The sequence below is a fragment of the Aplidium turbinatum genome, chromosome 3, assembly GCF_918807975.1.
Source record: "Aplidium turbinatum chromosome 3, kaAplTurb1.1, whole genome shotgun sequence".
Lineage (NCBI taxonomy): Eukaryota > Metazoa > Chordata > Ascidiacea > Aplousobranchia > Polyclinidae > Aplidium > Aplidium turbinatum.
Genome location: NC_137474.1, coordinates 4,377,911 through 4,522,089, shown reverse-complemented (window position 1 = coordinate 4,522,089; position 144,179 = coordinate 4,377,911). Strand labels below are relative to the sequence as shown.

Below are 144,179 nucleotides of genomic sequence, written 5' to 3'. Positions count from 1 at the left end.
CGCCTTATAGTCCGGTGCGCCTTATGGTCCGTAAAATACGGTAAATTAAAAATGTCTTTTAATTGACTACAAGCCTTCCTGTTGGGAATCCTGTCTTCTTCAGTTACTTTTCTGTTCGTCTCAGTTGCATTAGAGAAATTGTTGCTGTTAGAAGCTACATTAGCAACATGGAGATAGGTTTTCATAAATTTACAAAAATTTGATTTCTATCTGTCAGATAAGAACTGCACTCTGAATGTACAGCGCTGCCATGAAGTTTGCATGGTATGTGTAATTGTGTCATTACTCTGGTAGGGAATAGACGAGTTATTTTTCCTTGACCGAGAATGAACTTTATTGTAAAAACATCTTTACCCTTTCTGAGAATCCACCAATAGGTCATGAATTCTCTAGCTTTGTTGACGTTTTACATAAGCTAATGTCTCTGTGATTGTAATGTTATGTTGTAGCACTTGGTAACTTGATCCTTCTAAACCAGTGGTTCTTAACCTATGGGTAATTACCCACATGTGGGTAATTTCAGGATAGCAGGTGGGTAATCAGCTGAACCAGAATATTTAGAATTATAGATGTAACAAACAATGCCACAGCTGTAAGTGGTAAAGTTGCTTTATTACTTATACTTTTTTTTGATGTTTTGAGTCCGTTCAAAACAACCAAACAAGCACAGTGATATTTTATCATTTTCAGAATTGTTTCGTCATAGTGATTTATTTTTCGCATTATTTTTGTTGCCGGTTTTATGTATTTCATATTTGTGACATAATAAGTAAGATTTTTCTTGTATAGCCTAATCAGTTCAGTTACAGTTGTTTTATGAGCAAGCTTGATGGCTGCGTTGCTGTTTGAAGTAGTATAGCTAAGTGTACATTTAGAGTTAGTGTTGAGACGAGCGAGCTATAGGCTATACTTTTGAAGATGAAAGCTTGGGAAAATTCTGGGGAATGATGGGGAAAGCATATCCAAAAGTTGTGCAAAACCATTAACATTGTTGACTATGTTCCTTTCTACTTATCTCTGTGAATCAGCATTTTCAAGTGATGTTGCTTTGAAGTCAAAATTACGAAACAAGCTGTTAGATCTGAAGTCAGACTTGCTTTGTGCAGTATCCAAAATCGCACCCAATATTGCATCGATTGTACACAAAAAAAGCGCAAATGTCTCACTGAAACTATTGATGCCGTTCTTTACGTTATATAAATGTTGTTTTTGTTGAATAACGCTGTTTTATATTTTTAATATGGTAAACTAGTTAAAATTAGATTTTGGGTAATGGGACTTTGATCTGGACAGAAATGGGTAATAAGGGAAAAAAGGTTAAGAACCCCTGTTCTAAACACAATGGCCAGTCACGTTTTGATGTATTGTTTTTGCTTCATGGCCAGTTAGTAGCCAGACCAGAAGCTGCGTTACACAAAAAAGAGTTTCAACACTAAATTTAGCATCATTAACTGTACTTTCAGTTGTGGTAAATGACTGAGTATTTTCGAATTTGTATAGTTAGACGTTTCATAGACATTCGTGTGAACTAGAAGCAGGTAACTATAATCTCATTAAAAGGACTTCAATTAATAGAACGAGTCGTATCAGTACAAGCCAAAGAGGCGGATTGTTTTGTAAAAACTCATCTAAATTTAACTGAACTGTTTCCGTCTGTAGAAGACTAGGCCTGTGACATTATGCGAATTTTTGATTGCAGGCTACTGAATGTTTGCAGACTTTATTGTTTAATTGCTAAGATAGTTTTAAAAGAAACGGTTTAGAACAGTGGTACCCAAAGTAGAGGCCGCGTGCTGCCCCCAAGAGCGCTATATGCGGCTCCGTCTGGACTCTAGAATGAAAAAAGAAAACTTAGGCAGAATTTCCAAGAAAAAATGAGTAGAAATTTTAAGCCGCAGCCAAGACTCGCGAAAAGCGAAATGTGGCTTTAAAAAAAACTTTGGGCACCCCTGGTGTAGAGTTGGACTGCGAGAATCTCAGCACTACGGTTTCGACTAGTTGTGAAGTACAACGTGCGTGCATGTCAGTGTGTTAGAAAACACATTAATGTAATTGTGGTTTCTTTGTTACTTGTGCAATTGATTCTGTTAGAATTGTAATTGCAACATTGAAGGAGGTAGCTAGTTTTACAACGTATTGAGTTTCATGTTTATAAAAGTATTAAACTTGTCAAAAAATTCATATTTAGTTTTATCAAAGAACCTGAATCTATTTCAGAAAGCTAGACAAGGTTAATTGCTAGCATTTTATCTGCTAGCATGATTTGCTGGGAAAACGATTTGACAGTTTTGGGTTACTGCGTACCATCCACCACACAAAGCAAACTGAAGAATGGCAGAAGGAAAGAAGTGTTGCGTCTACTTGCCCAATGAAAGGAAACTCGAACTTGTCATTCAGGTGTGGTTGTCTTGGTTTGTTTCTGATTAAAACGTCACTGCATCACAGAAAATTTGCTTGATTTTTACGTGTATGTACGTTGCTTTGATGTAACAGTGCGCTGTTGTTTGTGAAATCGAGGTTTGGACTGCAAAGCAATTTCTTTACCCTGTTTCACCGTTTCAATGACCTTGAATTAGGAGACTGTTTATTATTGAGTCATTGTCTCGCTAAGAACGAAGAAATTGCCGTTTCTTGAAAACGTTCCCTTTGCTCACGCAGCTGATGGACCAAATCAGTGCCCAGACAGAAAAATCCGTAATTTTTACATTCAGACGTTGAATCAATGTAAAAATGAAAGATTTTGCCGTCTGGAAAGTCAGTGCTTTGAATAATCAAAATGTTTGAACGTATTTAATGCAATTGGTTGTTCCGTCACACAGGATTTGATTCATATATTTCCTACACACAATTGCTACACAATGTCAATGGTCAGTGCATCACAAAGTACTTTGATGCCAATGCAAGAATTCATCAATAGCTTACAAACTTACAATTTTTCAAAACTCCTCCTTTAATATCTATTAAATATGCATGGGCTGGGTATTTGTGCCATAATCTGCATTCTAGCAACATTTCGAGATTTTCTTCTGACATATTCTCTGCGTATATAATGCCAGCTACCTACTTTACAAGGAGTATGCGTGTCATATGAGACATGCTATGGCTTATAAGCTACGCACAATACATGCAACGAGATTTCATGTCTTTGAAGTGAAGTAAAGATGGCTTACCCTAAACGGACTTAATGATTTATAAAGTTGTGGTTAAGATGAAGAGGTAATCAAGGCGATCACAGAACGAATTTCTCAACGTTGCCCCTGGCGATAAGCTACACGTTTTCTAATGATTGGTTTCACTCACGTAAATTTTGAAAATTTATATGCCGTCTGAGGAAGGGGTATGCGTTTTGATTTCCAAATTAAAAACTTTAAGGCCTAATACGTTTATATGATACTAAGGCCTACATTTTTCATGATCAAGTGTGAGAGTAGGTCAGATTGCTGAGGTGCTTAAATTGATTTTTCCCCGATTAAGTCTTTTCTGTCGAACCCTCTCCCATTCAATTACAAATATTTAACAATGTTGGGGATTTTTTTTTATTTGTATACGTTTATTCATTCAACCATGACCGTGTGACCTTGAGCTCAATGATTTTCCATGTTTGCGTTCACTGAAGCAGAACCTAAGGGAGGTAATCTGTTGCAACATTTAAAAACATCTCCTCAAAGTGATTAAATGTCCTATCAAGCATGGAACTTCTGTGAAATTTGACATTAAAGCTCTTTTATTTCTCTAGCCTTGATCTTCATGTGTAGTTTACAAATATATCATATTCAAATTCACGTTACAGGGGTGGTCTTTTCTTGTGTCTTGCCGTTATTTGTGATAATAACCGTTCTTTAAGATAGCCTGAACTAATCAGCTTTTTATTCTTTTTAGCCCAAGCTACTGGGAAGGGATTTGTTGGATATTGTTGCCGCCCATTTCAAGCTGAAAGAAAAAGACTATTTCGGAATCTCTTACAAAAGCGACGGGCGAGTGTTCACGTTGTTTGCTAAACAAGTCGACCGTGTATTTTGGTCTTCCCACTTGAATCTTAAGTGCCAGTCTGGTGTTTTCTGCCTGAACCTTTTGTTTGGAAATGTTGTTCGGTTTTTGTTAGAAGTATGGAACCGTTGTTATTGAACTTATGCCTATTGGAAAATTGCTCTATTCTACATTGATTCAACGTCTGCAGACGTTGAATCAATGTAGAAAGGAGCAATTTTGTCAGCTGAAATCACGCAAATGTTTATTTTTCCCTATTAAAGTGGACCATTTCTGGTTTTTGCTAGACAAGATTTTTTTAGGATAATCAACGAAGTCTTTGTCTTGATGCACAGTCTGAACGAGTTGATACACTTTGCTTTGCAGAGGGCATCATCTGTGGCTTCAAGATGACAAACGAATTCTGGAACATGACGTCATCAAGAAGTCAAATTACAAACTTGAATTTCAATTTTCAGTCAAGTAAAACACTCTAATCTTTTTTACTTTTTTGTAGTTTCATTTAAATGCTTATCCAGATACAGACAACAAGCCTTGATGTGGATGCATGTGTTATATAAATAAAAGAACAAAATAGAAGCTGTTGGTCAGCTTATTTTTGTATAAGCTGTATTATTTTTTGTAATGGTACATTTTTTTAAACATTCTATTTCGGAATTATTTTTTGGATGATTGCAACGCCCGCTGCATCGAAATGTGGCTGCAGATCAATAGTACGCGTGATTCAATTGATTTTCATGTGATGCAGGTCATTTATTTAGCACTATGACAGCTGGGAAAAGCCCTGACTTAATCAATTTTATGGTTTAACGGCCGCTGTTACGTATCGGGAACGCTCCCGGCAATTTTAGTCACTGCTTTCTTCGCTCACAGAACATAATTTTGCCACAACATACCTGATAGACATTTTTCAATATAAAGGTTGTGTAATTAATGCTTTGACACATATCAATGCGGTAAAGGTATTTGAAACAATTTGATTTGATACAAGTACAAACTAAAATATAATTTCTGTTTTTTTCCAGGTTTTATGTGGAGAGTGTTGCACAATTGAAACAGAGTTTGACAATTGAGTTGTTTTTTCTTCAAGTAAAATCTCTCATATACAAAGTAAGTGAGAGTAGGAATACTACTAGAATTTCGTTTTCAAAATAATGAATACATATTGCTTGTGATCTAAATATCTACAAATCTATATTAAATGAAAACTATTAATACTACAAAAAGTGCTTAATGCCAAGCAGAAAGCAAAGCAAAGCGAATTAAATCAAATATAGTAACTACTATCTAAACCCTTGACAGCCTGTTTCACCTAAATGAGGATCATCAGAAGGTCCTTATTCTAGTAGAATCTATATTAAATATATTAAACTAATATTATAATCTATGTATATTAAACTTTTGATTTTCTTTAATCAATTTAATCGCGTTTACCTTTTTTTTGAAAATTTAATTTGAAAGTGACATATACTTTTTATTACCAAGACGTTGAATCATTTTTGGACCATGTTTACTTTCTTCACAACACAATACATTCTAACTGCCTTGCACGCTGTTAATTACATCACATATCGTTAAAAATGTTATGTGATTCAGAAGAAACATGAAAATGTTGTGGTCTGATGTGAATTAATTCGCCAATGCCATTACCCAACGAAATCTCCCCCAGACAACAAAATCCGTCATTTATACATTGATTCAACGGCTGCAGACGTTGAATCAATGTAAAAATGACGGATTTTGCTGTCTGGTTAACACATGTTATCTTCGTGCTTAGAGGTTAAACGGAAAGGTCGCCACTTTCGCCACAATGGGCAGGCGTGTATTTTGACGAGATTTGCATTCATTTAACTTTTCGGAACGTTATTTCAACGAAAACAAAGCGTTTTTTTCAACCCCTTGACTTTGCACTGAAGATTAAGGGATAAAAGAAACTGGTAGTGCGTGGAAGAACATTAGTCAAATCAGTCACCTTGCATAGCGATAATGCAGCTTATGGGTTGCATAAACTTGGTACAATTTTGCTTCACAACTCACGTTGTCCACCAGGAAGCTCCCATTGTCTTGAAGTTTGTTTGGTCCAAGAGCGTAAGGTCATTTTGTTCAGTGGTTATTGAAAAAAAACGCAACAAATGAACGCTTCCTTTTTCTAAATATTAGCTTGGACGCGATTCCTCATCAAGAAAAATTACATTTTGATTTTCATGCATGATTACGCTACAATTGATTGCATACAATGAAACACCGGAAGTTAAACTTGTAATTTCCAACACTTCACAAGTTTCTTGTGTCAAATTTTTTATGATATTTACTTCGTTGCCGCATCGCTCTTGTGGTGTCAGGTTGTGGCACATTACCTTCGCAGCTATGGAAAGGTTTGCAACTTTCTTTCTGAAACGACATGACATGTTCGGCTTCTGTCCGGAATCTTTTTGATTAAAGTACCAATTAAAAAGGGCCTAAATAAATCTGATCAGTCGGCAAGCTGGTCGTGGAGTTGTAACTTTGCTTAATCAATTCAAGCGATCCCTAACTAATTTACAGCTAGGGGTGTTCAATTTCGATTATTTGAATATTCGAAATTCGAAATTCAATTTATTTTCGAATTTCGATTTCGAATATCACAACTATTCACCAAATTGCAAAATGTGATTTTATTGAAAGAAACGACATGAAAATTCGCTAGAAAACGCGAAAAAAAGACATGAAAATTTGCGAAAAAAGAACACAAAATAACGTCTACAGCTCCAGGCCCATGTTGGTGTTTATGAACACAAGCTGATCGACATGGTCACCCGTCAGTCGGATCTCAGTTTCGTGACGGTCAGGCCAGCTTTTGAAAACGATCGCTCCGCTGGAGCCGAGGTCGCTGGGATCCCAAACACTTCAAGTTCATTTTCACAGCGAGCGATTCACTGCCGCGACATTTCACTGCAGAGTGCAGAGGTTTCGACCCGAAAGCGACATCGAGTATGTTTGCAAGCGCATTAAGCTAAACGCACGCTCCGTCTACGTAGCAAATTATGTTGTTTTTGGGTGCATTCAACATCTGATGACATTGAATCGACAAAAAATGGTAGATTTTTGCTATGTCCCAGGCAGCAAATCAGTCATTTTTAGATTGCTTCAAAGTCTGCAGATATTAAATCAATGTAAAAATGACAGATTTTGTTGTCTGGTGTTGGATTGTAGCATCGCAACTCGTTCTAGAGATTATTTATCGCGAAGCTGTTGCGGTTTGCATTCAAAAAGTGTTTTCCTGCTGCCGATCGCTAGTTCATCTATTGTTTTATGTATCAATACAGCATAAAAAGTTGCCCCCACGCAGGCCCGCAGCCAAGGGGGCCTCTCACCCCTTGAAAAAAATGTCGCCCCCCCTTGGCAAAGTCTCAACATTCTCGAGCAACAGCTGCAATTATAATGATTTTGCCCCTTTAAATTTTTTCGGGCCCCCCTAAAAAAAAGTTGCCCCCCCTTGCTCTGCGGTCTGGCTACGGCCCTGCCCCCACGGCTTAGGCGCCTATGGATTCGGTAAAAAATGGATAAAACTGCGACAAAGCTCACCCTACACTTTCTGCTATTGCACAACCTAGCTATCTTCATTCTTGAGAAATTTGTGAAATTTGGCATTAAAAATGCCAACCTGGCATCCCTGGTGCACGACTGGCCGTTGGACCAGCGAGAGCGTGTGATAGTCACGTGATCGACGATGCGCATGCGTCGAAGTCTTTTTCGTTTGCAAAATGCGACAAGACAGATTTCGCGCCACTCGCGTTACTTTCAACCGCGTTCAGCCAAAAGGGCGGCTATAATTTCGAATATGTCCGATACGAAAAACGAATTTCGAATATCACCTTAATCGAAATCGAATCGAAAATCGAAATTGAACACCCCTATTTACAGCACGTTCAAACTATACTGATATGTGTTGAAAACGTCCACCTTCCTTCTTGCATGACTTGCAAATGGAGACCTGAGGCTCATTTCATGTCACTTCCATGTTCAGCTGTATTGAGAATGTTGATGTTTTCAGGGACAATTCGAAGTTGAAAGCAACATTGTCTTCAAACTAGCAGCTTATGTGATGCAGGTAATCAATTTTTTAAAGATTTTTAGTTTATTGAAGCGTGGACGTCGCTGTAATAGTGTAATAGCACGTCCACGGTTGAAGAATCGTATTTCAAGTTTAGACGAATTTGAAGCCTCGCAGGTTGTCTTCAAACGCCTTTGCTCCGGGGATGTTGCATGGATACATCTTAGGCTTCAGAGTTCAGCAGTTGATGCTCAAACAAAGAAAAGTGACTAAAACGAAATGAGATCCAGTGATGATCCAACCAATACTCATAGATATTGCATTCCGGCTTGTTCTTTAGTTCGGTTCATCTGATTTAAAGTCCAATAGTTTTTTTTGTTGGCTCTTGCTCATGAGATAGGTTTGTGTTGAACCGATATGTGTGGTTGTCCGCTGTATGAAAATTATGTAATTCCTTGTTGTTCTGCATCAGTTACTGCTCCTTTGCAGGTACGGAAGACCAAGCTTATATAGCTGCACTTTAGCATTGTGGCTGCTTCTCGCGTTATTGAAACAATGTAAAACGAGCATCTGTTAAACTAAAGCGAAGTTATGTTTTTCCGTACACCCCTCTGTGTATCTCCAGACCACTAGGAGGCTCTCTATAGCTATGTTTGACATTGATGTGCATCAGCCACTGGGTGGCCTAATGCACATCAACTTGTCCTAATGGCCTCTTCCTCCTCCTCTGACCACATCATCAATGACTGTACATTGTACAACGTACATCATCAATATTATAAGCTGTGTGGAAAAAAAGTGTGTTTTTTCTTGCTGCTTATTGTTAGACACGCGTGGGTGCGCCTCAGCCATCTACGTATGGGCATAGGGTTTTTCCGCTCAACCATGCACCAATGGGAAATGGCCTCTTCCAGTGAATGTGGTGCCGAGGAACAGACGGCAGACCACATCATCAACGATTGTATCATCTTCAAGCCACCTAATGGAGTGGAAGGTCTGCGTGTCTTGGATAATAAAACCAGACTGGCTGCTCTCTAGTTGCCTTCCAGTGTAGTCCGGAAACATTGTGATCCGGGGTGGTGAAAGGATTGATCCTCGGCCCCAGAGGCTCACACGACGACGAGACACAGGTTGGCCACAGCCAAACTTCACGTGCCAATAGAGCAGACACGGCCTCACTAGCATTTGCGTCAATATTGCATCTATTTACGTTAATACAACGCTTCATAAAACGTGCATTCTAAGGCAATATAAATCGTTACAAATTAAACGTTTGCTGAATGTTCCATGTAAGTTTCACCCTTGCTATCATAACCAAGTAAACCTATAAGAAAGTTTTACGGCTATTGCCTTTTATTAGAACTCTCCGTTTGCTGTGGCTCGCTTCCACATGGGATTGTCGTTAGATCTACACCAGCTCTTGCAAAAAGTTTCATTTGATGTTTTTTTTTCAGATTACCTACGGCGATTACACAGAGTGAGTCATTATTGTGCGGATCAAATGTTCTTAGATCTCAACCTTCTAAATCTTGTTTACTCCTTACCTACTTTTTAAATATAATAACTTTACCCCACACCAGTTATTTTAGCTAAAATTGGGTTAATCACGTATTCTATGTATTCTGTCATTTTTGCTCGATCTATTTACCCCCTTTTAGGTGAATGACACCCGGTTGCGAACTCGTGGTTTGCGTTTACAAGTTTTGCCAAATTTTAAGTTGACGGTTGCCGCTGTTGTCACGGACTAACTTGCAGTTTTTTCATGAAGTTTCACCGGGGTGGCAAACTTCGCACTGGCTTCCTATGTTTGTTTTATTGAATGATATATTTATACCAGTAAAATTTAATTCCATATGAAATTATAGATCTTTTTACCATTTTTTTCCCTTTGATTGATTGACATTTATTTTGTTGCGAGTATACACATATTCAGCAGAGTCAGATAAAACAAACGATAACGTAGTATGTATGGATACTGTAACGGGTGGCTGCGAAGTGACCTGGAAGGTCTTCTAGTCGAGCAGCCACCAAAGTTTGCTTTTTGCGAAATTTGTGTTCAAGTATTTCAACCGTTCATCTTAAAATCAATATGCTTATCACGATTGGCGGCCTGGTATTGATTGCTCGCTAATCTGCTTTGCACTTCCTGGGGATTTATGCCAGCAGCAGAGTAACCACTGTTAGCTGTTTGTCGATCCCAGCTTTAACGTTGTTTAGATGTTAGGGTTATGGACAGCGGTAGTTAACTGAATTTCTATTGAGTCCGTCATCTCGGATGCTAAGTGTGTAGATTAATTGCAAAAACTTTAATATAATTTGTCCATTGACCAAACTTTATAATTTCTTGTTTACTCAACTTTTGTGAAAACGTTCCCAAGTGAGGGCTGAACGTAGTTAAACTGTTTACAAACACATTTACTGTGTGTGTACTGTGTTGCCCAGACGACGTTACTTAATTATTGTCAATATTCTCTACTTTCATATATTTGAGTTTGAACCATAGTTGAACATTAGCATAATTTTGTACAATTAAAATCCTTATTGGATTGTTTTTGTTTTCGATTAATCAGTTCATTCTCCAGATTCGATTCTTGTTATAAACATTTTTGCCCTTCCAGTGACGATACAGCTGCGCAGCATCTTCGAAAGTTACCAGTTCTACCAAACAAAGTTTTACAGGAACACTCCTCCAAGAACTGGTTAGTCCATTTTTTTTATTTCTAGTAGCTCATGACAAGTTTAAGTACTTGAAGGCTGGTCATGAAATGGACCATTCAGTTTGGTACAATGGGTATTTTCAGTAATGGTTGGATTTCAAAAGATTCGATGGAAGTTGTTATACGACCTTAAGCGGTGAGAGCATCGACAAAGCGCCCGGAAGGGCGCCGGTTCGACGCTTACCGAAACCTAGCACGCGACCTTGTCTGTGGGTGGACGCTAAGTGACATGGGTTAGATTGACTTCTTCGCCTTTCTGTCTATGTTGTAAATATGGAAAAAAATCTTTTCATGTTTTTATGATTCAATGACGTTTCATGGTTTGCACGTTGGAAGGTTAAAGTTTATATTGTTAGGGTTTATGGACAAAAATCTTAAACCCAATTAAACAAAGCATGTAAGATCAAATAAGACCTCATATCATCGTAGTAGGGCTGTTTATACAGTCGTCAAGAACTTTTTCGCAATGAAATTACTTAGAACTAAGTCGAAATGTTTTGGAATACCAAAATATTTTTAATTTGAACAGCCATACATAGCAACTCCATGTCACCGAGGTTAGATATCAAATCAGAATAAATTGCTGTCAATCTTGCACTCAGTTTTCATTGGTTGCCCAAGTCAATCATAAACCTGTCTTCATTTCGTTGCAGCGAAACCAGTGTGATGGCGCTGTACAAAGAGTTGAAAGGAAAGAGCAAAGGAAAGTGCATTTTAAAGTAAGTGCTTATGATGAAATGTGACAGTTGGTCAGAAAACACCGTTAATGCTACCAGACAGCAGACTTTATCATTTTATCGATCCAACGTCTGCAGACTTAAAAATGACGGATTGTGTCGTCTGGGATATTGCTGATCTTCCTACCAAGCATTGTGACTCAAGGCAGCAAAAGTCATCTATTTCATATGGTTTCAACGTCGTCTAATTTATTCTCGTCATGATGAAGATGCATGCTCGAAATAGATGACAACGTTTCCATTACGTACTTTGGGTCGTTCCTGGTTGGTCGATTCTACTCAGATCGGAAAAAAAAATGTTTTATGCTTTGCTAGCATCTGAATCTTGGCAATGATGTATTGATGTATTACCAATTAAGATGGCAACTTATATTTCAAAATTTGTTTTTTTATATATCAATCAAAGTTATTTAGCAAATTGTTTGTCAGTTGCGGTGAACGGCCATGAGCAAAACACTGCAAATGCAAACACCGCATCGAAATCACTCATGCTTGCAAATCCTATTAGCGCCGCAAGCCGGCTATGCAAATTCAACCACTGTCTTATGAGGACTTGTAAAAGCTAAGATGTTCGGTTTAGTTTGATTGATTGAATTTTAATATACTCGGACTGGGAAACCGTCTTGCAGAGCTTAATCCTGGCAGTTTCGCATACTTGTAGAGACTTTGAATCACTGACGCAGGCTCGGTTACCGAGATTGACAGCGTGAACCCTGGAAGTATTGGCGATGCCTCAACCGCTTAAGAACTGGTATTGGAAGGTGTAAGACGTTGATGCGACACTGGGGATATTCTTTGGGAAGCACAAGTTGTAAATGTGGACAGGAGCAAACGGTGCAACATCTCCTCGATTGCCCTGTTCTAAAAGTAAGGTGCTCTGCACAGGGTTTGGCCGAGTTCAACGATAGAGCAGTAGGTTGCGTGATGCTCTGGGCTACAGCCATGTGACACACGATGAAGAAGATGGAGATTGACAGAGTGACATTTCCGATTGTTGAAGTGTTGTTGCCGGGGAACTATTCCATCCATTAGATGCCGCTGAATGGAGAGCAGTCCTTACAGGGTTAACAGAAAATCCTTGGACTTGGTTCATTTTATAATTAAACGTATTGAATGTCATGCCTTTTAGTATGCTAAACATCTTGCTAAGCTCTCTAAAATTTAGGTCTAACTGTAAGCATTATTATTGTAAGGTCTAAAATGGGCTAAAGAGAAGCCACCATTAGCTCCATCGTGCTGACTGATGGCGCGTAGAAAACCAACTCTGAGATCATTAAGCTCTTAAAAGTTGCCAAATCCACCGATTACCATGTTGTGAATAGATTTAAGGAACTTGGTGCATCTGAAGATCGTCGTAGGAGTGGAAGACCTCACACTGCTCAAACAAAGAACGTGGTTAAGGTTGTCCATAAAAGGGTGTACCAAACAGATTCATCTGTTAAATGGCCAAAGACATGAATGTGAGCAACACTTCAATGAGAACTATTGTGGATAAGGATCTTCAGTTGTCTCCTTACAAGATAAGAAAACGGCAGTTCCTTACACCTCTCCAAAAGCAAAAGAGACTTGAAAGAGCACACATTCTTCTCAGAGAACTAAAGGCAGGCATCGCAGAGCAAGAGATCATTTTTTCAGACGAAAAACTCTATGCAAAGTCTTCACTTCAGCAGATATTGAGGATTTTGTGAGAACAGTTTACCGCCGTCAAAAACCGTCTTCTGTCATGGTGTGAACCGCCATCTCCAAAACTTGGAAGTTTCTTCTGATTATCGTGAAACAAGGGGTTAAAATCAATTCAGATCGCTACGTCAACGATGTTTTAGTTCCAGCGCTTGAAGAGATGAAGAAACACTACGAAGATCAGCTCTTCACATTCCAACAAGATGGTGCACCATTCCACACCTCAAGAAAGACTCCGGACTGGTGCTCACGCCAAATTCCATGATTCTGGAGCAAGGAAATGTGGCCTCCCTCATCGCATGATTTGAATCTCATGGACTTTTGTGTGTGGTCGTTATTGGAGGCAAAGGCCTGTTTCGTTGCTCAGCCAAGTGTTGATGCTCTGAAGCAATCACTCCTGCGGAATGGCCCAAAATACCCAGGAAGAGCTACGTGCTTCGGACGAAAACTTCCAACAAAGAATTGAGAGAATTATCTAAGTGAAGGGCGGTCACATTGAAAATAAAGAAATTTATTTTTAGTACATATTGTAAGCTCTCTTTGGGATATTTTTTTGATGAAATTTTATTTATTTTCTAATAATAAGTTGTTTATAAGTTGATCCAAGGACATTCTGTTCACCCTGTAAAATGCGTTGCTCAAGCGCACACCCCAAGAGTCGAACTAGCGCCGCTTGATCTTGAAACTTCTTCATTCACGAAGTCACCCGCTAACCAACTGAGCTATTGGGGCGTGTGTTTTAATGTGCCTTAAAAAACCAACAAACAAGTGTCGTTGCTAATCACGTAACAAATCGGCCAACAAATATAGACGTTGAATCAATGTAACATGACTGATTTGTTGTCTGGGAATGTTGGATCGCTGTGAATCCTTCTTATAAGTGCATGAATGTTGCCTGTAATATGCTCTCTATTTTGTATGTTAAACGTCTTCCTGTTTAAACATCCTTTATACCGGTGCTTTTCTTTCAGTTACATGATCTGTGCCGAGTCATTACCTACCTATGGAATACACTACTACAAAGTTAAGGTTAGTTGGAGGGCTTCTACTTGCTGTCGGTACTTTTGGTGTGTTTGTGTCACTAGTACGAATTCCATTACAGTAGAATTCGCCTAATTCGTCACCATTAGGGGACTAAAAAAGGTGACGAATTAGGCGAGCTGACGAATTGTGCAAACAGATCAAAACTATAACGACTTCTGCAGAGACCGAGAAAAATGTGACGAACAAGGCGAACTGACGAATTAAATGATAACAAATTAGAAGGAATTCTACTGAGTTTGTTTTGGGGTTTTTTACGTTTTTAATAATAATAGTATATTATCATGATGTTTGTTTTTATATAGGGTTGTATCCATCACATGCGTTGCTCTCATCGCTTTGCAAAGCAGAATTGTGCTAGTATACAATATGATACGATGAGATGTCTAACCAGTGTCAAATCTGCTTAGGTGCGATACTCTGGCAAAGATAGGCAGTCCGATAAATTTAATGTTATGAAATTTGTAATTTTTATGAAGTATACGCTTGTCTATCAACTTGTCTTTCTGCATAAAATCCAAGTCACGTAATAATCCAGACTGATTTGCAGTCTGAGAGGTTGCCTCCAGGGGTGAGTTTATTTGTCCACACTTTGACGCATATTGCTGCTTTGGTTGGTTTTAGTATTCCCAGGTAGCAAAATCCGTTCTTTTCACGTCAAAAGACGTCAAATTAAAATCCGTTCTTTTCACGTCAAAAGACGTCAAATTAAAATCCGTACTTTTTTGCCCGACCTCAGCAAAAAGTCCTAAGTAAATCCCTTCTTAGCAAAATCCGTCCTTTTACATTTACTTAACGTCTTCAGACATTGCATCAATGTAAAACGGACAGGTTTTGTTAGCTGGGTTGACATCTGAATTAAATGTAGTTCTAACTGACATTAGTGATTTCCATGTATCGAATGCTTGCATTTGTACAATGTAATCGCTTATTATAATAAAGAACTGAATTTTCTACAATACTAGCGTCTTCAGCGTATTCAAATAGAATCTAATGAAGTAAGAAAATGTGCTTTACTTGACCTGATGCTGCGATTGATTGTTGACACTTTCTGTTACTCGATCAACACTTTGTCTCATGTTACAAATGTAGCGCGCTGATTGAAGCCAGCCATTTCAGTTTTGAACAACTTTGTAATAGTATATTGCTTAACCAAGGCCGGTCGTTCTTTTTTCATTGTTTGTTTCAAGGAAATATTTCGACAAACATGGTGTCACATTACACCCCTTGCCTTTCCAGTGAAACGTTAACTTACACTACGAGCCCAGGTTAAACAACGTGTGTGTAGGTTGCTGAGTGTTTCGCTGGCGTTAAGCTGCTTTTTCACATGTGTTTAGTGGCTTCAATTGATGAACAAAAAAAGTAATAACTGTTGCAATGTTGCTGCAGAAAGAGTGTAAAGTGTGTTTTGTAACTGCAAAATGAAGGTCAAATGATTTTCTATTTGTTCTTTATGAAATTCAAGCATTGGTCGTAGGTTCCAAGCGAAGATTTTTCAGTCAGACAGTGATAGAAAATGATCTGTTTTTAACTTTTCTACCACAATAACGTTCTTGCTTTAACGATACTGTTTGTTTGTCATGCGTTAATTTACTAGATAGCGACAATTACAAGGACAACGATGAATAGCTGAACAACTTTAGTGATGTCAAATAAGGAACTCACCCGTTGTAGCAGTGACATGTCCAGGAGGTAGGACGGTTGGCCCTCCCCCTAAGACAGCGTTTCTTAACCGGGGGTGCTAGCACCCCTTGGGGGTGCTGGAATAGTCTGTAGGGGGTGCTAACTGCATGCAGTATAATATCAAAAATGCCATTTTACTTTTCTGCATTTTTTTGTCTTTCTGCCAGTATCAGCAGTTGTCATATCAATGGTTGCTGTTTCGAAGTAGCCTACATGATTTGCTGTTATTGTAGTCACTAGTCATCTCCCAGTCAAGTACGCAAATTGATCGTGACTAGTTTGTGCGACTGGTGGGTGCTTTGTTGTAATATTGTTGCTCACCTCTCGCTTCTAGAAACCACCATGGCAAAATACGTTCCCACAAATCACTCATATCCACTATTCAGAGTGGATACAGCAGCCCTTCTTGGCAGACATGAGTGATCTTCTTCGTCGTATGAGCTTTCTTCCGGACTATATGTTTGGGCATGAGGTCATCAGCCACTCGACAGTCTCATCATCCAGGGCCTTCAGTCCAACCGTTCCATGTGGTGGTTGATGGATTGAGAAGTCATGGACGACATGGTCTACTGTCTGGTCTGTGACACCACACCCGCATCCCGGTGAGGGAGCCAGGCCCCATCTGCACATGTCTGAACGAAAGCGACGACGCCGGTTCGTAGGCGGTTAAGTCGGACCCACGAAAGTCTTGCGAGGGTCATTCCATGCGAGTGATGATAATATATTAAAGGAGGAGCTGATTGACATCCAGGTGAATCAGAGTTGTCGGACAAAATTTCGTCCTTCCGCTTGCTGATTTCTGGTGTAATCAGTTGACAGCATATCCTGCATTGGCACGGGCAGCATTGGAATTGATCGTTCCATTTCCGACTACCTGCCTGTGTGAAAAGGCGTTCTCCACCATGCACCAAATCAAAACAATTGGCCGGAACCGCCTTCAACATGGGTTGCTCCACGATATGAGAGTGGCTTTGACCAACACGAAGCCTCGAATAGAGACATTGGTCACATATAAGCAACAACAGAAATCACATTGATTCATGTGTAACTAGTTACCCAGCTGAGTAACTTAAGTATGCTTAAGTTTTTCCATGTTATTTCACTATTCTCTGGTTTTCCTACTTCTTTTATCACCAATGACAACAGTAGTTTTGAAGAATAAACAAAATGGTCAATTTGTACATCGCTTTCCTTTCAATAGTGCAGGCCAAAGTTTAATGGCGGCGCTGAAATTTTGACATGCTTTTTATCACTGGCGGTATATTTTGTATTTTTTTGTCGCCTAACAAACTGTGCTGTTGTTTTAAGAGAGTTGATTTGCTTGCATATGGTTATAATTGAATTTCTGTTGGTGAATGAAAGTAAAATACCAAATCTTGAATCAAATTCGTTAAAACAACTGCACAGTTTGTTAAACAACAAGAGACTTCAATTCACTTCATTACAAAATATATTGCCAGCTATCTGAAGGCATGTCAAAATTTCGGCCTCTAGTAAACTTTTTGTCGGTACTATAGTAGTCGTATGTCAACGATAGTTAGGGGGTGCTAGACTGTTCACGCCTGTTTACAGGGGTGCTAGAGTCAGAAAAGGTTAAGAAACGCTGCCCTAAGAGGAAAAGGAACTTTATTCACGGTGTATTTGTATTCGACCTACACATCATTGTCTTTTGTTGAAGTCACCCCCATAACCCCCATCCCCCCTAAAGCTACTTGCTAGATCTGCTCCTGTGTTGAAAGGTTTCTAGCTTTGCGTTTTATGTTCCATTTTTGCATCTGTTGCGCAGGTGATTACGAAATGAAAATTCATCATTTCATAAAGTTCAAGAGTTTTTGCGACATGTAGTCGTGAGTTCGATTCCTGCCCTGTGCCTACATTGTTTTAATTTTTTATATACAACCTTTATCATCACGACTCACGATTATATCATAGTCGGCTTCGTAGGCTAATTTTTAAGTAAATGATTAAATGACGTTAGAAATACGTTTGTTTTCCAAAAATGAACATCAAGGTAAGCCAAGGCGAGAAGCATTATGTGAATATTTGACACAAAATACTTATTCCATGTTAAGCAATAAATATTATTAATACTACAAAAAGTGCTCAATACCAAGCAAAAAGCCAAGCAGAGCAAAATACATTACTCTCTAAACCCTTGACAGCCTGTTTCACCCTAAAAGGAGGATCATCAGAAGGACCTTATTCAAATAGAATTAAATTTGAATAAGGTCCTTCTGATGATCTCCCTTTTACTTAGGGTGAAACAGGCTGTAGAGGTTTTAGAAAGTAATAACTATATTTGATGTATTTCATGTTAAAATGCCCGCCATATGATATGTCTTATGAATGGATGATTAAACTTCATCACAAGAAATTACATGTTGTTATCTCATTGTGGAGTGATATTCAAATGTTGGTCATTTCTCGACTGACTGCCCGTTCTTAAATGGTTTGTTTGCGAAATTGAACGTTTTTCCAACGTTTTATAATCCTTACGAAATCTTCATTTGTAACATTCCATAAAAGAAAATACAAAGTTGTTACGCGCACGCACAGTGATTTTGAGATTCTAATTTATTTTGATCAGTTGAGTACAATAGAGTCTGTAGACTGACCAGAACTATATAATTTATTTCGAACAAGGATAGCGGGCGTGGGCGTTTCAACGGCGCACTGATCCATCTATTACGTCATTGATATTCGACGTAATGAATCAGTGAAAGCACTGACTCAGTTTTGAAAAGATTTTTTTTTACTGAACTAACTTACTTTGCTCTGTGATTGGAGGTTTGGTGGATGCATTATGGAAGAGGTTGTCATACCTCATGCTACAGGTTATTATGAAGAGAAAATGTGAGAGAATGTTGTAGTAACGAAATGGGTTCTTCCTGCGACGAATTGTGTACTTATCAGTTACCAGTATGACTTGAACTCATGTTTGTGAGAGGATTAAACCTAATACCCGACAACTCGTCCAGCAAAAGTTTATTTTTTACATGGTAACGACGTTGATATGATGCAAAAATATCAACCATGAATTGCTGGGGACGGCGCTCTTCTATCTGACGAAATTATGTTTGCAGACGTTGCGTCAACGTAAAAAGAACTGATTTTGCGAGCCATGATCAATGTTTGAGCAATTTTATTTAATTTTTATCCACAGACGTTGTTTATGCTTGGACAGTCGAGGATTTCTCGGTAAAATCGGTTAGGCTATGTTAAAAACTTTTCATTGCGTCACTGAGTTGGTATGTGGCTAGAAAGAGATTTTAAGTTGGTCTATCTCGGAGCTGTCTGTGTTATCTAAAACTTTTAACTATTTCCAACGCTCAACGAATTTTTTTTTATTTTTTTGAACATTTTTATATCAGTGCTCACCGGCTGATGTCAATTTTCCGTTGGCCATTGTCATATGGTTGCAGATATACCACATCACTTTAAGCGAGATGAATTTTATTGAAATTTGATAGAAGTTATTGGTTGTCATTTCATCACTTTCCAGACAGAAAATCGGTTTGCAGACGTTAAATCAATGTAAAAAACGACTGATTGCTGTCTGGGTTGACACCCACACCAACAGAATTTTTATTGAGGAATTCGCGATGTATATTCCTAGGTATGACAATTATGCAGAGGCGTTTACTCACTGCAATATTCTGAACTCAAGCGTATGGACTTTCTGAACTACGTTGACTTAAAGGCTGCCTACCCATAAAAATTGCCATTGTAACGTCTATACGCTGTAAAAAGGCAACTTTTGCTTGTTGATCTCTCAAGCTTTCAACCTTCAAACCGTTGGAATGTGCTATATATTATTATTGACAGTAAATTGATCTTCAATTTTTTTCCTTTTTCATTCTCTGAACTCTGAGTGCATTACCAAACAGAACGGCATTGTTGTGCGTTTGAAAGAAGGCAGTGAAGTTGGTGTAGCCGACAAAATTGTTCTGGTTTATTGCGTTAAATCGAGATATATGAAGGCCAACGTGTGTTAGGTGTGAACAAATGAAATCCTTCAGATTAGTAACTTATATAATTAGTCGATTGTAAATTGGAAAGATAGAATTTGCTTCTCCAGTATCTGAGAAAGAAATTAACCGCCAAAATCAACTTAGAATAGTGGTTTTGTTGGTGGATTGGGTCACCTAGTCAGCAAATCAGTGTTTTTGGTGCAATGCCGACGTTAAATCAATGTAAAAAATTAATTGACGGCTTGATGGCCATTTGAAATGTTCCCTTACGTTGATCAAACGGGTTGCAATGACCAGATGTTCACGGAGTTATCAGGCAATACGATGGTATGCAGCAACGAGAGATCGAAACTTACCCATCAGAACAAAAACTTCAATGTCCAAACGTGACTGAATCAGTGAATATGGGTTTCGGAATTTTTCGTCATAATTCAGTACTGCAAGTGTTTACAAAGTAAAATTTATTTTATGTCAGTAAATCTGTGAGTCTATTCTTAGCGGGCTCATTGGGAAGTCAAATGAATCATTCTTTTTTGCATTTACTATACAGTGGACCTGGAGACTTATGTTGTTTGATGAGTTGGCACATGTAGCTTTGCACCAAGAGCAGACCGTGATTTTTTATTCTATTATTGTTTGGGTTTTGCAAGCCGCAGGACAAAAAACTGAAAGGTCTTTTGTAGAATCACCTATGTTGACCATGGTAGCCTTCAATACAGGCATTGCACAAAGATATACAGAACGTAGGCTCACTCCATTGCTCAGCTTTGGAAAGGCACAGCAGGTCAGGAGCTTAAATTCCAATTATGAGGTTAAGCTTACTAAACGTGAATACTGATACCGGTACTTGCTAATATTGCACCAAAAGTACTTTTGCAATGCGTTGAGCAGTGGATTCTTCTAGCTAAGTTGCCCTTGGCCTTCGAAGTTCGACTGCTACTTCTGAATTACAGAAACTGCGCTTACTTATATTCATAATCCAGACATCAAAAGTTGTTAGCCTATCTTTGTTTGACTTTTTCTTTCGTATGAGACAGAATTGTTCTGATTTCAGGGCAGGTGATGGTGATGGAAAGTCAGGTGAGCGTCGCTTCGTCCATTTTTGCTATGTCATTCGTTCCATTTGGCGCCTTGTAAATAGGACGTTCAAGAACATGGTTTGACTTTAGTGGGGTTAATAAATTGGGTAAGCATTAGTTAGTCGAAAGCAGACCGTTAAGGGAGAGAAGCTAGCGATGAAACTTATCTTGCTTCAAATGGTAATATGAACAAAACCATATTGGATTTACCAACGAAGCAGCTTAATGTCTTCACTATCCACCAAATTAACCTCTGCATCATTGAGCTTGGAAAGCGAAAAATAACTCAGTCCCAGTGCAAATATTGTTATAGCAGCATTGTCGCGTATTTTGGAAATGAAGATAGCCGATCGAGAGTCTTTGTCCTTCACAGCTAGTGGGGCTGCCCAGTCACGCGTGACACAACCACAGCACTCGCTCCGCTTGATTGACTTTCAACACTATATTTTGTGAAGAAGTACGAACCTATCAAAGCCGCTAGTTCGCTCTGGGGCATATGAACTGAAATATAGCCGATTTTCTCTTGTCATACTCAAAGAAACGGTTTAACTTGTCGTTTTGTTGAGATTTTACTTTCTCGTGAAGTTAATTGTTTATGCAATGTCTTGCAATGTTAAATTAACGAGAGTTTCAACTCAGTTCCAGTCACAAAAGTTATAACGAGCCAGTGTAGTTAAAACGAAGCAGGGCAACAGAGAAGTTGTTGTGATGTCAGGTCTATATCAACCGTCAACTTGAAATGCGAGTTAGAATAAACAAGCAGTTGGAACAAAATGTGTTCTTTTAAAGCTTGCTTAAAATCGAGCAGTATGCTCATGAAATAAAACTTTATGAATTGTTTTGTTGAGCCAAAGGGAGGTTTTTCCACAGTTGGCTGGTAAATACGTGTCTGATGAGAGCAGCGGTGCACTTGCAATGAATAACGATTTGTTTTGGTTTTACCAACATACAATACTTTGAACTATGAAGAAGTTATTGCACAAAAGCTGGCTGCAGTTGGGACAAGATCTTCATGCTGTGCTGAAGTATTTTTGGCATTTTAACGAATTATATTCTTGCTGTGATACATTATTGTGCCTGTAACCTACCACAATTGCATGGAAGTCAAGCTGTAGCCTTTAGAAAACTGCTATTTTGCTTTCCACAGAAGGTATTTTTGCACTTCTTGAACGTCATTAGACCTGTATTGCAACGTTTAGTAAATGATTGTTTGATAAGCAGAGGTTATGTACATTAGGTACGCTGCAGCAGCTGTGTGCGGTTACTTTGCTCCTCTCATCGGTTCCTTGTTTCGTTTTTAAACTCTGGATTTTGTTGTGTCAGTCAATATACAGAAAGTTGTGAACACACATTTGGTCACATGCCCAGAAAAACATGGACTTTATCGCAGTTAGTTTCGGATTGGAGTTTTGTCAATCTTTATGATGGCGTATTTGTTAATAAAGTTAATAACCCTTTGGTGGTCTTTTGTGGATTGATTTTCATTGTGTCTTTTTTGTTCCTATGTGCGTATAAAAGCGATCCGCTGCTAGTCAATTGACTTATTGCGATTTCTGTAAAATTCAATGAAACTGCTTTTCTGGTGCTCATGCTGTGGTGTTGTCTCTTGTCTTGGCCCACAGCGTTCATATCCAGCACGGTTAAACCACATTCACAAAGTTTTATCAATTTCTCTAGTCGCTTTCAGTCGACACAACGTCAAAGTCTTGTCGAACTGCGTACTATGTCTTCTGCTGTTGCCCCGCAACGTATTTTTTGTACAAAAGTTCAATATTTTCTTTTTGTAAGAAAACAACTGAACCCATGTTTTCTTGCCTGTCCTGAGTCATTGTAATGGCATTTTGAGTATGATTACCAGTTTTATCCTGTTGTGACATTCAGATTTAATGAGGCGTGTTTGATTCAAACTCTTCTTCAAGAGGCAATTTTGAAAAATTGAGGTGTCACCAAAGAGCATCCAACTCCAAGGAAAGCGAATCGCACATTAACAAAGCCATACAGGAAGCCGATTTCTCTCTCGATTATTTCCGTTATAGGGCCGATTAATAGTCTGTGGTAAGTTAAATGCGGCAACAGCACAATTGCGCCCCGCCTGGTTGTGATGTCGTTTTCACACTATTTTGTCACAATTACACTTCTAAATGTTTGTCTTGAGGTTAAAATCGGCTTTTAAAATAAAAAAAAATTGGTGCACCCATGGCCACCTGGAGATGGCCATGGTGCACCCCAACAAAGCGTTGATTGGTATCAACAAGCAAAATATTCTACTATATATTTCCTTTTGCGATTGCTTTCTCTTGCTGATGATTGTGTTTGAGGTCTGCCGTCATGTTGTTCAGCTATATGCGGTTGAGGTGGTGTTTTTCTAAATTTTATACATTAATTTCTACTCTCACACAAATGGATGTGCAGGTTTCCTGCTTGCCGTGGTGGAACTGTTCAGCCAGCAGGTCTGTCCTTATTTACGTTGAATCAACATTTGAAAACATTTCTTCAATGAGAAAAGAACTGGTTTGGTGACTGGGTATTCAAAATTTTATCATTGTTGTGGTATGCGTACATATGTGGCAACTATGCATATAAAGCAACCCTGGAGTGGCTGTTTTTGTGTATTTTGCTTTCGTTGTTTTGTGCGGGGCGCATTGGAATTTGTTTTGAAGCAAACTTGCTCTCTCGTGTTTACTCCAGCATATTGCTGAATTTTCTTTGTAACACGAAAAAGCATCTGGCTTTTTGTTTGTGTTGCATTAAGAGCATTTGACGATGTAGGTTATTTGTATTGTTTTTTATTTTTTATTTAATCTTTACTAAACATCTTTAAGTTAAACGTGTATTGCCGATGCTTGACATTTGTCACATTAAGAAGGGGGAAGCAGCTGACTCAATGCCTGTTATAGTCTTTCCCTGCTTCCTGTCTGTTGAATGTGGAATCTAGATTGCTATGGTGCTATTTTATTCGTATTGTGTATAATTGTACCGCACTATTCTCGAAACACACAAAATAAAAGTTTTCTCTCCCTCTCAACTCCACAGCTTTTAGAGTTGGTCTTCATACAGACGTTAGTGCGTTGTTGTTTGTGTGTGGTATCCAGGCTTACACCTGGTAGTTGAAGATTTATATTAAGTGGACGGGAGGCAAGGAAGCCAATCTTCATGTCCACCTTCAGGCATTGATATATCATCAAAGCTTTACTAGCTACTTTTGAAATACCTTCGCCCATTAAATGTACCAAGCAGCTCAGTTGTTCAACTTATGTTTGTTTTGCACGTTTTGGTCTGTTGGAGTGTGGTTTTTTACGCAGCTCTACAGAGTTTAGTTTTGTAATAAGCTTATAGGAAAGACTACTTCGTAAGGTCGTGGTTGTGCTATGTTATGCATGTGTAGCAATTTAGAAATTCACTTTTACGGTTCTGAAGTCTAGAAATGCGAGCGACATTAAATTGTTTCGTACTCTGTGACGTATGGTTTGACATGTTTGTCGTAAATCCGATACCCAACGTCTTGAGCTTTCATGTGAATTCGTATGAATGTGAAGTGTGCTTGTGTCAACCAGGGCTAACACAGGCAATGTCTCGGTAGAATATTGTTAGCTGCAGGTAGGCTTAATATGTGACATGATGACAAGGTGTTATTCATTTCACTTACAGAAGATGAAATCTACGTCTTCTAGATGGACTAAGTGTGTTTTCATAATTAACATTCATTTGTTGCTCAATGGAGAAACAAACTAGTTAGAAAATGTAGTCCATCAATATGTTGACCTGACATAAGCTGGTTAAACTTTAACTAGCCCAAGTAAACACTGAAAAACCGTCTTAAGTTTCCATCGTTCAGTTTGCTTAGACTAGAGGCAAAGGAACTACTGTTGCACTTTTTGTCTGTGTCCTGTTACACTTAATCTGTTTCGTGTTTAGTCGTTTAGTTTATCAGATTAATACCTTACATGAAAAAGAAATCATTAATTTTGATCAGCTATAGTTTTAAAGAAAATTCAAATACTGTAGATGTGAGACATTTTTTCTTAATGTAAAATGATGAGTAAATTAGTACAGCTCTAGCTTGCAGTTGTCAGCCATGTTGCCAGTTGCTTTCTTTTACTTTATTTATAAGAGCTTTATTAAAAAAATTATTGCTTACAATTATCACCACAGATCGGCCAATGCTCAGCCTTTTGCTTTCTAGTTTGTTTAGATATGTAGACCAGTGGTGTAAACATGTTTATTGTCACTGCCGTTCATTCATAGATATTATACAAACAGGTTGTAAAGATTTGTAATATTGTTAACCCCTCTTAATTTCTATTTTTTAAGTTTGTTTCTTGATCGAAAAAGTCTAAACTGATGAATAACTAGATTCATTTGTTTAGGATAAAAGTGGAATTCCCTGGTGGCTTGGCTTAAATTTTAAGGGAATATTTCAATTTGACTTTCACGACCGACGCAACCCAGCCAAGGTAAGTTTGCTTTGTGTGTTTCAGGCAATGTATGGCGGCGGCGGCAGATTATACTTTACTTTGTACAATCGGGTTGAATTAAATTAGGTTATAATTGGTTATTTGGTTGAATCAATTAGTTAAAATGTTTTCAGTATATCTCTGTCGAATAAACCTATCGCAGCTTAGCGATGTCTGACAATCTTTTTCGAACTGCTTTACCCAGCTAGCAAAACTTTCTATTAATCTAACTCTAATGTGCAACATTTGTGAGCTGGCACTTTGAAACTTTTGCCTTGATTCAGTCTTTCAGTAACTTATTTTATTGCAATATTCTAAACCTTCAGAGATCGGTTAAACATTATTCGTTTAATGAGTTCATGGGTTTAATTTCAATTGCAACATTTTTAGTAGCAATACCTGTTGTGCGGCTGCAGTGTTACACTTCTACTGTGTATCCCAGACAGCAAATAAACCGTTTTTTACATTGATTCAACGTCTGCGGTCTTTGTTGCGGAGTTGTTGGGTCGACCTGTACGTGTGCAATGATGCATGACTGCTATGGAGTCTTTGGTTTATTGTCTCTATCCATAGACAAACCCACAAACCATAAAGTGGTGATGGTGGGTATGTGTTATTTGGTTGGCAGTTGACCGCAATGTTATATTGATGACAAATCAAATGATTGACATGAGGAGTCCGCAAACTGCCCAGACAGCAAAATACGTCGTTTTACATTGATTTAACATACTGCAGACGTGGAATCGATGTAGAAATGACGGTTTTTTTTTGTCCGGATGGCTATCAACATTGTTCGGATTTTGCTATTTCAGTAGTTGTCTCAGTCCTGTTATCTTCTTCTATTGTACTTTTCTTCCTGGAAGTGACAAGTTTTTAGATTGTTTTTTGACATCTAAACAACACAAACGTGCAATGTGGCTTCTGGCTCAGAAGCTACCCGTTGTGCGGCTCTATCTTTTTATGATCTTTTCCTTCAAAGTTTGGAATGTCCGAAGTAATGGAATGCTCTTGCTGCGACTTTGTTGGCTATTACAAATCTTGCTTTTGCATTATGATCTCGCAAACGTAAATCAGATGTTATTTACAGAATGTAAGCATTGAGTTTGTAGGGAATGAGTTCGTCGTTGCCATGTGCTGGCATCCTGTCTGGCCCTGTGCTAGACATTTGGATGTTTCTGCGGTGTTAGCTATTCTATGTTTGTTGAATGCTTTTACTTGACTGTCATGGTTGTTCGCCCTTCTACGTTTTAATGCAATCTATCTGACTTGATCAACTTGACTTGATCTGACTTGATCAACTTGAATCACATTTGATCAACTTGCAACTACGTTATCTCCATCTTTTGTACTGACGCTACTTGTCACAGCAGTGACGCAATGCCACCCCATTTGTACATGAATCATCATCATCTCACATGGATATGAAATACAGTAGTCCTTCTTCTTCTTCCTGTTTTACGTCTCATTTCTAGAATCAAGGTAGGACGGGGTCTGGCAACTGGCAAGGCACATCCTCAGTCAAAATGGTGAACAATCCAACGCTTGGCGAATCATTAAGCCCACCTTGGGACCGGGTAACTTTTGGGCTTATTAAGCGGGTGGGCCTATCAAGTGGAGGACGATTCTTTGTGCCACTCCTAAACATTCAGTAATTCCGGACCAGACCAAATTGGGCATAATAAGCGGCGAGGCCTGTTAATCGTGGGCTTAATAAGCGGGGACTACTGTACTAAACAATAGCCAATAAAAAACACTTGAATAGTCATAAACTTAATGTGTCTTGACATTCACTTCAAGATTCGTTTGCTGTAAATTGCTCATTGTTTCTCTAATTTTAAATCTTATTGATGAACTGCGCCTGATGTACATTTTCTGAATTTGCTATCGAGGCGTAGTTGTGGTTGTGAACTACAATATCAGATGCAATTAAACTGCTAAGATGGTAGAGGTATTTCTATTTGAGTACTGATAATAGTCCATCATCATCCGTTCAGTCGTTTACGACTCTCGGTCACTCTATAGTCTATACGTCATCTTTCTCCACATCTCTCGATCCCACGCAGCCTCCTTCAATTCATGCACTCCCATGCCACTGTCATTTACAATCGTGTCAAGCCATCTTGTTTTCGGGCGCCCCCTTCCTCTTCCTCCGCTCACCAAACCAAGCATGATGTCTTTTTCCATTGATTTGCTTCTCATTATGTGGCCAAAATATGAAAGTTTCTGCCTGACGATTCTAGCTTCTAGGGATATGTCCGGTTTAATTTGTTCAAGAATTTTCTCGTTTGTTATTTTGGCTGTCCAAGGAACACGCAGTAACCTTCCCCAATACCACAATTCAAATGCGTCAATCTTTCTTCTGTCTGTTTTGTTCATTGTCCATGTTTCGCATCCGTAAGTTAATATAGTCTAGTTATATAGTTAATATAGTAATAGATAATAGTCCAGAATAGTGTTATTTTGCAGTATTAGAATGCTTTGTGAAGTCGAACAATGGGTGAGAAAAGCATTCATTCTCAAAGCGTTTCATTCGCGTTGGATTTCCGATTCACAAAAGCGATCAGAGTGTTTTTCTTTTGTTATTCTGACTTCAAAACGACTGAGATCATAGCAATCGTTTCCTTGTTCAATTGTTTGCCTTATGATGATTATTGCATTGGCAAAAGCAATTAATGTAGTATTTAGTTGAAGGGGTCTGCTACTATTCGGTGAGTCCGATTCGGTGAGTCCGATTCGGTGAGTCTGATTCGGTGAGTTCCTAACTTCTAACCTCTAACCTTAACCCCTAACCCTAAAACGGCAATGATAATTAGGCTACGGTACCCAATAATTTAAAAAAAAATTAAAAAATCCCCCGTTAAGGGATCTGACTCACCGAATCGGACTCACCGAAACGGGCCATTCCGAGTTGAAGGGCCCCATACAGCAAATCAGTCGTTTTTTACATTGTTTCAACTTTCAACGTCTGCAGACATTGAAACAATGTAAAAAGCGACTGACTTGCTGTCTGAGGGAGGGGTTATTGGTTATCCAATGAGGCATAATTTTCCTGGTACGTGGGTTATGTAGGACTTGGTTAGTGAGTCCTGAACAGTCATACCAACCCTTCTATATGTTCTTGTCTTCCTACTTGCGTCGTTATTCATTTTTATTAAATGGTGGAGTAGCTTTGGCACTTTGATCTTTCGAAGTTTTTAAAGAACTTTTATGACCTTGTCTTAGGGTTGATTAAATTGATATAATAATATAAATAATTGAATATTCATTTATGTGAGAAGGTTATTGTATTATTAGCAGTGTCTCTGTTAAGAGTAGCTTATATCGCATGATTTTAAGGTCTATTTTCAAATTTTTAGACTTACCACTGGCGTCAGCTTGAAAACTTGTACTTCCGGGAGAAGAAATTCTCAATAGAAGTTTGCGAAAGAATTCAGCGACGGTCAAGCGCTGGCTCCAAAGCTACATTGTCTGTAGAGCCACGCAAGAAACCAGCGGAAGAAGTAAAAGTATACGCGTGGTATGGCAGCCCTGGCCTCATCAAGTCCATCTGGATAATGTCCATTGCCCAGCATCACTACTACTTAGACAGGAAGCAAAGCAAGGTAATTGCAATGTTGTTCTAAGCCTCTGGTTGTGTATTTTGTTCACAGTACAGTAAAATGCTTTTTCGAAAAACGTCTTCCCACCGAGCAAAATTTGCAATTTTCGCATCCTAAAAACGTTGTTACAACATCTACCAACGTTGAAACTATGTAAAACGAACTTTTGCTGGCTATGTGGCACAACTACTGCCCAGCCAGCAAGTCAGTTTTTTTATTGGTTCAACATCTGTTGAATTCGTAAAAGAAAAAACGACCCCAATTTTACGGCTACCGCTCATAACCAAATTTCTTCCGACATCAATATCATAATTTTACACAATGCTACGATCTTATATTTCCTTAACATACTCCGTTCTGCTTCACCGCTTGGACAAGTGTGGTGATATTTAAGTGAAGGTTTGGGCAGTTTTTTATAACCGTTTTCTGCAAGGTATTTGTGTTTTATAGTCAAAATTGAAAGGCGTCGGCAGTTTATCCAGTTTAAGCAACGACCTGACCAGTAACAATCACTCTCTGATCACCACAAAAAAGGATACACCTGTGATGACACAAAAGCAAATCAAAGATGTCGATGTAACTGTTAAAAAAGGTGATAATTTGAAGTAATTAGTTCATGTTTGTTGTTGTTTTTATCGTTTATTTCTTTGTCATATCGCTTTTAGTTTTGAAACCGTTTCGATTGCTTTACAATTTCCCCTAGAATATTTTAAATGAAAGGTTTGACTAGCGCCCATCAACTTGTAGTGCCTTTTTGGTGAAGTTATGATATTTTCAAGCATTTTGTGTCAAATCTTTGAAGAGAACTGATGTAAGTTTTCTTGTGTTGTTCACCCACCCACTGGATTCCATCTATTGCTGTCACGGTTCAGAGTGGTGAGAACCCTGGAACGGCAATCGAAAGTGCGCCGGTTCGACACCTCTCAAGAGCATGCGGCTGTGTCTCTGGCAGGACACTTAAAGGCATGCCTGAAGGTGGACATGAAGATTGGCTTCCTTTCCGTCCACTTAATCTAAATCTTCAATCACCAGGAGTAAGCCTGGATACGACAAACAAACAAACGGTTCAGACGCTGGTTGAAAGCACTTGTCATCTTTTCATGAATTAGGTGTTAGCTGTGAAGAAGGTGGTGCATTGATCGAAGTACGTTTTGTCTGACTCTTGTCAGGAGCTTGTCGTCAGATAATGAACCACCTTCTCGATCATCTTCAAATTCTGCACCACCAACCAATTCTTGGAATCAATTGCTCACTGAAATATTGCTTTTGGTTTATTCTTGTGGATAAGTGTGACGTGAGATTTCATGTGACGTGAGATTTCATGTGACGTGAGATTTCATGTGACGTGAGATTTCATGTGATGTGAGATATCATGTGACGTGAGATATCATGTGATGTGAGATTTCATGTGACGTAGGATTTCATGTGATGTGATATTTCATGTGACGTAGGAAGCAAAGATGAAACCCCGGAGGTGAGAGCAGCGAAGCGTGAAATGACGGAAGCTCTCAGAGTCCGACGGACTGAATTGGAAGATAGACTTTACGACAAAGTCCAGGAACTGAAAAAGTTATGTCTTGAAGAATCGGTGAGAAAGTTATGAAAAGAAAATGGCTTCACTACTACTTGTCATTAAGTTCAATTCCTCCAGTAGTCTTTATGGTACTGTTGGCGACCGTGATTGCTTCAATCGTAATCACCTTTTTGGTTGTTTGTTTATTTAAGTTATGTAGCGTCATAGCACACAGTGCGCATCTGGCTTGTAACTTCTGTATCAAAACATTCAAAGGTTTTTCTTTAGGAAATCATTGGAAAACTTCCACCGGAGTATGTCCGATACATGGATTTAAACGAGAAACCGCCCAAGATCAAGAAGAGAGTCGGAGCTGAGTTTAAAGTCAAGCTTCGTAATAAGCCTGCCAATGTACGTGTTGTGAATTGTAGTATTTCTTGTTTTTAAAAGCTTAGATATTTTGTATTTTAAATTCGCTTTTCATTTGTCGGTTTTTTATTTTCCAAGTTGTAGTTTTCAACTCTTGCTTCTCAAAAATAGGTTTATTTGGATAAGTGTTTGATTTTTTGGCATCTTGTAATCTACTTTAGTTTGAAGTTTGTACCTCATACTCATAATAGTAACATTATTATCCATGTAGCAAATCCGTCTTTTCCACGGTCTGCAGACTTTGAATCAATGTAAAAGCAAGGATCTTGCTAGCTAGGTTACGATATTCCAACTAGTCTTGTAATTATTGCAACTATTTCCTAATGTCGATTTTTAAACATTTTCTTAAACTTGCAAGAAGTGGCGAGAGGATGGCGCAATGAGTAAGGCGATGACTTTCCAATAATGCAAACCGGGTTCGACACCCGGCATAAGCTGGTTGTTTGCAATAAACTGGGTAGGCGTAGTTGTTGAAGGAATGGCGGCCGAGAGAAAGCTGGCCACCCTACTCTTATTGGTGCCGAAGGCTTAGTTTATTAGTATAGTGAGGACATTATCTTCTCATTCCTCCAAAGCTCAGTAACTAAATATGGGACAACCTTCACCTGAACCTGTAGCACGAACAGATAAACAGTAAACACCATTTTCATTTCTCTCTCCAGGACCGGGATTATCCGACTTCCGTAACCGCTGCTTCTTCTTCATCTTCCGGTTTCTGCTCTGAAGCAACCGATTTCTCGGATGAGCTGTCCCATCTGGAGCAAGAGTTTGAAATTTTAACGCAAATAGCAAACGCGGCCAAGAAACTAGCGTCTGACTCCCACGCCAAAGGCAGAACGCGATCCAGGCGCGTTAATTCTTACAAGAAGGCTGTCGACAAATTGCAGGTACGAACGTTTTGCTCGTTTCACAGCTTTTTGATTTAAGTCAGTTTCTCTGTTGGTCACTCCGCTGTGTGTTTATTAGTCACTTATCAGGACTCATAACATGATTGCCACCTCCGCAAACGTCATTGTGAGCGTCATGTTCATGCATCAGGACTGGGTGTTCTACCTTTGTTCGGCTTGACCTTCAAGTTCAAAAAATACGTTTCATCAAAGGAACAAAACTTCGTAATGTCATTGAATTGTTGTCGATTATGTTGAAGCCTTTCCGACCTGCTGCTTTTCCAATGTTGGCATGATTTGTGTCTGGAAACTCCATTAGAAATCCAGACAGCTAATCAAACGTCTGCAGACGTTGAATCAATGTAAAAAACGGTTGATTTGCTGTCTGGGAAAGTTACAACTTTTGTTCTGTTTTCTTATCGTTTACCTTATTTAAACAATTGTTCGTGGAATCAAAAATTGTTGAATTTGCGTTCGTTGGAAAGTTTCGTTATTTAAATGCGGTGGATGGTTTCTGACCTGCATCGTTTCATTGTCGTCAGATGTTGTTGATAAGATATAACAATGGCAACTTATCTTCGCTAACAGTCAACTTCTTGTTGCATTACGTCGTGAAACTGTTGTGCGCAAGATTGCATTGTGGCTATCGTTTCGTTGCTAGTTGACGACTTATTTACCACAAAGTTTGACCGTTCGATCAATTTGAGTCAGGCGGCATTCAAGAAGTTGTGGACGCAATTAACTAATGTAGTGGCCTCCAGGCTTTCTGCGTCGCATTCAATTGTGGATAGCAATTAGACTCCGTCTGCTTAGTTTGATATCATGCGCGATTGTGTGTTTGTGGTTGGATTAGCTGTTTGCATCAGTGCAACTAATGTGTTTATTTCACTCAAAAAAATTTATGATATCAACGTCGGCAGACGTTAAATCAGTGTAGAAATGTTTGAATTTGATGGGATCATGACTATGGTAGTGTGTTTTGATCACAGTCACAACAGAATGAGAAGCTGTTTGAAAATCTTCAATTGCATCTTCTTGTTAATGAAAGTTTTCGTTTGCGTCGATTGTGTTTTTTACTGCGGCAACATACAAACATTCACATCCCATAGCTGATTATAATAACTGGTAATAACATAACCCCAGAAGTTTTTTGTTTGTGACAGAGATTTTTGATAACGGCTCACAGTGCTGCGCCAAAAACGTTTGAATAATGGTGTTCCGATGCAAGGATTATTTGAATTGATTATGACTAGGCAGACTAGTTAGTGATTACTTCGTTATTAATAGAATATTTTATGCAACAGCAAAATTGTTTCTCATCTTGCGTTTATTAATTGAAAAGTGTCAAAGAAAGATAATTATCCCATAAATAAAGCGCTAGTATTGTAGTAGGCTTGATTTACTTTGTTATAGGGACGCTACAATCTCTACTTGTCCCAGCTGTTACTCTTCTGGTTTTCACCTTCCTGCAGTATTTATGTTTTTTCCTCCCAACATGGTCGCCCTAGCTTCACGTATCTCCACTTTTTCAGGTCGTTGAGGAAAAAATCAACGTTCTTCGAAAAAAAAGTGGACAGAGACCTACCGTGAGAGTGTCCATGCTCATAACTGAAGATGATCTCATGTTTGAAGATGGAGCTACAAGTCTTGGTGGAGGAACTGAGTCAGAAAGAAGTTCAGTCTCCGATGGTGAACAGTCCTTTTGCTTTTCAATATTTGAAGCTTATTTTCCATGCATTGGCTTGAGACTTTTAAGTGATCAACTACGTAATGGCTCAATCTCGCAAAGTTTTCTTGCATTTTAATCTTGTGTGAAGTGAGGCTGAAAGAGATGCGGTAGAAGCCCTGAGCTACAAAACTTTGAGTTTGAAGATTTCTGCAAAGTACAATACTTGCTGCTCTTTTCCTTGAAGCGGGTGTTGGAGTACAATTTGAAACGTGGTCTTCGATTTATCATTCCTCATCTTTCGTACTATTGGAAACCGACCCAGACAGCAAAATCCGTCATTTTTACATTGATTCAACGTCTGCAAACGTTCAACCGTGTGCTGACGTTCAACCGTCTGCAGACGTTGAATCAATGTAAAAATGACGGATTAATTGTCTGGAGAATTATGTTTTGTCATTTCTTTATTGCGTTACTTTTTCAACGGAAGAGCATTGATGTTTTCAGGGATGTTGCTGGACGATGACACATCTTTGAGTAGCGGAGGAGACGTCCTTTCCACTCATAGTACTCCTGCAGTCCTCAGCCAAGCACACTCCCATGTGGGATCAGCTGTGATGAGCAGGAAGAATATAGCTCCTTGTGATGTTGATATCTCTGATCTCCACAAAAGGTGAGTGAAACTTTTCCATTCAATAAAGATTTTGTTCAGTTTAGAGCCTGTTTGTCACGATTTAAGAATAGATTTACAATTGTGGATGAACTCTTTCATTTGAATATAAGCATTTTCTGTCTTCGTCTGGATACAGTTTAGAGGTATTTGTGACATCGCTTTTTTGAACTGCTCCAGTGCTCCTATTTCACCCGCCAAAAAATAGAGCGTAAAAAGCGTTTTAGTTCAAATGTTTGACCTGTTTCTTTTAATAAAATGGAAGAAATCCGCATTTTGTGGGATTGTGTCTGGTGGTAGTGGTTGTCCTTCGTAGGGAGGTAAATTGCTCCACATTACTCCCATCGTAGAAGAGTTGAGCGTTGATAAATAGTATTGTTCTTTTTTGTATGAACCTTTATCTTCTTCCCCACTCCAAGGGCCGAGGGACTCTGCCTTATATCACCCTTGAGCAGTGGCGGCGACTCGGGCTGCCTATTTGGGCAGGTGTCGATCAGCTACTGAATTGAATCCAGTTCGCGCAGGCCACGGTGCATGATAGATGGCATAGTTGCAGATGGTGTGATCTGCGGTTTTTATCCTCTTCGCCACTCTCACAGGTCGCGGGTGGAGCCATTTCCCATGTGTGCATGTTGAATAATAATTAATGTTGTTGATAAATGAATATTATATTGACCACAGCCTTCAAGTGGGTGTCTTGCATGAAACGTGCCTCTTGGATATCAACAGATCTTAAAATCTGAAATCTTTTCCTCCTCCAGGTCACTTACTCCTCCTCCATCGTTTGAACGTCCTAGGATTAACTCTTCCACGGAAGTACTGAAGAGTAATGGAGGTCAGTACCCCCTCATTCCCTCCCCTCGCTCTTCATCGGGGGTTTTCTCCATGGATTCGAATAAATCCGATTCTTCTAACCACGTCACCAGGAATTGGATCTCACAAAAGTGGGAAGTGCCAAGGTTTGAGTCTAATCCGAGTTCATACCCAGACAGCAAACTCCGTCGTTTTTACGTTTTTTTTTGTTTTTTTTTCAATGTTGATTCAACGGAATCAACATAAAAAAAGAATTTTACTGTCTGGGTAGCAATTCCTAAGATTTTTCTCTATAACTTTTTGATGCGGTATTTTATTTGTAAAATATGTGAACGACGTGACACATCTCTGAGTAGCGGAGGGGACGTGTTTTCCACTCATAGTATTCCTACAGTAAAAGAAGAAAACGATCATTGTAGAATTCCCAGACAGCAAATCAGCCGTTGTTTACATTTACATAGAATTTCGTTCGTCATAGCACATGACTGGGGAACTGTGTTCCGAAAGCTATTACCACAGCGAACTCGCAGCATCAGGCTTAAACAGGTTGTTAATATCTACACTGTGAAGTATTTACGTAGAAGAAGAACGTTTTCATACGTTGAGTAACTGTAAAGAACGACTGATTTTCTGTCTTGGTTGTTTTACTGGATTGTTGCATGATTTTTCAACCAATCCACCACAGGGTTCTGATTTGCAGTGAACTTCATCAATTGATTTATTTTTCAATACTTAACATCACTTTGTGTTTAAAACAAATAATTTCAATATTCACTCCTAAGAAATTTGGACTAAGAAATTGGCTTTGTTTTTGAAGTTATCATTTTTCGTTGTTGTACCGCGCAGGCTTACTGTGAACATTTTTCATTTCGAACACAGCGTGTCTGCTTTGTGGTGTGCGCTGAAGTCAAAAGTTGGATCTTAATCTTCAGTTGTTCATCTTCAGTTGTTCATCTTCAGTTGTTCATCTTCAGTTGTTCATCTTCAGTTGTTCATCTTTAGTTGTTATTCTTCAGTTGTTAATCTTCAGTTGTTAATCTTCAGTTGTTAATCTTCAGTTGTTAATCTTCAGTTGTTAATGTTCAGTTGTTCATCTTCAGGTCGAAGCCGACTCGCGGTTGGCACGAGTCATCGTTGGACAGCCTCGATACCATGTCGTCTGCTAGCCGGCAGAGCGAAGACGCTCGATCCGCAGAGCAGCATGACCTGGAGTATTCGAACAGGAATGCAAACGTGCGTGAATGACATTGGTTCTTTTCTTATGTCAATGACTGAAGACCAGTTTCGTCAAGATTAATCCGGTTAATCGCAAACTGGAAAGAACTTTGACATTAAAAAGATTGATTATCTCGCGAAGACTTCTACATTAAGTTTTGACCAAAAGGCTTGTTGGAGGCATACTTAACTGTTTAGCGCTCATTTACTGAGCAATGATGACTGTTTTATTGTGAGCGTCATTTTGAAGCGTTTTACATTGTGTAGTGAACTTCTCTGGTACAAATATGTGCAATTGTGTTCCTGCGTTATCTTTGATCTTTACGGACTTTCTTTTTGTCATTTCTAGAACATCCATGCGGAAAATATCCGACCATTAGAGGGACACGTTTCCGAGCCGCGGCTGCAAAAGCGGAAAACCTCCGGCAGTCAACAACTGGACCGTCCACCAAGCGCCAACAGCAATCAGAACAATCACAACGAAATTGTTGCAGCTTCCAAGAACAGCAGGGATGTCTACAACATGTCCAAGCTCAAACGAGATGTGAGTGCACTTGATGGTCGAACCACCACAATTTGCCATTTTTACATAGTTTCAACGTCTAGTAACGTTGGAACGATATAAAAGCTATAACGTTTGGCTGAGATACTTTATTTTCGTTTTTTTTTTCTTTAGCTCGGGATCGTTCATACTTTTATAACTCAACAGCTTTCCTTTTTTACATTGTTTTAATGTCACCAGAAGTTGAAACGATGTAAAAAGGTAATTTTTGGTAGCTGGATTTGCGGTTTCAAAACTATTCTGTCAATTTAATTCATACGTTGTTCCGAAAGGTTTAATGCTGCGACAAATTACCTCCTAAACAGCACGTGAAAAAATTGACAAAAAATAATAAGTATCTCATTATGTCACAAATTAAATCGGCTTTTAAACAAAATTACCATATTATCGTTTATTACAGGTAAGTGATAGTGCTCTGTCAGAGTTGTCTGTCAAAAGCAATCCAATTGTCCTACCTGGCGCACCACATGTCGTCGAAAAAGATGGCGCTCCTTCAGAAAACCTGCCTAAAATATTAGAAAATCCTCCGAAGGACAGCTTGAGAAAGCGCAGTTCAAGTTTCACGGAAACTCCAAGTCGACATATGCCACCTCCGCCCCACAGAAGCGCTTATAAGAGCAAAACCGGTACTTTAAAATCGAGCTACCAGCCACAATACATTCCTTCGCCGCAACTGGACACTTACAATGTCCAGCAAGCGTTTGCAACGAGGGCGCAGCAAGAGAACGAGGCTTCTGGTGGAATTACGAAAAGCAGAAGTTCAAACGAACTCAAGCCGCCAATATTTGACACAAATGTCAACATCAGAATGCAGTATTTGAACAGAAGTAACGGCCATCTGTCTTACGCCGCGCCTATTACTGGCGCGTCGTGGAGTCAAAATGTACCCGGCACCAGGTACTCACAGCCAGGCGTGTTAGAACACGAGATGAAATCGGAGCCAACTTCCGCTCGTGCCGCTTACACCGCATCGAACTCCGGCCAATCGTTGCAATATTTCCCGGGCTCTGTTGCAGGAAGCGGATACTACAGCACGGCTGTACCCCCTCAGGCTTACGGTGACCCGTACGCCAATCAAGCCTACCACCCGCATTATTATCCCCAACATCAAATGTACACTCAGGGATACCAAGATCCATTCGCTCCAGGCCCAATGACCTTAGCACAAAGGGACATGTTGAACAACGAAGTGTACCAGGACATTGGCATGGGATGGGTGCCTTCTATACACGAGTACAGCAGCAGAGCAAGTGTCTGCGAAAGCGCAAGTGCCCAGTCGAAAAAAGAGGTAAGATCAACTTGTGGTGAGATGTAATTGTTAAAAAGAACTGTAACCCTTTCACTCGTATTTTGCTGTTCTCTTTCGCCATAAAGAAGCTGGCCGTAAGTGGTCGAAAGATTTAAGAAAGTATCGTTTTGTGTCTGATTTCTAACCAACATGGTCGCATTGCAGTCAAAATTAATATCTCCATCTTCCAAACGCCTTGAAATCTTGTTTAAAAGCGATCGCTTTGCATGTACATAGGTTATATTTGTAAACTACAACCATCTTGTTGCAGGATATACTACGAGTTCTTGTTGACCATATCGCTGAGAAGAGGACTCCGTCGGTGTCCAGCTCACAGATGAGTGACAAGAACCACTACGCGAAACAGCGGCGCATGCGGGAACAATACCTCGCCTTCCAGCGACTGTATTCCCATCCAAACCAGCCGGTTCGTTGCTGCCCAATACGGATTGAAGTTTTGCTTTGATGTAGAGTTGATTTTTTTGGTTTCGATTTCAAATTCAAGTGATTTCATTTCATCGTTTATTCAATTAATGAAAACGCACTAGAATCTTGAAACACAAATATTTCCGTAACATTGAACGTGTGGATACTTTGTCAGTCGAAATCTTACTGGTTATTTGTTAGGTGTTCGAAACTGTTTTTTTTTTTTCGCTGAGACTTTTCGGTCATTTGTCCGAAATGACTTAAAAAAATTCGGTCATTTTTTATTTATTTCGGTCATTTTTTTTTTCTGAGGAAAATATTTCCTTTCAAGTAGCTGATACAAACCAAAATTTGCAATTCCTGACTAGCTACAACATTAAGTTTCGCTGAGAAACATTGTTTTTTTCGGACATTTTGACCGAATTGACTATATATTTTTCGGACATTTTGCTAAAAAATCAGTCAATGACCGATAAATGACCGAAAAATAACCCAGGACTTCGAAACGCTTTTCGAAACGAGACTCTTGTAGACGTAGAATTTTTAGTTTGAGTTTCGTTTCGAAATAGGTTTCTCAATGATGTTATTGGTTTTACGCAATGAATTGACCTGTGATGGATACGGCGCTATATGAGGACACACATTATTATCAATGAAAGTGGTTTTCTTCAAACACTTCTAGGTTATCCTTGCATTAGCAATTAGCATGCTTTGGCTACATAGTAGTACGTAGCTCGTCAATTAGCAAGATGGTTCTAATTCTGTGACGTGCTTAAACCCATTTGTTTGTTGACAGAACCAGTCACGTGACAAAACATGGGCCGATTACCAGAAGCAACCTGCTTACGCCGTCGGTGACGCGCAAGGTCGCAGCATGTGAGTTTGTTTGGCTGCGACATAATAATAAAGATTGTTGCCGACACAACTGTCTTTGTGAACAGATGACAATAGCTTTTTCATGACGAACTAATGATGCTTTATGGTTTCTTTGTAATTTCTATCAACCATTTGACTGACAGAACCAGAGAAAACGTTTTAGTTCTGGTATCAGTTTTACTTTTTTTATAAGTATCATTAGTTTTGACTTTTGAATGTTTGGTTAAGTGTAACTACGCAGGTGTAACTACGCAGGTGTAACTATTCAACAATTTCGCTCTGAAATTGGTTGGGCTGACCGAAATGTTTTTATAAACTTTTTTTTATTATCTATTGTAAAACTCGTGCGAATCTTCTCCTTTCCAATTTTTACGTAATTTTATCAGATCAATCTTTGAACATGGTCAAGGTGAAATAGATTCTTGATGTTATATTGCCACTGTCACATCCGATTGGTGTTATGCATACCGGTATCAAGACCATCAGTGTATTAATTTGAAGAAAAGCGATCTTGAACTAAACCTCAATCTTGAATGCCACAGCCTTTTGTTTGCTCTTTGAAGAGACTGCTGCATTGGTGCCGCAAGCAACTGAGCAACCAGAATACAAATATTTGTTAATCGATAGTTGTTTCAATGAGCAGAGCATCGATTGCAAACCCTAGAAGTAGTTACGATTTTACTGCAAACAGATCTTCCTCCCAAAACCGATCTAGTTCTGTTCCGAATGAGAACAATCCACCGTCTCGTACCAACCTCTTCCACCATAAACCACCTCCTTCTCCAAAAGAGCCGCCACTTCTGTATAAGACGCAAAGACAACCCAGAGTCCCCCAGCACAAGTCAAGTACGATTTTAAATTTATGTAGTTTGACGTTAAAAAGATGTAAAACATGCAAACGTAGCCCATTGTTTTCAACATAAAGTTTCGTTTGTTTATTTTGCTACGAACCATTTGGCAGAAAGTATCCTGTTTTACATTAATGCAACGTATAACAGATGTTAAATTATTATAACTTTGCTCGCTGAGCAGTTTACCTGCACCGAGTAAATTCGGTCAACATGAGGCTTGCCACATCGCATACGAAATGCGCTGTTCTGCGTTGTTGTAAGCCATGTTTGAACTTCTGCTTGGTGCAACTAACATTGGCAGTGGTAAGATTCACTTCACACGTGGAGCGTTTACTTGTGCAACTTGTTCGGACAACCGTTGTGAAAATAACGTAAAATTGTAGAAAGTAGCACCAACTGAAAGCTTATAAAGAGCGTTTTAGCTTGTTTGCACTTTTTAGATTTTTTAAAATTCTAAAATTTTCTTAAAGAAATGAAGTTCCCTCATTTGAGCAATGCTGCAATGATCAAGCGTCCCTGAATTTTGGATTTTTATAGAACATTTTTTGAATATCATGCAAATTGGTTTTCCTTTGCTTAAACATAAAGTTACATTTTCTTTTGGTTGTATTCAACGTTTGCAGACGTTGAATCAATGTAAAAAACGACTGACTCGCTGTCTGGGATGTTTGCATGTTCTCGACAGGCAACTGCATGTCGTAGAAGTTACAACTGTTCTATGTTTTATTGCGTCAAAGCGACGTCAAACCTTCAAACACCTGGAGCTACTAACGAATCCTTTGAGCTTGATCATTTTTTATTAACATTCTGTTCAACAAAAGAGAATTTTAACTGGAACTCACTATTGAACTGACTTAACCGAGAGCTTACTTAATGCTAGAACATTGGTTCACAACCTGCGATTCATGGACCCCTTACGAATCCGTGAAGAATTTTAAGGGAGTCTGTGAATGCATTGATTTTAAGAAAATTCACTACGATTCATGAGCAGTGTTGCAAAATGTATACTTATCTTCGCTTCAGAAGTTTTCGGGTCCGCAAACTTATAATTTTAGAAGAGGTCTGCATCTTTGCAAGGCTGGGGACCACAGTACCGAAAAGAATGAAGTTAAATGGTTGATCTTTTCAACCAAAGAATAACTCCTTAACGTATTCTAATGTTGTTTGCTGCTTATGGTGAAACCACTAACAGAGTATGGCGTTGTCGCACCTGGTTGAACACGCACTTGTCTTCTTCGTGTTTTTCTTGTGCCAATTATCGAGACAGCAAAGCAGTCCGTTTTTGCATTGATTTAACTTCTGCAGACGGGTTGCTCATTTAACGTTTGCAGACGTTGAATCAATGTAAAAACGGATTGATTGGCTGTCTGGGGAAGGTAACATAACTTCAAGGAACCTTCTTGCTTGTCAACTAACCACTAGTATCCTTTAATCGTTCAGCTGTCTCTTCGTCGACGCAACAACAGCAGCAGCAGCAACATATTTATAACACTGTTCATCACTCTGGAACAACTAACCCGACTAACCAGATGCACGGTTGGCATGGCAACCATGAACTGAAACAGCGCCTCTTGCTGGAACACTACCGGCATCACGATCATATGAGCGATCCGCTTGATCACGTGCATGCCGTGAAAAGCCGTCACGAGCAGAAACAGCATCCCGAGCTCCAGCGGCAAGATCATGTTGATCACGGACTTCAGAATGATCAACGGTTTTATCCTGTCTCAATAGCGCCATCAGACGGACAACAGTATCGCCAAACGTCGCCGCACTGGGTGTCGCAATCGAGCGGATCAAAGCAAGATGAACGATATTTAACGAACCCGACCGCCCACAGTCCAAAGCACGGGTGAGTCTACTGTACTTTGTGTACAACCATGATTGACTAAGCTCAGTGGCTCTCAACTGTCATAGAATCGTATTTTATGACCCATGCGACCGTCATGGTTAAAAAACCGAAACCGCAGACTGCATTGAAACCGAAACTGCATTTCTGCAACATCTGCTTAGCTAATTAGGCCACCTTCTTGGTAAATTAACGAGTCTTCTGTTCAAGTGTGATGAACATATCATCTACGTATTTCTTTTTACCCTGATATAATAAAGCATCAGAGAAGAAAACTGACCTTTCGAGAAAAACGACACACCCCACATATGAAATGGCCGTTAGGCTACATAGTGACTAGGCTGTTTGCCGCCTTAATAATAAGGAAACACGGACACTTGTTTTATTTCTTATTCTTACTCAAAATTTATTTTCATTTCTCCCCGCCCCCACATGCATTCCACACAGGTTGAGAGCCACTAGTGTTCCTTGTGCCTAGCCTATGAGTTTTATTGTTGCAAGGCATAACTTATGGAATTAACACAATATTTGGTCGTAGCTACTTTCTCAGCTTCTATGGCAACGCTAAACCGTCCCATACGTTGAACAAACGTCGCGAGAAAACTATCCAGCCAACAGATCATGCCTTTTTCTCATTGATTCAACGTCTACAGACGTTAACTCAGTGTTAAAAGGTGCTGATTTGTTGTCGGGTTATCTTGGCAAACTTTTCTGTTTTCCAAACTAATTTTCTCAGCCGCTGGTACTTGTCCTGTGCAAGCCAGTTTAACCCGTTTTTACCTAACAGCATTCGGACCTCACAATTAACACAAGGGGTTATGAAGCTTAGCCCAGACAACAAATCAACCGTTTTTTACATTGATTTAACGTTAAATCAATGTAAAAAGCTGTTGATTTGCTGTCTGGGAGCTCGCATATTTAGTGGCAAAATTAATAAGCGGTGGCATCGGCCACCCCCACTAGTGGGGAACAAACCGACAATGGATTATGATGATGATGGCATTACCTTCTATTTCTGAACTTCATATGCATGCTAATGGTAATTTAAACACCTCCAGTATTCAAATATTACTAAATCCCAACGGTTCAAACTGCTTGTGTAAATACTATCTCTTCTGCTTGAAATGTGTGGTTAGTGTATTGTCGTATGGCAAATTAGCTCGCAGAATGTATGACGTTGTTTTGCAAATTGTTTCTTGCTACATAAATGGAAGCTATATGCATGGTAATGCCAAGTTGATCAATCCCTCATTCTAAAGGCCTACGAACGATTACTTTCGGTCTCTTCCCAACCAGCTGGAGTTGCTTATCCCAACCAGCTGGAGTCGTTTGTGAAAAGACAACTTATTGGCTAGGACTAGACACACAAGGTCGCACAGTTAACATCAGTAAGGAGACCATCATCCTCAAATACGAAGAATAGCCATGTTGAATGAGTTGGGCTTGCTTTTGGTTGATGTTGGAGTTTGTGCTGTCATTTTAATCCATTGACGGTGTGGTTTGAATCGATGTGAAAAAACACAACTTCTGCTGGCTAGGTTCTTCGTAGCATGAGTGGTGGCGTTAGTTGATCTATTTTCATTGTGTTATAAGTTATATTCTATTGACGTCAAAGTACGTTAAATTGATAGAATTGGTGATAACTTGACCGACCGGTCTTTTTTGCGAGCTTTCTACCAGCTTGCTTTGTGCAAATGACAGGGCTGTATCTGAAGTAAGAAGCATACAGGATAGGGGTAGAGCTGATGGGCCCCCATAACCCCGGTTAACCAAGTTTACAAACCTGCACTTCCTATTCTTTGTTTTTTCAAAACTGCAGCATTTGTGTCAGAATATGACCAGCGCGTTTCTTATGGCTGGCAAAAACTTAAGCGACGCTAGGGCTACGTGTGCCGATATTGGCTAACTTCAGTACTTGGCCTGTTTTTCTTGCATCTGTATTCTATCAGTAATGTATACTTACTATTATTGTAACGTCTAACGACGATAGAATAATGTTGGTATCCGGCATGAAATTCTTACGTTTTTGCATTTGCTGTCTTCGATTTCTTCATGCTCGATGTTTTCCATGCAGTTTGGTCTTGTCAGGCAAGCTGCAGTTGAACTTTAATTATTGTCGTTTACTTTCTCGTAAAGCTATTCGGTGACCCTGCTTACCTTCTGCTATACTAATAACTGGTGACTTCCTTATTTGCACGTTCTGCATGGTCTTTGAATGCGAGCATGGATTAAAAGAATATCGGATGGGTATTTGCCACTGAAGCCACCACCTTTTCTTTAGTTCTGGAGCTCACCAAAATCCACAACCGGCACAAAGTGAGAAGAAGAACAGGATGAAGGATCCTCCTGGTCCTGTAGTAATCCAGGCTCTCACCAAGAGTCCGGAAGGTCATGACGTCAGTATGTTCACCGTGACGAAAAGTGCCCCAAACACTCCCTTACCCAAACGAGGTTGTGGCCCATCGTTCTTTCCTCTTTCGTCGTCGTCTTCTGATGATGAGGATTACTACGAAGATGCATCCAAAGGAACCATTAAAAGGCAACCAGAAATCGGATACAGACGACCAAGCGCAGATGATTTGCTCCATTCTCCTCGGGAGGATCAGGAGAAGATTCAATCTCCTCACAAACCACCTGGCATCATTGTTCACACACCAAGTTTTAAAACAAGATTCCAACCAGTGGAAAAACCTGGAAACAGTGATTTCAACCAGGAGAGGAGAAACCAGAATATGACACATCGACAGTTTTCCGACCCCCCTCTACCACGTAACTTCCAACCCCCCGCCTCTTCAGTTAAGCATCAAAGTGAAGGCTTGAAGACAAACATGACCGCACTTGATCATCTACCACCACCACCTCCTCCAAGAACAAAACAAACTCCGATCCGATCCAAGTCGAATGACGCTGAAATAAAAAATCGCTCCAACCCAGGACTATCTGTAAGAGCAGCCAAGGCCATGTTCGAACAGGGCAGTAGTAAGGGGACGCCAGCCCCCAACGAGGGCGATAAATTGAAGCCACCACCCCCTGCGTACTCCCCCAATCGTTCCACCCCAATTCCTTCCCGCAAAACGTTCGATCTTGAATCCAAGCTCCGCAAGTCCACCAGCTCGCCAACAGTGTCCCAGATGCATTCTGGGACTTTGCCGAGGGTCTCCAAGTCTCGGCGCAGGCTCGACCGAGTCGACAACTCCCCTCCCCCTCTACCTGCCACACCACCGAGCGCTCACCCCGAAGGACAGAAACGCGATCGTGACTACAGAAGGTAGGTTTGTAGAGGAAAATTTACAGTTTATGTACTCATGATTTCTGACGTCATAAAGTCAGTTGATAAAAAGTGAGAAGATTTTTGTTGCAAGACAATAGTGATTCTTCAAGATCGTCTTCGCTATTTCAACGTGCGAGCAGCGTTTTTCTTGGTGAAATTTGGTGCCAAGAGTTGGTGTCATACCTAGTGAGGTTATTACGTTTGTCCGCTTAAATATTTGTTGGTTGTGGAGGTTTGTTATTTATACAACAATTTTGTTTCTTTTGACAATCATGAAATTTGTTTGTTTTTTTTCGATTGTGAATAGGAATTCCGTTGTCGGGTATCAGGCCCATAGTAACTCAACTGTGGGCTTTCCTGCCCCAAAAATGGCCCCTAGAAACCTGCCTCCAACGTATAATAGTGGAACTCCTGTCCTAAGGTCCCAAGCTCAACTCAGGTATTAGTAACATCGCTTGGTGGCGCTTTTGACCTTCCAGCCGCTGATTTTATGATGTAGCTTCGGCTTGTACATTTAGCTCCGTTGCATGTGTTCAGAGTTTTTCTTGAAATTTGAACTACAGAGAGAAATGCAGTTTAGTGGTTTTTGTGACGTTAACGTTAATTTTTTTACTTGCATATAATCACTGCCCTCACAAGATGCTTTGGCTGTTCAATTTGCATTGGCAAACAATCGAATATTGGCAGGAAAGTCTATAGAATGATCGCTCATAATTTGATTAAACTAACAACTTTTCTTTAATTTTACATGAATTCTCCCACTGTTTTCAGCTATCCTGTTGTCCACTGCACTGTATTCAGTATATAATTCAAAGATAGATACTAGCCATCTAACATATGAACTGAAATTTCTTTGAAAACAATCTCCGCATTTGAGGATTCTCACGTTTACGACCCTTGAGGAAACGTACACGTCTCTACGTCCCAGACTGATTTGCTGTCGGGCGTTTGCTTCAGATTAGGAGCGCCAGGGCAAATCAGTCCTGTTTCAACACCTGTCGATGTTAAATCAATGCAACAAGGACTGACTTGGTTGCTGGGCGAGCTACAGTTTTAAAAGCACTTTTTGTTGCTAATCGCTTTCTTAGATCTTTTGTTTTTGTGTTGCATCTACGTAATTTAACTGTCGCCTTCCTTTCACATAATTTCGCTAAAGACCGGACGTGTTCTACGTAGTAGCAGACCTGGTGATGTCACAGTCACGCTTTCCCATAAACAATAAACACAGTTGTCATTTCTACACGTCAGTGCACGTCATCATAAGCACAGTCACTGTTATCGCTTAATAACAGATGTGCAAAATTGTTGGCTGGCTTAGTATAAGCTGCACATTTACTTGTATGTTCTATGTTGGAACAAAACGAATTAATGAAGACACTGCACACAAGAAGTATATTTTGCATGTTGTGTGCGTAATTTACATCCGGTAACGTTCAATAGATGCAAAGGAAGCAACTTTTGTGATCAGGTTTGACATTGTCAGCAAGCAGTTTAGAAGTCTTCCTCTCACGATACTTTCTATGAGAACTTATTAAAAACCACACCCCCTTACTGCTAAATTAGAACATTCTGACTTGTAGCTATTGTGATGTTTGGAAACGTATATACTTGTATAGGCCAAGTTCAAATATATTTAGCATTTTACGCTTTGTCATATCAAAGCATATACCAGACAGCAAAATCCGTCATTTTTACATCGATTCAACGTCTGTTGCATACGTTGAAACAATGTGAAAATGACGGATTTTGCTGTCTAAGATACGTCAAGTTGAATCAAGTGGATTGGAAGGCAAAAAAGCCAATCCTTGTCCACCTTCAGGCAGATCTTTAGGTGTCCTGTCACAGGCAGCCGAGTGCTCTCGGTGGGCGTCGAACCGACCACCCTTAGAGTATCATGCAGGAGTTCTCTTTATTTGGCCACTCAGTCGACGTGCACATTGATCAAGAAGTATTGTTAGTTACCGCATATCAGTAGGTGATGTCCCTTAGGCGGATGTCGCCCTTCACCCTTTTGTCTGCCGGAGAGGTCGATGTGTAGTCTTCACTGATTAGTCTCTTGGTGCTGTTTTCCTTAAAATAAAATTCTGCCTTTGTTTATTTCCCAGCTACTAACAGCTTTTTCAATTATCTTCATATTCCTCAATCATTGCTTGTTTTGAACTTTAACAACATTTGTCATTCATTAAACTTATACTTTAAATGGTTAGTGCATTTTATGATCAGTTATGGCAGTTGCTTCCGTCTGGACTTATCTAACACCTTGGGCAATTACTTGAGTCACGCTTGATGCCAAGACGCTTAGGCCGAAGAAAAAAATGTTCCACCTCGGCTGAAATTTCACTCATTTTTTGTTGTTTCTGTTAGGTCAAAATCTGAAGCCTGGAAAGGGCAGGAAATTCAATCATCACGTGCCACTCCTCAACCAATCAGCTTCGACGGTTCAGGGAGGTTTCAAGCTATTTCCGACCGAGAGTCCAATCCTCATCCCTCGCGGTACAGCAGCGAACAAAAGAGAACTTATTACAACCGAACTCCGACGGTGGGCCGTGAAAAGTTATCCGCGTCGGCGGAAGATCTTTTGTGGACGGAAAATAGCGACAATCAAGCGGGAACGCTTGTATGAAAGTCGTCTTTTTAATTAATTAACCGCTTTAAATGTGTTATGCCAACGACAGGCCTAAAAGTAGGCAAATAGAGCGACTGTATCTCGTTCTTCATAACGCACAATGCAATGCTAGATCAATTAGAGAAAGAAAATAGAATCATTTACTTAAGATATCAAATTTTTTTCTCCGCACATATCTTATTCCCTAAATCAAGTATTGTATTTACTCTGCTTTTCAATGTCTTCTGGTATCCAAACTGTGGAGTTGGTTGACTTGTGACCACGATCATGGAAATAGTCAAGTTTTGTGAAATCCTAAAAGCGATCGAGAATGAACGCCGCATCAGATTTAGCAAATTATAATTTTTTATTAAAAAGAATCGTGAATTTTTGATTTTGTTTCCGTCATGGACAAGTTGATTGTGTGTTATGATGCACTTTAGTAATATTTTCATTAATTTTTATTTTCTTTGTTGTTTTGATGATTTCTCGTTGCGGATCGATTACTTCTCACTTTTTATTGATTCAACGTTGCATGGCATAGAACTTGTGTCAAATATCGGAAATTCTACACTGACTGCCATAAATATTTGCTGAAATCAATAAGTGCTTGCTCATCAGTCAAAAGTTGCCCTCTTCAAAATAAGGCAATTTTTGTCATTCTGGGAAGCTGTGCAATAAAGTCCACCTCTTTCAGTTCTGGAGGAGCTTTTTGCCTCTCCTTCTATCTCGGACTGTGGAGAAGCTCCCATTGTGCCTCCAAGAAGTGCTATCGGGTTAAGTTTTTTAACAGCACGAAAGTTAAAATAGTACAAATTCTTAAAGTTTCTTACAATTTTGGATTAATTAAAGACCTTTGACCATTGATTTGTGCTTTTTGGACCACCGTTTTCCGGAAACAGGTTGTTTAGCAATGAACGCGACTCGGAAAGACAAATCTCATTTTTTCATTGACTTATACACTCAAACGGTATAAAAATCCCCTAATTCATGGCTTTGAAAGCACCACGCTGTTACCAGGGAATGCTGGCTAATCCGCTTAGTTTTGTTCTACTACGAATCAACTTTGCTGCGGATTACCATTCATCCAAGCTAGCAAACCATTTTTTTGCATTGATTTAACGTTTTGAGACGTTGACTCAATGCAAAAAAGAATAGTTGAGATAGTGATTGTTTCTTGGCCGGCCAATAAATTAATTCAAAATATTAGCTTATGATTCAAACTTCCACTGTAGACCACAAATCTAGTGAAATTAGTTTTTGTATCAAATCGTTGAATCGTTTTGTTATTTCATTAAACTTCTCTATTTTTTAATTAAACTGCTTCGAAAGTGTTTGTTCAGTTCAAACCTCATTACAAGGCCAGCGTGGTAAAAACTTGAAACGTCCTTTTACCTCCTTTAAACTAAATTTATTGACAGAATAAATTCATCAAAACGACCCAAAGTTTGTTCAATTGGTGCTTAAATTGCGCACACATGTTATTTCCTCACCATCTTTTGCAGGAAATCGTAGTTTTTACACAGCTTTGAAACTCCATTCTCTACCGAAGCTGCTGTTAGTTGGCAATGTGGAAGCCTGTCATGCAACAAGATCAGTATTTGATAAAGTCAAAAGAAATGCCGCAAATAGGAAACTACACTTACTGACATGCAGAAATATATGTTTTAACAAATACAAGTTAATCGTTAAGCACAAGAGGTTGCCTTGTAACTTCGTTAGTATTAGTCGCAGTGTCACAGCATTTGTTTTGATTTGCTACAACAACAAAAAGTAAATTTATTGACCTTAAAGCGCTCAACTCGTAACTTCAACAACCGATATTTCTATCATGGATGAATTGTCTTTGTGTGTCACCTTTGGAACCTTTACAAGCGTAAGAACAGGATACGACTAAGCCTGTGGTAACTTGGAACTTTGCCGAGTGCAGTTTTCTCTGCTATACTTTGTTGGTTTGTTAGGTTCTCGACTGTCTTTTACTGATTCTTTTGCTGATTAAACGCAAAAAAAAACTTAGCAAGTAAGTTATGGCTACCGTACGTTTAGCCCCAAAGCGTCAGCTATTTTCCTGCATAAGTGTTTCAGTCTATTGGAGAAGGATTCCACATTTAATGATATTTTTTCGACGTTAATTCACCACGATTTAACATTTTCTATATGACCTGTTTGTGTTATCGAAGGACGTGGGTCGTTTATCATATCGTTAAACTTTTTTCTTTTTTTACATTAAATTTTTTAATCAAGCATTGTGATTTTTGTGTCACTGAAAAACATCTCGTCATGAAGACATTGATCTTAGGTTTCTATCCTGCAAATGTTATTTTTTTTAATTAATGTGTCGTGTCTTCTGGTTGGGCTATTATCTTCCACTGTTTGCAAGAAACTTTGGAAACCTAGCACTCAACCAGTGGCAACCTAGTACTCAGGAGAAGCGATTACCCCCCTCCTCCCAACAACACTGAAAACTAACTGTGTTTTTGCAATGTCGGATTAATGTAGACCTTTACATTATTGTGTTTGTTGAACCCTCCTCCACAGCTTGTCGCTGGGCCTATCCATACGCTTAACGGACCTAAGTCCACTTACAATATTTGACCAAATACAAAGTTAAACGGCGGCTGCGATTTGACCATTAGGCTACATAGAGCAGATAGGAATCTTCGGTGTGGTATGACATTGTCGTCGTTTATATTCCTATCACATTACTTCAACTGAAACAAAGCTTAAGAAAGACTCAAATATTTTTGTTGAGGTTTCTTGCCACATAAGGTCGATCATCTTCTCCAATTTCTTCCTGCATTTGCCTTGGGGGTAAGTTTGTGACGCTATTTGTAACGTTAATCTTTTGAAATCGCTTCTTCCACGATGAGCATGAAGAACAATTGCATCCCAGCAAGCATATTATACATCGCTTTTTACATCGTTCGTTATAAAATGGAAAACCTCTGTTGGTTCGGTTTTGACCTTGAGTTCGTCTGTGCTTGAGTTTCGTCAGGAATATTTATTTGCGTGGTTACCAATAATTAGCTTAGTCGATAACCTTCCCACTTGCGAACAATGAAACGAAAAGATAAAGTACCGTACCGTAGGCTAACGCTGGTTCGAATGTAGTTATCTATTTAGCAGAACCGAGTGGATGGATTAATTTACACCCATCAGCAAGCGTAAACTACACCTTTTCAATTTCGATGACTGGACCAGTCCGCTTGCATAATCGAGTGAAGAACTTTGAAGCGACATTCGAAAGGGCGCCGGTTCGACACCGTTCAAGGCCTTGTGGCTGCGTCTTTAACAAGAAGGTGGACACGACAATTGGCTTTCCCATCGAGTATCTAAATCTTCAAAACAGCAGGTGTCTGCCTGGATGCAAAAACGAGTCTGCGGCAGCCATTTAAACACTCTTCAACTTTGTGAAGCTAACGTAATTAAGCTTTAAAAGAAGCCATTTGGCCCTTGATTGAAGTTACCACATTGATACTTCGTAAAGTGGTAGATTTCGATGGCGCTTCGTTTGCATAAAGAGTCAAACATGCACCACAGGAATTAGCGAGCGACATTTCTCTGTTGAATGAGACCGATGTACATTTTATCCGTGTAGTTTGCGTGGCAATGCGTCCCTGCTACATTCGACACTGTAGGTATGCTTATAACATTAGGCTATAAACGATTATATGTCACTTCGATGCCTACTTCATTATGTGGTTATTGCTTTCTCTTACTGCAGTTATAAGTAGTAAATAAAACCGTCTTGAAAAATTCCTCACCCAAAAACCAGTGGAACAAGTTGTTACAACATTCTGAATTTGAAAATCTCTGCTAAGAATGTTAGCTTGTGTTCAAAACGCGGTGACAAATCTTTGTCGATCCTAATCAGTGCAACTTGATCCAACGCCAAAGGTTATTTGAAAATTTTGAAGCATTGATGAAGATGATACCGAAGTGAAAACAAAACTTCAGTTTGTGAATCTCGAAGCAAAATTCATGTAAACTACTGTTGTAAAAGGGTTGTTTCTAATTTACATGAGTTAATTTCTTACAATTTTAACTTTGTTAAAAAAACGCAATTTGTTGTTCGCACTGTAGATGCAGTTAGGAAGGAGCAGCAAGTTTTTTGCCTTTGAAAGCGTGAGGAAATTGTCAAGCAAGTTTGTAGCATTTTTAACCGACTAACATCACAATGTGTATTGACAGCATAGGGAACGTTCAAATATTACGTAACGCCTTCGAGGGGGAGGGGGGGGTTTATGCAAAGCGTTACGTTAGCGTCACATCGGGGGGGAGGGGGTTCAAGCAAAACGTTACGTAACGCTTTCGAGTACGGAATGGTAGTTTTTTGTGCTGAATTTGTAGTGAAAAAGCGTTACATGGGGGAGGGGGGGATTGAAAAAAGCGTTACGTTGGCGTTACATGGGGGAGGGGGGGGGTCAAAAATTCGGAAAAAAAGCGTTACGTAATATTTGAACGTTCCCATACAGGAACAGATTTTGAGTTCATGTTTAGCCAGGCAACATTTTTTGGACTGACTTGTGGAGAAAAGTCTAAGAAGGATAGCAGATTTTGCACAGACTATGCACTAAAATCTACTCGCGATATTACAAAATAGTATAAATTTATATCTAGTTTGTATTTGTCACAAAAATTAACCTTTAAACTGTACAGTAAACTAATTTTGATGCAAATCAATGAAGTGTAAATTAAAAACCATAGGGTCAGGGTAATCTTACACGAAATTGCTTAAAAAGCGACAGAGGTTATTTCAAGGCTACGAGATGCTGTTGGCATATTATTGTGTTGCAATCCTTGGAATGGCCGCTGCTTCGAGTAAGTCCATTAAATTCAACAGTAGCCTACGTTTCAATTTATTTATTTTTTCTGCTGCTGAATAAACAAAAATATACACAGCACAATAAACAAAAATAATTTGCACAGCAAGGAAGGCAGCGAAAGACAAAAGGTCACCAAACTCCGCTGCCACCTGAACATATAAGCAAAATACAAAAATTAAGGAACAAAATACCGGTATTTAAACGGCCTATAACACAGTGAAATAACAAAGCAACATAAAGACTAGATTAGCCTATGTGCAAGGACATAAGCAAATGTAGCAGCCTACTCCTATTTATCCCCAGCGTTATGAATAGTTAAATCTTTAATTTGGAAGATTAAGTGTATTTTGTAAACGTTTCTTTAATAGAAATGACATTTCAGCCTGCGAAACAAGATTTTTTTTTAATTTTTTCACTACCGGTATGGAATTGTTTCTTTCGTCAAAATTCACTGCCCTCTTGATGCTGTCATCAGGAGCGGGTTGTAAATCTTTGATCACATTGACAAGAGCGCACTTTCATTTCTGGCTATAAAAGCAAAAATAATTGCAGTTGATATTACATGGTCCGCTCCGTTAGCTCAGTGGTTACGCGTCCGGCTCAAGATCCCACGGCGTTGGTTAGACTCTCGAGGTGTGCGCTTGAGCAACGCATTTCAGAACTGCTTTCCATTCATCGGCACCGAGTGAATGGAATAATTTTCAGGCAACAACACTTCAACAATCGGAAAACTTTAATCTGCCAATCTGGGTAACCAGCCCTGTGCCAAAAGCCTCTAGTCTACAAGTAGCCTATGCGAAACTACCAGGAATAACCAATCAAGGCTTTGTCAGTCCGAGGATAAATATTCAAAAACCAACCAACCATAGCAGAGGTCTAAAATAAGACAAAAGGGACAAAACAGAAGCATGCTTAGTGTATTGCAAATTGTAGCTGGTAGCTTCATGCGTGGACGTCGCTACAATGGCATCTAGACTGGAAATCAAATGCTGCCGCCCAAGATGATGCACAGGATTGCCATTCTTGCAATTTTAACACTATAGCGACGTCGGCAACCTCGTGTCTTTCATTTCGGACATGTGAGAAAAAAACATGATTTGATTGACAGCTATTGCAACAGCATTTAAACCTCGTTTCAGATGATTGTGAATACAAGGAATTTCACAATGCTGTGCTGAGAACATCGCCTAATTCATTGCTTCACAAGACGAGAATTCACAACTCTTCAGTGGCCTGCAAGCAATGCGACATGAGCGCTTTGTGCAAAGTACGGTTTCCTATCTACTGTACAGCCAGAGATGGGCGTGATCTTGATTTTGAAGATCACAAGTGATCTTGATCTTCAAGATCACTTTTTTTTGGTGATCTTGATCTTGATCTAAGATCACTTTTTTTTTGAGTGATCTTGATCTTGAAGAACAATAAGATCAAGATCACTTTAAAATTGAAGTTTACTTACTAGATAGAGTCATTTTTTTAGAACTCGTACTGTACAAAGTAGTTAGTGACTGTAGCGCACCCAGCATGGGGCTAAGGGGGCTCAAGCCCCCCCCAAACCCGCCACTAAACAAAGAAGTTTTTGTATTATCCTTATTTATACATTTTGCTTACAGGTTAGGTATGAATAAGACACAACAATACAACAGGGCTGAGCATTATAACAATATACTTTACATATTTACAAATAGTTTTAACGGTCGAATGTTTTCGATTTAACTTAAGCCCTCATCAGGAATCTGAAAATATTTCTAAAAATGCAATGAACTTCAACTTCTTGAAGGTAAAATTACATTAGGAAAAGACAACTACATAAATAGCTTCGAAACAATTTGCACCACAGAGAACGTGATACATCAAGTAGCCTAAATGTTCAGGAGAATGGACGCACCTCCAGCAAATAATTGTTTGTTTAAATTTGAGTTATAGCATTTGCTCCTCGTGCCCCATCCTGTGAGTAGCCTACCATCTGTACCCAAGCAGATGCCAAACGAAACTTGTCAACCAAGAGCCTCCACCCGGAGGGCACAGCTGCAAAGGGCAATGGACAAGTTCAGACGCCCCACCATTCTGCAGCTCAACATGGAAGGCTACACAACAAGCAAGATCAAAGTTATGGAGCAGCTTGCCCAATGCCCATACCAACTAGGCACTCGTCATCCTCCTCCAAGAGATCTACTGCACCTCTGCAGATAGGCTAGCTATTTCCAACTACACATGTTTGTGCATGAGAGCCTGAAGTTGACCTTTGTCGACTAATTTCCAACTGATGCCGAGATTGAGTGGGTGTGCATTTGTATCTCAGACTACAACATCGTCAACATCTACAAGCCCCCACCCTCGCAAATGTTGCCACCATCCCTTCCAACGTTCCCCTTCCCCAGTCGTTACGCTGGCGATTTCAACTGCCAGCACATCGACTGGGGCTACAGCAACACAAGCAGCGACGGAGAATTGCTGGCTGACTGGGCCTCTACAAACCATCTTGCCCTCCTATTCAATCCAAAGGAACCAGCCAGCTTCCTCTCCGGCCGCTTGGGAACAGGGACAAACCCTGACTTGGCCTTCGCGAGTGTCGACAGCTCTCTTCCAGACAGACGTGTGCTTGAGAAGTTTCCGCGGTCCCAACACCGGCCGTACCTCATCATCGCCACAAAACTTGTGGCTCCTGTCCCGATGGAACTTCAAAAAAGCCGATTGGAATCAATACAGCCTCCTGACCAATGAGTCTGCTGCAAAGTTACCATCGACTGAAACATGCAACGCAGACGAGGCATACTAGGACTTCTGCAATGCCATAATAACTGCGGCAAAGGACACAATACCACGTGGCCATCGAACCAGTTATACACCATGCTGGGACTCTGAGTGTGAAGCTCTCTATCGCTCCTTCATTGACAGTGCTTCCTAAATTTTGGTGTCAAATTGAGTTTTGCCTTTGCGTAAAATTTTAAATGAGTCGGCAAAGAATTTTCGATCAGAGCAAAAAGAACACTTTATGATGTGGTCTTTGATGGCACTTTTCTTTAACTCTCTAAAGTTCAGATGCTCCAGATCTCTCGTGGTCAAATGTCTGTTGGACATACCGATGTAGGCTACCGTACGTCAATGCCGAATCACATGGACATGTAAAACTGTATACGATATTTGAGCAGAGAGACGAAGGCGTCTGGGACTTTAGTTGAAAAAACGAACTAAATTTGAATGTTTTGTAAGTAGGAAAAACGTCCACATCAAATCCATTGTTTACAAAATTAGTGTTTTGTTTCAAACTGTTTGTTTTCGCACTTATTTGTGTTGGCAAACGGAAAGTTAATTCTATTTTGTCATAGGCTAGCCTACATGACGAAAAAGTCGAAATCTATAGAAGATTGCAAGAGTGGACGTAGGGATGAGGATGCTAATGATGCTAGTAGCATGGGTTCACTAGGCCAACTTCTAATCTGATTGAGAAAACGAATCTTGATGTATCGGCAACCGGTGGGTTGTGGGCTATGAGTGCCTTTAAATATTAATCAAAGGAATGGGCATTGGTCTATTGTCACAAATCACTCGGCCGACATTTCTGAATTAGCCCCCCCCTAACTTTTTTTCTGGGTGCGCTACTGGTTAGTGACAACTACGAACATTAAGTCACTGTTAATATGATATGTGTCCAACAAAAAACGATTTAAAGTCTCCATCTAATCTGGTCAGTGTTGCCATTTCAAAATTGAAAAAGTTTTCTGTGTTGGTCATAATAAAGAAGTCAACTTCCGTGTACTCAGAGATGGGCGTGATCTTGATCTTGAAGATCACTTTTTTTTGGTGATCTTGATCTTGATCTAAGATCACTTTTTTTGTGTGATCTTGATCTTGAAGAACAATAAGATCAAGATCACTTTAAAATTGAATTTTACTTCCTAAATAAAGGCATTTTTTTAGAACTCGTACTGTACAAAGCAGTTAGTGGCAACTACTAACATTAAGCCACTGTTAATATAATATGTGTCCAACAAAAGACGATAGTCTCCGTCTAATCTGGTCAGTGTTGCCATTTCAAAATTGAAAAAGTTTTCTGTGTTGATCGTAATAAAGAAGTCAACTACCGTGTACTTTATGTTTACGTATAATAAAAAATTATTTAACTTTGTTCACAATTTCCATGTGTGAATTTAAAAAAAATGTTTTCTTTCTTTGACCCAATTTTAGATGTTTCAAAACTCTAGAATGGCGGCGTTAAAAAATCTGGACTCTAGCCGACTTTGGTCACGTAAAGTGGTTTATTGCAGCAAATCAACCAGACCAAGACTTGTTTAGCCAGTTTAGGGTCTGAGTATGGAGCGGTTTGTCTGACCGCAGGCCTCTGAACTTTTTTGATAGCAGACAACAGCATCAAGGTTGCCAGATAGGTAAATGGTGCAATAAACATTGACATAATACAGTGAAAGTTAAAACTGCATAGTAACACGAATAAAAACTCCCACATGAACGAGACAAAAATTTGGTAAAAAATGGTGCAGTTCAAAGTTTATTTTTATTTATTTATTATAAATAAAAAGTATAAAACTAATTGCAAGTTTTGCGACTTTTTCAGAACTACTGTAATTAACCTCGGCCTTGGGTGTGACGTTGCGATTCTACGCAAACTACATCAACAATTGATAGGCCTAATAGCAACAGTCACTAACTTATCACAATTCTTAGGCCAGCGATCGAGTAGTTAAAAGTAAAAGTTAGCAATACCAACTATATATCTTTACCCAGCTTGCTTATAGTAATTATTTTTTGCAACATCACTGATTAAAAACTTCATTTTTTTTTCAAGTACACAAAAAGTGATCTTGAAAGTGATCTTGATCTTCAAGATCACGATCTTGATCTTGATCTTCAAGATCACATAGTTTGGTGATCTTGATCTTGATCTTCAAGATCACCTATTCTTGGTGATCTTGATCTTGATCTTTAAGATCACCAATACTGGAGATCTTGCCCATCTCTGCGTGTACTTTATGTTGACGTATAATAAAAAATGATTTAATTTTGTTCACAATTTTCATGTGTGAATTTTAAAGAAATGTTTTCTTTCTTTGACCCAATTTTAGATGTTTCAAAAGTCTAGAATGTCGGTGTTAAAAAATCTGGACTCTAGCCGACTTTGGTCATGTAAAGTGGTTTATTGCACCAAATCAACCAGACCAAGACTTGTTTACGGTCTGAGTATGGAGCGGTTTGTCTGACCGCAAACCTCTGAACTTTTTGATAGCAGACAACAGTATCAAGGTTGCCAGATGGGTAAATGGTGCATTAAACATTGACATAATACAGTGAAAGTTGAAACTGCTTAGTAACACGAATAAAAACTCCCACATGAACCAAACTAAAATTTGGTAAAAAATGGTGCAGTTCAAAGTTTATTTTTATTTATTTATTATAAATAAAAAGTATAAAACTAATTGCAAATTTTGCGACTTTTTCAAAACCACTGTAATTAACCTCGGCCTTGGGTGTGACGTTGCGATTCTAGGCAAACTACGTCAACAATTGATAGGCCTAATAGCAACAGTCACTAACTTATTACAATTCTTAGGCCAGCGATCGAGTAGTTAAAAGTAAAAGTTAGCAATACCAACTATATACCTTTACCCAGGTTGCTTATAGTAATTATTTTTTGCAACATCATTGATCAAAAACTTCATTATTTTTCAAGTACACAAAATGTGATCTTGAAAGTGATCTTGATCTTCAAGATCACGATCTTAATCTTGATCTTCAAGATCACATAGTTTGGTGATCTTGATCTTGATCTTCAAGATCACCTATTTTTGGTGATCTTGATCTTGATCTTCAAGATCACCAATACTGGTGATCTTGCCCATCTCTGTGTACAGCTGTACTTCAATGATACAGATCAAATAATATTTGTTGATGTTTGTTTGAGCACAGTAGACTAAGAATTTAACAATTAATTTTAAAAGTCAAATAGTGTCGTAAATTTACTTTCGACAACGTTGGGCTTGCTTGTGTTAATAGTCTATCTGTCATTTTGGTGCATCCCAGCCAAAAATCCTTTTTTTTATTGGTTCAACAACTGTGGACGTTGAATCAGTGTGAAAAAGGAATGATCGCTGACTAATGAGAGTGTGAATGTCGGGAAGGTTTTCGGACCAACTTTACATGAGAACGCTAATCTTTGTCTTGATAACAATTGAAAGCAGGTGTCAATGTTGACTTGTTTCAACACCCAATTCTGCCTGAAATACCTCAAGATTTTTTTTTATGAATTTAGGTTGTGTCGGATCTCCGCATTTTGTATTTATCTTTTTTTTGACTGGTTTTATGTCAAATTTTTTTTAGGCGATTTCTCAAATTGGACATCAAGGAATTAAATTTTACTACAGTCGAAACTATGACCATTCCTTGGGCTACGATGCAAATGCAACTTGCAAAGTTTGGATGAAGATGTGTGGACAAACCCAAAACTTTAAACTCATCGACATTCCCAATGGCGAGGGGTATTTTGAGCCTATAGAACAAGGTGGAGTTATGGGATTCTAAGATAAATATTAGCTTGTCCTGCACTGTATGTTTAACTTATAAGTAGGGCAAGTTTTTATTGACCTAAAAATTAAAAAAATTGAATTTATTGATTTAACAAAAATTAACTGAATGAACCATTGTTTCTTGTATTTTATATTTAAAATAAGGCTGCAGCAACAACAACAAAAATAAATCAACAACAAAAATATTGACATCTTTAACATAATATATTAGGGTCATTTCTCCCAAGAGCAGGTTATACTGTTCATAATCAAGAACGAAATCAAGAACTATTGTCGAAGGAGCGCCACTGCGCAATCCATGGCACGCTTTTCAGTATCTTGCCAAAGACATGCTCTTGAGCGGTGTCGAACCGGCGCTTCATTAACTTTCTGATCATTCAATCTTCATCGTTCTAGAAATGTCGTCATTGTTTTGCAGTGTTTTTAATGTTAAGAAGCTGAATGAAGCACAACATGAACAAAAATTTGTTAAAGTATCGTGTTTTTTTCTCAAGCATTTGGACTGGACGTGTCAATAAATAACATTGACTTTATTGACCTGAAACGAAAATTTGATCAAAGAATAAAAAATTGACTTTTTAATGACCTATTAAATTAAGATGTTGAAATCTACTCCTTGTATCCAGAACTCTTACTTACAACCACACCGCAATAACTTACAAGAAAAAAACTTTGCTTAATTGACTTTGCTTGCCCTACTGGTAAGGTATTAGAAAGCGGATGTCTCTGAAAAAGTAGAAGCTATTATTATTAACTTATTAGTTTATATTGAACACGTTAATTTGTTTTTGAGCTTTGCTGGCCATAATTGTTCTGTAAAAAGATGGTGTTACGATTTCTTTCTATCTCTTACCAGGAAAAAGACTTGGAAAGGTTCAATGACGTAGTTTAATGGGTTAAACCGAAAAGCAGTTAATTAAATGTCGAATAGTTCTACTAGTGAAATGATATATATGAAAACGCTTGAAGGACTCCAACGAATGGTTCACCACTTCCAGCAATTAATAAAGTAACAGTAAACGTGATCCACTCACAGCTTCTCATACGATTCTAATTTCAATCAGAAAGTATATTAGCATTAATTTTGCTTTACTCGTATTCAATACTTCAACTCTCGATCAACAATAATCTTTGCGTCTTTTAACAACTGCTACTACTACAACAATGATCTCTCATCACCAACTCATCATAATAATCAACTCATCATAATACAACTCCCCTAATAATAAGATTCCACAAATTACACCACTATTTATAGAAGATTTGTTCGGTCTAGTAACTTCGAGAAGGTTACGTAATGTTACATCATAGGACTCATGGTTCTTTCAAGTTGCATTAAATCGTAAACAAGCCGAAGCCTATAAATTGTCACGTAGGGAAAAATGATTCTAGAAAATACATTGCATAATAATGATTTTGCAATCAGAGATCCATTGGTAAACATCCTTGTGACATCATGACAAACGATATTGGCAATTGTGAAAACAACAGAATGTCCCAGAACTACGTTACATAACAACGATTCGCGATCAAAGGTTACTTCAGGTCATAACCGATAATAACACATCGCACCAGAATTTTACAATCAAAACAACACGCTCGTTGAAAACACAAAGCAGTCCATCGCGAGGCCTTGCACATTGATTGTGACAGATGGAAACAATCTTTTTTATTACATCATTTGTTTCAGCGTTTTCAATTTAAAGGGACATAGTTTTGAGAAACAATAAATATAGAAAATGGAAGTACTTGCAAATGGAGCGCTTTGTGTATCATTATTAATAATCCCCTGTTTATAGAAACAGCGGTATCGTCTATCGTCGCTCTCAGAGATGACACAAAGATGCAGTCAGCACCAGCGTCATCAATTGGTTTGCCAGTTACCGGCGAAGTTCACAGTTTAATGGCAAGGAACAGTGGGTTCAAATTATCCATCAAAGAACTTCCTCTTCCAAATAATCTTTACACTGAGAGTCTTCTTGAAAGCATTTGTACGAAAGGAACATGTTTGTTGTCGCCAAGAACGTATTTTCACGTATGTACAATGCACACAGGTTTTCTCCAATTAGTCTCAGCTTATATTGTGAAGTAGATTTCTTAACATTATTTTTTTCTCATAAAACTTTTTCGGGATTTTAATTCGCTGCGATTCGCCATGATACGAACATTTATGGTTGAGTGCACTGATAGTAGATTCCCTACCCATTGAGAAAATCGTTCGATTAGCCAAGTTAATCCATGGATTCTTCAGCCCTCATGTACCAATTGTAACCTGCTGTTTGAACCAGCGCAACCTGATCTTGCGCAGACTAATCCTCTGTTAACAAATCAACAGTTAGCTTAATCGCCCTCTCAAAAGACCCGATGTTGGTGCACCAAACCGATTATATTTGTTGACAGCACTGTGCGCATATTGCTAGCCTAGTTGTAACCAGTAATGGGCATTATCGGCGATAATTATCGGCGATAAATTTTTATCGCTTATCGTTATCGCTTAATTATTTTTTCAGTTATCGTTTATCGTTATCGCCAAAGGCAATATTTGATTATCGCCGATAATTAATCGCCGATAAATTTCAAGTGGAAAAGTGGAAAGACCATGAAAAGTAATATTTTTACTAGCCACCTAGTTCATGAAACTAAAATTAAAACCAGTTCTTCTTCAGTGCCTGAAGTGTGTGTGCACAGGTCGTTGTCATGGGAGGGGCACGCCCCGTGCAGCGACGGCCCTGACAACACAATAATTTTCAGAGTTGCAAATTGCAATGCAATAAAATGCATGCAACAAGTCTCTTGTTGTTTTGCTGCAATCGGCAATCGCGAGTGAATTTTATAATTAAAAATGTAAGCGCACAGGCGGTAGCGAAGCGAAAGAAATTGGCAAGTGGTTTATGAAACTGTCGCAATACGAGGCCGCTTTTACATCGGAAACATGGTCTTTCGCGCTACCATCACTGAAACAAGTCATTGCAGAATATGATATTGCTTCAAACATTTGACATGCAGACCGACATCACACTTTTTGCATCTTGTAGTAGTTTTTGCATGACAATAGGCGCATCGAGTTGCGTGGTAAAATTATGCTAAATACAGTATAACCTTTCTCATTTACAGTGTTGGGCGCGATAACTCATTTTTCAGTTAAGCGATAACGATAATCGATAAACGAAAAATGCCTAAAGCGATAACGATAAACGATAAATCAAAAAAAAGTTAAGCGATAACGATAAACGATAAATTATCGCCGATAATGTCCGATAACGATAATTTTTTTTCTTGATTAGCCTGCCCTATCCCATGCAGCACGAACTGTTTTCCTCAACATGACGAAAAATCGAACATAATATACTGTAAAGGGACAAAACTTTTTGTAAGTTATGCATGAATAGAATCGCAACAGCGGCAGTAGGTATCGAATCTTCAACCTCTTGATCCAGAATCAAACCACTGAGGTAACCGCCGTGCTTATCGCTTACGTGCAGTAGGCAAAATAATTAAATCAAATGAAAATACCATAAAAAATTCCAAACTTTGTATTTTGCTTTCTGCGGGCTGTTTACAGCAAAGTCAGCAATAATTGAAAAAATTCCAAAAAACGCAAAATGCTTGAAAATTTATCAGTAATCTTAAGCGATATTGGTAGTAAAAATGTGCATACTGTGAAATCCATCAAGCTTGTCAAATTAGTCGTGTTTGTTTAAGAACAATAACATAATTATCGTAATTTACTGATAATTTCAGATAAATTTTTTTCTGTTTTCTTTGTGAACACCATCATTAAAGCAATTGCAGAACGCTGAGTTGTTGAGATAAGAATTACAATATAGGCACTGTATTATTAGTGGGAATAAAAATATTTGATTGAGGTAGGCTATGTCGCATAGGTAAATCGTCGTCGTATCCAGGCTTACGCCCGGTGGTTGAAGATTTAGATTAAGTGGACAGGAAGGCAAGGAAGCCAATCTTCATGTCCACCTTCAGGTATGCCTTTAAGTGTCCTGCTAAAGACACAGCTGTATGCTCATGAGCGGTGTCGAACCGGCGCCCTTTCGATTACCGTTCAAGAGCTCTCACCACTCGGCTATACAGTATAGGTAAATGAGAAAGGTTATACTGTATTTAGCATAATTTTACCACGCAACTCGATGCGCCTGTTGTCATGCAAAAACTACTACAAGATGCAAAAAAGTGTGATGTCGGTCTGCATGTCAAATGCTTCAAGCAATATCATATTTTGCAATGACTTGTTTCAGTGATGGTGGCGCGAAAGACCATGTTTCCGATGTAAAAGCGGAGTCGTATTGCGACGCTTTCATAAACCACTTGCCAATTTCCTTCGCTTCGCTTCAAAGGAATCTGTACCGCCTGTGCGCTTACATTTTAATTGTAAAACTCACTCGCGATTGCCGATTGCAGCAAAACAACAAGAGACTTGTTGCATGCATTTCATTGCATTGCAATTTGCAACTCTAAAAATTATTGTATTGTCAGGGCCGTCGCTACACGGGGCGTGCCCCTCCCATGACAACGACCTGTGCACACACACTTCAGGCACTGAAGAAGAACTGGTTTTAATTTTAGTTGCATGAATTAGGTGGCTAGTAAAAATATTACTTTTCATGGTCTTTCCACTTGTGTTGATCCGAAATAAAATTTATCGGCGATAATCAAATATTGCCTTTGGCGATAACGATAAACGATAACTGAAAAAATAATTAAGCGATAACGATAAGCGATAAAAATTTATCGCCGATAATTATCGCCGATAAATTATCGCCGATAATGCCCATCACTGCTCATTTACCTATGCTGCATAGCCGAGTGGTGAGAGCGCTGGAACGGCAATCGAAAGGGCAGGACACTGTCTTTCGCAGGACACTTAAAGGCATGCCTGAAGGTGGACAAGAAGATTGGCTTCCTTGCCTTCCCGTCTACTTAATCTAAATCTTCAACCACCGGGCGTAAGCCTGGATACGACGACGATTTACCTATGCGACATAGTCAACGCTCAATCAAATATCTTTATTCCCACTAATAATACAGTGCTTATATTGTAATTCTTATCTCAACAACTCGGCATTCTGCCATTGCTTTAATGATGGTGTTCACAAAGAAAACAGAAAAAAATTTATCTGAAATTATCAGTAAATTACGATAATTATGTTATTGTTCTTGAACAAACACGACTAATTTGACAAGCTTGATGGATTTCACAGTATGCACATTTTTACTACCAATAACGCTTAAGATTACTGATAAATTTTCAAGCATTTTGCGTTTTTTGGAATTTTTTCAATTATTGCTGACTTTGCTGTAAACAGCCCGTAGAAAGCAAAATACAAAGTTTGGAATTTTTTATGGTATTTTTATTTGATTTAATTATTTTGCCTACTGCACGTAAGCGGCAGTGTAACACAATTGATAAAAGCATCCAACTGGTATCTGAAGGTATAATTATAAGCACGGCGGTTACCTCAGTGGTTTGATTCTGGATCAAGAGGTTGAAGATTCGATACCTACTGCCGCTGTTGCGATTCTATTCATGCATAACTTACAAAAAGTTTTGTCCCTTTACAGTATATTATGTTCGATTTTTCGTCATGTTGATGAAAACAGTTCGTGCTGCATGGGATAGGGCAGCGCTAATCAAAAAAAAATTATCGTTATCGGACATTATCGGCGATAATTTATCGTTTATCGTTATCGCTTAACTTTTTTTTATTTATCGTTTATCGTTATCGCTTTAGGCATTTTTCGTTTATCGATTATCGTTATCGCTTAACTGAAAAATGAGTTATCGCGCCCAACACTGGTTGTAACCCATCGCTGGTGTTGTCGACTGCTTATCAGAGCAATGAGAGAGTCAAGTGATATTGGTTCAAGGATGATTGGTTCGACATCTAATAACAGCAGGTCTTTTTTGTAACACAAGATACCATTCTCGAAGGTGGACACAAGCATTCGCTTCCTTACTTTTTCGACCATGAATAAAAATCGTAAAAGGTATAATAAAAGTAAAAGTTCGAATAGGATAAAAAATAGAATTAGAGTTTTAGACATATGCTTTTAATGTTGAAAAAAAGTTTGCAATAATGAAGACCCTTCCTATCAATATAACTTTGACCTTAAAGAGTTAAAGGACCCCCACCAGTGGGGAACAAACCGACGATGGATTATGATGATGATGATGATGATGATGATGATGAGGTCAAACATAAATATAGTATAATAATCAGTATTTAATATGTTTAACCTTTTTTTACGGATATATAGCCTGTAACCGAAGACTATTCATTGGTTGGTTTCTCCGATAAGAAAGGCATGGGGAACATATTTATACTTGGCCAAGACAAAAGTCCTTACCAACAAATTGTAACGACGGTGGAAGGAAGTCCAGCTATCATTGCTGGTGTTTATGGATTTCACGACAAAAGTTTTGCGGTCTCATTATTTGTAAGTTAGTGTAACTTACTTTAAGCCAAAGTTTCAATGTAAAATTAAACGTTAGGGAACGTTCAAATATTACGTAACGCCTTCGAGGGGGAGAGGGGGGTTTATGCAAAGCGTTACGTTAGCGTCACATCGGGGGGGGGGGTTCAAACAAAACGTTACGTAACGCTTTCGAGTACGGAATGGTAGTTTTTTGTGCTGAATTCGTAGTGAAAAGCGTTACATGGGGGAGGGGGAGATTGAAAAAAGCGTTACGTTGGCGTTACATGGGGCAGGGGGGGGTCAAAAATTCGGAAAAAAGCGTTACGTAATATTTGAACGTTCCCTTAGTGTTACTGTTTTTAGAGATAAGCTTATCCTAAATGCATAAAAGTCATTTGCTCAGTGGTCAAGCGTCCGATTCAAGATGGAACAAACAAGCAAGGCAAGATCAACCGGCGCTGGTTTGACTCTCGGGGTGTGCGCTTGAGCAACGCATTTCAGAATTGCTCTCCATTCAGCGGCACCAAGTGTAGGAATTTTTTCCGGCAACAACACTAATAACAACCATCAGAAACTTCACTTTGGAAATCTTGGTAACCAGCTCTGCGTCAGCGGGTCAAATCCTTTACAAGAGTTTAAAAGTATGTGAAACTGCGAGGAATAACCTATGAAAGGTTTTTCAGTCCGAGGATAAAGATTCAAACACAAATTGTAGTCAACTGTTTTAACTCATGTTTCAACTACAGGTCAATTCAACAACTATCCAAGATAGGAAACTTTATCTACGATATTACCGATCAGATCTGACAATTGAATGGACTACTTTGCTTAATTCACCGATTTCTGTCCCAGTATGTATGCTAAACTTGTCGTAAAATACAGTGCAGCAACTGAATTAATTCAGAGGGCTTTCAACTTTTAAACTATCTTATTATTGTAAAACGTTAGGAAATAGAACAACATTGATTGATGTAATGATGCTAACGGCCAACAGGATGTGCAATATGCGTGCAATTACATGTATACACAAACTCTTTTGAAAGAAGATAAAATTTCGTTTTTTTACGTTACATTTGTTTTTAAATTCTGATTTTATTTGAAACTTTTTGTAGACATCAATTCAATCAAACTAAGTGAAATTGTTTTTTTACCCCCTCATCCAAAACAACCTAAATTTTGACACATAGCCTACTCTCATTTGCAGTCGGGGTTAAAATGATCAGTGAAAGTTCATAAACATTCTTTGTTCGTATTAGGAACGTAACGTTGGTGACTTTCGCCTGTCATACGGGAGTGGATATTTCATCACTTACTTCAGTGTGTTTGGAGTGTCCAACTTTGCAGAGGGAGTACATGGGGAACAACTTAGCTTTGTCAATGAGCAAGGAAAACTACAATCAACCTCGTTTTCGATTCCAGGACAAAATTTTGTTCATTCTGGTCAGTATCGAATTTGCTATAGAATAATTACAATGATCATGTTTCATTTTACACCCCTTGCTACAACATACAATCCACTGCGACCACATATGCAATACAACAGACGACAGGAAGCAGCGAAGAGTCATAATAGTCTTTGAGCCAGCTGCTCCCCTTATTTTGGCATGTCATTAAGTGTTTTGCCGAAACACAGCTGCGTACCTTGGAGCGGTGTCGAACCCACGTCCTTTCGAATGTCGCGCAAGCGAAACAAAATTTAGATTTAATTTGCTTCGAATCAAGTGCAATGATGAAGTAAGTTAAAATCTTGTTCCAAAAGGCCACATAGGTTTCTGTGACTAAGGTGGGTCTAATGACTGCATTGTTATGCTTCGTATGTTTTGACATTAAAGATCGACTAAGTGGAGACCTAATTTTCAGATTTGGTTTTTCAGGAGGCAGTTTATTCTTCCTTTTGTAAGTCTGGAGTCCTTTATAAAAGTATAGACTTATGCTATGTTTGATTATTTCCTTTATTGACTTCACTGTGTAAAAAGTGAGTATGAAAACTTGACGTTTTTTCAGTTCAAGCCTGCATCATCACGGGTTTCAATTAATTAATTTTCAAAATTTGTCGAAAATTAAATAACCTTTATGACTAATCTTTTCGATTCAGGTGATGCTTGGGTTTGCGCAAATGGATTAGGCCAATTAGTTTCCTACCATTCTAAGGACGGCCAATTTGTCACCGTTTGCTCTGCTGACAAATTTCCTGAAGGAATTTCTTTGGGTGACAGTACAGCCGGAACACTGGTTTTTAAGTAAGCCGATAAAATATTTGAAACCGTTTTGGAGACATTCTAATATAAGAAACGGAGCTCCACTTATCTATCAATAATAGGTGGTGCTTTCACCACTTGGTCACAGGCAGCCAAAAGTAGTTGAATTAATTATTATATTGACTGACTCGCGGCGATGATGTATTGAGTTATTGACTGGTGGCAATTGACTAGTAGACCATATGATCGTCCCGTTGTCTTCCTGTCAGTGTTGGAGCTTGTGTAACTTTAGTAGAGTAGGCTGTAGGCAGAGATGGGCAAGATCACCAGTATTGGTGATCTTGAAGATCAAGATCAAGATCACCAAGAATAGGTGATCTTGAAGATCAAGATCAAGATCACCAAACTATGTGATCTTGAAGATCAAGATCAAGATCGTGATCTTGAAGATCAAGATCACTTTCAAGATCACTTTTTGTGTACGTGAAAAAAAAATGAAGTTTTTGATCAATGATGTTGCAAAAAATAATTACTATAAGTAACCTGGGTAAAGGTATATAGTTGGTATTGCTAACTTTTACTTTTAACTACTCGATCACTGGCCTAAGAATTGTAATAATTTAGTGACTGTTGCTATTGGGCTTATCGATTGCTGACGTAGTTTGCGTAGAACCGCAACGTCACACCCAAGGCCGAGGTTAATTACAGTAGTAGGCTACTGAAAAAGTCGCAAAATTTGCAATTAGTTTTATACTTTTTATTTATAATAAATAAATAAAAATAAACTTTGAACTGCATCATTTATTACCAAATTTTTGTCTGGTTTATGTGGGAGTTTTTTTTCGTGTTACTAAGTAGTTTTAACTTTCACTATATTATGTCAATGTTTATTGCATCATTTACCCATCTGGCAACCTAGATACTAAGTTCAGAGGTTTGCGGTCAGACAAACCGCTCCATACTCAGACCTTAAACAAGTCTTGGTCTGGTTGATTTGCTGCAATAAACCACTTTACATGACCAAAGTCGGCTAGAGTCCAGATTTTTTAACACCGCCATTCTAGACTTTTGAAACATCTAAAATTGAGTTAATGAAAGCAAACATTTCTTTAAAATTTACACATGGAAATTGTGAACAAAGTGAAATCATTTTTATTATACGTCAACATAAAGTACACGGAAGTTGACTTCTTTATTATGACCAACACAGAAAACTTTTTCAATTTTGAAATGGCAACACTGACCAGATTAGATGGAGACTTTAAATCGTCTTTTGTTGGACACATATCATATTAACAGTGACTTAATGTTAGTAATTGCCACTAACTACTTTGTACAGTACGAGTTCTAAAAAAATGCCTCTATCTAGTAAGTAAACTTCTATTTAAAGTGATCTTGATCTTATTATTCTTCAAGATCAAGATCACACAAAAAAAAGTGATCTTAGATCAAGATCAAGATCACCAAAAAAAAAGTGATCTTGAAGATCAAGATTAAGATCACGATCTTGATCTTCAAGATCACTTGTGATCTTCAAGATCAAGATCACGCCCATCTCTGGCTGTAGGCAATTTGCATACTTCAAACATGTGGGCGTACTGTTGCTGTTACTGACAAATATACCATTGACTGATTGATTTATTGAGTGGAGACCTAATTTTCAGATTTAGTTTTTCAGGAGGCAGTTTATCCTAATTGTCAAATTGTCAAACTTCAGCAGAATAGGCTGTATACAATTTGTATATTTCAAACATGTGGGCGTACTGTTCCTGTTGCTGACAAATAAACCATTGACTGATTGATTGATTTATTGACAACAATTAAGTTATTTGTTCTCCAAATGATTTATTTATTTTCATTATTATTGACAAATTTTCTGTAGGGCAGATGTTGACGGGAAAGGATCCACCAGCGCTCAACTTGGCCAGATTGCGGAGTCAGATTCCGGCTTCAAACTAGTATTCAACGCTGAAGATGCGTAAGTCGGGTCGTAATACAAAGGGAATTACTCTGGTGCTATTCATGACATGAGAAAAATACTTTTTACCAAATTTCTTTAGAGTTGGATGCACCAACGGTGGATCTTTTAAGCGACCGATTAAGATAATCGTCTGATTAGTCAATCGAGGATTAGTTTACGAAAAGTTCATCTATGGATCAATAATTATAATATAATTAATCGATGGGATTACGATCAGGAAGAAATATCATTAACTACAGTAACACGTTACTACAAATGTTTGCATGACAATTTCAGCCTATTTGCTCTTAAGACCATCAACAATCATGCCCACCACAACCAATATTTAATGACGACAAACAAGTTGTCTTATCTACTTTTTGTTTTCATAGGGAATGTTGTCCCGCTAAAGGAGTAGGGTTCATCTCAATTTACAACGAAGAAAATAATTTCAAGGGCGGTCAGGAATTTGATCGTGTTGTTTGGTTGAATAAAAGTAGCACCGGAAAATCCGAAAGAGACCCAGTCATTGCACGAATCATACTAAGTATGTGTTCTTTTAGAATTATTATTATATGGCTTACTTTGTTATTGCGCGATTTTTATCATGTGAGTCAAAAACGAATCCGCAAAAAAACTTGCATAAAGTAATAACTTGGTTGTTCCTTATTTCGTACAAAAATATTTTGAAACCGGTTGAGACTAAAGCAGCAATCTCAACCGAACTTGCTTACCTCAAAGCAAAAATTTCAGGACTGCTCTCCATTCAGCGGCACCTAGTGAATGGAATAATTTCCTGGCAACAACACTTCAACAATCGGAAAACTTCACTCTGCCAATCTCGGTAACCGGCCCTGTGTCAAAAGCCTCTACAAGTATGCGAAACTACCAGGAATAACCTATCAAGGCTTTGTCAGTCCGAGGATAAAGATTCAAAAGCAACCAACCAATCAAATAATATGAGTTTACTGAGTATCTATCAGATCTTCAAACTTAGAAAATTACGAAGTCTTGTCTAACTTTAAAGATTAGATCTAATTTATCTTTATGACGGTAAAGGTTACGTGGTAGCCTATCTTAATCAGGTTGACCCACGTAATGTTTTATTTATCTTAGCCTGGTATTACACTGGATTGTTATGTATGCTTTGTATAAGCTTATTACCAATTTAGGGTATATTTTCTGGAATTGCATCTCTTGCACGGCACAAGAGAATTAAAACTATCAAACTTTTTTTAAATACTCTACTTGAAAATCTACAGCAGAAGATCGAATTGTAGCCACAGCCAAGAAAACAACTTTATTCACATAAATACAACGTATTTTGGTGTTGAAGCAACGCATATTATGTCACTATACTCTACAACTACGTCATCACTACGTAATTCTTACGTAGCCTATGTTACGTCATTTGTTAGGTGGAACTGTGGAAGAAGCTCCGGAGAGATATCTAGTGGGTTGGCGTGATGAAGAGGATGAAGAATATAAAGTTGTTGTGCTAAACACATTTGGAAAGTATAGACAGGTAGGCCTACACACTTTCTCTTAAAGTAACTTCTTGGTAAATTAACTATTAAAATCATTCTTTTTAACATTGCTTCAACGTCTGCAAACTAGTTTCGGTTGGTTGAGAAAAGCATAAAAATAAATGACTTGACCAAAGTAAAAGTGGTACCGTGAAATTTAAGATCTTCCTCTAATAGGCCTACGGTAATAGCCTAATAAGAGTGCAGTACGGGATTTCGTTTTCTTGATCATTCTTGTTTGAGCAACTATACGTTCACCAGTGTTATTACATGGTAAAATAGTTATGAGTCGTTTTTTGTTATCCTTGTCTTTTGAGACGCGATATTTTAACAAATAAAAAAAAATTTGAAAAAAAATTGTTTTTATGCAACAGTCATCCATGTATTTTTGCATATTGTAGCCTATTTCAATCTCTCGATGTATTTGTATGTTCATCACTCATTTTTTCCGATTAAAGTTTTACAAAACGTGTTTTGATTCTATAATTTTTGTTCAAACTTTGTTTCGCACTCATTTTTGTCTCATTTTATCTGTAAAGCATTCTTGTGACAACCAAAACTACACTTTAGCCTCCAATCAGCGTATCCAGTTTTTTATTTGATGGTGCGCCACCTTGTGGCCATCATTGCGTCATGTGGGGAAATCGCGATGATTCGTTTAAAACTTTACCTAACGGTCACGTGGGTTGGATCTACGCCCCGCCCACCTCCAGTTCTATTTGGTTGTACGACGGTGAGTGCACAACACGCTTGAAGGACAATATTGTTGTCTGCCTGTTAAAAGCAGAGACAACTACTGAAAGGGGCTTAAGAAGAAATTGCCTGATGCCCTATTTCCTTGAACCTCCAAAAATGAATTGCTTACGTTGCTGTTTACAAGGCTGGTTGAGCGCAAGAACAAAACTTGACTGTCAGTGACGAATATTCATTTTCACGAAACTGAACTTCACGGAAACAAAAAGCCAATATTTATCAAACCAAGTCAAAGTCGTAGCCTAGCCTATTTGTTATTCTAAGCCCATGTTAATTTTAAAGGTCACGCTTTGCCTCTCCCATTTCGGGGAGTTTTGTATGTTTCTTGTAGTGCTTCATGGCTTATTCGTAAATAAATGGTGTCTCTTACTTTTAAAAAAATTAAAAAATATGTTTGATTTGTATTATAGAAAACGGAAGTACTAGGCTACCGTACTTAAAAGTCAATACAAAGCTAAAAATTATGTTTTATAACATTTAAATTTCGTTAGCCATACTTGCGTAGCATATACTCATTACTCAAGCCGGTAAAATTCTATCACAAAATTTACATTATTTATAGTTGGAGCTGAAGATGAAGAATATTCCCTTCAAGGATGGAGCTTGTGGAGCGGGTGGTCGTTTTGCAGCCAAAGTTGTGGTGGTGGAATTACCACAAGAAGACGAACATGTTTGACAAGTGCTTGTGAATTGGGAGACGGAGAACAACAACAATTATGCAATACCCATGACTGTACAAGTAAGTTTGTTTGATTATTGTGGAAATATTTATCCTCGGACCGGGAAAGCTTCTTTGAGAGCTTAATCTTGGCAAATTCGCACATTTGTAGAGGCTTTGAACCACTGACGCAGGCTGGTTACCGGTATTGACAGAGTGAAGTTTCCGATTGTTGTGTGTGAATCATTCCATTCATTAAGTGCCGCTGAATGGAGAGCAGTCCTTGAAATGTGTTGCTCAAGTGCACATCGCCAGAATCAAGCAACTGCACTGCTTTAAAATGCTTTAACCTTAACCCTAGATGTTAATCTCCAGTGGAACTTTTGAGATGACCGATATGGAGACGAGTGGTTTCCGCAAAACAAAAGAGTTACCAGCGTTTTTGACGTAGCTGCCTGGCGTATGTAGTCAGATAGGAGCAGGGCTGCCGGACGAGCAAAGCTGGATAAAATAAAATGATAACTTCAAAATGTGTTATTCTTGATGACAATCTTTTCCATTTTCTTATTAATGTTTTTCCACATAACTGTATTACTTAAATTCTGGGCGTTAGGCTACACCAGATTGTTTTGTTTTTCTTTTTAAAAGTTTAATTGTTAGACTCTGTTGTAGTTATCGTAAGCATGCCAATAGTTCTGACCCTTTTATGCCAATGTGTTATTCAACCTACCCTATCCCGACACAAAGACATTGCTCTGTAAATTCGAGACACAAAACTTAAGTAGCTAAAACAACAAACTAAATGCTTAACTTTAAACACCCAAGATCTGAGTCCAACAAATTCTTCAGAAGTTGTATTTTTACAAATTAAGTACTGTGGCTTAGTAGCCTATTTACCTGCTTTGGGAAAGATCAATGTGCAGCTTAGACTAAAGAAACTGATACTGCGGTCAAACTACGGCATTCGGTTGCAATTTTCATCGATCTTGAATACCAACATGAGATCTCTATAGGGTTAATTAAATGATTTCAAGTTTTTCGATTCAGTTCCAGTGACATGCAGTTTTAACTACACCGACAACCATGATCTGGAGGGCGGTTTAATTATTAATGGAGTTCAGTTATTTGAGTTTACCCAATCATCAGCAGAGGATCGTTGTAAGGAATTAAGAGGTAAGCAATGTTGCACTGAATATAAAAAATAGTTGATTTTCAAAACCTTTGCTAGACCGTTCGTTGAGTTTCCTATTCTGACTCTACACCAGTTATTCAAATGTAGTAGTAAATGCTTTCGCTAACTTCAAAAAATGTTAATTTGTAGAAATAGAAAATGTTATTATATTTTTGCTCAGATTTCTTGTTATTCTTCCTATTGCTGATTAGATCTATGCTCTGGGATCACACAGACTCTCCGGAATGGCAATATATTTTACTTTTTGAAAACAAGCTCGGTACTTCAGTCTCGCGCGGACAGCCGATCTGGAGTAATGCAATGCAGGGGTATGTTAATTGTTGAACAACTTCGTCGAAGTTGAGTTACCACAAAAATATGCTGTATAATGATCACTACCTGTCCCAGCACAAAAGTTGATTTGAAAAACGGCTTAATTTCGCTATAACGCATACTGGTGTTTGCATAGACATAAAGACTAAACAACGATGAAAGAATTTTTACTTGCTTTTTCTCGAAATTCGTATTGGGAAGTAGTTCTTCAACTCAGGTCTTCAATTGATAACATACGTTTACTTTTAACTTTTAAGCGTAGCAGAAAGTTACAATAAAGCATTTCCTTACATGGCACAACACTAGGGCTACCATACGTCCTCTTTTAAGAAGATTTGTCCTCTTTTTTCAAGAAAACTGAATTGTCCTCAGAGGACACTAAAAAATGCTCAAATGTCCTCTTTTTTGACAGTTTAGGTTTTCATGCTTAGGCTATGATATATTTTCAACGGGATTGTATTGCTTGATGACGTTTCTGGGACGGCTTGTAAGCTATTTGTTTTGTAAACATTTTGTATACCAATGTAACTTGCTGATTTATAAATTCTACAAGAAATTGGCGCATTTTATGGAACTGTTGTTGAACGTTCATTGTAAGATATAAACGACATTTTAACGGCCATGCTCACACTTTCGCAAAAAAATTATCCTTAGGTTTATTTTTGCTTGTCATGTGAGCGAAAGTGATGGAGAGCAAGTAGGCCTAGGTTCATCGTATTCATTTTCACTTATAGAATTTCCCCTGGGTCTTTTCTTTCTTACTGTAATACCAAAACTTAGCCTACTCGTATAATTTAATTTTGTAACCAACCTTGCCTTATCAATATTACTCGGAGATCAAAGCCATACTTTTGTTATGTAAGACTTCCCATCCATTCTTAGCGAAAAATTCACTGTTATTACGCTGATTCAATGTTATCAATCGTTGAAGCAACCTAAAAATCCAAAGCTTTTCTGCTTAAATGGAAGCTAAGGGATACAGTATTAACATTTTCTAGATGCGCCCTAGAATGCGCCGAAATTTATATTCTCTCAATCTCAAAGATTGTTCGTGCTATGCAATCACGTCAGGGTTAGAAATGTTTAAGGATTCAACCTATTTCGTACCCCGGTTTCAGGGTACGAAATTCAGGTACGAATTGTTCAGGGGACGAAATAGGTTGCATCCACACTCAACATACCTTTACATAACTTTATGCGAGACATTAGCATTAGCCAGTGTTGTACGCGTCATTGAAATAAATTGACAGCGTCAGCGTCAGCGCGAATTGCCTAAAAACTTTACGGCGTAAAGTACTGCGTAAGCTCTTAAAGAAATTGACGGCGTCAGCGTCAGCGCTAATTTCTAGCGCTATTTTTTGCCAGCGTCTCATAAAACGGAAATATTTCAACCAAGTTTAGGCTAACAATAGCTAAAAATAAAGAGCAGATATTATGTTTTGAGACTGTATTGTAATTAGCTGCTTAGCCTATTAGTTATTTCCTTACAGAAAAAGCAAGCATTTCAAAACGTTTGTCTGACAATTTGCTGCGTTTGGGACGCATAGCCTAGGCTATTGTCCTTTCCAAGTGAAAACATGCGCTCCACAGCAGCGCTGGTTGGTATTGGTGTATTGTATTTCAAAAATAAATTGAAAACGTTTACTCGGAAAGGTATCACTGTTCCTAACGTGCTGTGATAGTTTAGCATGTATAAATCTTTTAACCAGGTTCACTGCACCAACATCGCTCTTTTCAGAGGCATAAAGCTCTTGAAATAAAGTATCTTCAACGTTCCGCGAAGCCGATCATAGATTTTTCGCTTTCTGTCTCTGATCTCTCGTTCTCAATACATGGGTGATCACTAGGGCCCGCAAAAGTCAATAAAGTCAAAAATTTTTAAGGACCTCGTCTATCCACGAATCCAAGAATAAAGTTATTTTTAGCACCTAGGGGACTGTTTCTAAGAAGTTAAATAAAGTCAAAATTGACAATAAAGTCAAAATTTTCAATAAAGTCAAAATTTTCAATAAAGTCAAAATTTGTCAAATTATGGCTTTTGACAAACTTTTTGTGTTTTTTGAAAGTAATTTTTGTCAAAATCCTCGTGGAAGCATTGTAAATCAGGAACTGCGACACAATTAAACCATATTAACCTATAAAAGCAGGAAATATGTCACAATGCTGACGGATCAGCAGTACCTTTTATCGCAAATTGCCCATTGTTTATTCATTGTTACGTATTTAAATATTTTTTATAAAAAGCTCCATCTTCACAAACGTAGTCTTTTCGAAAATCAACAGTTTGGATTTTAGGAATAGCCAAGCTAAATCGTCTTCAGCAAAAGTTGGACAGATTTGTGGAGATTTTTCTATCGCCGAAAAACACGACGCACTTTTTAGGCCTATAATCCATAAAAACCTTGACTTTTCGACAAAATATTACGTTTGGGTCTGAAATCGACAAAATATTATGTTTGGGTAACTGGTATCAATTCAAGGAAGAAATGTGACCTTTACAAATAAGCAATTTCGTTAGGTCAAAATAAAGTGAAAATTTGATAAAAATAAAGTCAAAAAATTTTTTTTTTAGGTCAAAATAAAAATGGCCCTAGACTGATCACCATTTGGCGAACTTCTTCCGAGTGTATTCCAGGGAGCCATTCCAACCAACGCAAAAGCCGGTAATTCGGATGAGTCGCGCTGACCAGAATACATTGTGAAACCATAGGTGAAACTCTAATTGTGAAACGAGATTTTTCATTTTTTTTCCATGAAAATAAAAAATGACGCATAGCGCTTGACGCTTAAAATCGGCAAAATAGTTGACGGCGCTATCACTTCCGTCAACTGAAAAATAAATTGACGGCGCTAGCCTCAGCGTTAACAAAAAGTTGACGCCGTCAAATGACACCGTCAAATTGACGGCGTCAACGTACAACACTGGCATTAGCGACGCATTAGCGAGACATAGCTTTATTTCCGAAAAATGCCAAAGAAAACATGATCTTATCCTTTTGCTATGCCACCGGACAGCACCATTTTACAGTAATATTCATACCCAAATTTTTGTTGAACATACTCTCAGAATGCCCCAAATTCAAAGTAATTTTTCAAAAAATTTCTGGGGGGCCCCAGACCCCGCCGCTGGGTGACGCCTTCGGCAAACACGCCATCAGGCTTCGCCCGCCGACCGTCAAACCACCCACCCTTTTCTTCGGAAATACCTAGCTACGCTACTGAATTGGATCATTGTGATTGGGGCCCGCAAAGCATATTCCGCACAGGGCCCGAAATACCCTAAGACCGGCATTGCCTGGAGGTCGTGCCTGATTTGTCACATTTTGAAGATTTTTGCGATCATGGCTGTTTGACTGAAACTATCTTAAAATTAGGTCTTTTATTCACTTTTTGCTCACTGTTAAAAATATAAAATCGTTAGTTGTCTTAAGAAAGCACTAAAAATGAGAAAAAAGAAGTTAGCCTAAACGTTCTGTCAATCTGTTTTCTTGTTTTGTTTTTTTGATAACTTTTGCTGCGTAGGCCTATAGGCCTACTGCATTGATCTAAAAACATGTAAAAGATTCTTCAAGCGTAAAATTCTACTTGCTGGCGAAGCGTGTCCTCTTTTTAGGCGATGAAAATATGGTAGGCCTACACAACACGTCATAATAATAATGATGTTTTTATGATAATGATGATGATGATCATTATATGATCATCATCATCATCACGGTTTCTTGATCTTGTCGAGGGTCGAAGGCAATGAAACTTCAATTTTTTTGTTGTATAATTTTTCAATTGTAGTTTTGAAGTCAAACCCTGCCCAGTTTGAAATATCATGACTTCAAATTCTTGGTGGACTGCTCCCTATTTCTGGAAAGCTCACCCAATTTGTAAAAAGCAATAGCACTGCATCATTAAAAGAATAATTTGCTGCTTAATTTTGAAACAGATAACAAATAGAGTGCACGATCCAAGGTTTTTCAGTCAATACTTTGTTTACTACATTCAAACATTTGTACCTAAAAGTAAGGAATCCGCAACCATCACTAGGAGACAATTCAATTGGTTTTGGGTTTTAAGGGCATGTGTTGTGTAAAGAAGGTTTGGAATACCAAGTACTGCAAGGAAGAATGGAAGGAATGCAGAAAAAAGGTCGACAACGATTGAGTTTCATGAATATAATCAATCAAAATAGTGATTGAAATTAAGTCTACAAACTACTTTTTTACCATGCCTGGGATCGTCTGCGTCGGAGAGAAGTGACCGCTACAACGTGCATCGCGTTGGCTACCTAGAAGAAGAAGATGAAATACAATTTTGTCGAATAACCAGTGCGTCTTAAAAGTTCCGGAACATTTACAATACTGGTCATAACTGAAAGACCCAAACATGAAGTTTCAATAACAAACTTACAAATTTCCAATCGAGGTCTGTCTCTTGCATCTAGAATCGCGTAGACTCTATGTATTCGATCCGCTGTATCCATTATCCATAGAAAGAATTCCTCTGATGTGGAAGGGCCATCGCCAGCCTAATTAAATATAATTTTTAAATACTGTAATGTATTTATGTGTTAATTGCAACAGGCGATGTAGTTTTAGTATACCAAGATACCATATTACTGATCATCATTGTTTGTTAACATTAATCAAACAATTGTCTTTGTGCATCATAGAGACTCCCGGATGGTCCGTGTGGAGCTCGTGGTACGCATGTACAACTTCTTGCGGTTCTGGAGAAAGAAACCGTCTTCGGTATTGTGATGGAGCAGAAGTTGGCTCTGATCTTTGTCTTGGTAATACTGAAGAGACACAGCTGTGTAACCTTGGAAGTTGCCCGGCATGGTTTACCTGGTCAAAATGGAGCTCGTGTTCTGCATCATGCAACGAAGGTGATTACTCAAAACTAAACAAAAATTTTATTGCAATCACTAAGAAAGCTGTTTATCTTCATTTCACTTCCAAATAAAAGCTCAGAACATGCAGGAAATCTAGTGCATAAGAATATTGTTATGGTATTACTGGTAATGACAAGCATAATTTTTCAGGGTATTCAGAATAACATCATTTTCATAGTATTTTTACTAAGTAAAGTCATTTAACAAATAAGATCAAGACAAACGAAAATTTAAGTTGTACTGATGAGTCTTCAATAAATGAAATCCGGTTTTGCAACACGTACATACAGCTATTAATTTTGTGTGTTCATTACACTTGTTAGATGAGGTAATATGAAGAGTAGTTTGTTTTACGGTTTACTAGTGGGGGTTTTCTTCTTTAATTTACAGTATACTGTATGTAAACTGGTTTCATCGACTTTTAAGCTCAATCCTTTTGAATTCTCTATTTGATTCGGATAAGTGTTAAGAGAATCCTCCCAATTTTTTTCGTTTTTTATTTTTACTCAGTTGATGATTACAAGTAGTGATGGTGAAAAACGGTTTGGGCTTTGACCTGCAAGTGATTATGCTCGTGGTTGCGTAGTAATTCCACCCATTTTTTTCAATATTCTAAACAAAGAGGTGATGATGATGAAAATATATAATTTTATCTATCCGCAGACAGGACGTCACTGTTTCGACCTTAAGGTCTCTTCAGTGCAGTAAACGTACACCAGACCTGAACGCCTTATTACTATATAAGTCATTCAGCGTTGTGATTTTTCCATTTGTGGTACGTAAGGAACCATATTTGGATAGTTTCACCCACCTTACCAGAGTGCTCAAACTACCGAAGCGGTGAGCTATGCACAATGCAACAGCAAGATGTCTGCTAGCAGAGTGCTCAATTGTGTAATATCTTTGTGCAGGATCTCAAAGCAGGTCTCGGAAGTGCACAGGTGATTTTCCTTTAAAGTGTCAAAGTCTATCAGGTCCAAATGAAGAGCAAAGGACTTGCTTTCTTGGGGTCTGTCCACAGTGGAGTCCATGGACCATGTGGACTGGTTGCACTGTTACGTGTGGAGATGGTTTTCAGGTTCGATAATAATCATTTGTAGACCAAAAAAAATTAAAACAAACACCAATTGGAAGATATTGTGTAATGGGGTATTGATATAACGGCAGTGTAGTGTTTCGTCGAATATAGGCTTACGTGCGGTGATTAAAGATTTAGATTAAACAGACGGGAAGACAAGAAAGTCGATGCTCTCCTTCAGGCATATCTTTAAGTGTACTGGCCAACACCAAACCGCATGCTCTTGAGCTGTGTTGAACTGGCGCTCTTTTGAACGTTATACCAGGGCTCTCACCATGTCGTCAGTAGTACTATTGAGTGCTCAAGAACAATACCAGTGAAAATAAGAGAAAAATAAGAGTGAAATAAAGCGCTCAAGAATAACACGTGGTCATATCATAAGGCCCCATAGATTGGTAATTGTGCGCTATCCGTAATCTTGGTATCATACTGTGGTCTAAAAAGTGTTTTTGTATGATTTACAAACAAATTTAATCACAATTATCGTGATACTATAGAGGAAAGAACACGAAAATGCTCACGAGATTTAGTTTGTCTACCAGAAAACGTTTGTAGTCCATCAACATAACCTCTAGAAATTGATCACCCAACACATAAAAGCCTCAGAGCAACTACGTCAGAAGTAACATGTAGCTATCTTGTTTTCCAGGAAAGAACACGGAAATGCTCAGGAGATTTTGTGTGCCCCCTGGAGGACGGGATTGGCGATACAGAAGGACGAGAGTGCACAGTTGGTGTCTGTCCTTACTGGACCAATTGGGGCAAGTGGTCAGGATGTGGAGAAAGTTGTGGTGAATCAACTCGCGCTAGATCTCGCCAGTGTTTGGGAGATTATTCCTCTGAAACAGGATGCCCGCTTCTTGGAGACGCAAGAGAAATCGAATCCTGCAACTTAGGAGAATGTCCTCATTGGAGCGACTGGAATACTTGGAGCAGTTGCTTAACATCATGTGGAAACAGTACACGAATGAGAACTCGCCAGTGCTTGGGAGACTTTCCTCTTCAATTTTGTGAGAATCTTGGAAGTTCGGATGAAGCAGAAGTATGATAAGAACTAGATGTGCACACTGACTGAATTTAGCTTCATATATCTCTTATTCAGGTTTAAATCGACTTTAAATCAAGTGTTTATTCAAGTTTTTGCAAAAACTTACTTACTTTTTATGCAGGAGTGCAATTTAGGAGAATGCGCCCTGTTTGATGACTGGCAATCGTGGGGTGAATGCAGCGCCTCTTGTGGAGAAGGCATTCAAACGAGAATAAGAGAATGTCGAGGAGATTTCCTTTGCCCCGAAGGCCAACCAATTACCATCAACACAGGATGCAACCTCGGTGTCTGTCCAAGCTGGAGCAATTGGGGTCCATGGGGCCCTTGTACGAACACATGTGGTCTTGGTGGTAGTCGAACTCGCACTCGTCAGTGCCTTGGAGACTTTCCTCATCTTTGTGATTCTGAAGGATTTACAGAGTCATCAGTGTGTGAAGGATTGTCTGAGTGTCCGCGATGGAACAATTGGATGGAATGGGGCAGTTGCTCGGTTACTTGTGACTTTGGAGTTTTAACGAGAAGTCGCACGTGCAAAGCGGATATTTTCGAAACTTGTGACGTTGGAGCTGAAGATACTGACGCCGACATTGAACCAGGCCGAAAAGTTACGGTCAGTAGCTTTGCGCAATCTTAAAGCCGAACCTCCAATTACTGATTTGAAGGCAAACAACCGTTGGTAAACGGCTTAATAGATAATGTTTTTGCTTTGTTGTAATGTGTTTGTTGTTAAGGTTTTTAAATTCTTGTTACGAAGTCTTCTTATTTTATGTTTGGCACCCATCGCCAATAACATTTTACAAATAAAAAAAGAACAGAATATCTTTCCAAAGCAGATGATTTACCTATTATATGCTAGTTTTACAGCAGATGTTCAGCACAATTGTTAAATGTTTTAATGTTGAGCATTTAGTGCTTAGAAAACAAGCATATTGTTTTTGATTTGTTTTGTTATCAAGCGTTTTCTAGAAATTTGTTCATTTTTATGCTTATCTTGTGTATGTGCAACAACAACAACACCAAATGTGGATATCACGACAAAGCCGATGGTGTATATATGGCGGTTGCTTTTGATTTTTTAGCAAATCGGGGTTCTTGATAGCGAACGTACTCTTGCAATATTACGTGCTTTGAAAAGTTGGAACCACTGTTGTAGTAATTTTTCCTAAATAAGAACAACAATTTTTGCTACAATTGTCTGCCGAGAAACAAATTTTGTATGTTTCAGATTAAATACCTGGAGCTGAGTGTCATTTATTTGCATGTGAACAACCTCGAAACATTATTTTGCATAAAAATTAGATAAATTTACTCTTTTTTTACAGACCGAGCAAAACTTACTTGGTCACTTTGTACAAACGGAGTCTCGGAATTGCAGTGACGGTCTTTGCTCTTATTGGCTAGAATGGATGACGTGGGGAGTATGCTCAGCCACGTGTGACGAAGGATCGAGAACTCGTACAAGGGAATGCTTTGGCGACTTTCCTTTTATTTGTTTTTCATCGGGAAAATCAAGTGAGACCGAAACGTGCACTCGAGGGCGTTGTGGAACATGGGGAAAGTGGTCGTCATGGGGACAATGCAGCGCCACATGTGGTAAGCTTGTCTGTAACTTCGTTTATTTTAAGAATGCCTTCAAATGCCTCACAAAAGAAGCTTCAAGATCAAGCAGCGCTGGTTCGACTCTCGGAGTGTGCACTTGAGCAACGTATTCTGAGGATTGCTCTCCATTCAGCCGCACTTAATGGATGGAACAATTCCCTCGGTAACAACATCAACACTCTGAAACTTCGCTCTGTCAATCTCGGTGACCGGGCCTGCGTCAGTGATTCAAAGCCTCTACAAGTATGCGAAGCCGCCAGGATTAAGCTCTGCAAGAAGCTTTCCCAGTCCGAAGATAAAGATTCCATCAATAATTTAAAATTTATTAGCCTATAGTCACCAGAAGAACGCAAGTTACTTTAACAATTTAAAATTTAATAGGCGGCGGCGTATGGACAAGAAGTCGTCAGTGCTTGGGAGATTTTGCAGAGACTTGTATTGGTCAAGCTAATGAAACTGCGAGCTGCGATATAAATGACTGTGTAGAACAGTGCACTCCAAGTCCGTGCAACAATGGCGGAAACTGTCGTGCAAACGTACATTTGAACAGGCTATATCATTGCAACTGTCCATCTGGATGGATAGGGAAACACTGTGATTACCGTAAGAAAATATTTATGCTACTCGTTATTGTTAACCTACTGATATTACTTACCCCTTTTTAATAGTTTCTTTACAAAGTAAATTTGATTTAGTGTCTTTGCTATAGTCAAAACAAATATTAAAATCAATGCTACTTATTCTACCAGTAGCTCCATTGAATATCATACGTCAACTAATAGTCATGATACTACTTTTATTATCACTACTACTAATATTTTAATGTCTTCTGATGGGCATTACAAGAGCAAACCATCGTCATTATATCTCATACTCGGGAATGATAAAGATAGTGGAGCGTGGAATCAATGTAAGAAGTAATCTTCCTCCAGGCAAGAAGATTGTTAGAAAATGAGCAGTCTCGCTCTCAAGAATATCCATACCTTGTAATATCTTTGCAAGATTCCTTGTAATATCTCAAAACTCTCAGGATCCCAGTTAGAAAAGTCATTGTTTAATAACTCTAACAAACAAATTTGTCGTGAAGAAAGGGGCGTTCTTCCCGGCTATCAGCACAAGGCTGAGCACTCAGTCACTAGTACAGCGAGCAGTTGCGATTCGCTAACCATAACGGTGTAGCTTCCACGCTAGCCATTCAGACCATCCAATCAACAATATGTTACTGACGAGATGATATAACAATATGATACTGACGAGCCCAGCCTCATGGGCGAAACACGGTGTCTATCGCTGTCAATTCTTGCTACAAATCGGCTGCCGAGAAACAAACAAATTTGTCCATTGAGTTTGATTAAATATATTTTGTTTCTAGTTGGTCCTGATCTTCTTTGTGGATCTGATAACATTCTCGTATCCTTTAATGAGAAGCTTGTATCTGATGAAGGATTGCTCACTGACGACCCCACTTTGGTCGGATTAGAGTCACGTGATGACCTTGAATGCACTGCTTTGTTCGATCAGCACAATGCAACCAATTACTACCTCATAATTACTCCAAGTCCCATCGACTCTGCATGTGGCTCCACAATGGAGGTTCGTGTGAAGAAAGATTCACAAAGGGAATTGAACTTAAATTCTGCTTACGTCACTGCATTGTCTAAGTGGCGTTTTGATTGTAGTAACCTAACTTATTGCAGAGCTTAATTTCATGTCTTCCCCTTTGTTTTTGTTAGAGTTTTTCGAAACAATATTCAAAGAAATTATCTAAATAATATTTAAAACTGCTATCTAAAACCAATACCTAAAACTACTACTAAAAAATTATTGAAAATCAAGGCAAAGAAGTTTACTTCAAAGCAAAGCGCGTTGACATATAGCTTGTTATAAAATCTTAAGGGTTGCCAAGTAGCCTATTTCATGCAGTTCGCTACATGTCCTTTGTAAATTGTAAACAATTGACTTTGTTTCATAATGTGAAAGTTAATGTCGAAATTTGCTTAAAAGGTATAAGGTGTTAGTGTTACATGTTTGTTTCAGATTACACCAACATCGTATCGAATTCGGAATCAAGTAACATGGCAAATTGAAGACGTGGGAATTCGATCTACGGTTATTTTGATTGACTTTACTTGCATCTATTTGAGAAATGCCACAGCTTCTTCAGACGATTCTTCTCTGGGACCGTTGTCAGTTGAGTCTTACAAACGGTTAGTATTCGACACCGCTCAAAAGCATGTGGATCTGTTTTACAAACGACTCTGCAGTTTTTTGAGGCCATAATTTCATGGGCCATAATTTGAGGCCATAATTTCAGTTTTTTAAAATTATGGCTGAAAACGTTTAAATCTTTTGTATCTTATTCCATAATCTCCAGTTTTAAATCCAACTTGTAGGCTTAGCACAAACTTAAAATGAATCAGTCGACATTTATATTCACGATTATTGTGTTAAAGGCATATTAAATGAAATTTTCAAACGGGAATTAAGCATTAAAATGCGTAAACTGAACATTTAAGAATACATTTCAAAAAAAATTACCGAAAAAAATTTGTTTTTAATGGCGCTGGCAAGGCCCAAAGTCCAACGTTTCATTTATTTTCATTTTTTTTCAAAATGACCAAAAAGTGCAAACACAGCTCGAGAATACGTCACAAAAAACAGCAATAACAAAAGCCACGTTACAACATCTGATGTTTTAACATCAGATCTGAGGTTTTGAGCAAACTGTCTGACGTTTTGACGTTGAAATCTGATGTTTTGATGTACATACATACATAGCCTACAGTTAAATCGCCGGCAGTGACAACTGGTGCGTGATCAGCTGATTGCTCGTCTTTTGTTACGTAGACTGTATAGTCGCACGCTTCGCTGCTCAGGCCCATTCTGGTTTTGAAAGCTCTGACAAAAGCACGCGCGCAATGATGGTCAGACCGCAATGGGGCAAAATTTTATTGAAAATTGTTTTATGGTAGCAAGTTAAACACAAAGAACGTGGAAAATCGCCAAGTCAGGTTTTTCCTTTAGTATCTCTTTAATATTAGTACTGCAAGTGGTAATGGACGTTTTACGCTTTTAACACGATTTCCTTTCAGACAAGTAGAAGTAGCGACATCCAGTGGCCTGTTTGAGGTTGATATTTCTCTCTACCGCGACCCTCTGTTCAACATCGAGATAAGGATCGGCGGTGGCTCCCCCTTTGTTGATTTAGCTGAAGGGGAAGTTGTTTTCGTCTCTGTCGAACTCCGCTCCCGAGATCTCCTCCCATCTGGGAACGCGGTTCTCGTCATGGACACTTGCTTTGTGACGTCATCACAAAGCAACCGACAACCAATAGTTTACCTGGTGCAAGAAAGGTGCGTGTGATTTGACCTTGAAAATTACTTAACATTTTACTAAATGAACTTTTTGGTTCTAAACTCATTGTTATAAATAACTGCATTAATTCAATGATGTTCTAATCAAAAACCAATGTCTTTGCCTACGCCCTGAACAATAAAATATCCTATGTGGGGCACCTTGTCGCAGATAACTGCCTGTTGTTCGGTGCCTCAACGGTGTAGCTTCAACATGACTAAAAGTGAATTACATTAAAAACAGGGACTGTTCACTAAAAACCTTAACAGGCTGTTTCAACTTCACTGGGATCATCAGAAGGTTCTTATTCAAATAGAATTTATTGAATAAGGGTGAAACCGCCTGAAGGTTTTTATTGAATACTAACTGCATTAGATGCAATCCGCTCTGCTTGGCATTGAGCACTTTTTTGTTGTGTTATTAATATTTTTTTGACTAAAAGTGATATGGTATATTTTGAGCTCTTTCTGCCACAGCACAATCTACCGAATGTAGAAGCAGGGCCGGATTTAGCTGATGGGGGGCCTGGGGCACTTTTAGATCGGGGGGCCCCCTGCAAAAAAAATTTTCGCGCCTTCGGCGCGAAAAAACCACCTCTGCGTCCACAGTAGCATCGATCCAGCACTGCACACCATTTTGGAGAAACTTCAATGGCTGAAAGGAAAAAAAAATAACACAAAATCACATTTTTTCCACGTAGGGGGGCCCTTCAAATGTCGGGGGGCCCGGGGCACCTGCCCCCTCTGCCCCCCCCTAAATCCGGGCCTGTGTAGAAGTGTAGGCTACTGAAATAAACTTGATTGATAACGTTTGAATGCAGTTGCTTTTTATAAAGGTTGCTGCGTTCTGTTGCTTGCGTTACTGAAAGACTTGTGAAAAATTTACTGATTTTCGTTTCTGCTTGGTACTCAGCCAAAAAATAGATTCAGGATAATAATGCACTCAGCTGCGCCTCTATGCGGCTGCACTGACACTGTCTGATTTGTAAAGTGGTGAGAAACTGCTGCGCTGGAGGACTGCTCTCCATTCAGCGACACCTAATAGATGAAATAATTTCCCGACAACAACACTTTAACAATCGGAAACTTCACTCTGTCAATCTCGGTAACCGGCCCTGGGTCAAGAGCCTCTACAAGTATGCGAAACTACCAGGAATAACCTATCAAGGCTTTATCAGTCCGAGGATAAAGATTCAAAACCAACCAAACAAAGCATATCTGCGCTGGATAGAACACTATGTAAAAACACACAATATCGTTATGTTTTAACATATTCTTCTTGATTGCTTCAGTTGTCCATCCACTCCATTTGTGACCATTCTTTCAAACGGGGAATCCCGGTTCGGTAGATTTTCAGTTCGAATATTTGGGTGGACGGGAACCGACACAACCGTGCAGGGTGCTTACATCCATTGCACGGTAAAAGCAACTTGTTATACCATTTCATGCCGTTTTACCAAATATAAAATAAATTGTGTCTTATGGTTGAAAGTTTAAAACATCAACCACTGTTGACCAGATAAACTTAGTAGTAGAGCAGTGATTTCAGGTCCAGAGACTACTTTTAGACTTGGCCTTGGTTGGTAGAGTTTAGGACTGGAATCGGCCCGGATAGCTCAATTGGTCAGCGCGTAACTTCGTGAACGAAGAAGTTTCAACATCAAGCAGCGCTAGTTCGACTCTCGCGGTGTGCGCTTGAGCAACGCACGTTAAAGACTGCTTTCCATTCAATGGCACCTAATGAATGGAATAGGCTAACTCCCCGGCAACAGCACTTGCACAATCGGAAACGTTACTTTGCTAATCTGGGTAACCGGCCCTGCATCAAAAGCTTCTACAAGTATGCGCAACTACCGAGAATAACCTATTAAGGCTTTGTCAGTGCGAGGATAAAGATTCAAAACTAAATCAACCTAATCATTTTTTTATGGAGTCCGACTGGTGAACCAAAACACCGTGTAATTATTTGTTGTATTCCACTTTATTTTGGAAAGAACTCCTGTTTTGTGAGAAAAAACTAACTTTTTTTTGTTGATTGTATTAGTATTCCTCTTATTTGGGATCTCTTAAGAGATGTCTAGTTTTTTTTGGTGCCTTATTTTGGGGGTCTGGAAATGTCATTGGTACATGGGCCTAACTAGCTTTTCAACAGCCCCATTGATTCTATTTATGAAGAATTAACTTTTCAGGTTAGCGTATGTGACAATGCAGATGCTAGTTGCATTCCAAAATGCGACTCCAGAACCACAAGAAGAAAAAGAAGTTATGGGGATGCTGGTCAAATATCCTACAATTCTTACAGGCAGCAGCAAGTTATTCAGCAGTCAAAGATATTGAAAGCTAAGGTATTGTACAACTTCAAATACAACAATTAGCAGCATATTTCATGTAACTTACAAGAAATGTGTTATTACTCTAAGTATCTTAGAACCAGTAGCGAATCCAAGGCAAGCCCGGATTTAGGGAAAAGCAGAGGGTGCAGTTGCCCCGGGGTCCCCTTTTGAATGGCCTCCCGACGTGGAAAAATGTGATTTTGTGTTAATATTATAATTTTCTTTCAGCCTTTGAACTTTCTGCAAAATGCCTCCTTTTTCTTTCAAGGTTAATTTTCAGTCACAAGGTTGCGACTGAGCGTGGCGTAAAGGCATTAACAACGGTGTGGGTGACTTTCAAGTTACCTCGTAAAGGTTTTTGCGCGACAATTTTTTTTCACGAGACTCCGTTCTAAAAGTGCCCATGCCCTCCATCAGTTAAACTCGCCCCTGATCCAAGGGAAAGTGATTGGGGCGATCGCACTCCCTAAACACAGAGAAGTAACTTTATTCATGGTGTATTTTCAAAATCGGATTAATGTAGACTTACACATCATTGTGTTTTGTTGAAATCCCTCCCTCACTTTGGCTACTTACTGGGTCCGCCCTGCGTAGAACGTGACCTAAATCTTCTTTACGCCATTGACATCACAAAAGTGAAAAATTTGTTACGCTTCTGCACGACAGTCTAGCCGTAAATCCGGTGATTTTACTTCTTCTCGACTTAAACACCTCCATGAAAAATGGCATTTTGTGTTTCACGAAAAGCATAAGCTTCAAAACTTCAGCATGAGCTTTTTTCAAAAATCACCATCAGGCTGATTAAAGTGTGTAGCCTTACACATGGTCAGTTGTCTGCATAGCCAAGTGGTGAGAACCCTGGGGTGGCACTCGAAAGGACGCTGGTTCGACTCCGCAGCTGGTTTTGGCGGGATACTTAATGGCATGCCTGAAGGTGGACGCAAAGATTGGCTTCCTTGCCTTCCCGTCCACTTCATCTAAATTTTCAACTCTCGGGCATAAGCCTGGATACGACAGAGTCACTCTGATGAACCAGCGCTTGTCGTAAACATTTCTTAGTTTCAGGCCAAGCTCACTTAACGCTTTTAAGCATTGGCTGCATTTTGGCCAACCTCATTGTGAACTGCATTTTTTGAAATCTACAGAACTCTCAAAACACAACGACAACCAGCAAAGTAGGATTAAGATCATTTAACGGTTATCCCTACATGAGCATAACTCAAGTGGTTCCTCCATCCGCATCCGGGAAGGCAAGGATCGACTTATCACATTCCGCTTCAAAATTTGATCCGGAAAAGATGGTGTCAGTTGGACCTTTTGAAATCGTTTTGAAAATAAGTAAGTGTATGACTATGACTACAAAAGAAACTGGTTATTGGTCAGCCTTATTATTAATTTTTTCTAACAATGGTTGCAATGATTGTGTTTATTTAAACAAATGACAAAAGTATATTTTAACCTTTAATTTCCCTATTTATCGGTTGAACACTGCTAGAAAAGTGGAATAAGACTGGCATATGATTCTGTGCAGTGGTCCAACTTCTCTGTACCAAACCAAATGATACCTAATCACCACAAAGCTAAAGCTCATGCAGCGTTTTTGACGTAAATAAAAGCAAAGCCTCAGCTTATTTTTTCAATTGTATGATTTATCTCTACTGCCATACATGACCAGACTCTTAAATTATTTGATGGATTGTCGTTTAGAATAGATGGTTATATCGCAGTATTGAGCGTCATTTTGGTTTGGTTTTCCACGCAAAATACTGTCTTGATTACAGCCTGTTCTTTCGATCTTAACAATAGGAGAAAACATATATGTATGTCTCGCAGCATCTTATCCTCTTGTTTCTGTGATGTATGTGACCTTGCAATGCTGATTGTTTGCATAGAATCATAAAATACTGTTAGATCGCATAATCTTTTCAGTGACGAGATAAAGGTTTAGTAGCCTATTTTAATTCACTGTTTGTCTCGAAGTTCATTCGTAATTGTTGATGATGATGGTGTATGAGCGATCTTTCCAGGCTAGATTGGAGGGCAGGAAATCTTCAGCCACTCAGCAGTCTCGTCGTCCAGGATTCTCAGACCATGCGCACCGTGTGGAGGCCGGTGGGTTAGGCAGTGGTGGATGACATGGTCTGCGGTCTGTTCCGTGGCACCACACTCGCATTCTGATGAAGGAGCCAGGCCCCACTTGTGCATGTCCGAACGAAAGCGGCCGACGCCAGTTCGTAGGCGGTTAAGCCTGACCCACGCAAGCCTTGCGAGGGACATCCCTGGTGGACGGGGATCGGCGTCGGGTATGAAGTCACGGAGCGTGGAGGTGTGATTTTGCCACTCCGTGTTCCACATGTGGTTCGTCCAGTGTGCCGCACTTAAACCAAGTTCTTCGGCGTTCTTAAGGAGTTGTTGTGCGGCAGGCACAAAGGGGCGTCTTGATTTCAACCGCTGCTTTATAGGTGGTGGTCTCTTGGGTGTTGCATGGAGGAGATGGTCGGGGTCCAAAGCGCGGCGAGCGAGAAAAATCGTGGCTCCTTTACGGCGTAGCTCAGCGGGTTGGATGCCTGCTAGGATGGGTAGGCAGTCCGTTGGAGTGGGACGCAGGCATCCAGTCACAGTACGCAGTGCGTCGTTGATGGCGGTATCAATCTGGTGGGTGTGAGAACTACGACACCAGACCGGCGCGCAGTACTCAGCGGTGGAATGAACAAGGGCTAGGGTAGCTGTACGAAGAGTTTTAGCACCAGCTCCCCAGCCGGAACCCGCCAATCGCCTCAAAAGTGCGACGCGTGTAGATAGTTTTTTGCGCAGTGACTTCAAATGCCGGCGGTACGTGAGTGACCTGTCCAGGGTTATGCCGAGGTATGTAGGTTCGGCACAGTAGGGCAGGCGTTCCCCATCAATCTTGATGTTTATCTCACGCTGTGCCTCCCGGTTGTTAAGGTGGAAGGCCGCCGACACTGTCTTTGACTTGCTGAGCTGTAGCTTCCATTTCTGGAGGTATGCTGATAGTGTTTGCATGTCTTGGCTGAGGTTCCTCTCCACTGACTGCCAGTTTCCTGCTGAGTGCAGGAGTGCCAGGTCGTCTGCGTAAGCATATTTCCTGGAGGTGGTGGGGGGCAAGTCGTAGGTGTATATGTTGAACAGGAGAGGAGCCAAGACTGAGCCCTGTGGGACGCCGTTTTTAAGTCGGCGTAGTCTGCTTCGACGACCGCTACCGGTTGTGAGGGTAAAACTGCGGTTTTGCACAAGTTCCATCATCATATGGACCATGTGTATGTCAGGGAGCAGACGGAGTAACTTGCAGGTAAGGCCGCTATGCCATACGGTGTCATAGGCAGCCGTGAGATCAACAAACACGGCGCCAGCCTTCTTCTTAGCCGAGAAGCTGTCCTCAATGTCTTGGGTCATAAGTGTGACCTGATCTACGGTTGATCGTCCGTGTCGGAAACCAGCTTGTTCACGGGGGAGCTGCGGATCTATTATTGGTTCGACACGGGCGTAGATGAGTCTCTCGAAGATCTTGAAGGGGATGCAGAGCAGTGAGATTGGACGGTAACTCTTCGGGTCCCCTGGGGGCTTCTTCGGCTTAGGGACTGCAACCACAAGGGCTCTTCTCCAGATTCTGGGAATTCTCAGGTGGCGCAAACAGCAGGAAAGGAAGTCTTTTAACCAGGACTTTAAGGAGGCAGCAGCATGGAGTATTAACTCCGGGCATAGGTGGTCAGGGCCCGGGGCTTTACCTGGCTTTATGTGCTGGAGGGCGGCGGAAAACTCTTCCGGGGTGAACTCACCCGAGATGTTGTCCCCGTCTGGGGTTGTTACCCTCCAGAGGTCCGTCATTTCTTGCAAGACGGATCTATCAGATTCACGGTCTCTCGATTTGTATTTCCCGTTCTCCACAAGTTGTGAGGCGATGGAGTTTGCTGAAACGGGACATTGTTGACGAGAGGCACGTGATCTGCCAGTTAGGTTGTTCAGTGTACTCCATGCTATGCGGCTGGAGTGCGTGAAGTCGATTGATTCAACGGCTTCTGTCCAGCGCTCCTTCCTCTTTAAGTCCAGCCTTGCCAGCAGAGCTGTGGCTGAGCTGTTGGTGTCATTGCCCTGAGGGGCGTGGAGGAAGTCGGAGTAGAGGCTTTCGCACTCCTTATCCCAGCACGGTATGTAGGTCTTTCGTCGGCCGCGGGGGATGGATTGTTTTGCCGCTGATGTTATTGCATCACAAAAGTCCTGGTAGGCTTCTTCCACGTTGTTGGTGTGAGGGGATGGGAGATACTGTGTGGCTTCATTGGTGAGGAGGCTATAGTACTCCCAGTTAGCCATTCTGAAGTTCCATCGATTAACAGGCTTGCTCGGGACAGGCATTATGAGCGTTGGAGCCGTGATAATCGAGGGTCGATGTTGGGACCTGGGGAACTTCTCTAGCACACGTCTGTCCGGTTGGCAATTATCGGGGTCATCACTTGCGAAAGCCAGATCGGGGTTTGTACCAGTGTTCCAGCGTCCGGAGAAGAAGCTCGCTGCACCCTTGGGATCGTGCAGTAGGGTGAGGTTGTTATTGGCTGACCATGAGGCCAGGCTTTCTCCGTCGGTGTTGGTGGTGTTGTAGCCCCAATCAACGTGGTGGCAATTAAAATCGCCAGCATAGAGGCTGGGTTGGGGGAACACTGGGATGGCTGTTGGTGTTAAGCGTGAGGGTGGTGGCGTATAGACATTGATGATGTGATAGCCTGATATGTCTATGCATAACCACTCTATCTCCGACTGGGCACTGGATTGGTCTATTGACGTCCAGCTCAGTTGCTCATGGACAAACGTGGCGAGGCCGTGTTTCCTGCTGATGGTTGCGCCTGCGAGTGTGAAGTTGGGTAATACCAACTTATCCACAGATGTGCAATGGGTCTCCTGGAGGAGAATAACGAGGGCCTGACGTTTTGTGGCCAGATACTCGATGATGCTGAGCTTGCTGGCCGTAATGCCCTCGGTGTTCAGCTGCAGTACGGTGGGTCGTCGGTACTTTTCGACAGAGGAGCTGCCGCGCCCTGAGAAGGGCGTTTCCCTATCCACCCTGGGCTGAACCTGGGCCTGGTTTGCTCGAGTGTGACAAGCTTCGTTTCGCATATCTTTCCTCAAAGATATGGTACTGACGGGAGGGACCACGAGAAGGTGCTTGTTCTTCCCCCCCGTAATTCTTCGTATTCTTCCCCCCCTTCCCCTTCGTAATTGTTAAAGCAGCCCTAGTCCAATATTTCCATAAAGCTTTTAACCAAAGAGTAGTTTGCGATTTTCAACCCCCTGAAGTGACCTCACGATAATATTAAAATTAATAACGATAACGCTATTATTCATCTAATTATTGTGATGTCACAGACGTCTCAAGAGGTAACTCACCCTCTGAATGCACGACTGATTGCGCTACATTAAACAAATGACTCTAATCTTTGATGATCTTTTGTTTTTCAGATCAACGACACACTAGAAACGTTGCAATGAATGAGCCATCCACACCTGCAAACCTGTTCAGTTCTTCGTTTTTGTTCCTTGCTGCATTCGGTTTACTGGCAGCAGTGGCTCTTTTGCTTTCATGTTCTAATTACACTAAGTTATATTAATCTGTGGCTAATGTTCACTAACTTTCACGTGGCACTTGCATATAATTGTCTTGTTTTAATAGCGAAATATTGAATAGCAAAGTACAATAACTAGCTTTATAAGTTATCAGTACACGTATAGTTGATTTGCACACGATTTTAAGCATCTGGCTGAAAAGATCAGTGCAAACGAGAACGATACAGAAAGTATTATGGTTTGCATCAACTTTGCGTCCTGGGGTTGAAAATTAAACAGAACATTTGGCAGACTTTGACCATCTTTTGTCTCTCTAGTACTTCTTCGTTCTAAACAAAAAAAATACGAATAGTTCATTAGTGTACGTAGTATTCGGTAAAGATGTGCTAAATTTTCCTGACATACCAAGTCGAGATCTTATTCCTAACAAAAAGACGTAATTTTGAAAAAGTAAACATGAACTTCAGGTAATTGAGAATATCTTAAAAACGCGATAATGGTGCTTTTGTAATCAAGCGTATTTTTAAAGTGACATACGTTTTATTTCATCAGTTACTGTTGCTGTGTTATTTTGGCAGAAGTCCCAGTTAAACCACCATCACAAATAATTGCTGCCGAATGATTTCACTTTCTTGATAAGCAAAACAAAAAACACGTTTATACCTATTCTGTGGCGTAGTGGCTCGAATGCATGCCTCAGAAGCGGTAGATGTGGGTTCTATACCCCATCGAGTCATATCAAAGACTTTATAAAAATGGCACTAAATCCGTTTCTGTTTTGCACTTGGTACTTAAGGAAGGATTTAGGGGAATTCATGCACTTGATTGCGCCGGTTTGACGGTGCGCTGAGAGCATGAGTGACATATTGCATTCAAAGCAATGAAGACGCAATGTTGCAACCGACTTAAACAACAGACAACATCATACAATTTACAGCATGAAAGAACATATTAGAAGCAATTTATTTTTCAAAACTATTTCGTCCGCATGGTAGCCACATCAAGCGTATCAGATCCTGTCAAATTAAAAACATGAAGAAAATCAAAACAACTTAATATTTTGGTAGATAATCATTACAGCTCCTCAATTTACAACGCAATCTTGGCTCCACCAATTACTGTAGGCTACATGGGTTTCTAACAACCTGCTTGCAACGCAACTGCAACTATATCAATTATATTTCCATGTCACTGGAAAAGTTATATCTAAGCTATCAACCGTCAGTTTACGTTGAATTAAGGAAATCTTTGACACAGATTAATCTGACCATCTATAAGACAACCTCACTTAAAACTATATAGTTCAGTGTAGCAAACAAACAAAGATTCGAAAATGAATAATAAGCTCTTGCACAATAAACAAAGAGGTCTGAGTCACCAGACTGGTGGGAAAATATAAGACACACCAAGTGAATACTCAAGAAAAACATTCGAACCCCCAAAATACTTCGAACCTTTCATTGATACTACAGTAAAGAGCAAATCAAAACAAATTATCTTTCAAAAGGAAAAATATTGCACAATGCAAACATGCATCAGAGTGACAAAAAATCTCATGCAGTCAAATAACGCAATAGGACTTTATATTTACACAAACTCAGGTAATGCAATTTCATAATAAAACAAATTTCATACAAAACATCCAAAAAGGTTTTTCATTCCGAAAATATTAATCATAGCTATAAAAAAACCATCTAGGTTCTCTGTAAATTAGGAGATATAAAAACCAAGCCATGTCGACAGCGTTGTAGCTTGTAGGCTATGATTTGAGTAGGCCTACAATTTTTATAACGGTTCACAGAAAAACATCCTGTCGTTCAGTAGCTTAACTCAAATTTTATGAAACTCCGACACGCAAAGTACTTTTAAAATGAAAACCTAAAGACGATTAGACGGACAATGTCAATCAAAATATATTTTTTTGGATGGTGAAAGAAGAAACGTTCTACCCCAAAAGTGTGATAAGCCGAACCTCAAAGCACAGTTTCAAATAACAAAAATCTTTGTGTACTCACTTATTCCCAGAATGATCTCAAAAGGTCCAACCGACACCATCTTTTCCGGATCAAATTTTGAAGCGGAATGTGATAAGTCAATTCTTGCCTTCCCTGATGCGGATGGAGGAACCACTTGAGTTATGCTCATGTAGGGACGACCGCTTGATGACGTCATCCCTACTTTCCGTGTTTCAAAGCCTCTTTTGTTCTAGTGTGGAAAAAGAAGTTCATAATTGTTATTATAGCTATTAAGCTACAGCTTAGCTTGTCGGTGTAGTTGGTTTACCCGAAGTTTCCCACGAAAAGAAGTCTCAAAAGTTTTTTCCAGTGATAGTTTACGCGTCCGATGCTCCCTTTTATTTGTGTCACTACTTCTTTTCTTCCGACTGGAAGAATTGCATTGTGGAATACAATCGTCTTCACGTTGATTGCAGACACTTATCTGAAAGCAAATGAAAATTTGAAACGTCGTGGTTCTCAGCTTGACTGCACCGATGACTGTTCATCTTTGTGAGATATTAGGAAAGGAAGACATTGCTGTCAGGGCAGGAGTTCTCTTACTGGTAGGCTACTTTGAAACCAATCTGACTTCAGCCAATCTACTTGTGCGCTCTTCATCGAGCTAAAAACCTTAAAAATGTTTTTATTTTATTTGCTTTTCGACTTGTTTTTTTTTCTGGTTTGCGGTCTATACTTCCAGTAGTACTAGCTTCTCAAGAACATAATGACGCTTAAAATGATCAAAAATGAATACTAAAAACCTTGGGTGTTCATCGGGACAATTATCGTTTCTAGCACCAGTTGCAGCGTTCATCTGATGACTTCATCTTATGAAAGTGAAAGTAAAAGCAACAACATAATTATAGGTTGACTTACTGTTTCACTGACGTTTCGCACACCATAACAATGCGCATCCTCAGAGCGAATAACATACAAAATAAAATTTACAAAGTTACGCACTGCAATGCGATGACACATCCTTAGCTAACCTTTAAAATAAAGTGTGTTTCATTTTTTCTTGCCTTCAACCGCACTGCAGTATATAACTTTGTAAGTTTTATTTTGTATGTTATTCGCTCTGTGGATGGGCATTATCATGGTTGCCGAAACGTCAGTGAAGCAATAAATCAATCTGTTTGTTGTTGCTTTTACTTTCAATTTCATCAGATAAACGTTTCAACTAGTGTATGAAACGATGATCAAATTGTCAATGCGTTTGTTTTAAGATAGGTCTAGAGATGTTTTAAATTAGCTGTTCTTTTTGTAGCCTACTACAGATATATTTACATGAACGGTAAGACTTATTTGTTGAAGGTTTGAAAACCTGAAATCAAAGACTCATGGAAACAGATAACTCATGTTGATGTGCAATCTGTTTCAAGAGGAGATAGCGATTGAATATATGGAAAACTAATCGTGTATTTCACATAATAAATATAGACAAATAAAACTTAACAACCAGACGGCATTTAACATAATAACATGAAAATAAACTACAAATTACACACATATTAAATAAACTCTTAGTGGAGCAAGCTTACCGTGCAATGCATGTAAACATTCTCAGCTCGGATATCCTTTCCAGTCCACCCAAACACTCGAACAGAAAACCTTCCCGAGCGGGACTCTCCATTAGAAATTACTGTGACCAGCAGGCTAGTTGGACAACTACAAGAAAAAACTGGATTAAATGGGACCCTAGTGCTTTTTGTTTTGACTTAGTATTACATCTACAGTTTTATCACTAAACTTGTGATATTATACCGAGCAAGAGTGAAAACCGTGCTGTAAATTTTTTTAAATTCTCACTATTGGGATCAAAACTAACGGCCTACCTTTTTTAAATTGTTTATTAGAACTAAAATTTTAAAACACATGCGGCGGCATAGCATTGCAATTGATGCTTTTGGTGTATGCAGTGTAGAAAGTGCTAGAAAACCTGCTCTATTTTCAGCGGAAGACAATGGATGCAGAGATTAATAACCAGCAGCAATCCATGCAACCTAAAATTTCATCGTGTCAACTAGTCCGGTTTCTATCGGTACCGTATGGCCTTTTTAAGCACGATCATGACCCAGACAGCAAACCAGTCGTTATTTACATTAATAAATTCAACGCCTGTAGACGGTGCAACAATGTAAAAGCCATTTGCTTTTTGGGGAGTGGGACTAGATCAATTACCTGCTTTGTAGAAGATAAATTAGTGGCTCTCGGTTGCTTTGTGATGATGTCACAAAGCAAGTATCCATGACTAGAACTGCATCGCCGGATGGAAGAAGATCTTTAGAGCGAAGATCAACAGACACAAAGACAACTTCGCCTTCTCCAAAACTGACAAGTGACACGGCTTCTTCAACCCTTACTTCCCTTTCAAAGGAGGAATCCCGAAAAAGAGAAATGTCCACATCAAACAAGCCGTTGAAAGTCGCCAGTTCCACTCGCCTGGTTAAAAATGCATATAAAAATACTTGATTTACTAAAGCCTGATTTAGGTTTTTGACTTGTGCTTTAGCTAATTGTTAGTTTGTAATTCTTTTTCTTCAATAGATTGATCATGTGTTTCTCGGCAGTCCAGTGTAGTAAGACTGCCGAGAAACACATGTTTTTTGGGAAAAGTCTTGATGGCTAGTGTGGAGGCTACACCGGTACGGTTAGCGAAACACAATGCTCGATATTCTAGATCTGGTAGTGCTGACGCCAGGAAGATCGCTCCTTCTCAACAAAGATTGATCATGCTTGATCAGATGTGAACTCTTTTATAAACTCCCTCCATTTTGTTCTGTTCTTTGTTTTAATTAGTAATTCCGGCACGCTTTACATTCCCACAATTTGTTTGATATTGTCAAAATTTTTAATCTTTGTTGTCCAAGAAAAACAGAAATTTTAAATTAATCTAGAAAATATTGAATTGAGTGGTTTTAGTTTACTTGTATGCTAAATATCAAATGAAACATTGTCAGTAAGACAGCTGCACTTACCTTTTAAAAGCTTTGACAGACAATGTTCCCAATGTGGAATTGCTCGAGAGAACTGTGGCATTCCTCATGTAACTGCAGGTGAAGTCAACCAAAATAACTGTTGATCTTATTCCAATGTCTTCAATTTGCCAGATAACTTTATTCCGAATGTTGTAAGAAGTTGGAGTTATCTAGAATGTGAATAATATATAGGCTGGGTACTCGACTCCATGAAGAATAACAAGAGGATGCATAAGGTTAAATGGAACAAAAGACGTTGCGAAATAAATTTAAAGTCAGAATCACAGTGGAAGAAATCAAATATTTTTTGGTTGATACTATGTTGTTTTACAAATGATTTATGTAATAATTTTCTTGCATATGCCTGGCACCATCTCCAATAAAACCAGAAAGTATACGATCAATTATTTTATGAGTGTGACATTAGTAACTGTTGATCTATGTATCAATGAATTAGACAAAAATCCCAATAATTATGATGACTTAGACGATCTTTTAGCTCACAAAAACGTTGAAATTCTGAAAGCATCTTTTTAAAAATAATTGAAAAAAATGCTCCATGAGAAGAGCAACTCGTAAAGAGATATTGCTCAAGATAACACCGTAGATTATTTGTGAACTCATAAAATCAATTAAATAGAAAAAATGTATGGTTAAATTTCTTTACAAAATATTCCATAATTCATTTCATAAAACCAAGAGCAATGCCCCTTAACAGTAATTACCGAATCCCCAAAGCTTGGTACAATTGTGCAACCAATTATTATTTTGCCAACATAAGGTCGGATATACAGTAGAAAAAACACTTTAGCTGCTAATAAAATCGGCCAACAACTTTTTTTCTTGATCTCACAAGTCACAATGGAATAAATGTCTGAATCTACACAGCAAATAAGCAAAGGCTGTACACCGGATGCTTTTTAAAAAGTGCATTTCCATAGAAAATGTTTGGCCTTTCAGCCCTTTCTGGATATCTCAGAACCTCAATAGTTTGTGAAGAGATGTCCCAGGTTGATTTAACATTCTACAACTAATTGTTGTTGTCATAGTAAAAGGTTATGATTATTATCACACATAATATACTTTGTTTATTTCGTAATAGCTTACTTCCATTGTGGAGCCACAGGAGGAGTCAAGAGGACTAGGAAGAACCAGAAGATAATATTCCGTTGCATTGAAGTGGTCGAACATGGCTGTGCACTTTATAGACTCATCTGAAGCTAATCGGACAAGACTTGGATCTTTGGTGATCAAGCCTTCCTCCGAAACAATTTGACGATTAAACGAGATAACGATGTTATCTGATCCGCAAACAAGATCCGGTGCCGCTGCAAAAAAATTTGAAAACATATTTTCAAATTCAATTTTAACTGATATTTTTATGTACAGAACAAAGATGTAAAAGTCTCTCATGTAAAATGAATTTATAAAAATAACAAAGCCTGGGTGCTATTCTCAGCATATCACTCTTCAGAACGCTAATAACTGTTTTTGTGGCAACATTTGACCGAGTGACAAACTTAACTTTGATGAAAGGGTTTTCGGAAACTTTAGAATAGAACATCATTTGTTTTTGTGAGAAGCTATACGTTCGCTAAACCGCTTCCCCATAAGTTTGATGACACTTGGCAGACAATCTTGTTCAAAACTCAAGCCTTGGTTCGCGGTCTGAATAGTTATGTTACCAGCCCACGAGATCAAATTTAGCTAGTTTTCTTACGGTAGTCACAATGCCTTCCCATCCATTTCGGTGAACAAGTGCAGTGGTAGCGGCGAGTTAAACGTTTGTTATCTCGACAATTTCCATTGTGATTGCATGGTCTTGTTTTGCATTCTGACACACAATCGTTGATGTCACAGTCCGAAGTTTCAAAAGCCGGCCCCTTGCAAGCATCCACAAAGTCACCCAAGCACTCTCGTGAACGATTCCAAATTCCAGCACCTGAAACAGCATCAACAGTGGTTTGTTAAAAAAAGGTTTTAAAATTTCTAGTAAACCAACTTTTAGCTGCAAAATATTTATTAATACCGTAACTAAGTTTATTAGGTTTGAATTTCAAACTCAAAAAAAAGGAGCAAAGCATCGTATCACTAGCAAATACGATGTACCTAGGCCTACTTTGAGCTTCTGTCAAAGTACGTAAAATAATACAAAACTCACTGTGTTATTTAGTTGGACTAAAAACGTGTGAAACTATAAGTGTCACTTTCAGCGTCTTACAACAAAATAGAAGTGTATGCTAAGATGAATGTTTCACGGCTTGTAAAATGAGGAAAGACGATGACATCAGTGATGACGACTCAGTGATGACGACTCAGTGATGACGTCCCGGTGAACGAATGAACTAATAAAGATAAAACTATAATTGAAAAAGAAGAAGAAGTAGGCCTACAGCAAAATAAAGGATTAAAATGCGCAAGGATAATTACCACATGTGGCACTGCATCGTCCCCATGACGACCACTTTCCCCATGTTCCACAACGCCCTCTAGTGCACGTTTCGGTCTCACTTGATTTTCCCGATGAAAAACAAATAAAGGGAAAGTCGCCAAAGCATTCCCTTGTACGAGTTCTCGATCCTTCGTCACACGTGGCTGAACATGTTCCCCACGTGACCCATTTCAGCCAATAAGAGCAAAGACCGTCACTACAATTCCGAGATTCCGTTTGCACAAAGTGACCAAATAGGTTTTTCTTTGTCTGTACAAAAGCATAAATTTACATAATGTTTACGTCAAATAAAATGACCAAAAACATCTTTTTCGGTCTGAAAATAAAAAATCAAATTTATTCATCAACACAGCAATAAAACCACAAAAATTCGTATAGCCCAGCAAACTGTATGCGTCTTTGGTAAATAGGCAGGTATGTCATCACCGTAGCCTACTGGTCCAACCGCACAGTTTTTCTACCTGTGAACAGGTTTTGTGTAAAGTACATTAGTATTGTAATAGAAAGATTGTTTAGACTAAATGACATCCTCAGACGTTGGTGTATTTATTACTATGGCTTTAAATTTACTACAATTAGTACGTATGCACTGGCTTCAAACGTACAAAATAAAAATGTCTCCAACATTGCGCAAAGCTACTGACCGTAACTTTTCGGCCTGGGTCAATGTCGACGTCAATATCTTCAGCTCCAACGTCACATGTTTCGAAAATGTCCGCTTTGCACGTGCGACTTCTCGTTGAAACTCCAGAGTTACAAGTCACCGAACAACTGCCCCATTCCATCCAATTGTTCCATCGCGGACACTCAGACAATCCTTCACACACTGATGACTCTGTAAATCCTTCAGATTCACAAAGATGAGGAAAGTCTCCAAGGCACTGACGAGTGCGAGTTCGACTACCACCAAGACCACACGTTTTCGTACAAGGGCCCCATGGACCCCAATTGCTCCAGCTTGGACAGACACCCAGACTACACATTTGTTCAACAGAAAGAGGATAGCCTTCAGAGCAAGGGAAATCTCCTTGACATTCTCTTATTCTCGTTTGAACGCCTTCTCCACAAGAAACGCTGCACTCACCCCACGATTGCCAGTCACCCAATTGGGCACACTCACCCAAGTTGCACACCTGCAACAAAATTGTTTTAGAAAGTTGAAAGGCGGTTTCTATAAACTGGTAGTTGCACCTGCTTCTTAGCTACGCCTCATAATTTGGTTATTACTTTGCCGAAATGATTCTTGCTGCTCAAATATGCTTAGGTGTTTGTTTCAGTTGTACAAATGCTTCCATTGTAAACTGTTACATTGACAAGTAAACACGTCCTGTGACTACTACACATTTCTGTGGTCGTATTTTGGGTTTACTGACCTCCGTTTCTATTTTATTTCCAACCACTTCACAAAAAGAAAGAGGAAAGTCTCCCAAACACTGGCGTGTTCTCATACGTGTGCTGTTTCCACATGCTGCTGAGCAATTGCTCCAAGTATTCCAGTCGCTCCAATGAGGACATTCTCCTAAGTTGCAGGATTCGATTTCTCTTGCGTCTCCAAGAAGCGGGCATCCTGTTTTAGAGGAATAATCTCCCAAACACTGGCGAGATCTAGCGCGAGTTGATTCACCACAACTTTTTCCACATCCTGACCACTCCCCCCAACTGGTCCAATAAGGACAGACACCAACTGTGCACTCTCGTCCTTCTGTATCGCCAATCCCATCCTCCAAGGAGCAGACAAAATCTCCTGAGCATTTTCGCGTTCTTTCCTGGAAAACAATATACATTTGCATATCAAATCCGGTCGTAATTTCTTCTAGGCTTAGGCTATACCTGGGCGACGAATTTCTTTTTTGAGTGGATAGAAAAACGATTGAGAAAATATGTCGTCAAGAATATCATCAAGTGCCTTGCCACAATATACTCGACTGTTTTTGATAAATGTCAAACCAGCGCCCTTCTGAGTATCGATCTGGTGCTTTACTAATTGGCTAAGGTAGCAATTCGCATAAATAGTTTGTGGGACTGTACGTATAGGCTACATTGAAAACAGAAAAATAAAGTAGCTTGACTATGTCTTTTTTTTCACAGTGTGTGGAAATAACAAAAAAACAACTGTGTGTTCTTTGGTTTTATTAACTTTAACAAAGATTCCATTTTGCTTTAAATTTTTGTTTATGGCAATCTTACGCAGTCTACCTGCATTCCAGCTCCGCAGGTGGCAGTGCAACTTGTCCACCTGGACCATTTAAGCCATTCAGGACAAAGGCCGTAAGAACACACTTTTTGCTCTGTTGCTGGTCCGGTTAATTGTTGGCATTGCTTTGGATAATCAGTTTCGCAGACTCTAGATCGGTTGTGTAATCCTGAGAAGCAAAAAACGAAATAACACTTTGATGAAATTATTCAATTCAGAAAATTAAACAATACAAAGTTATTGTTACTTGGCGAAACTTAATATGTTGCCATAGTTTTATTGAAACATTTGCTAGTAAATCTGTCTAACAACAACGAAAACATCCCAAACATAAAGTTATAGCAAGTTATTATCACTAACTTTAGTTTAAGTAAGTTATATTTTCACCACAAGAGATCAACCTGACGGCAGTTTAACAAAGAGTTATTTTCTTCTAAGTTTTGACTAGGTTTTTGAATCTTTATCCTCGGTCTAGATGTACACAAAGCGTTACGCTCACTTACGACAATCATTGGTACATTTTTTACATTTTCACTTAATTTTTAGTTCAACAAATTTGCGTTGTAATTGAATGACAATTAAGATTATCAATCCAAATTTTGGCTTGGATGCACCAACAATAGATGATTTACCGATTAAGCATTGTAATCTGCGGATTACTGTGCACTGTTATCCGATGATTAAAGTTTTCAACTATTGATCCACCAATGAAACTAGTGTAATCAGTGGATTAACAATTTTTGTGTTTTTAGCTTAATCGGCGACTTTTAATATTGGTAGTTGATGCATCCGACCCAAATGTAACATCTTTGAGACACCTTCATCACAAGATGCTGAGCAAGAGCCCCATCCCGACCATTCAGACCATGCGGGGCATTTTCCACTGTTGCAAGATTGCGACTCTTTGCTGCCACCTATACACGCTTCCGACCCAGGCTGCGCCCCATCACAAAACCGACTCCGTTTCTGAGTTCCACCCCCACAAGGGACGCTGCATGAAAACCAAGTGCTCCACTTGGCCCAACCAGGAGATTCTAGTAATTCGACAAACTGTTGTTAGCCTACTTCTGTAGGGTTAAGATTATTTGGACGTTTATACAATTATACAACATACATTGCTACGCTGTTTTAGTTTCGTTCTTATGTCAAAGATTAAAAATGTGTATGGTGACGCCTTTAATAAATCCAGTTTAGAAATCAATAAAGTAAAAAGATGTTATGGAATACTCCATAAGTACTAAAATGTGAAAAACTAACATTACATGTGCTATACAAGTATAACTGAGTTTACAGAAGAATTAATCTCTTCATTTATACAGCGATTTTTGTTATAAATAGAGCATAAACTAGAAAACATAAACACCAAGAGAAAGGATACACCATACCTAGGCACTCCATTGTAACTGACTGACTTTCACTGTCTGGAATCAAAACCACGCTTGTTTTCAAGAAGTAATAATAGAATGAGTTCATAAAGGTGCGTGTGATTCCCTTGCACAAACCTGCACAAGATGAAGGAGGGTTAAGACGAGGTTCAAGCCCCAGGTGTTACAGAAAGATAAAACAAAATCATTTTTGAAAGAATCTAGAGTGGAAGCTTTCTTCAACATTTCCAAAGCAAACGACTGCTTTGGCAAAATAACCAATGACAGACTTTAAGGTAAACAAAAATATAGGCTTTCTTGCCTTCTAGTTTACTTATTCCATATTAACCATCTTCAATCTGGATTACGTCACCGAAAAAAATGTCTTACAATTAAGAGGAATGCATTCTGTTTGAAATGGCTTGACTAAAACAATCTAACAAATACTGAAAAGTTTGGGAGTTCATCAGGACAATTATCGTTTTTAGCACTAGTTGCAACGTTCATCTGATGAGATTCATCCATCCTGTTTATTGTTGCTTTTACTTTCAATCTCATCAGATGAACGTTGCAACTAGTGCTAGAAACGACAATCTAACAAATCAATAACGAACTGAAAACGATTTACAAATTGTTGTATATACAAATGAATGAATGTGTTTTTCCTTTTATTTTTATCTGACCACCACATGCCTTAAAAATAATTCAAAGTCTCCATTATGTGAAAATGTGATAAACATCTTTTGCGAAAGCCTCTGCGTCAGAAATTTTTTCTTTTTTAACCATCACTGAAATCGTGTCAAATCTTACACATTGAATCCAAACACATGGCTCAAAAGTCAAAAGGAAGCAAGAAGTAGCAGTAAGTTTCAATTCATTACTTAGCCTACCTATCAACTGTTCGCATTTTTCTTGAGCGGAAAACTGAGTGAAGCCAAATTGCCTGATTCCGTTGATGTATAGATCTCCTTTCAATGCATAGCCCGCAGTGTAGTTAAACGAACATTTGATTGGGACTGCAATAGAAGGTGTATGCGTCAATTGCAGCACTTCTTAAACTGTTTTAAATATCAAATATTATACTAAATGTTTTCATGTTCAATATGGGACTTTTCTAGAAATGAAAGGCTGGGAAAAAATCAGTTTTGATTATTTTAAAAACACTGAAAAAAATTTTTTTTAATACTTGTTATACTGTATATAATTGTTATAGAGCAACAATAAACAAAACTCCATCAATTATTGCACTGAAGAGATATTACAAGGACGGCAACCCACCAGAGCAATTGTGGGTGTTGCATTGTTGCAGGCGAACCTCTGTTGGAATTCCGCAAAATCCATTTAAGCACGAGCGCCTCCTTGTGGCGATTCCACCACCACAGCTTCGGCTGCATCGAGACCACCCACTCCACAGGCTCCACGTGCGAAGTTCTTCATTTTCAACCCCGACTAAAAGTTAACATTTTGGTATTTTGATGTCAATAGATGGTACCATCAATACAAAACAAGGATGTCAACACATGACTATGGCATCATAATGTCGGGGAACAAATAATGATAGGCTATACCAGGGCCCGATTAACCATGAGGCACACGAGGCACAGGCCTCAGGCCCCCTGGTTTTGGGGGCCCCCATTTTTTTTACATTAGTAGGGAAAGTACTATAATTTGGACCACCTAGATCAATTTAAAATAAAGAATCTTAATATTTTTAAAAAGATCCACAACATTGGGGTGCAACTAACTTTATTTGATTAGTTACAGGCTAGTTGGTTTGCAAAAACAATTCCAATCAAAAAAACATACTTCTATTTGTAATCAAGGTATTATCTGTAATTTAGAACCTAACAACAATAATACATGGATCCGTGTTCTGTTGGAAACAAAAAAAACTACATTATTATTTTTTTATATAGTGGTCCATATTATCAACTCAGTTTCTAAAATGGACCACCCTGTTTCATAATATGGACCACCATACTGTAATATGGACCGTTGTCATGTGAAAGTAAATATATCAAACTTCAATAGCATGAAATAGAACACAAACACTCAATAAATAAAAATAGTCTGAAACGTTCATGATAGTCATCTCAAACAAGTTTCAAATCATTGATCATTGGCACAGTTGTCACAATAGTAAATATGAGCATTTGATATATTAGCACAACTTTCATGGGCCAATTTCTTGCACTGACAACACTGAATCCAATCCTCATCAGTGGACTCGTCACACACAAGACAAGTGCATGCAGAAGCAGCATTGCTTGGAATATATAACTCTCTTTTTTGAAGACTTACGGTAAAGGTTAAAGCCTTTTCTCACTTGTTTTGCTGGTTTAGCTTTTTCTGTGAACTTGATTTTATGTTTGTGTGGCGTACCTGTCAGCACAGTAGCCTTTATAGTTTTTCTACGTTTTCTTCCTTTCATAACTTGTTTTGGAAGTGGGCTTATGTCCTCGACAGATACCCTGCATGAAATGCTAACTGAACAAGGTTGTAAGTTCTTAACACTCAATGACGATGGTCCTGGTGCTTGTGAGATTGCTTCATACGGTGCATAAGCTAAAGTTCCAGCATTTAATTCTGTTGACATGATAGAATTTTTTGCCACTTTCTCAATGTTTACCACATCTTGTGACAAAGGTGAAATGTTTCGAGAAATTGCATCTTGAGTAGACATATCTTGATCATCAATTATCAGCAGTGATACATTGTTTGGAGAGGTGTCTACTTCTTGAGGCTTGTCAGTAACTTCAGCTGAGTGAAAACCACTTTCATCAAATACAAGAGGATTAATGGGGTAAATTCCTGCTTTTTTAAATCCATGTTAAATCCAATTTCCATGCTTAGACATGTCGTCAGAACTTAATCAAATTGTTTATAATATCAAAGTGATTATGCAAATTACTGGTAGTAGCTTTTATCACTATAAGAATGCAAGTTACAAATATATTTTATGATGCACTCTAAAAAGTTTGAAAAAAAATGCATAAATCTCATGGAACTTCATTTCTATGCCTGTCTTCATTACTGAGAAACAAATTTCTACCAATTGACCATAACCTGGACCACTGGTCCATATTACCAAACAGTTAGGTGGTCCATAAATATTACAGTTAGCATAATCTTATGTTGCTTGGTGTCATTTAGAATTAAACAGTGGACATTTCTTCAAGATTTTGGCAGATAGTCATTAGTAATGCCTCTCCTGCAGATTACTTTTGTATAATCTTTTGTAACTGTAGCAATATTTGAAAAATTCTCATAGTTTAGACCAGCAAAATAACATTGCAGACCCCCAAAACAAAAAACCTCTAGTAACAACAAAGAACCAGCTCAATCCTTTGAATCTGAATTCTGAAATAGTAAAAACTAGGTCAGTAAGAAAGGTTAATTCAAGCTGTTCACAAACCATAAAATTATTTACTTCAGTCGTTGAAAGAAAAAACAGCAGTGGTCCAAATTATCAGCCGGTCCACTTTATAGCACTTTCCCCTACCGTAGGCGTAGGTAGTGAAAGTTGTTGTGCCAGTGTGTGCACACTTGTTATTTTTGAGTAACAATTTCAAACTGTGTAATGATTTTTCAGTAACAGTTGAGCACTCCTGCTCTGCATCGAAAGCGATTGCCAATAGGGGCCCCTAAACTTAGCTGTGCCTCGGGCCCCCGTGAGCCTTAATCAGGCCCTGGGCTATACTGGTATTGGAGCGGAAGAGTATTGAAATAGTTACAGCTTTAATTTTTGAATCATACGACCCTGGTTTGACACCCGGTTAAACTGGAGACTGAAATCTTTAATGTTAAGCCACTTACAGCTAGCCAAGGTGTAATAAATAGGACATGTATAGCTGTTGAAGTTACTGGGACGGAGAATAAACTGGCCTATTAACGAATTTTGTTAGGTGGAACAAGAAAAACTCATTTCCTCAACTCTCGGTAACCGACTATGAGACCAGCTTTACAATCTTGCATAGATAAGAATACTACTTGTGCTTGAAAAGGAAAGAGTAAAACTAAGGGTAGCTCTATGTGTCTTCAGAAATGCTTTAAAACGGAAAACCAAACATAAGAGCATTAATAATATTCCCAAAACTAAAAAATGTGGAAAAATAAACACCGTGGTTCGGTTTAATATCAATTGCAAAATTATTTTCTGCAATTTCTAAAGAAATTCATACACAAAGTGTTGGAATTGCAATTCTGAGAATACCACAATTAGGCTACAAAACATCCCAAAACTAATCCTAAAATAATTCTCTTTTTGAATAGCCTACATAAAATCCGTAAGATTTTAAAGCGCAAATCTACAGGAAGAAACTGTTTTTTTTATTCTCCTCCTCATAGTGACATCCCTGCTTTTAACAGGCAGACAACAATATTGATTGATTGATTGATTGATTGACTGATCTGATTCTTTATCCTCAAACTGGGAAAGCTTCTTTGAGAGCTTAAACCTGGCAGTTTCGCATAGTTGTGGAGGCTGTGAGCCACTGATGCAGGCGAAGTTACCAAGATTGCCAGAGTGAACTTTCCGCTTGATGAAGTGTCATTGGCGGGAAATTATTCTATTCATTAGATGCCGCTGAATGGAGAGCGCAGTCCTTAGAATGCGTTGTTCAAACGCACACTCCGAGAATCGAACCAGCGCCGCTTGACCTTGAAGCTTATTCGTTCACAAAGTCACGCGCTAACCAACTGAATTATATGAGCTATTGTCCTTCAAGCCTCTTGTCCACTCACCGTCGTATATCCAAATAGAACTGGAGGTGGGCGGAGCGTAGATCCAACCCACGTGACCGTTAGGTAAAGTTTTAAACGAATCATCGCGATTTCCCCACATGACGCAATGATGGCCACAAGTCAACTTTCCGCTTAAAGCGAAGTTAGACAAATTTATCGGAGTCTAAAAGAAATTTGCTTCTGACAGGGTTCATTCAAACTTTAGTGAAGATGTAAGCTACTCAATAGTAGTAAAGACTTGGGTCTGAAAACTACTGCATCCAAGTCACGAAAGTCATTTAGAAACAGAATGGAAAACTGTTCCAAAGATACAGCAAAACACGCATAAACCGATGTATGGCTAATTGATTTATTTCCAAAACAAGCTTTGACGAAACATGCTTTGATCTCTGCACAATTGCAGCATTGACTCAGCATTGCCAAATTGTTACTAAACTGCTTTTTAGTTTCGGGTGGTTTTTCAGAATTTGACGATGACGTTCGGCCTGTTTACAAAGTCGTTGTTACAGGCATCTTCACGTGTCTTTTTACCCAGCTACAAATAAACAACCTGCGCAAAGTATCTTTACGCATATTTTTTAGCCAGCTGTTTTTTATACAATAAGAATAAACCACCTGCGATGCCAAGAAAATGAAAGTACTATTGGTATTGGAGACATTACCAATGTAATGTGACTTGCACAGACAACAAAATTCGTCATTTTTACATTGATTTAACGTCTGCAGATGTTGAATCAATGTAAAAATGGCGGATTTAATGCTGGTTTGTCCTCAAACCCACCTGTACGAATCTACCGAATCTATTGATAATACCAATTTTGTATTCGTCTTCCAGTTGGTCGTACCAGCCTACCAAGTATCTTTCCTTTGCCGCTTCCGCACTGTCAGCTGTTTGAGCAATTATGCAAAAAATGCATTTAATGCCAACAATGAAGATATCAGTGATAGCCTACGCATGCACAACATGGAAACAATAAAGAACAAAATACATGCATATACGGTTTTTCAACATAACTTATGGCAAATGATTAAAATAACTAAAATTCTGAAATAGCTATAGAAAATAATAAATATAACCTTACCCATGGCCACCTAAAGATACGGCCTGATTTGTCACATTTTGCAGAAATTTCCAGGTTTTTTTAACTTTGGGTGAACGTTTAAATAAATTTTTCTAAAAATTAGATTTTTACGCTTTCTTTATTCTTTTCTCCAGACGACACAATAGGTTTTAACATTCTCACATGTTGAAAAACAAAGAAAATTTGATTTCGAAGATTTTAGTCAGACTGTTAATTTTCAATAACAGTCTGATTTTGCGTTTTTCAACTTACTTTTTCTCATTTGCTACTGCTTCCCCAAGCCAACGAAAAAATTTTTTGTCATTAGGAAACCGCAAAAAGTAAAAATATCTCAAAAAATGTCAGTCAAGCACTAGCAGTAGCTGCAATCAAAATCTGCAAAATGTGACAAATCAGGCCGCATCTCCAGGTGGCCATGCCTTACCTAATATTATCCTAGCAATGGCTGGGTCTCTTTCTGAAGTCCCATTTGTTGATGTTAGCCAATGGACAGGGTCGAAAGCTTGTTTCCCAGTGACGTCATCTTCTTCATTGTATATCGTAATGAGTCCAACTCCTTTCCCATGACAGCATTCGCTAAGTAGCAATTAACTGCATTAAGATTCAATGGGCTGAGAGCAAAGGGAAGTGACATTTTCAACCAGTTTTTATCAGTTATTAGACGATTTTTATAAACAAAAAATGTTCCAAATAAAAGCGGTTTATTCATGTACAAGCTTTCCAAGATTACAGTGTAGGCTGCAGTAACTTATAACTACGTGATGACTGATGTATAACAAGGGTTGTTTCATATATTTTTATGGTGAAAACAATTCTTTCACAATATAATTTTAGTCAACACTAAAAGAAAGCAACAAGCTTTATGACGAAACGTACTGTTTTGAAATTTCGATATATTTTTGAAATACATTTTTTTTTTTAAAAACAGCCCAACACAGTACGATTGGTTGGTTAATTTTTGAATCTTTATCCTCGGACTGACAAAGCCTTGATTGGTTATTCCTGGTAGTTTTACATACTTGTAGAGACTTTAGAGTTTTAGACGCACTGCCGGTTGCCGAGATTGACAGAGTGAAGTTTTCCAGTTGTTGAAGTGTTGTTGCCGGAGAATTATGCCATTCACTAGGTGCCGCTGAATGGAGAGCAGTCTTGAAAGTGCGTTGCTCAAGCGCACATCCCGAGAGTCGAACCAGCACCGCGTGATCTTGAGCCGCACGCGTAACCACTGACCTAAGGGGGAGGACAATAAATGCAGTAGCCCACACGGGTCATTTATTTTTTATGCAACATATTAATCTTAAACTAATATATGTCTGATATTGTTATCTTATTATTTTATCACATTATATTTATCTTAGTGTATATCTTATAGTTATGCTATATTTATTTGAATCTGATCATATCGCATAATACAGGAATTGCGTTTATTTTCTTAAAACCCGATCAAAGCAAGCGAAAAAGCATTTTTTACTTTGATTCAACCTTTGCGGAAGTTGTTAGAATAATCGGATTTTCCAAGTCGAGATAGTGACGCTTTTTAGACAAAACTACCTCTTGAACCAGCTACCGCGTACCATTTATCCAACTACTGCAGATATGGTCAGTCAAATTTGATGACTATCATAACCTAATAGATTACAATCAGTAAAGTAAGCAGCATAAACATGGTCTTGTTGTTATGTGTTGTAGGATTGTACAGTATTACCAAGATGGTGTCGTGCATTTTGTTTCTGCGTTGAAAATTAATTTAAATCCAGAATTTGATTCCGCTAGTTGGCCAAGCTGGGTGTTGGTGTTACCTTTCCCATCAGCAGCAGCTCTACGCAAAAGCAAAATCGTTTTATTAATTCCAAAGAATGTCAAAATAAATTGTGACAAATAGTTACTACAAAGGTAAATCCCATACTTGATCCAAGCATCCGGGGATAAGATAAGGTTCTCATTATACTAAGCTTTTGTCTACTGAAAGTAGGGTGGCCAGTTCCTTTCTCTCGGCCGCCTTTCCTTCAGCAACTACGTCCACCCAATTTATTACACCCTGGGAAAAGCTGAACGGTGTTTTACAAAAACCAGCTGAAGCCAGGGTTCGAACCAGGATTGCATAATTGGAAAGTGAGCGCCTTATCCTCTGCGCCATCTCAACAGTTGGTCCTATAATTGATTCAAGTGTTCAGTATGAGAAGATAAGGTTCTCATCGCACTAAGCCTAATAGGCTAAGCCTATCTCATGCAAAGGGCTGTAAAACAGGCCTCATACCAAACCAAACCTTCAAAAACAAGACCCTCTTAAACTCAAATCATCTCACGTACTGGAATATAACGGTTCCCCGTGTCGCCTCGCCAACCGACAATCCTTTTGGGAAAAGGTCAGAGGTACAGACGACGATGAACTGGCCTTCATTTGAGTGGTAAGAGGTCAGCTGCCCCAAAGAATGCGCACAGCCCCAAACGTCTGCTGCAACATCAATTGGATTATGATTATCAAAGTAAAAAATAACACTTGCCATAATATAGCAAAGACCTAGAAAACAGTAGAAAACCATTTGCAAAAAAAGTTACTGGGTTCTTTCTCTCCCTCACCCTCACTTTCTTCTCTTACTTTTTCCTCTCCGTCGAAATACAGTTTATCGATAATTTTGACCCTCTCGTTCTTAGCAGATAAATCAGTGCATTACATAAATGTGCCAAACCTGTTTTAACAAATTGTTGTCCCGGAATATCGAACGATGTGGTTTTAAGTTCACCACGATCCGTGACGTAACTAATTTGTTCCCCGTTTGAATTTGCAGCGTAATTGTAGATTCCAAAGACGCTGAAATAAACCAAGAAGTATCCGTTGCCGTAGCTAAGCCGAAAGTCGCCAACGCTTCTGTCCTGAAAAAGTTGAAAAATTAATTTAAAAAATCTTTTAAAATATACTTTTGTCAATAATAATAATGCGTATTTTTTTTTTGTGAAGCGCTGAATTCATCGCTGATATGCGTCGCTTTCGAAACTACAACATGACAGTTTCGCAGAACCGTAAGGAGGCGCAACCGAATAGCTTGCCACCCTCAATGCGCTCCCTTAGCAGGTGAGTGCTAACCAGGAACAAAACATAATTTCCCTTCTATACAGCCTTGGGCATGACCAAACAAGATGCCGAACCGATGTCAACCGACTCGAATATGAGCACCATACGAAAATGATTGGTTTTGGTTGATTTTGAATCTTTATCCTCGGACTGACAAAGCCTTGATTGGTTATTCCTGGTAGTTTTGAAGACTTGTAGAGGCTTTTGACGCAGGGCCAGTTACCGAGATTGACAGAGTGAAATTTCCAATTGTTAAAGACAAAGTGTTGTTGTTGGAAAATTATTCCATCCATTAGGTGCCGCTGAATGGAGAGCAGTCCTTAGAATGCGTTGCTCAAGCGCGCACCCCGAGAGTCGAACCAGCGCCTCAGGGCGGACATAATCATTTTATCATACGTCATGTGTAGAAAAGAACTAAATTTAAAACAAACTAATTCTTAACAAAACAGTTAAAATAGCCTTTGTTGTATCAAATACCAAAATAACCCATTGGAATTACAGTTTACAGAAACTTATTCTTAAATTTCCCCATAAAAATGCTTTTTTATACCATCTGTTCTAAAAAGCAAAAGTAAACACGCTGACCGGAGAGTTGGTTGAAATATTTAATTCAGAATTACTCACTGGTACAGAAATATCAGAGTTAAGAAGAGTGGTCCATTCTATGCTTTTGTCGGCTCGGTGAAACCGCAAATACATCTTTCTTTGTTCCAAGTCTTCAGAATCCACCTACAATGTATCATATAGGGCTTTTTGGTTTGATTGAAATGTCCAAAAAACTTTAAATAAACGAATTATATTTTGAAAAGTGCAAACTGAGTTAATCATCAAAAGTCACTTCGCCAGCAAAAACGATCATACTGACTTCGTAAAAAGAATCATTTTTGCTATCTAATGTACAGTAGATATTAGCATATCTGAACTTTTTGCTACAAGACGTATTATGATTGATAGTTATAGCCTATCTATTTTGTGAGTCGTGCAAGGCCTGGTGCGTTGCGCTTGAAATGGCTTTGCCCGTGGTAGGATTTCTTTGTGGGGTTTTCTTTGCCGGCCTTGCTCTTTGCTATGAGCTAAACGCATCAAGACGTGTTCCCCTTACGACCATCAGCACTCTTGATAACGCACCATGGCCGATCTTCATAGCAACTGTCCATACAAATCTTCAATATATCAGCTAAAGTTATGTAGGCTAATAAAGTTATAGCCTATATATGTTTATTTGTTTTGTAACATTTTTTATTTTTTTATTTTCCCTTTATACCTTAAATTTTTCTGAAGGTGTTGCGACCGTGCCAAATTTTTTTTTTTCAATTCAATAACTTACTTCGATCACAAGCACGTTTTAACGTTCGCGTTTTGTCGCTTCTACCTTTTTCTTGACCTTTGCTATGTTGACGTGTATTGTTTTGATATGATGGTCAGAAATAAAAAAACAACTGAACTGAACTGAACTGATAGTCTGCGCTTTTGTTTTCAAAGGCAGCAAATTGAATGGTACTTGCCTTTCAGTCGTAACAACCTGGTTCGACACCAGACTGTAATTAAACTGAATATTGCAAATACCTAAATGCTCCCAAAGTATAATGATTGCTTTCACTGACGCAAATGGATCTTCACACACGTTGACTAAAAAGTTAAACGTATAGTCTACAATCTGTCCATTTAGCGGATAGCTTATGACTTACAAACAATGCTACGGCAAAGCTTTCGTCCGAGAAACCGTAAAGCCCCGCCACGATAGCAGGCTGGTCTTCCACTGCTGTTTCGATCCTATGATAAGCTTTTTTTGAATCGTCAAGAAACAAAACGTATCCTTGACCTTTGTTATCCGTGAGGCCAACCATGGCGAATCGTACCGATACAACCTTTAAGTAAAGATTCCAATGTTAAGTGGATTTGCAAAAGAACAAGAAACAACAGTACAACACAATTGGCATTCATTTTAGCATTCTTTGTTAAATTTCTATCTGTTGTCGTACAATAGATGTAATAGACAGTAAAAAGACTGTAATCAGAAAATCATTGCACTAGCATTATGCACAAACAAGTTTACAGCGTAGAAAAAAGCTTTTTGAGTCTTTTTTTCGGCTATTAATGTTTTTAGAAATTTGCAACATAACAGAAAATATACGGCGTTGCCATATCATTGCTTTTTCAGAGTTGAAGAGTTGAGTAAGTTACATTTTTTGTACAAGCCGAAGATTTCATCGGCTATGATAGGGTTAAATTTAAACTTTTTTTGCAAAGCAGACATTTCAACTCACATGATAATATGTTCTTGGTGATAAATTACACCTTCCATTGACGCACCAATTTGGCACCGCACGTTCAGTGACAATAGCGTCTGGCAGAGGCAATTCTGTGATCGAAATTTTAAACCCGCGATAAACTGTGGAAGAGAAGCTGCTTTTCCCTGTAGGCCACAGTCCTATAGATGAGTTTGATGATGACTTTTTCTGGTTTTGACTTTTTCTTGTAGTCATCGTTGACAGTAATGTTTCTGAAAGATTTTGATTTGGCTTAACACAATTTTTGAACATCCCCAAAACGGCTATTTGCTAAAATAGACCAAACTACCACAAGCGGAACGACCAATAAATATTGCCCGTATTATGAGGTTAGCATGGGCTCTATCCAAGGGGGGGTGAGGGGGGTGATCACCCCCCCACTAATTGGAGTGGGGGGGTGATCAATGCAAAATCACCCCCCCACTCATTTGGCTTTGAAAAGGTTTTGTGATATTTTATTGATCAAATTTTGAAAAATATATTTTCGCTGTTGGCACATTTTGAATTTTTTATCAATATGAATATATATTTCATTTCAATATGATTTTTTGGTTTGGCAACCCTGAACTACGAGCCAGGCGTTTACACTGTGTTTTAACTTAGCTTGCTTGGTAGCCACTTTAACAAGAAAAAATTCTGCCACTGCAAATGACTAGAATGACACCGCCAACCAATCAGAACATGTTATAAGAGGCTACCGTCCAATTGTGACTTTCTCGCACTTAGCCAGAGAGTTAATCTTTGCTTTGAACTTTATTTGGTAATTACAGAAGAAAAAAGAGCAATAGCAGTTGTGAGAATCGAACCCACGTCAATGAAATGACTACTTTCTAACCCTAACCCCTAAAAAGCCAACCAGCTGCCAACTTAGTCGGCAGCAGTGGCCGAGTGGTTAGCGTGTTGGGCTCGCAGTCGAGAGCCTGCATGTTCGACTCCACCCCCCCGCACTTGCTGTTGTTTCTCTGGGGAAGAAACTTCACTATGAGTATAATTGCCTCTACTCAGTGATCGATTTCGAGTAATGGGTAGTACCAAATTTAAGTCATAAGTAGAGTAGACAACCGGAAACGGACATTGCCGTCCGCTGCAGCGTGGGTCAGGTGTAGGCTACGTCAGAAGGCGTACACCGATGCATAGCGCTCAAGTCCGCTTTCTCGCCATGCAGGGTAAAAATATGAAAAACAAATAAACAAACAAACAAACAGCTGGTAGAAAATCCAGCACTTGATTTGCTTTGTATCATCTTCTTTTCGCCCTTTTTCACGTCACGAAAAACGTAGTTTATGATTGGTTCGAGTTTTCATTTGCACTGCCAGAAATATTTCTTGTTAAGTGACTACCAGTTTGCTTACCCAAAAATGCCCTTTCCGAAACATACTTTGTGAAACGACTTGGAAACCCTATGCTTCGATCAGAAAGAAGCTGATGCTGCAATGGGGGGTCTGGGGGGCGCAGCCCCCCAGAAGTTGAAATGACTATGACGATTTTAGCCCACTGTCCAAAAATCACCCCCCCGAATTCTAAAAGTGGATAGAGCCCCTGGAGGTTAGACAATACTCAACATAATTATGAAGTTTCTTTTAGCAGCTAAACACATGGAATTGCTACTGTTGTGCTGAAGACGCTATAACCATGAATCTTGAACAGTCTGTTCAGTAATCAGACGTTTTCTAAGATAAACTGTTTAAGAAATTTAATTCGTGTACTGTTTTCTCTTTATGTATCAAACTAAATCTGCTGATCAGAAACGCCGATTACTAATCTACATATTAACTTCAATACAATTTAAGTAATTAGACTATTAGCTTAATCGGTTGCTTAAATAATCCACTGTTGATGCAACTGGGTCTTAAAATATTAAACTAAAAAATTCTAAGCGTTGTGATCTCCACTTAGCTTCAGTTATGTGTCAACATTTTTTCGGTGGTTGAACATTTAGATTAAGTGGATGAGAAGCATTGCTATATAGTGCCTTGTGAAAGACGCATCTGTATGCCATCAGTGGGTGTTGAACTGAAGCCCCTTCGAGCGTTGTGCAAAGGCTTTTGTATATGATTATAGCCTAAGTGAATATGATAACCTACAAACAACACAAGTATTAGGCTTAAAGCAAGTTAATTATGCAACCACTAAACCTTGTTCAATTGGTTCGAAATATTTCTTTTCACCGGGTACATTGATAAGCTTGAAATCAGTGCTACGCCGGCACATCTTCAGCCAAACAATCGATTCTTTGTTGTCGTCATAATCCAAATATGCGTCACCACTTCGACTATTACGGATCTGCATTGTCTTGTTTTCTTTTTGAACCACTGCCTAAACATAAGACTATGTTGCTTGTGTTTGCCTTCAGATCATGGTTGCATCATGTAGCCAGTAGCATTGACTGTTCACATGGTATGCCTTTAGCCAGTAGCATTGACAAGAGGGTCCAGGAGGTATTTTTCGGACCCAGCCTCGGATGATGTTAGGGGCCCTTAATCTTAATCTTTTCAAGGGCCCGAAAACATAATGACACCACAGCGTATTTTTTCAATACAGTGCCTTTTTGTTATAAATATCTTGATTTGGGGCTCAAGGGTCTCATTAGTACGGGTCAAAAATATCCTCTTAGCGGCCCTAACTGTGCCTGCGGCTTCCGAAGTAGCCATGCTTTGCAAGCACCCATTGATATTTGAATAAAATTCGCAATCTCTCTCAGGTAACTAAAGTTGCCCTTTTTACATCGTTTTTACGTCTGGCGTCGTGAACAGTGATTGAACACAATAAAGATTTAAGAATACAAGCTATTTTTAAGAATGCGCGTAATTTTCTAAAATACAACTCTGGGATATCACTGGTATTCTTGAAAATTGTGTTGATTGGATTTAAGATACAAACTTGTTAATTTGCTAAACATTTAAAGCATTTAGGGAATTGGCTTCAGAACAAAGCTAGAAAATTATTGATCAACCTGACCATAAAAACGTTTCAACAGACAAGAAATTCTTTGTTGCATTATTAAAACAAACCAATCTGGGTTGAAGTTTTAGTTTCACTACAAACATTATTGCAAAATAAACGTAAAAATGACCTCACAAAGTCTGTCTGAAGAACATTTCTTTAACGTTGTCGCAGCATTGAAGTTCGACCAATCTTCGAACAAATTCGAAAAGGATTTCAATGTAGCTCGTTGAAACTTTTTATACCTGCATAGATCCGAACCTGAAATAGAATCAAAGTTTTAAAAGAAATGACAATAACTACATGTAAAACAATAATTATAAAAATAGACCATGTCTTGTGAGATGGGACGGCTAATAAGGATGTTGAAGATTACTTTCTTGGACATCTTAAACGAATGAATGAGACTAAGTTAACACAGCGAGTTTGGAATTAGATTATAACGAGAGAAATGAGAAAAGGAAAACCAAAGAAAACATTGGACACCGTGAGTGATGATTTGACAAAAAAAAGATCTTAAAAACAAAGATACCAGCAATAGAGAGAAATGAAGTAGTCGCTGCAGACAACTGGGCACATTTTTGTTTCGGGATGAATACCAGGCTTCTTTGAAGAAAAATGGAGAAAGAGAGAGAAAAAAATAAAACGAACGTGTACCATCATCATACAAATTTAATTCAGTTTTGTCCCCACCAGGAAGGTGGCCAATTCGTTCCTTACAGCAATTGCCATCACTTCTATTTTCCATATTTATCAACTTTAACGAACGTATAACGAACGTATAACGAACGTATAACGAACGTATAGCGAACGTATAACGAACGTATAACGAACGTATAACGAACGTATAACGAACGTATAACGAACGTATCACGAACGTATCACGAACGTATAACGAACGTATAACGAACGTATAACGAACGTATAACGAACGTATAACGAACGTATAACGAACGTATAACGAACGTATAACGAACGTATAACGAAAGTATAACGAAAGTATAACGAACGTATAACGAACGTATAACGAACGTGTAACGAACGTATAACGAACGTATAACGAACGTATAACGAACGTATAACGAACGTATAACGAACGTATAACGAACGTATAACGAACGTGTAACGAAAGTATAACGAACGTATAACGAACGTATAACGAACGTGTAACGAATGTGTAACGAACGTGTAACGAACGTGTAACGAACGTGTAACGAACGTATAACGAACGTATGACGAACGTATGACAAGGGTATAACGAACATATAACGAACGCATGACGTATAATCTTTAATCATACACTTACCAAAAGTCAATGAAACTGTTATTGTTAAAAACAGTACGTAAATCTTGAATTTCATAATTTTTGTCTATTGCAGAATAGTTTTGAAAGTAACTGAAATTTAATTAGAAAAAAATAGCTGATCTGGAATCACTGGTTGTAACTGCATATGACTTTTCTTCTAAAATAGTAATTAACAAAAAGGCTCGCTACTTGCTTTGACTTCAAGTTGTCTAAATACAAAACAAACCTGCGAGAAAATCTTACTTTACAACAGTCACTCGTGAATAGGAGATCATTTCTTGCAGCTAAAGAATTTGCACTTTATAACGAAAAATCCGGAGTGAGCGAATAAGAAAGAATAGAATAGTGAACAGCTTTCCGTGCAAAAACTTGTCCGTCGTTAAATAAAGTCTTCTGACTATAAAAGATACGCTAATCTTTTGCGTTGACGAAATTATCTTAAAGCATGTGGCTTTAAAAATCAATATATGATTTAACATATCAATAGGAATATTTGCTCTTAGCCAAAAACTTGCAGCTTTTCAAATAAACTTGAACTATTAGCAAACTGAAAGTGTAACGCGAAACTGTATAGCATGCTTTCTAAAAAGTTTTAGGTGTATTTTGACTTTGCTACAAACTAATGGGGTTTCAGCGATTAACAAATACTTCGTGGAAACCTTGTTTCAAAGACTATTTGACAGCAATGATTGGCATTTAGAAGTAAATAGATGCATTTCTTGTCTAGCTGTAACAAGTGTTTTACCTAAGGGCAGGTGACTGCCTAGGAATTTTCAGAGAACTACAATACACTTTCTAGTTGCCCATACTTGTATCTTACAATTAGTGATAATACAAATTTTTTGTCAATTAAAAATGATCTGAATTTTTTTTTAACTATATGCAGAACACTGCTTACCACACATAATCTGATCGGTAGGCCAGTGACTTCTTATACGTACTGCAAGAATCTACTTAATTTTAGTTTGACCATCAGTCTTTAAACAGCCATTTTCTCATGTTTACGTTTAATAGAAAAAAGTCAATGGTTATAAAATTTGTCTAATGCAGCAAACTTATTTAAAAAAAATTTTATGTCTTGTAACTACCAAACAATCGCTTTTCGCATGATTTATCAAACTAAAAAATTCCATTAATCTGTAAAGTGTATTGCAAGCAATTCTAAATCATCCATACCAAAAGGGCAGCCAGTTTTACGATAAAATACCCACAGCCACTAATAAAATATCTGCCATCAAATTCGTGTTTTTTACATTGATTTAAAGTCTACAAGCGTTGAATCAATGTAAAAACGGCCTGATTTGCTGAAGCCCTTTAAAGCTTGCGTAGCGACATCCGACGACTAGAGCAGTGCAGCGAAAAAGCTAATATTGAACAATTGTGTTATTTTTTTCAGATTGCTTATGAAAGTTGGTGATTTTTTAATCTATTGTCGTTGGTAGGCAATGCATGATAAGACAGGTGTTACTTTTAATTGGCTTCTCAAAATTTTCCTTTTTTTCTCATATCCAAGTCACTTGCTTCAGTTGAATTGTTAGTTTCCTTATTTGAGTGATTTAGTACAGAATGCAAGTTGTGCTCTGGGTTTGTGGATTAAAATCTGTTTTAATCAAACAAATTTTCTTAATTCCATATTTATTATAAACCAGTATTTTAACTCAAAAGAAGCCGATTGTAAAATGGTAGCAAAGTTCCTTGAGTCTAATAGCATCATGTGCCAATCAGACAGATGCTTGCCGACACAACCCTCTTTTCTTATAATTACTGTTTGTTGTCTTTAAAATTTTGAAATTCTTCATCAAATCCATGAGAGCTGAAAATGCATGTAGCCTACTGTGTATGAACCGTTGGTCAGAGACAGACATGGAGCGCTTAACTTTTAGATCGCTTCCAAAGACGATTTCACGCAACAGTTTGAAAGACAATCAAGTCGAGAATGGGTTAACGAATTCGACAATCTGTTTTTTACTGAACAAGCTAGTAATTAGTAGATCTATTCTTATGTCATTTAAACTTACCTCTGGTCAGATTCAGGCCCGGATTTAGGGGGGGCAGAGGGGGCAGTTGCCCCGGGCCCCCAAACTTTTGAAGGGCCCCCCTATGTGGTTAAAATGTGATTTTGTGTTATTGTTTTTCCTTTTGGCCTTTAAAGTTTCTGCAAAATGCTGTGCAGTACTGGACTGATGCTACTGTAGACGTAGAGATGGTTTTTCCCGCCGTAGGCGCGAAAAAATTTTTTGCATGGGGGCCCCCCGATCTAAAAGTGCCCCGGGCCCCCCATCAGCTAAATCCGGCCCTGGTCAGATTAACGTGAACTCTATCTTTGTACCAATTCGCATACTAGACCACCAAGACTTTTTAAACATCGCGCCATCTGGGGGTAAATACATATTGTGTTTTTTTCACACTAGGAGGCATTAAGTCACATGAGGATGATGATTCATGTGATTCCAAGTCGCTGTGTTGATTGAGAGCCTCCATGTTGAGCAGACGCAGAAGACAATTTAACAGGTAAAGAGCATGAAATTGACCTGAAAAAGTAGCCGACTTGCTCAATGGCCAACTGATTATGGCCTACGGTTCCAGTTGGTCTGGAGTCGATTCCAGGCCGGGTTATACCCAAGGCTTTTAAAAAAAACACTGTACCCATTGTGTTTTAGCAGTAAACGCCACTTTACGGTTGACTTGTGGCAGCGAATATAGCTATTAAATTATAGTTATAAGAGGCGATGTCGTTTAGCCTACATTTAGAATCAACCAATGCTAAAATGCCGTCGTTCCCATGAAATAGCTAATGTGTAGCCTACATTGCAGCCCTATTATTGTGATAAAATAATGCACGACAGAATAACTGAAATAATACTTCAAAATGATTGATGCAGAAAAGATACTAAGCTACTCTTGCTTTGAAAGCAAATAGTGTAAAATGTTCTTTCTGAAAGATTTTATTTGTCAAGCTTAACGCTATTTTTGGGAACATTCCCGAAATGGCTATTTGCTGAAAGTAGGCTAGACCTAAATTAGATCCCGAAAACGTAAGTTATTTCTTATTGTTGAGGGGGAGACAGATTTCCTTCCTGCCCCCTTTTGAATCCACTCCTGACTTTCAGCTGCCGATGCTTGACACGATGAAAAACTACAAAAATGTCACTTCAGAAATTTGAAGAAATGGAAGGTTGCAAATTTATTTGACACTGGACCATGACACGAAATGCCACGTCATCACTAAACACCAAGAATTTCTTTGTTGAGCCTTGCATCACGTGTTTCACAACTGTCGATGCACTTTGTTCAAACCACCGTTGCTCAATAAAGCATCACATGACAAGACACAAGGCAAATAAAAACAAAAGAAACTAATACAGTTGGAGTGTAAAATCACACTGATTGCAAGGTCTTTTTGATAACTCTTCTATTCGTTTTTGTCCACAGCAAACTGCAGATGTTGCATTGAACGCTCGTAAAACGCAACTTGAGAGCTGAAGTGCTCTCAATCTATCAACGGATTATCTTGATAACAACAAAATGGCAACAAAGATGAAAAAGGGAATTCCATCAATCAGCATTTACACTAATCCAGACAGTAGAATCTGTCATTTTTACATTGTCTCAACGTCTGCAGACGTAAGAATGACAGATCTCGCTGACTGGGAAGCAAAAAAATTCAACAATGACGGATCCAAAGGGGGGCAATTGCCCCCTTAAAACACAGAAAGGCAACTATTTTCACGGTGTATTTTACAAGGTAGGATTCATGTAAACCTACACATCATTGTGTTTTGTTGAAATCTCCTCTCCTCTGCAATTACTTGTTAGATCCTCTCCTGGTCACTAGTAGGCTGCAGTAACGCATATTATGTTGAGTTAAAAGTGTAACTTCCGTGGTAGCTGTAGGCTATGGCTGACACTTAAGAATGTCGTCTATCGAATGTAAAAAGAATAGCATCAATGCTAGAAAATCAGGCATTCTTTGCATCTGAAAGACGTTAAATCAATGTTGAAAGTGACTGATTTCTTGGCTGTGGAAAGACACCGTGTTTTGGTCTTTCAGTGGCCTCATCACTGCCTGTGCTACAAAACAAACAGAATCACTACGGGGGCCACAACACTCACATTCGACTGTTTAACGCAGAATGACGATAATGCGACTTGACTGGGTAATGGAACGATGCAATAACACAGAGAAATATCACAACACCACAGTAGCAATCAACGGTTCAATGAAATAGTGCCAACAAACCAGCCAGCAAAATTGGTTCTTTTTACATTGATTCAACGTCTGCAGACCTTGAATCAGTGTACAAAGAACCAATTATGATGGCTGGAAAAAGACAGTAATGTGGAGATATAAGTAGATGTACAAAATATGATGAAAATATTGAGAAAGACACAACAAACCGGCGGCAAGAAACGAAATAAAAACAAGACAACTATGCTTTTAAAAATATCAACAAGGGCCGATAACACGGATGGATCCATTTTGGAAGTGGATTATTCAAACAATAATAGAAAACACTCTTGAATGTATTGATATTGCGACCCAAGCAAACTTTAACCTACACAAACGGCAATAATGATATCTCTATTCTGTGTAATTAAGCAACTTTACATTCCAGCAGTAAAATACTTCAAGTCACTATTTCACCAGCAATGAAAGGACAATAAAAACAACGCCTAAGCACAAACATGGATTGAATAAACAGCAGAGATCGCATGTCTGTGCTCTGAGTTCCTGTCATGTTTCCTGTCACAACAAAAGATCGCGTCAACGCTGCTAGCAGTAAGAGTTTTACTGTGGGTTGTTTTTATACCAATGCGAGCTGAGATACACTAAAGACTGAGCTTTTAAACGTTGACTACCTTTCCTATTTTAGTGCAGGTCATTTAAAACTACAGAAAATTTTTTGAAATATTGTCGTGCACAACTTAAATGCTTCACATGCTGTCTTCCATACAAGTAGTCAGCATTGGAACCTTTGCTCTGAGTCAGCAAAAAGTTCCATTTTAGGTTTTAGTATTATATTTTTACTGGCTAAAGTTACATAAAAATATAAGAAGTGTAAAACTAGTTTAAACAAACCAAACGTTTATAACTTGAATAATATTAAAACATAACACTTTAATACGTTCTTCATCAGAAAAATTGAGATTCTTCTACTTACAATACGACATCTGATTTAAAACAAATAAAAAGCCTAATTTTTTTTTAAACTGTGTTATTTTTATCCATTATGTTAAGTTCTGCCTTGTTGATGAATTAAAATTATTGATCATGATTACCCTTTGTTTGTAAATACAAAACTGATTTGAATCGTCTACTTATCCTCACGAAAATAAGCACAGAACACAAAGACCCTGCTAAAAATGAAGCTTTTGAATTAACACAACTACGCAATATGCATATCAATTTACACACGTGCAACAGGCAATAAAACAAATGAAATGAAATTAAAATATGAGAATACATAATAGCTCGGAATTTTAGAACATCACAGTAATATTTTCAACTTGAAACTCCTTTTAACAAAAGACAATGCTACATTGAAAACTTATATATAATGAATTTTACTTTACAAGCTAAATTAGAAATCGAAATACAAATCTTCTTATTGATTTGCACAAATGTAAATAAACTTAAACATAAAATATTATTAACATTTGAAATAAGCGCAATGATAGGTATAAAGAATAACACAACATTATGCAACATATTATTGTGTTACACAGCTCTTGAGTAATATTATTATGGTTGATGCTTATTACAGGATGACCAAACAAAGTATAGACAGTTAATGAAAGTACCAGTAGCTACATAAACAACCCAAAAGAAGTAAATATTTTATAGAGTTCTTAAAATTTTATCTCTTATACCACTGACATGTATGCCTGAATGATTTGAAAATGCTTATTTTGACAAAACAAATAAAACAACAATAATTTGTATTTCTAATAACAAAGTTACTGTGACAGCCTCAAAACAGACATTGAAAATTACATTTTCTAACCTTTTTGTCAATTGGAGGTTACAATTAAAACATTTCAGTACTAATAAAATTAGAACAAAATATTGTAGCAAAAACAATAAACCCAACTGAAGCCTTGTATTTCAAGACATTGAATTAGGATGCTTATTCACATCAAACTATCATGTGATCTGCATCGCACTTTTTGCTTGCACTTTTCAAATTGTATAAAGTTGTTCAACACTTTTTAAGTTTGTAGTCATAATTAATATAAATTTGTAACATCTCAAATCGAAATTTACTCACATATGATCGACAATTTGCAATGCGCCAAAAATTTATTTATTCACACTTGTTTCTAGTCTCCTGAAGTAAATAAATTAGAGTGATGTAGCATATTGTTCACTGTTCAGGTCACCATTGCAGCATCCAACAGCCCGACAGTGTCAGACAACCATTGACATAAATCGTTTGGTTGACTCACACTACATGCTCAATCTGCATTTTGCTGATGTCTCATCATGGTTAATTAGCACCCTCATTTTACTTAGTTTTGTTCTATTTTGCTGCCATGTTTTATTTTTTGCTACAACTTGTTCGAAGAACTGTATTGTGCCAACGGCAGAAAAATAAAATTTCATTATTATAGCGAATGTCTCACAATTGGTAGTCATAGTCTGGAGTCACAACATTGCAATGGGACAATTATATGCTTTAAAACATTGACTTGAATTCGGTTTTGCGTTATTTCTGCCGGCTGAAGTATCGAATCAGATTCAATATTCTGGATGCAATATTATTGTTCAATAGACTAGAATCCACAACTACTTGAGAATCCCCAATCCTAGAATACACTTGGTTAGATCACCTTGTAATTTGACAAACAATATATCAGAATAAGATCACAGAATAAACGATTTTGATTTGGTCATGGTTATTTCAACACAACACCATTTAAATATTTATGAAATGTAGAATTCCAAAGAATTTTCACGTGTGAATTTCCAGGCATTTCAACATCCAAAACTGGTTGCGTTTGCTGAGTTTTCCACTGCAAGCATGCAGATGCGCTCCAAACATTTACAGTACCATCTCCGCTTCCATCCACAATAGAAGGAGACTGATCAGGAAAGACATCATATACAAGAGTTTCTGGAGTTGCAGTTTCCGATGAGTAAACACAATGCACAGGAACAGACGGAGCAGACAGCAAACCTAAACTCATACCATTGTTTCTCCAGTGTTCCCAACACCATGTACAACCAATTCTTTTAAATAAATTCTCGTAATCATTAACTGTGTAATTCTTTTTCATGGTAACAACAATCTTTTGTTTGGTTTTAGGCCACAAATCAGGTCTTGGTAGCATAAATGCAAAGGCAGGAGCTGACCTTAAAACAGTACGAACTTTCAATGTAGGCATTGCCCAATCATGTCCCTCTGAATCTCCAGATAACAGGGCTTTGACAGCTTTAACAGAACCTAGATATGGTCCAGCAACTGATACAAAAGAATCAATAAACTTGTTCTTCCATGACTGACTGCAATGCTGAAGAAAAAAATATGAAAACATGCTCCCCATGCTATGACTTATCAAGACAATTTTTTGATGATTGTTGTTATAATAAGACTTTTCAACAAGCGCTGCCAAATTTTTGAAAAACATTTTGTGTTGGTAAGGAGCTAGTCGCCAGTCAAAGGGTGCACCGTAAAGATCTTTGTTTCGAGTATAGCCAAGTTGTACAACTAAATAGGAAACTAATGGTTCGAAATATTTGCTGCTGACAGCATATTTATCTTGGTCCAAATATTCAAAAGCAGTGGTTGAGCCAAAATCAGGTACACGAGTTTCAACCCCAGGGCTGTTTTTCACTTCTTTTGTGACGTTATCATAAATCATTCTAATATTGTCTACCCAACAATCTACTGCTAGTGGTAAAAGTTGCTCTAAGTTTAACCATATGCCAAACCAGTTTGATTCTTTTTCACAATATTCAAGACTTGTTGACTTGTTCAGTTTTGCTTCAATTTGAGATCCAAGAACACCAGGTATCAAGACAATGGGCTTTCTAATTTTATTGGTTGGATTTCTAGGTTTTTCAAAACTGACACCTCCAAAGTTAACATGTTTGCTCTGAAGAAGTGCTGACAAACAGGATGAAACAAAAATGCTCCATATAAACAAAAATAAATATAGCTTATAAAAAGACATTTTTGTTAAATAGGAGCCTACGGTATGCTGTAAATAGATGTTTCCAAGAAATAATATTTGAGTCAAACATAAATCAGGCGACAAGTAGTGGACAGCAGTCAGTAGGCTATTACACCTAAACTACCCCAAAGGCTTAGGCAACATACTAGTATAAAATTTACAAATAATAATTGTTGTAGTGGCCATTTAATGTATGTTGATATTATGTAACTCGTAACCAGTGTCACTGCATAATCACCTTCAGTGTTTTCTGGTACATACGTTGGAATTGATTACCACTGCACTGCACGTCGTAATCAATTAGCGGTCTGTACCACGTTCCTCAGTTTCATGCCTTTCATTTTTTTCTTGCTATATATTGCGTTGTTTTTGTACACTCAGTTAAGTAAGTACAAGAGGTCAATGGATTTTCACTTACTTATCACTATGTTTTGTATGTCGACAGTTTATTTGTCACTGCGACCTTAGTTACTTCATTTTTATTATATATGTCCAAAAATACAACAGACATTTAACAAATTTAAATAATGCGTGTTTTATGTAGCGCTGCATGCATTGCAGATATGGGTTGCTCCTCAACACTTTACAAAGCAGACAGTGTCAATGTAGCCGTATAGAGGCGCAACTGATCTAGTTACGTAGCTTACCGTATGTTCTAAAATTAATCTGAAAACACTTTACCGGAGTCGGCTACACCCTGAAACGAATGATAAAGAATGGATATGTTTCAAATAATTACCTGGTCTCTCACAACTCGAAAACCGCAACGAGCAGCAGTTGGTGGCAGTGCCCAAGCAACAGGTGTTGCCAGCAAAACTAGCCGTAGCCTTGACAGATATTGCCGATAAAATTACAATAGCCTATATTGACTACCGTATGGCCAAAAACTCAAAATGCAAGCCAAAGCACGGCCACTGTATAAATAAATATTGATGCAATTCTTTAAGATGTTTTTGTAGCGGACGTGACGTGTCGTATGTTGAGACGCCCGCTCATATGTAGACGTCAGCACGACAACAACATCCCTCGGCACAATGATGGAGAGAGGTGACCAGGACATTCTTCTTCTTTTATTGTCGCACTTGATTCCAAGCATTGACTGCTTCTTGCATGAAAAATATCCAAGATTCTATGTTGTTTGCAGTGTGTATTAGGTGTATGTCGGTGTTGGTTTTGTCGGTTTGTTGGTTTAAGTAAGTTTATCTTTGTCTGCCTTGGGCACGCTTCCCCTCAACTTTGCCTGTGAGAAAAAGATGTTCTAATTTTCCTTTTCGCAGCACGTGTCCTAAAAATTGAAGTTGATTTTCTTTGGTATTTTTGAATAAATTCTTTGTTTGTTTGACTTGATTTAAAACATCTTGGTTGCTTTTTCGGTCAGTCCAGGAAATCTACTGCATTTTTCGGAATGCCCACATTTCAAACCCATTTATTCTTTTATTAATTGGTTTGGTAATTGTCCAGGTTTCCAATTAATTGAATTATATTTAAAAATTGAATAAATGTAACACTTTAATAGGCTGTATCTGGTTGAGAATGATATGTAGCCCACTTGTTTCACAGTAGCCCATTGATTTCATTTGCTGGAAAAGCGGCTTTTGCTTGAGCAATAGGCTACATATATTGAACTCATTGTCATCTTTGGCGTCCCAAGATATCGAGAACTTTTTACTTGTTTTATAGTTGCTCCATTCATTTCAGTTTGACAGATTGGAATTTCACTTTCATTTTTCTTTGTGATTACCATTGTTTCCGTTTTCTTTTCATTCATTTCCATTCCAAATTCTTTACTTCTTTCATTTAGCCTACGGTACTTTGTTCAACAAATTTTGTAGTTTTGCTTCCGAATCAGCCACCAAGACAGTGTCATCAACATACCTCAGGTTATTAAAGTTAGTTCCCCCAACATTTACGCCAGCTTCACTCACCATCACTAGACATCAGAGGATGATCTCACTGTATCATGAAAAAAGGCTTGGAGAGAGCACGCAAGTCAAGTCAAGTCAAGTCAAGTCAATTTATTTTGTTTTAACAGCGCCATATATTAACAAACAATCAGAGTAAAATGTAGTTGTCAAAACAATGCATTGTACAACTGTTGGTTAGATTATGGCGCAATCAGGATGGTAGCGAAAGACCATAAGCAGTCATCTAGTCAGCCACCACCCCATCACAGTAAATCTAACTACACATTCATACACAATAGTGTGCAGAGGCAGGCACACTACTTCATTGAATAAAAAGGTTCGCCACTGAGATTGAAAAACAACTGCTGTTGGTTTGAATCTGCATCCTCAAACTGAGTAAGCCGAGGATGAAGATTCAAACCAGCGACCAAGAATTAACCAACGACCAATAAGTGATTGTGTGCTATAATAGGCTACAGCACTTGCGAAAGTTTTCTTGAAATAACGGGGTCCTTGTCTAACACCTCTCTTGATTGATATCCAATCGCTAATGTTGTGATTGATCTTTATTGCTGCAATTTAATCAAAGAAAAGGTTTTGAATAATAGGCTACATAAATCCTTATCGTCAATTCCAATGTTATCTAGCATCTCCACTAATTTGGTATGTTTCACTCGGTCGAAAGCTTTCTTATAATCAATGAAAGCGATGTAACCGATGACATAGGCTACCGATGTTACAGATGAAACCAGGACATAGCCTACAGTCTTCAATACTCTACAATCTGATTTATTTTGAATCTAGATCTAAGAGCAAAAGACAACATAGCAAGCATAGGGTCAAACGGAATAGTAAACAGAAAACGAGCAGATGTCGGCCAAACTAGCGTTGAAATGAATCCATGACCGCTTTTCAGCCGGCTATACTCAACTGATGCAATCAATAACACCAGTGTGGTGAATTTCAGTTGTAGCCTAAGGTAAGTAGGCTATAAGAATGTGGTAATGTTCATTAAATTCTTTAGGTTCTAATGTTTGTTTATATTTGAATTATTATTAAGGCTGTCTGACTAGGCCTACCTGATGGAAATTGTATCCATTTAAATTTAGTTATCTGACTTCATTAACTATTTCCACACATGTGAAGAAGGGGTGTTCTTCCGGGCCATCAGCACAAGGCCTATCACTCTACTCACCTTGAAATCAAAACCAAGCCATGGCCGCCCTTATAAACCTGCCATATGTCGCGCGTGTGGGAAAGCGGAAGAGACTCTTCCTCATATATTGAACCACTGCCCTGCCGTGATGCCTGTTGTCACGGAACGACACATTTCGGTATTGTGGGAGATCGTGAAGCATGTAGCCTACCTGCCGAATGGCAACCTTTGCTTACCATAGATAGTAGGGGAAGGGAAGGTAATTTGATACGGAAGGTAATTTGATACACCCCCCCTACAGAAATGTACAAAAAATATTAGTCAAAAATATTGTCATTAGGTGGAAGATCTGTGAAAATAATGCCTACAAAAATTGCACCATGCAGCTAACTCGTGCTTTTATGGCATAAAATTGTAAAAGTGTGTTTTTTGAGTATTTTTGTAAAATTTTTAACTCATGGTTATTTTCGTCTGGAAAATTAAAGAAAAGTTCCTGAAAGATAAAACCTAACTCATTTGACAGTTCATTGATAAGGCTTCAAGGGCATGTCACGTTTTTTCTGCAATGTGCATCCAAGCATACAAAAATCAGAATTTTATAACTTTTTTTGAAAAAGGTAAATTGATACATGTGGAGAAGGTAAATTGATACAGTATAGTAAATTCTTTTTGTGACTGTAATAAATGTTGTTATTGATCTAGTTGATTTAAATAAGTTATTCTTCATTAACAAGACCTGCTACTTTGGGAAACAACTATTATATGGGCTTTCGTAGGCCTACACGCTATCTGCTTTCAAAAAATGAGAAAAGTGCAAAGCACCCCCCTTGAATAAGAACTCCAGCCAATGATCCTTCCCATGTCCATCCCGCTGCAGAAGCTTCGCCGCATACATAGGCCTCAATAGTCGTCCTTGCACCCAAGCACGCCAACCACATTTTAAATTTTCATTTATTGCTTTGCTGTCAAAGGGGATTTCTGTATTAGTTTTACTGTCTCAAATTACCTTCCGGGTGTATCAATTTACCTTCCATGGAAGGTAAATTGATACATTTGAGTAACGTTTTTAAAATTTAAATTAAAAAAAAAGTAACAAAAATAGAAAAGTGAAAATGTTTTTAAAAAGTGTGTAAGGGATCAGACTTTCATTTCAGCTAAAAATCAATAGTTTGTGACACGTAATTTTCAGTTAACAGGCAAAAATGTTAAAAGTGTATCAAATTACCTTCCCTTCCCCTACGGTTCCACAACACGTGGAAGCGGGCGGTGCTGATCTGCGCCCTGACATTGTCCTGCAACGCCCTGACGGTGTCACGGTTGTATGTGACGTCACTTGCCCGTTCGACTACGGCTCGGATTCCCTTCGAAAAGCCGCCGACAGGAAACACGACAAGTACGGCAAGTTTGTTTGTTTGTTTGTTTGTTTGTTTATCTTTATCCTGCATTGCGGGAAAGCGGACTTGAGCGCTATGCATCGGTGTACGCCTTCCGACATACACCTGACCCACGCTGCAGCCGACAGCAATGTCTGATTTTCCGGTTGTCTACTCTACTTATGACTTAAATTTGGTACTACCCATTACTCGAAATCGATCACTGGGTAGAGGCAATTATCGTAAAGTTTCTTGCCCAGAGAAACAACAGCAAGTGCGGGTGGCTGGAGTCGAACATGCAGGCTCTCGACTGCGAGCCCAACGCGCTAACCACTCGGCCACTGCTTGGAAGACAGGAAGCGCCCTTGCTGAGACGTCCTGTCACTTCCGTTCATCGTAGGCTCCCTCTGGAGCTATGCTCCGTTAAGCTCTCGGGCTTTGGGTGTTCCTGCTCGTGGGGTAGCAGAGGTGGCTAGAAAAGTGGTCTCCCTCTCAATCGAAGGTTCCCTCCATGTCTGGAAAGCTTGGAACGCCGGGCTCACTCGTGGAGGGGCTACGTCGTAGAAAAGACGATTCCAGCGATCAGAAGCTCAATTCCCCAACAGCAGAAGCTCTGCAGTAAGCATCCGAGCGCGCAAGACAGCAAACCTCAAAACCCGCCAGTAATTGTGTGACGTCATAGTATGTTAAATCGATTGTTTCATTATCAATTTATCTGTAAACAATTGTCGTTTCATCAGCATGCTGCAGCTCAATGAAGAATACAATCATCATCAATAAAATATAATAGCAATATATGAATTAAGTGTATATTGCATATCGTGAATGGACTCATATCATCTATCAATGACGTAATATCATTAACAACACTGGATCTGTATTTTCATATTTTAGAATATCTCACACTACCTTCTCCCGATATGCTGCTCTTTCCCGCTCGGATCAACCTCGCGTTGCTTTTAACACATCGATAAACATGATTTCCCGATCAACTCGATGCAACCTCCAAAGTTTCATCCCACTATTCTATATTTTTCCTGGTAACGTAGCGTAGTCATATCTACGCTTCGATCGCTAGTCCCCCCCCCCCCGACCCATCTGGGCGAACCTGCCTCAACGTCTGGCCAGTGCACATCCGTGCTCGTTGGTTCAACGTCAACACTTTTCCAGTAAGTAAAGCATACAATATATTCCCACATACCTTCTTTTTTTACATCAATTAGGGGAAAGTTTGGTTAGTTGAGCCGGGTAACGGTTGATCCATCCTATTTTATCGCAACGTCGGGCATGATTAGTCAACCGTTTAATAACGAAAATATGGAAAAACGTGAAGTCCACCAGCACATGTAGTTTTAGGGATTTTCTACAAGCAGAAAAATTGTGAAGCAGTTAAATGTAAAATGGTAGGTAAAAGTAGTTTTGAGAAAAATAAGAAATGTGTTATTTTTTCCTACGATGTTTCATCGTTGTCTTAATTGAAATTCTGGGATAGGTAAAGGTAACTTACTCTTTGTTTTAGTAGTTCTCGTTGCTTGATTAGCCAGTTGGTTATTGGCAATTTTTCATGAATTTTGAAAATGGCGGCGATGTTAGCAGTTGAGCCACTTGCAATGTTCACGGTTGAGCCATGTCTTTGTCATAAGGAATGTAGTTTATGAGCAGATGGTCCTTACGTACTGCCCTAATTTTGTTGTACCGTACTGTAATTGATGCGTAGAACTGGTGGCGTAGCCGGGGGGTGGTCCACTGCCCCCTTAAACTTCCATAAAAGTAATTCTTTCTGTAATGCGCCAGTTTGAGGGTAATTTTTTTAGCACTCCTCCCCTTATATTTTTCTATAGCAACGCCACTGGTTGCTAATGTTCGTTTTCTTCACAAACCTCGCGAAATCGTTTCAGAAAGGTAAAAGCATCTTCGTCAAAGTTTCCTATTCAATGATTCTCAGTGTTTTCAGTGATATAAATTTCTGTTCGTTCAGTTTTCACTGTTATTTCATTTTAAACTGTGTATTGTGTCTAGTGTCTTAAACATTTTTTGATTGTTTATTTGCCAGATGTTCAAGGGAAGAGTTTATTGTGTTTGATGCAGATTGAGCTCTCTTTTGGGATATCTTTTGGAAGTGAAATCATAGTGGATCAACCGTGAACAATGGGTGGCTCAACCGTGAAATTTAGGGTAGGGGAGAGTGGGGAGGTTTGAGCCACTGGGAGGTTTGAACCATGGCTGTTATTGCGGATACCATAAAAGTAGAAATGACGTAACTATGTCTGTAGACAGAGGAAGTAAAGTGATTCCAAAGCATGTCTACGTTAGAGCGATAGCAGCAGCGATTTTAGCGCAAGCAGGTTAGAACTTGTTTTCCTTGCAAAAAGTAAATTTTAGGAATTTCAGTTTGTAGCTGCATGCCATCTTCGCTGTTTTACTTAGGCAATAGTTAATACTACCATGAGTAGTCCTATCTAAAAGGTGTTTAATGATGCTGGCAAATGCTCTGTAAGTGAAAGATTTAATAGCTGATTAGACAAGTTTCTTAAAATGGTGGCAACAGGGAGGTTTGAACCAGTTGATTCGGGAGGTTTGAACCGGTGGCTCAAACCTCCCAGAAGAAAATAAGTTTTAGTAGCTTCTTCTGAAATAGTTTGCGGTCTGTAGTACCGTAGTCAATGTATTGTAAGTCTAGTGCTTTAGTATGCATTTGGCTACTTATAAATAGGCTATACAGTCTATGTTAACTGTAGTAATATTGCGAATTGCTTACACAGGGTATTCCTATTGGCCACAGTAAATTACAAGCATTAGTTGAATTTAAGTTTTTATTTCCATCACTATGCCTCGCAAACATGTTAGAACTACAAGCCACGCATCAGCCACTCGTGAGGAGATGTTGCTTGCTTTGGAGGAAATAAAGAATGGAATGTCGATCAGAGAAGTTGCCAAAAGAAGACATATTAACAGGACCACTTTAGGTCGCTATTACAAAGAGTGCAATCGTCCTGGATCTGATAATGGTAGACTCTCAGAAAACATTGGCTATAATAGAACGAAGGTAAAAAGTCTGGTGTTTCCTTGGGAGTTGGAAAGTCTGCTCGCACAGCACATAAAAGACCTGGACGATAGATTTCACGGACTCACACGCACCAAATGCCGTGAGTTGGCTTTCAGTTTGGCTGACAAGAACAACATTCAGATGCCAAGTAACTGGGTGGTTTCTAAGATGGCAGGTTTGTTTTATTTTAAGCCTATGTTGTTTAAAAATTGAATGAGACTGTTCACCAGGCATTTAATTCAATAACATGATACGCTCTTCTGGTGTAAAATAAGCAAAACTATCACAAGGTGTTTTTAGTGATAATCTGCATTTATTTTCCGACGTTTCGTTAATCAGACACGATTAACTTGTTTATTAATTCTGTGTGGAAAATTGTGTACGGTAGCACATTGTAGATCACATTGGTTTGTTTTTTCGACATTACTCAACACACACCACCTCTCAATTCTTTCCCATAAACTTTTGCAGGAATTGACTGGTTTGAAGGTTTCAAGGAGAGACACCATCTGACATGTCGTAAACCAGAAGCGACGTCTTTAGGAAGAGCGACAGCTTTCAACAAAACAACTGTTGGGGAGTTTTTCGACAACCTTGGAAGAGTTATGGACAGGTCTCGTAACAATAGCCTAACATTGCTTTGTACTTAGCAATTCTTATGATCTGAAAAAGGCTTCATTGTATCGTTTTGTGTTTTAGGTACAACTTTGCTGCAAGTAGAATATACAACCTTGATGAAACAGGTGTCACAACCGTGCAAAGACCAAATCATATCGTGACAACGAAAGGAAAAAAACAAGTTGGTTCTGTGACATCTGCAGAGAGAGGAGAACTTGTAACAGTTGTATGTGCTGTCAGTGCTTCAGGTGTTGCCATTCCCCCCATGTTTATCTTTCCAAGAGTAAGATATAAGGAGGAATTTGTTAGACATGGACCAGCAGAATCCATTGGAGAAGGTACCAAATCTGGGTGGATTAACGAAGAAAAATTTTTGGTCTACTTGAAACATTTTGTGAAGCATAGTGGTTGTTCCCCCTCTCAACCTGTCCTCTTAATTCTCGACAACCATGAGTCTCACGTTTCTTGGGAGGCTGTGGAGTTTGCTGATAAAAGTGGCATTGAATTGCTGACTTTGCCTCCTCACACTTCTCACAAACTTCAACCGCTTGATAAATCAGTGTTTGGGCCATTTAAAGGCTATTACAACCAGGCTGTAGATGGATGGATGCGAACCTACAACAACAAAACTTTTCGGATTTATGACATTCCACAATGCGTTAAGGAGGCTTTTTTAAACGCTATGACGCCAAGGAACATCACTTCTGGCTTTGCCTCTACAGGAATATATCCTTTTAACAAAAGTATATTCACAGACACAGATTTTGCCCCATCACTTCTGAGTGATAGACCAAATCCCCAAACAAGTACCTCCCATCAACCTGAAGTGAATGAAGCTAATGTTATGGCCGCAGTTCCCAACACTATTGCTAACCGATCAACTGATAATGCTTATTTCTTTGAAGGTGCGACACATTTACCCGTATCTTCATTGCAAGATCTCGAGGAATATCACGCCTCAGAAAGCTTCATACCACCCAACGAAGTTATTCCATTACCATCAAGCAAAACCCCAAGAGTTCAACGCAAAAGGAAACGAGTAAAAAGTCGGGTTCTCACAGAGACTCCAGAAAAACAGGCAATAAAAATTCAGCACGAAGAAAGACGTGCAAAGCAGGAAAAATTGCTCAGAAGAAAACAAAAAATTATTAGACCAAAGCCAAAGAAACCCCCCACAAAACGTGTGCTAGCTCTTAATGAAAGCTCAAGTTCTGATGAGGATGATGCAGTTCCTTTGGACGATATGTCAGACACAGCATCAGAGAGTGGAAGTAGTGTAAATGAAGAGCAAAATCCCAAAGAACTTGCTGTAGGAGATTTTGTTGTTGTTAAATTTAATACCAAAGAGAACACACGTCATTACATTGGCAAGATAGATGACGTGGGCACAATCGACGAGGAGCCTGAAGCTCGCTTCTTGCAAAAGGTTCCATCTACAAATAAGAGTGGAAAGCCATCATTTACATTCAAAGATAATGATGAAGGGTCTTTTCCACGAAGCGACATAGTAAAAGTTTTACCCAATCCACAAAAAGCGGGAGGAACTGCAAGAAGGGAGAGCCATTTTATATTCAATTGTTGCCTGAAAGAGTTCAATTTGGAATGATAACATATTGATGTTGACAATGCTTAATTACTCTTACGAGACAGTTGATTGACAGTTACTGGTCGTTGTTTGTGTTGCATGTTTTTTATTATTTTTGTACTTATACCGCTGTAAATGTTTGAGACATCTTTTTCATTGATTATTTGTGAAACAATGTGTATTTATCCAACTTTGAAAAGGTGGGTTAAATTACCCCAGTGTGGTTCAAATCACCCTTTTGAGTGGTTCAAATCACCCCAACCCAAGGGTGATTTGAACCACTTGAGAACTTTCTGAAAATACTTTATATTTTTCGTTGTAATAAATTTCATTTGCAAATTCACTTTGGGCTTGCTCAAGTACATCCTAGACTTGGATGTCATGCAAAAAAATTGCTGAAAAATTGAATCCTGAAGCAGACATTAGGAATATTGAGAAAAGTGGTTCAAACCACCCCACCCTCCCCTATCATTTGAGCCGGCTGAATTTCAATTTCAAAATGCCGATAAATGATATAAATCGGGGTCAGTCGCAAACACAAACATGCTCACAAGAACCGCAAAAGACTGAAATTTATCATGATGGATTCGGATTTTTGATAAAGTTTGTCGTTAAATTTTTATTGCAGAAACATCGATTTCTGGCTCAACTAACTACACCTTCCCCTAATTGAGCCTTTGCTCCAGATTTTATATAATTTTCGTCTCCCAAGAGTATTCAAATCGTCCTTGTAGCTAAGCTTCTCTTCCTAGTGGGAGACCCCAAAGTTTATCCGCTCTGCCTACGGGCAGACCGGGTATAGGAGTCAAACGCAGTGGCGTAGCCAGAAAAAAATTTTGGGGGGGGCCAAATATTTGATGAATTGAAGAGAACGACAAAATGTTTGATTTAAGACATCGCCACCTGATGTGCAGTGGCGCATCCTGGTGGGTTAAGCAAGGGAAGCACTAAAGCTGGTGGGGGTTAGAGCGTGCCGAAGGCACGCGTATTCTAGGGGGTCCGGGGGCATGCTCCCCCGGAAAATTTTTGCAAAATTACACTTAAATAATGGATTATAACGCTTTCTGGAAACACTTTCAGGGTGATATTTGTATGAAACTTATTAGCAGATAAACAGCTATTAACTTATTAAAGGTAGCTTTTATCTACACACAAACGGGCAAAAACTGCGGCTAAAATTAGAGTACACAAAAAACTCAGCTACACAAAAACCCAACAGAGTAAGCGATTCTGAAATTGCTTCCACAGATTAGTTAAAAGAAGCGTAAATCGCATAAACTTTGCGCGATTTACGATTTGCAAAATTTATTGGTGTCTTTCTGTGTGTCTAAAACAAGTCCTGGGGGGTGTTAATAATAGCCAGATGTCTTGGAAAACAATATAAATTTATACAAATTATATTATATTTTCAACAAAGGGTTCAACTTCAGAATCCAAACTTTGAAAATTTGGGGGGGGGCCATGGCCCCGTTCGCCCCCCCTGGCTACGCCTATGGTCAAACGTACCTGTGTTACGGTCACGTGATGGAGACGTGGGCCCTGCCTGGCTTTATAAAGCTTCTGTCGCCCGGCCTGTCGTGAGCTGACCTTTTCGCGTTTGCAGATAGCTGGGCCCTGGCCCGTTCCGCCATTCTAACTTTTGCGGACGAGTCGCACAAAATTCTCAATCCACACTTTCCTTCCACAGGTACCTAGACTCCCCAGCCTGGCCCCCGCGACCTAAGCTGGTGGACTTCCCTTCCGGGTGCATCGCCACCTCATAATCACGCCGCTCCCCGCCTCCACGGGGCGTGGCAGGCCGGTTCTTTAAAGTCTCTGACCTGGCTATGTTTATTGTGTTCTTCTCGCCGCGTCAATTATTTTGTACTCGTGCGGCGTTGATCGAAATAAAACAGTTCATCATCATGTAGACTTATTAGGCTACACAATGAATTTAAACATTACAGAATAACGAAACAATAAGAGGATACGAATTATCACATTTTAACAGTCGTCCAAATTGTTACGTAAAAACTACACAACCTATTTCATGTTTTCTGAACTGAGCTGGTCTGATGAGCTTGAGCTCTCGCCAAATGCGAACAAACCATTTTATTGTTTGCTGCCTTCTTCCTATTTACTGTAGCCTACCTCGAGAGCAGGTTGCATGGAAAATAATATAATCTTTAGGAAATAATATATAGGTTAAACTGGTTCACCATAGTTAAAGAAAGCAAAACTTATTTGACGCAGTAATAGATCGCTACAGAGGCCTCCCCCCAAATTTGAGCTAAATTGGAACCGGGGGTAGGCTACCAACTTTAGTTCAAATTTAAGGAGATTTAAAAACAGTAAGACACAAAATCGCAACACATGTTGTTGTGTGCGACGCGAACACAACAGGTGCGGTAGTTAATTGCGGCGGTGACGTCACGATTTTCCTAATCCACCCGGCAGGACTGAGCACTGTTAAAGCACGCAAACTTGAAGAAATCACTCGGTTTCCAATGACTGTTTCGCAGCAATGAAGTTTATACGGTTTTTCTGTCAAGAAATAACACAACATAAGACACTAGTCACAATTCAGCAAGCAAAACAGTCGAACTGATAAACGTACTAAATTTGTTGATTAACAGTTTTCAATCCACTGTACGGTACACAAGTTCCACAGGTTGGCCAATGACGCACTGAATAAATAAATTCGCGATGTTACCTTTCACAATTATTACGTAGGCTACCGTACAACCATAACGCTAGACCAATGTTAAAAACAAAGAAACGTGGCAGTTCACATGGCCTAGTTAAGATCGGTTTACAAGAATTAATTTCCATTAGGCTGACAAATTATTGGACAATAATTCAGTAGTAAACATGAATCCACAATTCACGACACAAATCAATCAATCATACAATTCAGAATAATAAACGTACCGGTAGTATGACCGGAATCAGTAAACCAAATAATGCACTTGCACGCGAAGGATTCTATAGTGATTGACACTGCAATATTTAAGTTTGAAGTATTAGCCTAACAACAATTTACGCACACCAGAGATACGTTACGTTTGTTCACAGTAGAAAGTTAACATTCAGTTATACAAAACATTATTACATCACAAATAGGCTCACCAGTAAGTTGAACTTTGAGAGATAGCAAGCTGCAAATATGGAATTCCACCTACACACAGGGCCCGATTAACCATGAGGCACACGAGGCACAGGCCTCAGGCCCCCTGGTTTTGGGGGCCCCCATTTTTTTACATTAGTAGGGAAAGTACTATAATTTGGACCACCTAATGAAAAATCTTAATATTTTTAAAAAGATCCACAACATTGGGGTGCAACTAACTTTATTTAATTAGTTACAGGCTAGTTAGTTTGCAAAAAGCAAAAACAATTCCAATCAAAAAAACATAACACAAACAAAGAAAACTACATTATTATTTTTTTTATATAGTAGTCCATATTATCAACCCAGTTTCTAAAATGAACCACCCTGTTTCATAATATGGACCACCAACCACCATACTGTAATATGGACCGTTGCCATGTGAAAGTAAATATATCAAGGAAGTCAAACTTCAAAGGCATGAAATAGAACACAAACACTCAATAAATAAAAATAGTCTGAAACGTTCATGATCTAGTCATCTCGAACAAGTTTCAAATCATTGATCATTGGCACAGTTGTCACAATAGTAAAAATGAGCATTTGATATATCAGCACAACTTTTATGGGCCAATTTCTTGCACTGACAACACTAAATCCAATCCTCATCAGTGGACTTGTCACACACAAGACAAGTGCATGCAGAAGCAGCATTGCTTGGAATAACTCTTTTTTTGAAAACTTGAAGGTTAAGACTTTTCTCACTTGTTTTGCTGATTTAGCTTTTTCTGTGAACTTGATTTTATGTTTGTGTAGCGTACCTGTCAGCACAGTAGCCTTTGTAGTTTTTCTACATTTTGTTCCCTTCGTAACTTGCTTTGGAAGTGGGCTTATGTCCTCGACAGATACCCTGCATGAAATGCTAACTGAACAAGGTTGTAAGTTCTTAACACTCAATGACGATGGTCCTGGTGCTTGTGAGATTGCTTCATACGGTGCATCAGCTAAAATTCCAGCATTTAATTCTGTTGACATGATAGAGTTTTTTGCCACTTTCTCAATGTTTACCACATCTTGTGACAAAGGTGAAATGTTTCGAGAAATTGCATCTTGAGTAGACATATCTTGATCATCAATTATCAGCGGTGATACATTGTTTGGAGATGTGTCTACTTCATGAGGCTTGTCAGTAACTTCAGCTGAGTGAAAATCACTTTCATCAAATACAAGAGGAATAAATTCAGTAAATTCCTGCTTTTTTAAATCCATTTACTGAATTTAAATCCATTTTAAATCCAATTTCCATGCTTTGACATGTCGTCAGAATTTAATCAAATTGTTTATGATATCATGAAGTGATTATGCAAATTACTGGTTGCAACTTTTATCACTATAAGAAAGCAAGTTACAAATATATTTTATGATGCACTCTAGAAAGTTTGAAAAAAATGCATAAATCTCATGGAACTTCATTTCTATGCCTGTCTTCATTACTGAGAAACAAATTTCTACCAATTGACCATAACCTGGGCCACTGGTCCATATTACCAAACAGTTAGGTGGCTGGTGGTCCATATTACAGTTAGCATAATCTTATGCTGCTTGGTGTCATTTAGAATTAAACAGTGGACATTTCTTCAAGATTTTGGCAGATAGTCATTAGTAATGCCTCTCCTGCAGATTACTTTTGTATAATCTTTTGTAACTGCAGAAATATTTGAAAAATTCTTAATAGTTTGGACCAGCAAAATAACATTGCAGACCCCCAAAACACAAAACCTCTAGTAACAAGAAAGAACCAGCTCAATCCTTTGAATCTAAAACAGTAAAAACTAGGTCAGTAAGAAAGGTTAATTCAAGCTGTTCACAAACCATGAAATTATTTACTTCAGTCATTGAAAAAACAGCAGTGGTCCAAATTATCAGCCGGTCCACTTTATAGCACTTTCCCCCTAACGTAGGCGTAGGTAGTAAAAGTTGTTGTGCTAGTGTGTGCACACTTGTTATTTTTGAATAACAATTTCAAATTGTGTAACGATTTTGCAGTAATAGTTGAGCACTCCTGCTCTGCATCGAAAGCAATTGCCAATAGGGGCCCCTAAACTTAGCTGTGCCTCGGGCCCCCATGAGCCTTAATCAGGCCCTGCCTACACATAAATATTAGGCTACCATAGCAGTTGTCAAACTTAAGTCCTGTAGAAATACATAACAGAGAAGCAGTTAACAAAGCATAAACATCACTCAATCAATTTTCAGTCACAAAGTACAGTAACTAACAAGTTCGGCTAGCTGGCAAACTAGCACTAAACGAAAACGTCTCGAAAGTTCGATGACAATCTTGTTTGTTTGTTTGTTTATCTTTATCCTGCATTGCGGGAAAGCGGACTTGAGCGCTATGCATAGGTGTACGCCTTCCGACATACACCTGACCCACGCTGCAGCCGACGACAATGTCTGTTTCCGTTTGTCTACTCTACTTATGACTTAAATTTGGTACTACCCATTACTCGAAATCGATCACTGTGTAGAGGCAATTATCGTAAAGTTTCTTGCCCAGAGAAACAACAGCAAGTGCGGGTGGCTGGAGTCGAACATGCAGGCTCGACTGCGAGCCCAACGCGCTAACCACTCGGCCACTGCTGCCGA

General features: G+C 38.8%; 4 protein-coding genes and 1 pseudogene across 4 annotated transcripts; 3 read left to right on the top strand and 2 right to left on the bottom strand.

Annotated features, from left to right (window-relative positions):
- Positions 1–2,292: 2,292 nt before the first annotated feature.
- LOC145766411 (uncharacterized) lies at positions 2,293–50,148 on the top strand. Its single transcript, XM_082578118.1, has 28 exons — positions 2,293–2,397; positions 3,880–3,974; positions 4,354–4,449; positions 5,013–5,097; positions 8,021–8,077; positions 9,475–9,497; positions 10,639–10,719; positions 11,391–11,456; positions 14,126–14,183; positions 25,296–25,382; positions 28,739–28,984; positions 29,432–29,573; positions 30,433–30,569; positions 30,783–30,905; positions 31,586–31,810; positions 33,343–33,499; positions 33,984–34,149; positions 34,908–35,105; positions 36,060–36,192; positions 36,524–36,718; positions 37,137–38,024; positions 38,296–38,451; positions 39,247–39,326; positions 40,018–40,172; positions 41,618–42,029; positions 44,308–45,294; positions 45,605–45,736; positions 47,662–50,148. The coding sequence occupies exons 1-28, from the start codon at positions 2,332–2,334 to the stop codon at positions 47,918–47,920; spliced, it is 5,505 nt and encodes a 1,834-aa protein (XP_082434244.1). The 5' UTR covers positions 2,293–2,331; the 3' UTR covers positions 47,921–50,148.
- A 2,559-nt stretch (positions 50,149–52,707) lies between these two features.
- On the top strand, positions 52,708–94,362 carry LOC145766075 (uncharacterized). The gene is made up of 28 exons (XM_082577730.1): positions 52,708–52,723; positions 53,868–53,995; positions 59,062–59,242; positions 61,067–61,302; positions 65,541–65,720; positions 66,446–66,550; positions 66,956–67,139; positions 67,795–67,939; positions 69,780–69,875; positions 70,250–70,404; positions 71,276–71,382; positions 71,954–72,116; positions 72,699–72,875; positions 73,842–73,967; positions 74,178–74,294; positions 78,959–79,174; positions 80,092–80,258; positions 80,908–81,300; positions 81,428–81,928; positions 82,635–82,899; positions 83,287–83,508; positions 84,278–84,498; positions 84,943–85,112; positions 85,998–86,258; positions 87,551–87,677; positions 88,448–88,603; positions 89,737–89,929; positions 94,061–94,362. Exons 1-28 carry the CDS (start codon positions 52,708–52,710, stop codon positions 94,207–94,209), a joined length of 5,157 nt encoding a protein of 1,718 aa, XP_082433856.1. The 3' UTR covers positions 94,210–94,362.
- Positions 94,311–120,030, bottom strand: LOC145766074 (uncharacterized). Its single transcript, XM_082577729.1, has 29 exons — positions 119,934–120,030; positions 119,413–119,543; positions 118,475–118,655; positions 116,316–116,551; positions 115,737–115,916; positions 114,673–114,777; positions 113,651–113,849; positions 113,286–113,427; positions 112,681–112,794; positions 111,400–111,551; positions 110,675–110,781; positions 109,894–110,056; positions 107,566–107,910; positions 106,429–106,599; positions 106,041–106,166; positions 105,172–105,288; positions 104,605–104,820; positions 103,789–103,955; positions 102,966–103,358; positions 102,237–102,725; positions 101,571–101,841; positions 100,861–101,082; positions 100,248–100,468; positions 99,141–99,310; positions 98,344–98,604; positions 97,704–97,830; positions 96,449–96,604; positions 96,181–96,370; positions 94,311–94,494 (listed from the first exon to the last, which is right to left on the bottom strand). Exons 1-29 carry the CDS (start codon positions 120,028–120,030, stop codon positions 94,316–94,318), a joined length of 5,628 nt encoding a protein of 1,875 aa, XP_082433855.1. The 3' UTR covers positions 94,311–94,315.
- Positions 120,031–124,689: 4,659 nt separating this feature from the next.
- On the bottom strand, positions 124,690–128,551 carry LOC145766410 (lysosomal phospholipase A and acyltransferase pseudogene; annotated as a pseudogene).
- Positions 128,552–135,861: 7,310 nt separating this feature from the next.
- On the top strand, positions 135,862–138,466 carry LOC145766072 (uncharacterized). The gene is made up of 3 exons (XM_082577728.1): positions 135,862–136,417; positions 136,714–136,855; positions 136,942–138,466. Exons 1-3 carry the CDS (start codon positions 136,024–136,026, stop codon positions 138,464–138,466), a joined length of 2,061 nt encoding a protein of 686 aa, XP_082433854.1. The 5' UTR covers positions 135,862–136,023.
- Positions 138,467–144,179: the final 5,713 nt, after the last annotated feature.

Excerpts from the sequence above, each read along its gene's own strand:
- LOC145766074 (XM_082577729.1), bottom strand. The coding sequence starts at position 120,030 with ATGGAAAATAGAAGTGATGGCAATTGCTGTAAGGAACGAATTGGCCAC. Across the intron at positions 107,911-109,893 it reads TTCTATTTGGATATACGACG|CTGAAGTTACTGACAAGCCT; the intron begins GTGAGTGGACAA and ends GTTTTCACTCAG. Across the intron at positions 101,083-101,570 it reads ACGATGCAGTGCCACATGTG|GTGCTGGAATTTGGAATCGT; the intron begins GTAATTATCCTT and ends ATGCTGTTTCAG.
- LOC145766075 (XM_082577730.1), top strand. Across the intron at positions 72,876-73,841 it reads CAATACCCATGACTGTACAA|TTCCAGTGACATGCAGTTTT; the intron begins GTAAGTTTGTTT and ends TTTTCGATTCAG. Across the intron at positions 83,509-84,277 it reads AGGGAAACACTGTGATTACC|TTGGTCCTGATCTTCTTTGT; the intron begins GTAAGAAAATAT and ends TTTTGTTTCTAG.
- LOC145766072 (XM_082577728.1), top strand. The coding sequence starts at position 136,024 with ATGCCTCGCAAACATGTTAGAACTACAAGCCACGCATCAGCCACTCGT. Across the intron at positions 136,418-136,713 it reads GGTGGTTTCTAAGATGGCAG|GAATTGACTGGTTTGAAGGT; the intron begins GTTTGTTTTATT and ends AAACTTTTGCAG. Across the intron at positions 136,856-136,941 it reads CTTGGAAGAGTTATGGACAG|GTACAACTTTGCTGCAAGTA; the intron begins GTCTCGTAACAA and ends TTTGTGTTTTAG.
- LOC145766411 (XM_082578118.1), top strand. The coding sequence starts at position 2,332 with ATGGCAGAAGGAAAGAAGTGTTGCGTCTACTTGCCCAATGAAAGGAAA. Across the intron at positions 34,150-34,907 it reads ATCTCTGATCTCCACAAAAG|GTCACTTACTCCTCCTCCAT; the intron begins GTGAGTGAAACT and ends TTCCTCCTCCAG. Across the intron at positions 45,295-45,604 it reads CGCGATCGTGACTACAGAAG|GAATTCCGTTGTCGGGTATC; the intron begins GTAGGTTTGTAG and ends GATTGTGAATAG.